This window comes from Acanthopagrus latus, chromosome 7 (assembly GCF_904848185.1).
Source record: "Acanthopagrus latus isolate v.2019 chromosome 7, fAcaLat1.1, whole genome shotgun sequence".
Lineage (NCBI taxonomy): Eukaryota > Metazoa > Chordata > Actinopteri > Spariformes > Sparidae > Acanthopagrus > Acanthopagrus latus.
In genome coordinates this window covers 5,087,046-5,231,224 of record NC_051045.1, presented here as the reverse complement: position 1 = coordinate 5,231,224, position 144,179 = coordinate 5,087,046, and the positions used below count along the sequence as shown (strand labels likewise).

General features: G+C 40.7%; 5 protein-coding genes across 14 annotated transcripts in view; 3 read left to right on the top strand and 2 right to left on the bottom strand.

Moving 5' to 3' along the window:
* The window catches only part of LOC119022785 (teashirt homolog 2), a 108,520-nt gene extending 89,309 nt beyond the window's left edge, over positions 1 to 19,211 (top strand). For both annotated transcript variants that reach the window (XM_037104093.1, XM_037104092.1), the window contains one exon: positions 15,409 to 19,211. In XM_037104093.1, the coding sequence (XP_036959988.1) occupies positions 15,409 to 18,449 (3,041 nt within the window). In that variant the 3' untranslated portion in view covers positions 18,450 to 19,211. The remainder of the gene's footprint in view (positions 1 to 15,408) is intronic.
* A 40,776-nt stretch (positions 19,212 to 59,987) lies between these two features.
* On the bottom strand, positions 59,988 to 68,103 carry znf217 (zinc finger protein 217). 4 transcript variants are annotated; one of them, XM_037104791.1, is made up of 6 exons: positions 67,818 to 68,103; positions 63,558 to 64,917; positions 63,232 to 63,339; positions 61,754 to 63,145; positions 61,511 to 61,635; positions 59,988 to 61,382 (listed from the first exon to the last, which is right to left on the bottom strand). In XM_037104791.1, exons 2-5 carry the CDS (start codon positions 64,879 to 64,881, stop codon positions 61,523 to 61,525), a joined length of 2,937 nt encoding a protein of 978 aa, XP_036960686.1. In that variant the 5' UTR covers positions 64,882 to 64,917; positions 67,818 to 68,103; the 3' UTR covers positions 59,988 to 61,382; positions 61,511 to 61,522. The 4 variants fall into 4 exon arrangements, with proteins under 4 accessions (XP_036960686.1, XP_036960689.1, XP_036960685.1 ...); XM_037104794.1 differs by lacking the exon at positions 67,818 to 68,103 and adding an exon at positions 67,283 to 67,651; XM_037104790.1 differs by lacking the exon at positions 67,818 to 68,103 and adding an exon at positions 67,297 to 67,651.
* Positions 68,104 to 76,220: 8,117 nt separating this feature from the next.
* bcas1 (brain enriched myelin associated protein 1) lies at positions 76,221 to 92,959 on the bottom strand. 3 transcript variants are annotated; one of them, XM_037102955.1, is made up of 16 exons: positions 92,823 to 92,959; positions 90,815 to 91,232; positions 90,609 to 90,694; positions 90,083 to 90,167; positions 89,034 to 89,347; positions 82,224 to 82,403; positions 81,164 to 81,223; positions 80,689 to 80,724; positions 80,242 to 80,457; positions 79,238 to 79,282; positions 79,017 to 79,058; positions 78,815 to 78,871; positions 78,504 to 78,542; positions 77,660 to 77,782; positions 76,933 to 77,151; positions 76,221 to 76,594 (listed from the first exon to the last, which is right to left on the bottom strand). In XM_037102955.1, exons 3-16 carry the CDS (start codon positions 90,645 to 90,647, stop codon positions 76,514 to 76,516), a joined length of 1,536 nt encoding a protein of 511 aa, XP_036958850.1. In that variant the 5' UTR covers positions 90,648 to 90,694; positions 90,815 to 91,232; positions 92,823 to 92,959; the 3' UTR covers positions 76,221 to 76,513. The 3 variants fall into 3 exon arrangements, with proteins under 3 accessions (XP_036958850.1, XP_036958851.1, XP_036958853.1); XM_037102956.1 differs by lacking the exon at positions 80,689 to 80,724; XM_037102958.1 differs by lacking the exons at positions 78,504 to 78,542; positions 78,815 to 78,871; positions 79,017 to 79,058; positions 79,238 to 79,282.
* Positions 92,892 to 96,065, top strand: pfdn4 (prefoldin subunit 4). 2 transcript variants are annotated; one of them, XM_037102963.1, is made up of 4 exons: positions 92,892 to 93,042; positions 93,482 to 93,589; positions 94,103 to 94,243; positions 95,598 to 96,065. In XM_037102963.1, the coding sequence occupies exons 1-4, from the start codon at positions 93,016 to 93,018 to the stop codon at positions 95,727 to 95,729; spliced, it is 408 nt and encodes a 135-aa protein (XP_036958858.1). In that variant the 5' UTR covers positions 92,892 to 93,015; the 3' UTR covers positions 95,730 to 96,065. The 2 variants fall into 2 exon arrangements, with proteins under 2 accessions (XP_036958858.1, XP_036958859.1); XM_037102964.1 differs by lacking the exon at positions 92,892 to 93,042 and adding an exon at positions 93,086 to 93,106.
* A 2,058-nt stretch (positions 96,066 to 98,123) lies between these two features.
* LOC119022272 (probable N-acetyltransferase camello) lies at positions 98,124 to 140,245 on the top strand. 3 transcript variants are annotated; one of them, XR_005075873.1, is made up of 3 exons: positions 98,124 to 98,497; positions 138,548 to 138,598; positions 140,044 to 140,245. XR_005075873.1 is itself a non-coding variant. In XM_037102959.1 (3 exons), the coding sequence occupies exons 1-3, from the start codon at positions 98,440 to 98,442 to the stop codon at positions 122,834 to 122,836; spliced, it is 888 nt and encodes a 295-aa protein (XP_036958854.1). In that variant the 5' UTR covers positions 98,124 to 98,439; the 3' UTR covers positions 122,837 to 123,019. The 3 variants fall into 3 exon arrangements, 2 of the variants coding, with proteins under 2 accessions (XP_036958854.1, XP_036958855.1); XM_037102959.1 differs by lacking the exons at positions 138,548 to 138,598; positions 140,044 to 140,245 and adding exons at positions 121,477 to 121,554; positions 122,085 to 123,019; XM_037102960.1 differs by lacking the exons at positions 138,548 to 138,598; positions 140,044 to 140,245 and adding exons at positions 121,472 to 121,554; positions 122,085 to 123,019.
* Positions 140,246 to 144,179: the final 3,934 nt, after the last annotated feature.

Below are 144,179 nucleotides of genomic sequence, written 5' to 3'. Positions count from 1 at the left end.
TAGGCTGTCACCAGCTCCTCAGCTGCACTGGCAGAAATAAACGTGTCAAGCTTTAACTTATCCTCACAAAAACATACTCCTAACCCCTGCTGCTCTAATTGAGTGTAACTCCCAGAAACCTGTGAACACACATGCAAAACTGAGTAGATCATAAATCAGGCTTCTATAGACAGCCGCTGCCCCCTCCCCCCACCCTCACCCCTCCCACAGCCTCCCCAAAGACGCCACTGGTTTCCATGAGCTGGCTGGAAATCAGCCGTTCCTTTATGATATCTTTTTTGTACCCACCTACCGGACTTTTTTTGTTTTTGTCATCTGAAAGTTAGTTGAAGTCCTCATCAAATGCAAAGAGTCAATAAGGTAGCGTATAGGGAAATGGGGCTCGGCGTGTTTCAGCTGTCAGCAACTGTTAGCTGTCTCTCATGTGCAGATCACAAAGTTAAATGTGCTGTCAGCAAGTCCTCAGCTAGAAATAGACGTGTTGAGGTTAGCCTAAGAAGCAGCGCCACCCCCTGCTGCCCAGTCGAATGTGGATCCATCAAACAATGTGAACACACTTCAAATCTGAGCGTAAAGGTGTAATGAAGCACATTTTCAGGTTTCGAGGTGTTGGAATCTGCTATGAAACAGAATGATCCAGAGCTACCTCAGGTCTGTCTGCACGGCTGCATTAATAACACATGCGATGTTGATGCTACCTGGTAATATTTAGCTATGAGGCTGCAGCAGTATGCCATGCAGAGGTCTGGCCTGCCTTCCCTCTTGCAGTGAGTTATATCTTGATGTTTTCTGAACCTAAGCTCTGAGTGCGTGACCTCTCCCAGAGGCCCAGAGTCCCGGGCCAGTATCTTGACATGTTAGCCTGCCACCGCCTGCTAAAGAAGAGTGTAGATGCCCCTGAGGTAAATGAAAACATTTGGTTCTTGCCAGACCTGTTCACATCTCAGCTGGGCCACATGAGCTGGCAGGTGACGCGTGTACAGAGGAGAATCGGAGACCGCAGCGGTGGCCTACTTCTTTTCTTCCACATAGGCCACGCAGGCCACAACCCAGAAACACAGATGAATATGTTCTTGGCTCAGAAAACACCCCGGTGAAACTGACAAAGACTGACCTCCATCCAGGTGAAATTTAGGCTGCATCTAAGGCATTTTATATGCAGGGATCTGTTTCAGTCCCCTGCCTGTGAAGGCATAACGCCACTTCCTCAACGTAATGTGTAAAGTTTATTAAAAAAATCCCCTCGTTTAGCGGTTCACACGGTGGCTGTGCGTTCCTGATCATCCTCCTTTTTGTTCTGTAATTTTCAGAAATAGACTTGACATTGTGTCACCATCTCATATCAACATCTGCAATTACCAGACAATCCACATTCAGGTCCCATGGGGACGTGTGATTGCAATTAAAAGCGTGGGGCAAATGTTAATTAAGTAAACTACTCGAAACTGGAAAGTGAATGTTTTGAATGTTTTTACTTTTAACCTTGCACTTTCTTTTTCGCTTCCATTTATGTTGGCAGCCTGGTACAAATTACAGCATAATTTTAAAGACATAATCAACTTCTTCTTCCTTTTTTTTTTTTTTTCTTTTTGTTCTTTGGTTAAGCACTGAGATATTTTATAACATCTACAGTTGATTAAATGTATTGTAAATGTTAAATTAAAAAAGCAATTTGCTGCTGTGTGTTATTCACTCTTTGAGCTTCTCTCATAACGCTGCTGGTGAATGTTGGGATGTTGATCCACTGGAAGACTTGTGGTGGATAGCGCTGCAGTTCATCGGGTTATTAAATCAGAGGGAATAACAGGCCAACTTCTGGCCATTCTGGTGATTGATGAGCCAAGCTTTATTTGCTGAGGCGGTGTGTTTGTTCCTGTGTAATTGTCTACCAGATGGCTAAGCTAACTGTTCTTAAATGCCTTCAGACCTGCAGGGGTCCTGGGTCTTAACATATTCCCTGCTAATGACATGATGCCTGCAAACATCTCATAGTTTTTTTTTTGTTTTGTTTTGTTTTTTTCTTCCTTAACTTTTCCGATCGCTAATGTTCAGGATCAAAATGACTTTGCGAGGCGTTTAGTTCAGATTATTGTCTCTGTGCGATTCAGTTTTTAATTTGCTCAAAGTGGATTTTTTTGAAGGCGCTCTGTTGGTAAACTGCTTTGCGAAAATGAGTCCACTTGAATTTGAAGGAAGATGAGAGAGGGGAGGTGGTGGTGGTGGTGGTGGTGGTGGGGGTGATGGAGGATGGAGGAGGGGGTGTAGGACTCCACTCTACCTGTGAGGAGTCAGATTGGAGGAGAAAATGGATCTAGGTGGCAGTGCGAGTCATCAATCACAGCCCCTCAAGGGGAGCTGCAGCTAAAGCTGCTCTGAAGTGCTATCTGTCAGCTGCTCCGATCCAGCCGGGGGACCAGAGAGGGGCCATATCGCCACCCATCAGCTCATACCCAGCACACAACTGCCATGTAAACATGTGCAGGTGCTACTGTCAAAATAACCCCCGTCTCAGTTCACGATGCGGTGCATATTTTCATAAATGGTCAGTCGGCAGGATGTGTCCGCCCTCTTTGTGTTTGTTTATTAAGAAAATATCTCCGGATGCTGCAGTTCCTCTAAAGCCTTTTGATTGTTGACAGTGTTGGGTGGTTTATTGTAATTTAAAAGTGAGCGCACTGTTTCTCCTGCTTCCCTCCCATCCCAATCCCGAATAAAGCCACCAAGTGCTTCTCCGCCGATGTCGAGCCGCGTCTGTCGATACCTCTCAAGATGGATAGTTGTTCTGCATGCTTATTGATTCGGCACAGGCCAGAGATATAAGTATCATTTGTCATTTCTGGAATTATTTGGAGTCCTAGTTAAAACCCAGAGTGGTGGGGCGGGGGGGCAGGAGATGGCCATGCCTTAAGGGGGGGTTGGTAGCTGGTGGTGGGGGTGTAGCGAGTTGTCTGGACTTTGATGAATGACTGCACGGGTTTTTGGTTTTTACTGCGAGCGCCGGGGCCCTTTAGCTGCTATTTGCTTTCACCATGGTCCAAGAAAAACAATGCGATGGGTCCAAGGACTGAGCAGCATCGTCCTGTCATGTAGCGTAACACAGCGAGCAGGGTGGTCCAGGCAGAAGAGTCAGGAGGAGGGTGGGCCTTGGACACTACATGCTGCTTTTTCCAAAAGACCCAGTTGGTTGCGAGCCGTCCTGCTGCTCTGTGGCCCAGCTGACGCCCCCCCTCCCCTCCCCGAAACACATGCTATGAATTTGAATATTTAGCATTCAGAATCTACAGTGTAACCACAAACAGATTTCTCTTGCTTTTAATTTAATAAAAGAGGAAACAAAGGGGCAAGTGGAGGGATGTTGTGTGGTAACAGTAGCTCCAGTGTATCCCCCGTGACTTTGATTATGTCCTGTTTCGGGCGTCGGGCCAGCAGCAGAGCTGGCTTCATTACTGTATGGATCATCTTTTAAGACCATTTAAGATCAACGAGAGCTATTGTCCACTAATGACAGACACTCCGAGAAGTTCATTACACTCAAACCCTTTGATTCATTCAGCTGAACGGTCGCTTTCACCGCTACGGATTTTCTTTTTTTTCTGAATCAAATAAAATTGTTTCTCTTTTTCTCTTTTTTTCCTTCTTCTTCTTCTTCTTCTTCATTCCAAAGTACGACTTGAAAGTTGACTCAGAGAGTGTTTTGGAGTTTGCCGAGGAGAAAGTGTTTAACAGAGGAACATGTTTAACAGCAACAAAAGAGGAGAGCAGAGGAACCTCAGACACGTGAATGACAAGTAATTATTTCCCTTGTCCATCAAACTGTGTTTTGATGCAAGGATGCGATCAAACATGATATTAACAACTTCAAGTCTTCAAATGAAAACGATTCTCAAATCGCGTGAAGCCCCGAGTGTGAGCTTTTTTTTTTTCTTTTTTTTTTGTCTGTTGCAGCATGAATCATTCATAAACACACACACACACACACACACACACACACACACACACACACACACTGGGCAGGGCAGCCTCATGCCTGACCAATATTATTGCCATAGCTTTTCAATGCAAGATGACCATTGTGTATTCATTTCCATTTTAGCTTGCCAAAATGTCTTCTCACAGCGGGGAGAGGGACAGCTTTGTGTGTCTTTTCAGTTTTCTGTCGGTGAATATCCCCATACGCTGCAGGCTGACCGACCGACTGCCCCCGGTCTCCCGACACGGCCGTCAAACAGGACGGTGCACCGGGGCCCGGCTGCGTTTTTTTCCATCAGCCAATCGAGAAACACTGCGAAGAGAATGCTTTATTACAAACGTGTTTTTTTTTGTTTTGTTTTTTTTTACATCGCGCTGTGATTCCTATAGCAGCCTCGCAAACTGGGTTATGAAAAAATCTTAAGTTTGAATAATTAAAAACGATCATGGGCGACACACTGTGCTGCAGTTTTTTTTTTTAAGTATTCATTTAAACACATGCTCGCTACAGTATGTCATGAAAGGGGGTATTTTGCGTTAGTAGGGCAGTCTTCTCCATTTTGTTTGCCAGCAGAGCAGCGAGAGGACAGACAACAGAGGCCCCTGCTTAATCCCTTTGGAGAACTAGTGCATGAATTGATATATCCTCCTCTCTCTCTCTCTCACCCCCTCTCCCCTCTTTGCTAATGTCTTTCCTAGAACTTGAACAAACAGCCTGTGCGTGTAGGACACATAAGACAGATGTTTAGGATTACTTTCACCTCATTGCTCTATTGTGTGCACTTTAAGGGAGCTCAGCTGATGTGGAATGCCACTCATTCAGGGCTGTGTGCTCCTACAGGGCTCCTCCTGTTTATCAAAGTGCCATCTGCACTCAAGACGGAACAACACAATTTTTTTTTTTTCTTATTTAGGTGGGAAGAATAATTCGCTGGCATGTTTTTTTGTCTTTTGTTTTTTTTTTATTATTATTATTATTCAGACAAGCGATGGGAGAAGAAAAAAAAAATCCTCTCGTGCTTAATATTTGATTCTGCTTTATAGGTTAAAACTCACACGGTAACCTCGGTAACTGAAGATGGTTTGGTTTTTTGTCCGTTGGTGTGTGCGCAGCCCCACAGCTCCTATTTGTTTTTTCCTTTAAAAGAAATAAAGCCAGCCTCTCTCTTTCTCTCTCTCTTACTCTCTCTTTCTCTCTCTCCCCCCGCCTGCCGCTCAGCTCAGTTTATGTGTGTGTGTTTACAGATGTAGAAACAAATGGGCCAGACCCACATTGATATTGTTGAGGGGTGACATTATCTTTTAGCAGAGCACTTATCTAATCTGGCTGCTGTGGGAAGCTTGGAGGAAGTGGCTATGGGACAGGGGCCGCGGATACTGCATCTTTAATTACCATTGATATCGCAATAGAGAAGAGAGGGATGGAGGAGCCGGCGGGGGGAGGAGGAAGAGGAGGAGGTGGAGGAGGAGGGCGGTTGGGTGTGTGGGGAGGGGGGAGTTGAGAGAGGGAGAAGACCCGTGTTCACTTTTTAATTAAGGCTCCGTAGTGTAACTCGTCAATGTACATTATTGGAAGAATGAACGTCAATGCCATTGCTTTTTCTCCCCCTCCTTTATCTCTGTCAATGATTCAAAGACATGATTTATGGTTCGTCTCCGTCTTTCAGGATCATCCATCAAGCGCTGGCTCTGCCGCAGCGCCACCCGTTGTAAATCATTCTGAAAGCCTGTCACTCATTTCCATTAACCGTTCCTCTGTCGCTCTGGTCTCCGCCTCCCTCAACCTCCCTTTTTTTTTTTTTCTCCACCCCCCCCACCACCACCACCACCACCACCAACCCTCCTCTCCCACCCCTCTCTCCTCCCCCTCGGTGCACAACCTACAGCCACGCAGGGTATCAGTTCCGTTCCGCTGCCTCGTCCGCCTACCTTCTTTTCAATAAATTAACCACTTTCTCCCATGCAATGAATAAAAAGGCTCTGCACTCGTCTTGCAGTCGGCACCTACTCCTCCTCCATTACAGCTGAACACCTTACAAATGTCACGCCGCTGACTCGTAGGCTAAATGAGGATATAGCACAGAGAAAATATTTTTGTTGCGCTGACTTTTCCAGTGGAAATATTTGAACAGCCTTGATATGTTTGCAGTGCGGTATTAATGAACATATATCCCACACGAAGCGGGCGCAGCATCTGATTTTTATGATCTATCTTTTTATTGTCGGCTGATGTTAATTTGGATAATTTGCCTCCCCTGCCAAAAAAAAAAGAAAAAAAAGATGAACACACGGTTAAAAAGCGCAGGTTTGAGCGTGTTCACGTTGTTTCCTTTAATGCGTTAATTCTGAGAATTATTCAACTTTAACAGTTAATGGAAACAATATTATGTCTGTAATTATTCCATGTAGTAAAAGCGGCGCTAAGTGGGCAGTGCTGCCATTAAATGCTGCTGGTGTTCTGTAAATTCTACCAGTAGTTTAATTCAGACACTCGAACAATGACTGTAGTCTTTAAACAGTTTTTATAGAAACAGGTCTTATGAACAGAAATAATTGGCTCAATGGAGTGACTGTCAATCTCATACAATGGTTGATGTGCCTGCTCTGGGGAGCCCAATTCACTGGCTTCCTTTTTCATTCTAATCAACATCGAGATATCAACACAGCAGAATACCCACAAACAGCAGAAAGCCTGTTTTGAGGGGAAACTTTCAACTATTGGGTGCCAACACATTTCACTATTTGGGCAGCCATTGTTCTCAGAATGGGCTGTCAAAGTGACAATGCGCACCAGGCAAATCTAGAAGTTTGCACTTTTCAGAAAGCAGCGGGCCCTAATCATTTTGTGGAGGACACTTGACAACAAATTTGCCATTAAAATGAATGTGAATAGGAGGGAGCAGGGGCTGTTTTTGAAGCATTTCTGCCTCTCGTACTGTTGCTCGTCTTGTCCCACAGAGCTCCAGGTTTGGCGGGCTCGCTTCTCCCCCTTCATGCTTGCCATGAAGCAGCCTTTGGTCCCACTAGAAAACTGACAGTACCACGCTTCAGCTGCAAATTCACTCTGTAGCCTCATTGTATTTAATGAAGGGAAAAAGTGGCAATCTACTATTAATGAACTTGGAATGTAAAAAAATGCCTCCCTTTGCTGAAAACTGCATAAAACTGCTTGTACAAGGAAAGCTTTGGCTGGAGCCCATCCAGAACCTAATGAAAGATCCATACAGGGACAGAGCGGGCGGGAAGACTTAGTGAAATGCAGATTGTTTTAATAGAATACACACAGTCTCTTCCAGCTGCACTATCAGATCCATCAAGGCCTGACCTTGATGGAGGGCTGTTGTTGTTTGGGAGGGCCAGTGTTTAGGGTTCATGCAAAGTTTATGATGCAGGGACTGTATGGACTGTATGGACTGTATATACGTCTGCTGGTCTCAGGGGAAGACTAAATGGGACAACGGAGAAGGAGAAGGAGAGACTCGCCGCCAGCTGCTTTTTGTGATACTTTAATATTAAATCGTGAAACAACACGTGAGATCACAACAAAATAAACATCCGAATTTGATATGGAAAAATAATTAACATGCTGAAAGTGCAAAATAAAAACAGGATCGTACAACGGAGCGCGTGTTTACCAAACACCCAACGACGATTGAATTGGAATTGAATTGAAAAGCTCTTTATTTGGCCGGGCTCGTGGAGCATGAGAAAACAAACGGCACGTAAGGCGAGCACAGGCCATCATACCTTTCACTCAGTGTCTCATAAAACTAGAACAAAGGCCTTATGTGTGCAAGGCAGTGGTCCTTTAAACGATGGCCCACTTTCCTCCCTGCTGCCACGCAAACATTCCTGACTGACATTCAATCAGGGAAATTTGAACCAAAGCAAGATGGTCTTTTATTAGTACCGCCCTGTTTGCTCGACTGGTCAGCTCCAATATGCGCAGCGGTTTGAGTGGCACACTGTAAGATGATGGGTTCACTCTCTGATAAGGGTGAATGAGGGGTAAACTGCTATTCTGCAGAAAGGAACCATCAGACCTCATCATGTCGCTCCTGGAGAGCCGTGTCACGGGCTCTTCAGAAACCGGGTGACAGAGCGATGCGAGGCTGCTCCCCTCCCGCTAGAGGAAAATACACCGGAGCCGAAGCCGCCCTGCTTCTGCTCCGCCAACTGGAACTTTGTATCAGTCAGGGCAGAAAAAAAAAGATCATCTATAATCTGACAAATATACACTGAGGCTTTTAAGCCTCTTCAGTTGTAACGTTACCCTGCGCGCTCACCAAATTGTTTATATTTACCTTTCCTTGTTAGCAGAAGAGGACAAATAGGAGACAGTCACGCTGCGTACAGTATACGTTCAACTGCTTAGACAGAAAACGGCACATGCAGCTCATTCGGCGGGCAGTAATCTCAAGGAGTTTTTCACCCAAATCACAAACAAGAGAAAACACACATTTTCTCACTCGCCTGTAGTGGTGTCCGGCCATGCAGATAGGATTTATCTACCCTGGTTTTGAGATATCTGCTGCCTCCTCAACAGAATGGAATTTTGTTTGGTGCTCCCAGATTTGCAGTGGTGAAAGAAGAATTCACACCACTTACTTGCTGTCAGTAAAACGTAGCAGATAGAGCCTGACTGATATATCTGTGGGCCGATATTGGCCTATCACAGATATATTGTGATCGACGTGTACAGCAGGCTGTCTGATAGGTGCCGATATAAAGTAGCACTGGACTTGTTTCATTTCATAGCATATGAATTAACGTGACCTGGATGACTGAGAAACCTTCATCAACATTATGTTGGTAATTTACGATTATTAAAGTATCAGTGAAGTTTACAGTTTCAGTGCGTTGATATCATTTTAGAAAATAAGCTGTAAAAGATCCAAAGTGTTGTGTCAGGGATCACTGCAGAAAATATGTCAATATTGGAATTACTTCCTAATATACCCCAAAATCTATTTGGTCACTCTCTTGTCGCAGTAATAATAAGTAGTCCATTATAAGTCAGCATTAAAAGATATACTGTAGAATATATATAAGTCAGTGTTATATTATATGATTGGGTTGTTTATATTGCTGCGTTAACATGTGGCGCCTTTTTGTATTTGGTTGAGGTAAAATCATTTTAGCTGCCTGCTAGTAAACTACTACATAGTTTAATCTAATCTTACAACAATGCATCATATTTTATTAACTGATAACATATTGTCTATGTAATCTCAATGTGAAAAGTAACTTGCAGCTACAGCTACCAGATAAAGAGTAAAGGTGGTGATTTCGGTGTAAAGTAGCGTTAAATGGAAATACTCAAGTAAAGTATAAGTACCACAAAATTGTATTTAAGAGAAGTACGTGACTGAATGCACTCATGTTACTCTCCACCTCAACAAAATGATTCAGAACCTGCAGGTCTATATAAACTCTCTGGCCACTTCATTAGATGCACGTATGCGACATTATTCAATTCAATACAACAGATCTGCAAATTCATAATATTCATATTTTTGTTAAAATGTCAGTTCAACTTATTACTGGGGTTGAATTTAGATATATTGAAACAGTAGAATCACAATAAATAACGGTAAATCACTAACGGTGTCGATCAAATCTAACAGTTTTACCTTTGTGAAGGTAGAATTTATGGCGTGTTGTGTTGTTGTTGTTGTTGCATCAGATTTTACACCTCATAACTGAATTCACGTCTTCTGCAATTTGGGTGAACCAGCCCTTTAAAATAATATGTCCCACACACATGTATGAAATGATATTAGTCAACAAATATGTACCTGGCTCTGTGTTGCTGCTCTGCTAAAAGGTCTATGAGACAGGAAGTGAATGTCGTCGCGTGTATGATTTTTTTTTTCCTCCTGCCGGCGCTGATAGGAGACCCTTTGGTGAGATGCAACACCAGGCAACTGCGTGTGATGCGGCGGCTGTGGCACGTTCAAAGTGATGACTTAGGTGCTGGAGTGCAGATTGCAATGCTCTCCCACCGCTCACTTCCAATTAGGCAGCGGGCCGACTGATGCGTCTCGGAGCAGAAGCTTCTAGTAGGCATCAAAAGGAGCAGCATCGCTCGGTGACATCACGGAGGGGAAGGGGGCTCCTGGAGCTTCAGGCAGGGCAATCTGATGTGGCTCAGTAAACGTAATGATTAGCATCCGTGCAACATGAGCGGACAGACTTTTAGAAAATCCCCCACTTTTCTATCATTACATAAAAAAAATGAATAAATAAATAAAAAAAATGGAACCATAAACCAAAACTAAACAGGCTCACAAGCTGTGTGGCTCAGACCGCCCTCGGATATTTTTTTGTGTTCGTTAGCGCGTTGATTGTGCATTCCAAAGTTCTCTGTGTTTTTAGTTAACAGAATGTTGGTTGTGAAAACATTTTTGATTAATTGCCATAATTATTGTGATCATTTTTGCCCAAATGAACAGCCAGATGGCAGGATATGGTGTCATATTTGCGATCCTATCATATTAATCTGGCTCTGGGTCCATCTGAACACATTGTGCCGTTTGCTGTGTTCACAATCTGTCCTCGAGTTGTCCGTGTCTTTTTTTGAGCTGCGGGTTTTTATTTGATTATATTAGACCATTAAATATTAAAGTTGAGGGTGTATGAAAGCAAGGCATTTATCTGCATGAATAGCCTGTGTTTAGTGAAGTAAGTAATGCGCTTTAAGTAACATCTCCGTCATGCATACAAAAATTAACGTGAGTGTTTCCGTCTCTTGGCTTTGCAGTCAAAGCCTCAGAAAGATTGCAACAATACCACTTTGTGGGGCTTCATGGCTGCTTTTAAAAGCACTTTTCATCGCTAATCTATAGATTTTTCTTTTTTATGATGCCAGAATGTGCACCACGACACTGGTAATAACTGCTGAATGCAAAATACGACGTAATATCGAGTCTGCGCGGTTTTGAACTCATCACTGGAGTCATTTTAAAGAGGTGAAATGAAATAATGGGTCAAATAGGAACTAATGGCACGTTCCTGTTTAAAAAGCAAGTCTAGAACTGTTTTACTCTCTGATATCAATTAACCTCCACATAAATTTCATCAAAGGGAGCAGCCTGGATGTGATTGTTCTCTCTTTACTCTGCAGTGTCCTTGGGCTCGGGGAGACTGTTTCCTGACAGGGAACAATGAAGAGAGAGGTGTTTACAGATCTTTACAGATGGCTCCGGGGCTCAGAATTAGCTCTTCGCCATTTCTCATGTGATTCGGTTCAGACTTAACTTCAGATGTGTCATCAAGACTATCATCAGGATGTCTGACAATGTATCTATTTGATCTTGACGTGCACTGCTCACCGAGTTAGTCAGATATCACTGTCAAATATTAAACCCTGTGACATGTGTGTGTCTCGTTCTAATGATAGCTCACAGAAGAAATCACTTGGTGGTGACTTTCATAAACACACGCCGCCCTGTTTCCAACGTTGCAGGCACAAAAGAGCCTCGCAACTTTGGAATTATGTTTTGTACACCGAGTACTTTTTGAGTGACATTTCACACCTATTTATAACAGCAGATGAGCGCGGTGACTAAGTGTTTTTTTTTTTTTGTTTTTTTTTTTAAATGTACAGACACAATTAATTGGGCACGTTGCTTACATGTGAGTGAAAACAGGAAGGAGAAGCAGATGATAGTTACCGAGACAGCCTGCAGATTGTTCAGTGATCCTGACCTGCGTTGTTAGCGTGTTCTCTGCCTCTCCAGCAGGGCCTCCTTTTTATTTATTTTTTTTCCTCCTCTTTTTTTTTTTTTCCCTCTACATGGCATAAATCCAGGAGATGAAAATGTCATGGAGCAGGTTCATTTTGCAAAGAGGTTTTGATTGCCATGCGCGTGTAATTGATTGTTCCAAGGACAGGGGGAAATCTAGAAATGTCATAACAGTCCTGCTTAGGTTGGTCCCACCACCAGGCAATCAATGAGAAGTAAAAAGAGATATTGATTTGCGAGCAGCAAAAACTGTAGCTTGAGACAACCGGAGAGCGCTGGGGAAAGTGGCACAGACGTGCAGACCTGTCACTGGCACCTATGAATTACCCAATCTTCTCTGAAGATAGTGTTACCTCGGATACTCACAAAGTCCTGCGCTGGGTATTGCAGCTGTCCATTAGCTAAGCTCCTCAGGCTGCTAAGTCTCTGTGGCTTGTCAGATTAATGAAGGAAATGTTGACCTTCCGAGGGATAAATGTTGATGTTCTCAAATTTACAAAAGTTTCTGCTGGCACGTTCACACTGGAAACAGAATGCCTTTTTACATCTGGCACACACATTTCTAACGTGATTGACACATTCTGAATAGACTCACTCACACGGCGGGGGGAGGGAGAAGAAAGGGATTGTACTCTCTGAAGATACTAATGCTTAAAGTTGAGTTGTAAATATATTGTCATGTAAGCCTTCAGCAGCAATCCACTTGGACAGCACGCTGCCATGAATGTAGCAGTAAATGTAATCTACTATTTCCTATGCAGTTAGCTGGTTTCTCTCGATGTAGGAAAAAAGCTTTTGGCTCAGAAACAGGCTGCTGCTTCAGTAAATCCAGGCCTCGCTATGCCAAGAGTCTGTTCTAACGGATAAAGGTTATAAACACTTCAACTGCCTGATTTATGATGGACACCTCAGGTTTTTTGACCTTTGCATATCTCTGTCTGAAGATATAAATTTGTAGTGACACAGATTGGAGGCTTTACAGCAGTTTATGACATGCTAAATCTCAGGCAAGGCATGCCAGCCTCTTGTTTTGTAAGGCTAGTTATGCCGGGAGTCGCCTCGCTCGGCCCCACAGACAACATTTTCAAAGCAGGCATTTCCTTTTTTTTTTTTTTCTTTTTTCTTTTTTCTCTTTTTTCTCAAGTTGTAAAGAAAAAAAAAAGTGTCTGAGAACGTGCCGGCTGTTCTTCACTTTTGGTTTACACAATGACTCACCAGATCTTAGACTTTGAACAATGATGTTTTATGGAGCACGTCCTGAAAAACTAGTTTGTCATGATATAATGACCTTTTGTCTGTCGTCACTGTGTTGTCCTCGCGTCTGATCTTGCATTAGGGAGTAATGCGGCTTGGCGTGGCGGCGCTGTGGTTAGAGCGTGAGCTGGCAAAGCACAGTTACAAATGGTGTGAGAAAGCAGCGGTAGGCGTGCGGGGTATCTTGGAGTGATCCCTGCCAGAAGGTTAATTGGTGCCTCTGGATGTCTGCTGCTTAGGGCATCTGATAGAAAGGCATAGAACAGCAGGCAGGGCAGCTGTTAATCTCTGTCAATTTCATCCTCAAATACCACGATAAGGCACAAATATTCACATTAAATCTGATATAACGACGTGTAAGTGGTTATTTCCAGGAAACAAGCACTCGCTGTTCTTTCTTACGAAGCACATTTGTCCCACAAAGAGGGAAGGTGAAGCTTAACTACATCTGTTGGTGGATTTTAAGGCCACGTAAAACATGCAGGAAATGGCTCTTTTACGTGATGGGTGCACGCTTTTCTATTAAACCACCGCTGGACTGGGAAAAAAAAAAGCTCCCCTCTTTGGCGTACGTCCGCACCAGTCCATCAGTTTTAGTGACGACTTTGAAGGGAGAGGACATCAACTGGGAGCTTGTCATAAGCATTGGTGTTCTCCCTCACTGTGAATACTATATATAAGACTATAAATAAAACATACCTCTGTGCTCTTGACAACTCTCTCCCTTAGCATCAAGGGTGTTTTGGAGGCCATCACAGATCTCGGTTGGCCAATCAAAACATCCCTCTTGCGGTGGATCAAGGTCACAGCACATTCGGGGCTCATGGGTTGTGAGTGTGTGTGTGTGTGTGTGTGTGTGTGTGTGTGTGTGTGTGTGTGTGTGTGCAGGCTCTTGTTCACGAGGCCCCATTCTCCATGTTTGTTTTGAAAGTCCGAATCCCATCTCCATCTCCATCCATTAGCTGGCAGGCAATTCACCTCCAGGGTTTCTCTTGAGGCACTTGTGAAATATTGATAAAAAAAAAAAAAATAAAAAAAAAAAAGAAGTCTTATTTTCAGAAGGCAAAGAAGGGAAGACACTCTATGGGCCTCCCAGTGTGGGACTCCTGAGTGCTCCGCTCCAGCCATCCCCACATGGAGTGCCCTCTATTCAAGAAAAGAAATATTAACCACGTGAAATGCATAAGTGCCTGGACAGGGCTGTTATGTCCTATTCATATTTAACTCGCAGCACATCTGCCACGTCGCTCCCAAAATGCACATTTTCCAGCATGACTATGAGGGCGGAAAATATCTCAGATATGTGACAACACTGACAAACTGCATTTACTGCAGGATGTTGTCAAAAGATATGCAAACATGGGTCGGGATATTGTTGCGCTGGGTTTGTCGGATGGCTAGATTTTAAATTATCCGAAATAGTGATTGTCAGAGAAGACGCTCTAATCTTCTGCAGCAGCGCTCATATTTTTGTCGAGCAGACCCCCGCAGCCACATGACAACCCCCTCTTATGCTGAGTCAGAGCTTCCCACTAATTGGATGATGGGAAATATGTCAATTAGAAATACTGTTGTTTAATTATCTGTTAATTGAAGCAATAATGTTTGTGCTTCTATGAGTTGGGAGAATGAACAGGTGAATAATGAAAGAAGTAATTGCTGTTTATGAGACTGTCAGGGAAAATATAATGACGTGACAGATTGCCAGTAATTTTTGGGGAAATTGTCTCGTTTTAACGCCGATAATTGAATCAGCTTTCCCACACGGCATGATCAACACGTTCATCTGCATTCACATTTGCAACATTTTTTTTTTTTTTTGCTAAACAGGTAAACGTCCTTTAAAGTTATCTTTTCTCATCTTTTTCACTCAAGCCCCTTAATTTATTGACAGAGAGACGTGGGACATTAAAACGTCTTGAGTTTGTGTCCAGCCATTTCTCACATGTGGCTTCAGGGAAGCTGAGGTGTTACCAAGAACAGGAGGCATACATTTTCATTGCAGTTTTGAGGCATCCATAATCACTATGGAATAGGTCATTTGCAATAACACTTAACATGCCCCAGAAGAATCAATTTCCTTTTGTCACTCAGTGGCCAATGATTGTTGTAAACATCTCAACTTGAGGCCAGAAAAACCTTGGACACAGCACTAAGTCAATGGCCTGTCGTGAATCACATGGTGCTGTTACACCAGCAGCAGTCTGTTAGTAAAGACATTATGTCCTGCTATACTCTCCAGCCTCCCAAAGGCACAAACAAGCCGCCATTATGTTGTCTTAAATGGCTTCTGTGACTTCTCACAAAAAAAAAAACTCTGCCGTTAACTGTGTTGTCTAAATAATACACCGTGGAAATTAAAAGATCAAATTCACTAAACTGCTGTTCCCACATTGTGTTTTAATGTCATTAATTTCCATGTCTCTTCCTTTTCTAGTGTACATGCCTGATGAAGACGGCGCTCTTCAGGATGCCGTCGCCGAGGAAGACGGAGAGAACGACACTCAAACCGAAGAGGAATGCTCAGAGAAGACCAGCCCCAAAGTGTCTGAGGACAGAGAGCTCGACAACAAGAGCAGTAACACGTATAGCAACCAGAACTCTCCCATTAGTGTCCTTTCCAATCAAGAGGCAGAGCTGGAGTCACGCCTTAGCGACAGCAGTGACAGACTCTCAGACTTCAAAACCTCCTCGCCACCTGAGAGCCAGCGGGATGACGAAAGTCGCGCGCCCAAACACAAAGAGGAGTCGGGCGGCAGCTTGGAAAAAATGAGGGCGGCCTATGCAAACTTTCTCTCCGATTCCTACTGGACGGGGATCGGAATGGACTTGAAAATTGGCAAAAACACCAGCAAAGCCAACTGTGACAGCACCAACGGAAGCACCAAGACTGAGTTTGACTGGCACCAGGACGCCCTCTCTAAGACCCTGCAGCAGACACTCTCCCCAAAGCCTCAATCCAAACCGAACCTCTTCAGCTCCGTCCACCTGTACAGACAAACCACCAAACCCTGTGGCTCGGTGTTCACGGGAGCCAGCCGATTTCGCTGTAAGGATTGTAGCGCCGCTTACGACACTCTTGTGGAGCTGACGGTCCACATGAACAAGAGCGGGCACTACCAGGACAACAACCACGGCAAACAGAGCAATTCCTCTGCCTCGTCCTCCAAGTCCAGGAAACGAAATTTGCAAGACATGGAAGGGAAAGAGGACGCACAGAAAGTTTTGAAGTGCATGTTCTGTGGCCACTCCTTTGACTCACTCCAGGATTTGAGCGTCCACATGATTAAAACTAAGCATTACCAAAAAGTGCCTTTAAAAGAGCCAATCCCAGTAATCACACCCAAATTGTTGCCACCAGCAAAGAAACGGGCCTTTGAGACGGTGAGACCTTGTTCCCCCGACTCTACGACTGGTGTATCCGGCTACACTGAGGCACAACGGGCCGCCACCATTGCAAATGCTAACAATAATCGCTACGGCTATCAGAACGGAGCTAGTTACACTTGGCAGTTTGAGACGTGCAAGTCTCAGATTCTTAAATGCATGGAGTGTGGGAGCTCCCACGACACCCTTCAGCAACTCACCACACATATGATGGTTACTGGACACTTCATCAAAGTCACAAACTCTGCTTCTAAAAAGGGTAAACAGTTAGCGCTCGACCCCCTGGCCATAGAAAAGATCCAGGGCTTAGCTGAGCCGGCTGCCAGTGACACTGAGGGAGAAAAGGTGTCTCCAAAAAATTCTTCCCCTGGGAGCTGTGAGAAGGATAGCCAGGGGGAAGGTACATCAGACAAAATGGAAGAAACTGAAGCTAAAGATGACAAGCAAGAGAGTGAGGATCAGAAGCCAGGCAATGGGGCTTTTAAGTACCCTTATCTCCGTGAGGAGGATCTTGAACAGGACTCAGGAGGAGGAGGGGACATCCTTAAATCTTTAGCCAACACAGTGGCCTCTGCCATCAATAAAGCTCAAACGGGGACACCAAGCTGGAGTGCCTATCCGAGCATTCACGCCGCCTATCAGCTCTCCGGCATCATCAAAAGCGCCCCTCTCTCTGCATCTCCCCCTGCTCAGCTGAAGCAGGCGTTTAACCACAAGCTGAGGCCGATCGCCCCAAAGGGGAAGTTGTATCACGGTGCTGTGGGAGTTGAAGCTCCCCAGGGACAGCATCAAAATGTGGACATCAAAAAAGAAAAGGTTGGCATTAGCGATGGTAAAGAAAGTCAGAATATTAAGTTTGATCTGCTGGAGAATGATGACAGCGATTGTCAGGACGATTCCTCTTCCTCTTCAAAGCTTGATGCAGACTGTTTGAATGAAGGGAGCGAAGCGATCAAAGGGAAGTTGAGCCCAGATTTCTCTGACAGAGGCAAGACACCGAGCCCCTCTGCCAGCAATGGACGCAGCAGCACTTCAGAGCCTCTCAGTGACACTGCGGCGATACTTGGCATAAACCCTCTTAGTGCACTGCAGTCAGTTCTGAACAATCATCTGGGCAAAGCAAATAAGCCCAATAACTCAAGAGCAGATAAACTATCTGCTCACACCAAGTCTATTTTTGCTGACATTAACAGAAGCAGCGAGAAACCGGCTTTAATGCTCGGAAATGCTATGAGAAATAGGCCTGATAACAGATTTCTCTACGTTACCGATGACCAACCAATAGACCTGACGAAATCCAAACACAGCAAGCAAAGTTCCTCGATACTACAACCCTCCACCCCGATGCCGCAGAAATACGCCCTGTCTGACATCGCCGACATGGTTAAAGTACTTCCAAAAGCCACGACGCCAAAACCCTCCATGCCATCGAGGATCCCGACTATGAAACTGGAATCGGACGTCAGGCGCTTCGAGGACGTGTCTGCCGAGGTGTACTCCGTCCACAAGCGTAAAGGCAGACAGTCAAACTGGAATCCTCGCCATCTTCTCATCCTGCAAGCTCAGTTTGCCTCCAGCCTCTTCCAGACCTCTGAGGGGAAATACTTGCTCTCAGATCTCGGCCCTCAGGAACGGATGCACATCTCCAAGTTCACTGGATTGTCCATGACCACCATAAGCCATTGGTTAGCGAACGTAAAATACCAACTGCGGAAAACCGGAGGGACCAAATTTCTGAAGAACATGGACACGGGCCACCCGATCTTCTACTGCAATGACTGCGCTTCCCAGTTTAGGTCGCCGGCGTCGTTCATTTCCCATCTGGAATCCCATCTCGGGTTCCAAATCAAAGACATGTGCAAAATGCCGGTAGAGCACCAGACGAAGGTCGAGGAGCCAGAACTGTCGAAGGCCCTCAGCGTCAGAGCCACGGAGGCTCTGGTCACAGAGGAGGACATTGACGCGAAGTTCAAATGTAAGCTCTGCTGTCGGACATTTGCGAGTAATCACGCAGTCAAACTCCATTTGAGTAAAACTCACAGCAAATCCCCCGACAACCATTCACAGTACGTGGAGATGGACAAAGAGTAGTTTTTCATATTATTGTCACTCTTTTTTTCTTTTTTTTTTTTTCTCCCCCTCTTTTTTTATTTTAATACACGGGTCGGATATTTCAACCATTTTGTTTCGATTAGCATTGTGTAGTGTGCATCATTATGACATTTTAAAAAAGAATTCATGGCGTACAGCAAAGACACACTGGTTAGAAAATTGTATAAGGAAAAACACTAAGAAATACTTTTTGCACCCTGCTCAAATGCATCACCAGTAATGAAATGTATTACTGCTTGAAGAAACATAATTGCTGATGTTTGCATGCAATAGCCCTGGCTATGACTACTATTTATTTGTATGATATGTCAAGTTTTAATTGTATTTCAAAGACAAAAATAATGAACTAATTGTACTTTACAACTTCTGTGACACAGTACACCTGCAGAAAACCGTGCAGCTGTTTTGAGAACAGGTAGCCCGACACATGATACCACTCATGCGGACCTGTACAGTGTATCGCTATGTAAAGATGTTTTGTGTTGCAACGATAGAAGAGAGAGAGAGAGAAGAAAAAAAAAAAGCACTTTAATAAATGTTTAATCACCAGTTTAGACTCGGATTCTGTACATGACTCAAAAAAAAAAATGATTAGGATATTTCACATGTAAATATATTTTAGAAGAAAAGAAAAAAAAAACAGTGCGTTTCATGCAACAAGGATAACAGCAAGACAGATGATACCTGTGATACCTGCACCTTTTTTTACTTATTCAAATAAAGAGTTAACATTTGATAACAGCTTGTTTATCTTTTTTCTTCATATTATTATTGTTATTATTGATAATATTTCCTTCTTGAAATGTTTGCCTGTGAAATAAGCAGCCTGAGTTTGTTGCGGACGGTGTCAAACTCGCTGACCAAGCACCAGTAAATTCTACTCGAAATGATATTTTCACATTATGCAACCGTTACTAACTTTTTATTGAATAATTGTGTTGTTTTCCTGACGAGTTTCGAAGAAGTTTCCCAGAAAGACTGATGTGATTCTGGTACCAAGAGTCTTTTAGCCAAGACACACTGACAGGTCAGCTGAACATAATGGACACAATTCAACATATATGGAGTATAACGTCTTTAATAATTACAATAGTTATTGTTTACGTTTGTTTAAAATGAGGCTAACACTTGGTTAATTCACAGGAGGGGTGTCACAATATAATATTTATGATAACCGTGATATAAAGAAATAAAATATTGATATTGTGCTGATAAAACACATATGATCGTGTAGTGTAAAAAATGTAGCGAAGATGTTTTCTTTGCTACAAGTCTGTTTGCTCTTTCTGTAACCCTTTATCATTTTAAATGTTTAAGTTACAGAGTCTCTCGCCGTCTCCCGACACCTGTATTCTGTATTTTGAGGGTTATTTACCTGCCAAAAAAGAGACAAAACTCACAGTAAACAAAACAAAAGATAGATTTGATTGCTCTCTCTTTTGTTTTCAAATTTCTATAGATATCGCGATAATACCGTAACCGTGAATTTGTCTGGCCGTGATAATCGTGTAGTTAATATCTAATCTTGTGAGAGCTCAATTCATAGTTAATTAAACATTAGTTAATAGTTACTTGACTGATAAACAGTTTACAAATCATTTATTAAGCAATTGTAAAGGTTTACAAACATCAGCTGCCACTTTAAAGGCCACCCAAATAATGTAAACACAGTATTTATGATACATTTACAAAATATTTTAAACATTAGTTGCATCTTTACTACAAAGATTTGCATAATAAATGGTTTACGAAGCATTTAACTGTTTGAAATAATTCCTAGCTCCCATTTAATGAGCTATAAATTAAGTGTTAACATGTTCCCCCTTTGATTAAAACCAAATTACATTGTTGGAAAATTGGAAAATATTGACCCATAAAGAAAAAAGGGTTACCCTGAAGTACCTCGTATTTAAATATCTTCATTTACTTTGAAATCTCTAAAGATCTTCGCTGTGACAAAGCACAACATCCTCATCCTGTACAGTACGCTGCATTCTCTTCTGTACCTCATGACTTTTAGATACACCTCACTGATACGCGTTTCGTGTCAGACTCTTTTTTTTTTTTATTGCTTCCCTGCGAACGCCGCTGCTATTGCTGCAAGATGGTATCATAACAATTAAACATATTTCCTCCAGCTCTATTATTTCAAGGCTATTAAAAATAATTGCCTTCTAAATTCATAAACATTTTATGCAATTCATCTCTTTTCAAGCAATCAAGTCCTCAATTACCTCCACCCATCAAATCTCTATTTTATAACGGCCGACTGACATTTGATGGTAAATGGGAAAAAGCACATGGGCACTGTGGTGATTTGAATGCTGTGACACCGACTTGCCCCCTATTGTTGGAAATGAGCAGGCAATCACGTTGTTCATCAGATGACTCCTAATGCAGTTAAAGTATTCAGCTATAATTTCTCCCTGCATTTATAATTACTGTCAAAGACCACACACCTCAGTGAGCAGATTAAAGCTATAAATTATTTAGTGCCTTTTCTTCGCCGATGGATCTCTGATTTGTCTGTAGGGCCATTATGTTTTAGAGGAGCAACTTATTCTAAATTGAAGCAAGCATTGTCCTTAAGATGCAGCAAGGAGGGGGGGAAAAAGATTACTGGTTGTGTTTATTAAATGAAAGTGGGACTCTTTGTGTTGTGAGAACAAAAGGGCAGCGCATGATTTTAAAAAAAAATGTTTTTTATTGAGAATGGATTTTATCTTGACTTCGTGTTCCCTACAAGTGGATACAAAGGCGACAGGTACATTTTGAGATTTACCCCGAAGGCTAATCAAAGAAATTTCAGTGCAATCACGGAAGGAAATGAGTCGTCTTTGACCGTAATTTGCTCCAATGAGTCAAAGTCAACACGGGATTTATTGTAAATTATTGTAATTTATTGTAAAAAAAAAAAAAAAAAATGCTATACAGTACGGCTGCAAACTTAATTTAAACTTCACCAGGGTTAACATGCAATCATCTGAAAGGTGCATGAACTGTAATGGGAGGAAATCAAACTGCGCATCATCATCATCATCATCATCATCATCATCATCATCAGCTGCTTCTGTTTCTTCGGATATGCACGACGCTCTCTTAACGGGAACACCTGAGTTATTAAATACTGATATCCTTCAGGTGGCACATCACAGGTAATTAAGTGAAATAAACGCGTAATTCTTCTGATGCTTTATATCAATTCACTTTGGATGTTTGCATATTAACACAGTTAATCACACTGTATATCTAACATTTCGTGGTTAATTACAGAACACAGTCAGCTTTCTGCAATTACACACACACACACACACGGTCTCGGTTTTAAACTGATTGATTATGATAGATATTAAGCACAGTTAAACGTTTTCATACATGGACACGCACAGTTTGTACAGAGAAAGTAAACACATATTTATTTTTTGTTGCATTAGCCAGAGCAGTGGGCAGACGACAGTGATGAAGCTGGGCAGCGATTTCTCTTTGTTGAGGTTCCTCTCATTAAAAAATAAAATAATTATAAGAGAAAATTTAGTTTAAAGGAGACCTTTTATTCTTTTTGATTTAGTTTTTTTTTTCTTTCCCTCAAGTCTCTTCTGTACGGTTGTGCACATTTGAAAGATCTTGAAAGTTAAAACAGTCAAACAGAAGCTCCTTTCTCCCACAGAAAACAATGCTCCTGAAACGCCTCGTCAGTAGTCCCGCCTTCAGCTCAGTGACTCTGTGACATCACACTGTGTCACTGAGTCACAGATGTGCATAATTAATGACTCCGGGTCATTTTGGTATGTAAGGATTGATTTAGCACAACTGCTCTGCTGTTGTTTGCTGCGTGAGCTGACCAATCAGAGGACGGTATTTGGGAGGAAGGACCTCAAAGAGACAGAAGCTAAAAAAATAAATAAGTAATCCAAAATAAAAGCGTGAGCCTGAAAATATGTCTCATTTATAATGAATCCATTCAGATACAGACAACTTTATTAATCCCAGCAGGAGCAATTAGCCTCACACACATACTAAAACATGTAGACAAAAGTAGATGAGTCATAAGTAAAATAAGAATAAAATAAAAAATATGCCAAGAAGATCAGTGGAATAAAGGAATCTTTAATAAATCCAGACACATCTCAGACCTTTTCCTTCAACTAATCACTCTGAATACAGAGAAGCCCGTCAGAATCTTCAGCTAACACATGACTAGTTTAACATTTTCTCCATTAGTATCCTTGATTTGACCAAATGTTAATGTCTTCGAGCTTCGGAGACGTCTCTCTGCCGGACTCGGACCATCACGAGTGCTCACATTTCTCCCAGCTTGGAGTTACTTTCTGAAACACTTCTAATAGCCTAGATGAAAAATCAAATTATGCACATAAGTACACTTGCGTTGCAGACGCAGTGAAACTCGACCTTAGCGAAATTGACGCCAGCCCGCATTTGCAAATCCTTTGTCAATCTGTCATTAAACATGCTATCAAATAATGATAAGTGTACGCTCCTTGCTTGCACTGGCGTGCGTCTCGCTGATGCTGATGTGCTGTAATAGGGCAAATGTGCATCAGAATTTGCCTGCTTGGGTACACACAAAACATTTACACTGTGCCTGACTTTGCTTTGCCCTGTGTGCCAGACAAGCATGGCTTCTCTGCATCATCTGGCCTGTAAACTAGAGGAGGAGGAGGAGGAGGAGGAGGAGGAGGAGGAGGAGGAGGAGGAGGGGGAAGCAGGGTTCAAAATGTTCATCACACAGCAGCAGGGTAATGAGTAGCTCATGTGTTTAATGAAGGGCTTTAGAACTTATAGCTATAATGACCCACATCCTAACTCCCTTTTCTCCCATTTATTCTCCCCAAAGTCCTCAGGTTATTACGTCCCTCTGAGAAATATCCTAGAAAGAGCATTACGTCCCTCCATTCCTTTTCACAGAGATATCAGAACATTTGTCCTTTTTTACCTGCTTTTGTGCGGCTGCAGATATACTGACACGGTGTTATATTTAAAAAAAAAAAAAAAAAAAAACGCGGAGGAGCAAATACTCGGAACATAAAGGGCGGTGAAGAATGATCCACCTAAATGCTGCACCTCTTCTTCTTCTTCTCCTTCTTCCCCTTTTTCTTGTAAATAATAATCTGTAAAATATGCTTCATAATGAATTCTGTCTCCTGAGAACATGAGCGCTACAAGACAAAGAAGAATGCATGTATGTCTGCTCTCCAACATACATCATATCTTTCCAAATAGCCCATAGTCCTCCGCTGTTAATGGTGTTGCTTCAAATATGCTAATTAAGCAAAAAAAAAAAATAAGTGATGAATGGAATACATTTGATCAATCAAGTAGGCCTAAGCCCCTGGTGCTGCATATTCATTGTACATCATGAATATGAAACCAAAGTCATTTATCAAATATCAGTTGCACATTTGTATCTTATTAATCATACATGCTGAAACTTCTGTCTTGTCAGAAAAGCTGAAGGTTGATGAAGCACTCGCAAAAAGGATTAAACTCAGAGAACTCGGGGTAGTGCTTCACTCATAATGCATGAGGCATTTTCAAACTTCCAGAATCTTAAACAGTCAGTCAACCCTGACCCGCTCCCTGCAACGTCCACACGATCCCGACCCGCTCCACCTTCTGGATTTTCAACGGTTCCTCCTCCTTCTCTCCGTCATTTAGATATTAACTTGTAACGACTGCTGGTAATTACAAATATTCACGACTGACATTCAATTTGCAGAATGGTATTTACTGATTTATTTCACAACTTTGACCATACGCTATAAATAATTGGGTTTAAAAAATGACCCAAATCTGATCAATATAGCTCCTATTAAATAATGGGTTAGAACAAACATCACATCCTCATGGTCACTCCCAAAACAACATTTATCACCTTGTACTGAAACCACAGCACCGATGCAACGGTTAGGTTTAGGAAAACATTACGATAAACAGCTGCTCTATAAAGGTTTGCTTGAAATAATATTGACTTGTGTTTAATTAACTATAAATATGAAATGTATTAATGATAGTTATTATGAAGTGTTGCTGTACTCTCCCTATAATTAAACCCAATTTACATAGTTATTTCCAGTAACCCTCCGAGGAAATTATCAGGGAAATATTCAGAAATTATTGACCCATATTTACATTTCTTCCTCTACAGCGCGGCCTGGCACGCTGGAAAAACCTAAAAATGTATCAATAATAACCTTTTGCAAATAGTTTGGTTAAGTTTAGGACAGAAAACAAATTGTTGAACTTTAGGAAAACATCCTGACCTCCACCCAAAGTGAACTTTCTTGCTCTTTATACTACATCCCGACTTCTTAACTGCTATATCATTAAACGGCCCCTAGAGGTCGCTGGTTGACAAAAGATGTTAAATATGGGTCGTAATAAACTGCTTTTAAAGTCGACCTATGGGGTTGTTTTGCTGATGAGGACAAGCTGCAATAAATGATGGCGATATTTTGTCACAATGCTGTGATTATACGCTGGTTGGGTTCAGGAAAAGATCAAGTTCCGCCAAAGACGAGAAGGAGATGTCCTGACTTCCTGTCAAAAATACTTTTTTTGTCACCACAACTCGGTTGTAAATCGTCCTGAGGTCTTGTCACGTGTCACGCTTACAAGTGCTGAAACACAACAGGGTTTCAGACTTAAAAATGTTGGAACACAGGCTTGAACTGTGGTCACTGGCTTGGCAGGCCTTGCCCTGTAACATCTCTCCCACTTCAACACATTAAAGTCAGGTAGTAAAAATGTAATGTGAGCCTGATATGATAATAAAATATAGTATATTGCAAACACTTATAATCTGCTGAGCTTGTTGGGTTCATAACAGCCACATTTAATTTTGGCAAATGACCAAACAGTAATATAAAATAAAAACAATTACACTAAATTTGGGCCAAAACAACCCACCAGAAGGGTTAAATGAATCCAGTAATGCATATTTTAATATGTTTAACTATATTAACCCAAACTACAGTTTCCACCTAGTGATTTTTTTAGCGTGTAATATGAGATTTTGATGGCTGCTTCCCCAAGTAACGTGAATAATTTCAATTTTATTTACTTTTCATTCATACAAATCAATGGCTCCTGAAAAGACATTTATGGCGCCAGTTAAAATTAAATTAAAAACCAGAAGAATCCTTTTGACATGGTGCATTTTTTTTGGGGGGGGGGGGGGAGCATCATATTTTTTTTCAGTATTAGTGGAAAAATTGAGCAGAGACATGAATGAATTATTGATGCCTAACAAGTGTAACAAAAGATGCTTAAATAAATCAAATTGCCTTCTTTTTAAAAACTGATTGATGATGTATAAAAATGGATACCATTAGCTGTGGCCAAACCCCTGTAAAACAATGTGCGGAGGTTTTCATTGCCATCATATAGTGGATGAGAGAACTAACACTTGATTGCCAGCAGTTCATCAGTGCATCCTTCATATTTGTCACACAGCCTGCCTCAAGGCAGCGTGCTAGCTCAAATTGAAGCTGACATCTTCCAAATATGAAAGCAACAAATCACACATTTTTATTGGGCTTAATCTCCAGCCTAGCCCCTTGCAGACGTCAGCACAATCACGGACGCTGCTCTAATTCTTGCCGACTGGCTGCTTGTGCCTCCCCGAGCATCCTCTGGACTCACGGGGGCAAAAAAAAAAGAAAACGCAAAACAGCCAGACACAGGAGACAGGACTGACACCTGCGCTTATTAGGAGGCTTTAATACGACGGTACGAAACATGTGCAACTCAATGTAACAAGACGGAGCTTTGAGTAATCCATGAATGGGCTGAGAATGGAGATAATATCTGGGAACAGGCTGGGAACATAATGGGACTCTGAGAGATAGAAAGCAGATGTTTTTGTGACTCGCAGGCTCGTTCTGATGTTTGAGTTGTGCGTTCACATTTCGTATCTTTTTTTAATATTTTGCGTTTGTGTCTGGAATCTTATAAAAGCACAGCCAGGACAGAACTGAAGAGGGAAAGTGAAAATATTCCGGCGAAAAAGAATCTGAGTTTAATGTTTCTTAAACAGTTTTGTGATTTTCTTCACCTAGTAAAGGTCCAACTTTAGTGTCTCCAGTGTGACCACCTTATACATGATTTACTACATGTTCATATAGATTTGTAGGGGCAGTTCTCATTAAAGGGGAACTCTTACAAATTTTACACATCAAAGTCTTTCTGCAGGTCTTGGGGAATCATACTCACACCCAGGAAAATAAGAGGATGGAGATTTTAGGTCTGATCTGGAAGTTCCTTGGCCCAGCAGGGGGTGACTGCACTGGCTGAAAGAAAAAGTCAGCTTGTATGTAACCTTATGAGAAAATGGCCCTATTTGTAATGCTCTCGCTAGTTTCAAGTCTTTCTCAGTACAGCATGATGTTAATTTAGTGAATTATGGTCCCATTTAGAGTGAAACAGACAATAAAGCAGGGTATGGGCTTTAGGGGAGGGCGACCCTGTGACGCCTGACTCCAAAAAAACAAGATGCCGATGACCGTAATGCCACTAACCTGCTGCCACTGCACATGTGATGAAAGGTTTTTAAAGTATTTATGTGTTAAATATGATAATTTGCCTTAAGTGATTTCACCTGAGTCAGTGATGCAGTGGTCTGGAGACTAAAAGTTTGAAATTGAAAAAAAAAAACTGAAGGGGGTGGAGTAAGAAAGAAGTGAACTCTCTAGACCCCCTGTAATTGAGGCTACATTAGCTTTTTTTGTGCCTAAACCAGACCATAACTTAGGCTTTATATTGGAAACTGAACCTAAAAATGTGAAGTTTCAACATGTTTGCATTAAAGAACATTTCCAGCATTTATTCTGGTGCCTGGGTTGGTGGTTAATGTAGGCTGCAGGTTTTTGAAGACAGAGAAGAAGAAGAAAAATCTGTAAAACATGATCTCTGGTTCTGCTGAATACGATTTGATCTTTTTTTCTTTTAATGGTCCATCATCAGTCCAACAATCTTACAAGACTGACATACTAGACTGATGGTGGAGTACACCTTTAAAATCATTCAGCTGCTGTCAGTGATTACGTAGATACGACTATGATTCAGTGAAGATTCAGATGTAGATGGTCCAGAAACGTCTACATCTTGTCCTGTAGGACGTCTGGACAACAGAGACACATCCTAGCAGGACCCAGAAAGAGTTACTGCTGGGAGCGAACAGAAACCCAGTCACTTTTTGTCAGATTCTAGCCAACAGAAACCCATTTTTCATGCGGCTCTGATACCGGCGAGTGCCAGTGTGTGTGACAAGGGGGCTTTAAATGTTCTTCAAAGATAAACTGAACTCAACAGCCAGTGCCAAAAGAAACAAGATAGCAATTGACTGCAGCTTACTGTAGGATCAGGCGCCCAATGGATGTATTGTTGGTGTAATTTTCCAGCTTGACATTAGTCTGACTCACCAGATGTAGACGGAGGGTGTGAGCCTGCTATTGGCCGAATATTTCAGTTGGCATTCTCCCCCTCGTCTGCCATCCGAGTATCAAACCCCTAACTCGTTCGCTCACGGTGCAAAAGTTAACAAGCTAGCAGCTTTTAGCTTTCATTTGCAGGGATTTAGCCATTTCAGTGCCAGGGCTCGCCTCCCAAAAGTCCTCCCGTTACATTTTCTCTCCCATAGCAGAAAGAAGAACGGGTGCAGCCAGACTTTACTCCAGTACCGGCTATGAGAGACTAGCTTGACATTGGCCACAGTGGAAATGAGGCTCATTTGACCACTTGTATTTAATAAGTATTGAGCCGGGTCAGGAGCCTTCGTAGAGCACATTTTCTTTTTTACTTTAAACCTGCAGTGAGAGAAGAGGGCGGCTTAAATAAGCTTTAAACACAATGACATATTATCATCCTCTTAAGTTGTTATTTTACACATTTGTAAACCCCGGCTCAGCTGCAAGAATACAAAGTGATAGTTGAAGTTTCTGCAAACCGCTCAAACATTCACATCTCTGCAATATTTTACATATCAGGCTCACATTAAATGTTTATGGCCTGTTTTGTATAAAAGGAGATGGAGCGGTGCCTGCGAAGCCAGCGACCTCCGTTCACAGCTGCGTTTCAACATTGATTAGAAGAAATTAACTCTCCTTGAAAGTTTATATTTAAGTTGGTACATTTCTAGCCATCTGGTGACCAAAACTGATATTTATTTTAGCCAGATCGTGATGTTCTCCGAACCCTAACAAAGATGTTTGGTGAAGTGAAAGTAATTAGAGTATGAAAATTAAAAAGTTGCAAAGTAAAGAAATTCTGGTGATTGGGCTGCAGACCCAGACAAACATTAGGATTACTTACAAGACATGTTTCTGGCCACCTGATGAGTTTAGGTCCAGTATTCCCATTTCCTTTTCACTCTGTTTTGGTCTCCACCAACAACAATGCTGTTTGTCTGCTGGTGGAAGGCAGTGTGCTGTGTGTCTATCAGAGACTCTTTCACTGAAAACATCTTTCTGTTGCGGGCCACGACACCAAATCAATAAATCTGTGATCCTGTCATGTAACATTATGCATAGTCATGTTGTCCCTCCTTCATAAAGAAATATTGATAACCGCAGCTTTAATAAATAGAGGTTGTATTCGAGATTAATGGAATAGTCATTAAAAAAAAAGTTGTTGTGCATTTATTCAAGCAAATAGTGCAACGACTTTGAAATATTGATCATCTGGTCTATTAAAGGAGTGACAGTATTTACTGACTTGTTGAATTCTGGTGAAACTCACAGCTGTGTTTTCAGATTTTTACTGACTTCCACAGATGAGCCCGAAGAGGAGCTGTGCAACATCTGTTTGCTCATTTATGTGTCAAACACAAAACATCAGACATGACTGATCTCACTTTGACGAAACTTGGAGAATGATGCATCTCACCACTGCTGTCTGGCATTTAGAACTGCGCTGATTGGTCCGAGGGGAAATTACATTTTAAAATTAAGTGACACATTTGTCGCTGATTGGCCCAGATGGGGACATTCTGTGGGACAACTTTGTCTGACGGTGGGAATTTCAGACATTAGAGATTTAGAGAATATTGAAATTTTAAATCATTTGGTTTCACTGACATTCAGCTGCAAAATGTTTTTATACTCTCTGTTAACTTCACAGCACGGAGAGATTTGAAAAAAGAAAACGTACGGAAAGAGCCTGGAAAGAATTTGACTGTCAGCTCTGTGCAAGGTCGTCCTCGCTGTAAACTAACAACTGGAATTGGATTGGATTGGATTTGGACCCCTCAGATACTGTCAGGAGAATTCAGGGTTTGTTGGCTCTGTTGTAGCCAGCAGTCAACAAGGGCACACGAATGCTTTTCTGTTTTGCCACTATACATTTGTTGGCTCGCTGAAGCATTTTTCTTCCCCTCTCCATACTGTTCACACCTTCCTATTATTAGATCGCTTCCCGACCTGCAGCCGCGTCGACTCTAAAGCCGGAAACACTGATCTCTCACTTCTGTAGGGCCAGGAAGTGATTACTGCTGATGCAACCACGTGACAAATAAATTACCTTTTTGATTGGCAATTTTTTTTTTTTTTTTTTTTCACAATCTGCTGCTTTGCACCCAAAACAGATCCAGCCTGTTCTCACTGACAGTGTCGCGACCCCTCCAGCATCGCTACTGGAAGCTCCCCTGTAGCGCAGCGGTGTGAAGAGCAGCAGAAGATTCCCGGTGTCAACACTTCAGTTAACTCGCAAAAGCTGCACGATGTGAACTGACTGAATCTTATTTTAATAAAAAGGCAGGATGTTTCCCTGAACCTAACCAAGTAGTTTTGGTACCTTTACTGAACAGCGTCATAGTTTGCAGAGCCGGACATTCTCAGGAAAACGGGCTTATAGAGGGAAAAATGGGTCAGACGGTACAGAAGTCACCCCCCATCCGATTTCCCTCATGGGACCTTATTTTGGAAACACAAGACAAATTAATTTTTGAACCTGTTCAAGCTGTGCCATGAATCACACGTTTGATGTCTGTTAATATTCCCGGCACTGCGTTCCCAAGTTGATAAAGTCGCAGTTTGACGTAAATAAAGTTGAAAAACATCAAGTTTTGTGTTTAACGCTCAGTGAGTTAAATCATCTAATGTGACTGTTCAGTGACTTCAGCTTCTTATCATGAATCATCGTTACGTGTGTTGTTTGACGGTGCCCACGACCGACTGTAGTAGTTGTTACAGATTAAACGGTAGATGGATAAATAAAGAAGGGGACTTTCATTCAGGAGACGGCTCTTCTCGTCCAGTGTGAAACCAGAAGTAAACATCGCCTACATAACATAATTAATGTAACATAACATACAGAAGTTATTAATGGAAGTCACAGAAATACCCGAACAAAGTAGTTACCTTGCCTAAACCTGACCATGTGGTGAGCGTACGAGGACGGTCTGGTATGTGTTTCACTTTTACACTGTGGCAGTTTTGGGAATGGAGATATATGCCGTTCTGGGAGACGTTGACAATCGACCGATTCAGTCGTTCAGGTATGAAGACAGGTTGAGTTTGAAGCTTGAGGGCCCACAAAAAAACACCTCGGTCCTCCTTTTCATTCGACCGAGAGCAGCTAACATAACAGAAACAGAAAAACAGAACAGAAAGAAACAGAAAAAGACGATAAACAGAATCAGCTTCCGGAGAAACACAACCAGGCATCTGAGCCAATCGCCACAACGCCTGATTCTGTATGGACGGAGCCCAAAGCGACTGACCGCGCCGCCGTACTTGACGAGCCGAGTGAGAAGTGTTGAACAAATATCACTTGACCTTAATTTGTACCGTAATCCGAACCACATGCCACATAGTTACAGTAGCAGCGATGCTTAAAACACTGAGTCCGTAGCATGTGACACAATTCTGACAGAGCTGTATTATTTTAACATCTGAACGTTCTCGTTTTCCCCCGTCTATCAGTCAGCCTGAGTGGATGGTGGCCAGGAGGGGGATGGGTTGATGGATGGATGGATGGAGGGATGGAGGGGGGTTGAGTACAGAGCTCTCCACCTCTTGCCCTCCTCCGCTGTCATCTGTTGCCCCACAGCAGGCCAGAGGTTGTTGGCGTTTTGCTCACTTGTAATCCGTCTCACTGTCTGGCTGCCGGCTCTCGGGTCACCTGTCACTCAGTTTGACATGAATCAGCATTGACGCCAGCAGATTTAAGCTATTTCACTCAGTCTGTAAACACAGCCCGGGTCCACGGGCCGCCAGCAAAAACAAAACAACAACAACAAAAAAAAAAAAGCCTCCCAAAACTACTGGATGGTGTCTAATGACCCATAAGAGCTTGAATATGCTCAGACATGTTTTGTTTTTTGTGTGATATAACTCCAATTAAATGTGGAATAGTAATCAGGTTGTGTTAATGTGACATGACATTCTGCTGTAACTCACTTTTCCAGCCTCAGACGAGGACAGACGGAGAAAACACTCTGGCAGTGAACCTCCTGTCGGTCTGACACACAGTGTCCTGGTGATTTAAGGCTGAATTACCAGGAGGTCCATCAGAAAATGAAATGCTTGTTACTGAAGTATGCATCCTCAAGACGCAGAGAGTTCCCACCAGTGTGAGAAGTTCCAAGAAACGGAGGCAGAAAACGCCAGACCAGAGCGAGAGGAAGTCAGCTGAGAGTGTGTAGTCAGTGGTGCTGCTCCATCAGGACCTGCCGTCATTCTTTATCACTCGGTTGGTGATTTAAAGCCAGAAAAAACGTTAGTTTAATTTCACTTTCAATCGCTTGCGGATATTGTGAGCATGAAATTAAATGTGCCCTGGGAGGTTTCCTTGGAAACGCACAAAAAATAATGTTTACTTTCAGTATTTCTCACCAAAACATTGTGTCAAATCATGTCACGTCAAATGTGTTGAACGTTTTTCCCTCCTCACAAAAACATTAACGAAGGAGGTTTTTTTTTAAAATACATAAAATCCTGCAGTGTTTACACGCTGCTCCACAGCGCCACCGGTGGACAAAAAAAAAACCAAAACACACAAGTTCTCTCGTGTTAGCAGCCAGAAAAATAAGCTGTAAATATATTCTACATATGATATCAAAGAAAATACTTCATAGGTTCTATAATTAAGGGATTAGAGGGTTAACAAATTAGCATTAAATTAAACACTGAACCTACACAACTGAACAGGACGACTGTCAATGATTCCCAAAATTACACAAATGACCAAGAACCAGCGACAGGCGTACCGGACCTTTGTCTTCATGTGGTTAAAGTTGTGAAATAGTCGTAGTTTGGTCACATTTACACACCAAAATTTCTTGGTTATGTTTGGGAAAAAAATGATGTTAATGGAAGTTTTTTAACTCATCTGCGAGATCATGAAACTGCAGCTATTATAAGCCGCTGACAGACCTTAATGCTGCAATAACAAAATGTGCCTACAGCCTTTACGTCGACTTATCTCTGTATCATCGTGTGGTTGAATGTGATTTCTGCTGTCATGATTCGATTGGTAAATGTTTCACACATTCATAATAATCTCTTTGTCTATTTTTTTTTTGTCAGCAAATGGAAAACGAGAGCAATTTATCCATTTTGCAATGAGCTGAGGAGAAGTCTGCAGAAAGTCACTTTAGGCCCCTTGTGGACTTGAATGAATGGTCGGTTTGGACAGCCGTCAGCACTCGTGGACTCCCAGGGAACGCATCCGCAAACGTTTTCGAGTCTGCACATGCGGTGAGGTAAGTGCCTCTGAAGTCTGAAGCTTTATACTACATCACCTGACTTCCTCCTTTTCTCTCGTCATAATGACTACGACCACTAGAGGTCAGCACCCAACGATAAATGTAGATATGAGTCGTGATTAGCTGTTTGCACTGATGACAAACACAGCAGTTTTTATTCTTCTATGTATGTTTCAAATAAAAATCACTGCAGTAATTGCAACAATTTTATTACAACTATTTATCTTTAGCCACAAATAATAAGTAACATACCAGTAATTGTCTAAATTGTCAAAGGGATGCAGGTTGTGAGTGAACCTTCTCCCTGTGAAGGCCACTTTCAAGCATATGGATTACACATGTAAATGTACATCAAGCACACCACAGGTCTTACTTTATCTTTTAACTAAACTCAAACAAATGACCTATTTTCGAGCACATTATCAATCCTGCGCGTGTGTGAAATATGCCTCCTGCCCAGCCTCATGTGTGAACTAATGCCACAAAGTCATAACAGTTCCTGGATTTATGAAAAAGGCTACCTCTCCAAGCGTGAATAACAGCTCCGGTGTAAACAAAATTACACTGGTGAAAGTAGATGTACAGTACGTCTTGTGCACAGAGCCGTGCCGTGACATATAGAAAACATCTCAGGTGTCTGCAGATAAATAATCCTGCAAAAAAAGAAAAGAAAAGAAAAAGGGCATCAGTTGTCCCACAGAACGCTGCAGTGTTTTCTTTATTTTGTTTATATGCAGAACGTGTAGCCGCACGAGAGAAGCTACATTGATTTAATGACGCAAATGTGAGCAACAGCGGCGGCGCGAGCTGCAGAGACAGTTGTCACCGTGGTCAAGATGCAGACGTGGACATGTGCAGTCTTAAAAAAACCCAGCCAGCGTGCAGACAGGGAAATCAATACAGCATTTTGTTATCTATCTCTATCTTACAACTTAAAAGAGAAGGATTATATGTCATAGAGTGAGCCCAGGCAGACTTAGGCAGAGATCTATCATTGTAGAGAGTCACAGGCCTTTTCCCGTGTAAATCATATGTCACATGGGCGGCAAGTTCATTCTCCGGCCATGGAATACATTTAGGCCTTGGACAGAGACTTCCATTTTTCACTTGTGATCGAGTGCTTCCCTGCAGTGCCGGACCTGTAAGTAGATTATTTTCCAACATGACACCTTCATTGTTCGTTTTTGTTATTGCCATCCATATCAGATCAAAACGCAGGGAGGGGGAACACAAAAAAAACAAAAAAAAAAATGGCTTCACGTGCTCAAACAAGTGATTGATACATTTTAATTACTCCACTTCTCTTAGGAGTGCGACTGTCACGTCGGCTGAGGTATTAATGTGACAAACGCTTGACAGAGAAACAAGAAAAGGCGAATGACACACCTGTGGCAAAGTTGTGAAGGTGCTGGATTTCTCCCATCTGAGCAGTCAGTCCTGCACGTGTCACCACGGCTTCAGATCCCCCCCGCAACACACACACACACACACACACACACACACACACCATCAGCCATAAACCCCCCCCAAAAGAAAAACCCAAACGGAGCGGAGACAGTGAATGATCCGGCGTCATCGTTTACAGGACCCTCATCCTTGTGGATGTTTCTGAACCATCTCTCATGTGGAGCGTACTGCTGACCGTGCGAGGTGGATAAAGTGAAAAGTAGCCACAGGAAAATATGAAGTGTCACACTCTGTAATACATCCTCTCAGGCCAAGATAAAGGGGCTCTGCAGAGGATGCTGTATGTGTTAAAGTCCTGCATACAAAAAAAAAAGAGAGGAAATTTCTTATTAAAAATGTAATATCCAAGCAAGTGATTGATTTTACATTAATGACGGTTATATAGCAAACCATAAAGACGTAAAGAAATTGATCCCCAGCTTCAGTCTCACCTCCTTAACCCTCTTGTGGTCGACATAAAGAAGGCAATCTTGTGGTGTAGCTCTATTCTACAGGTACTGTATATTCTAAGTTATGGGTACAAAGACACACCAGCAGGTAGTCACTCATTCAAGACATCTATATTACATCTGTGAGATGGGGGTCTTCCAGAGACAATCATTCCTACGATTCACTCTCAGCACACAAGAATCATCTCGTGTCATGAAAGTATGTGAGCGCTGAAATTGTCAGACAGCTCCCACTCCTAGCTTTCATCATCTCTTCCCAAAGCATTTCGATTTAATTTAAGTGTGCCGGAGAAGTGCTTTCATTTTGTTTTAATGAAGTTTTAAAAGTTGGCTGATCTGCAATGTAAGCCCGCCGCCGCGCACTCCCAACTTTCACTTACCTCTCATCTGTTCTCGGCGTGATTGCCACAGAATACAATATGATGACCTGTCAACCATTACACCGTGTGGAGGATGTTCCCGAGTTCACTCAGAAGTTAATCACTAGTGCAGAGAGATAAGTCTGTCCTGCAGCTTCTCTACTGTGATGAAGAGCCGTACACATATGGAACTGTGAGTCTATCTATCTATCTATCTATCTATCTATCTATCTATCTATCTATCTATCTATCTATCTATCTATCTATCTATCTATCTATCTATCTATCTATCTATCTATCTATCTATCTGTGGTGGATCAATGGGTAATAATGGGAATGTAACTAGATATACTTAGATATACTTACTTATATTCTGTGTGATAACATAATTGTATCTATCTTTAGCTGCCCAGTTTACAAAACAACATCATATTTTACACACTGACCGACAGGAATTGAGTAAATCATGATTTTTACTAAAAAAAAACAAGGACAAGGACACTAAAACTGGAGGAAAACTGGAAGGTAAAATAAAGGCTGTGTTACTGTATTTTCACATTAAAACAGGAAGTTTCAGCACGTCTGAGTTTTGGGTTATACGGCATGATTTTTGATAATATCTTTAATAGACGCTGCATGTATTGTTAAGGGGTTGAAGTTTCCTCTTTCCTCTACAGACTTTAATTGTTCAAAATGACATTATGACCTAAAAATAGAGTATAGAGTAAGTGGAGGCCCAAACACGACCCTGTCTCCTAAATGTTAAGTTCATAACAACAAAAAGCAGATGTAATGCTGCCTATTTCATATTTAATCACCAATATAATGTGGATGTTGTTAATTTATACATCTGGCAAGTTGTAAAACACTGACACGACTACTGCTGATTATCTTTCTGTCTGTCTATCTCACACTTCAGTTCTGTGTCTATCCATCAAAATAACAACACTGACAATCTAAAAACTGAAAATTATAACTGCCCACAGATTTCCGTCCACACGATGTGAAGAAGGCCACACTGAACGTCCCCGATGTGAGCGCTCAGTGTGGGAATCTGCCTCCTCGAGTCTCGCAGGGGCTCAAAGTGACCCAAAGATTATGTGAAACAAAGACGCAGTAAATGCCGTCATCTACACAAAGACAATGAGATGTTACGTCCAGTGTCGTGGCATTACGTCGGAGGATTTTAAACAAAGAATTGAACCGGAGACAATATCTGCCTGGAAATGGAGAAGGGGGTCTGAGCTGCCACATCAAAACGGAGAAAAAAGGCATAGCATTTGAAAGCCTAAAGGCTTAAACTAATACAAAAAAGTCTAATCAGACTAGCAATCCCTGATGTTAATGAAGGTGTCACACATTGCACAAAGAAAGTTGTGCCTGGCAATCTTCCATTTTTCGGCTGCCTACACCAGTGACATTTCATCTCACATTCAAAGAGCGCTGAGGCCCCTTAATGAAATGCATAATTAACATATTCTAATTGTGCTGAGCACAGTGATGGTTTTGACAGAGCTCACTTTCCATGTCTAATTCAATGCTAATTTAATCTGTTCTTTTCCCGCCGACATGACCTTTCTTGATTGAGTTTCACCGCAAAGAATTTTTTGATGGATTGATTTATCAACCTCTCGGAATGCAACAAAAGTGCCAGTTTTAGACAGACGAGAGGGGGAAGAATGACGCAGACGGTGGCAGGCGAGAGTCAGGTGACTGTGGAGAGGGGGAAAAAAAAAACAAAAAAAAAAAACAATTTGATATTTTAAAATTAAATGAAGCCAGGCGAGCGGTATAGAATTACGTCCGATGATACATTGTGGTATTAAAACACCCCTGCACAAAAACACGGCATCTCTGGATCCCTGCGAGGTCTAATGGCATCATTTCTCAGTCACAAGCAGAACATTGCTTAAGCCATTCGCCTGGCGCACCTTTAACACGGGGGATTAAGAGGAATCTAAAGGCGTCTTTATGACAGAAAGAGCAAAAGATACCGGCACTATTCATGGATCTTCTTAATCTGAGTATTTACCAAAGGTTGATGCTGAGTAGGCAGCTAAGAGTATCTCTCGGCCCACTCAGCTGTTGAAATTCCCATTCTTTTATAATGGGAAAAGGAGAAAATCATATTCAACGGAGGCAAAGACACTGAGGCAGCCTTGTATAGGAGACTTTGTTTTGCTTTTGAGCTCCGGGTCACAAATTGTAAAGAAATCTGTTGTGAGCATTAATTTACTCTCTGACTTTTTCCTTCTCGCGGTCCTTCAGATGCCAGATAATGTGTTTTTTTTTCTTTCTTTCTTTCCTTCTTTCTTTGCACTTGTCTAAATGGAAATGGAAATGACAGAAATTCCCTCCAACGTCTGATTCTACGTCCCAGTATGAGGCGAAACCAAGGTGGTGAAATTAGGAGGTGGGGGGAGAGAGAGAGAGAAAGCCGGGGATGAGGAGGAATGTGGAGCTGTCAGTCAGTCAGTCAGTGGGAAGGGGGATTATGCAGAGCTCAGAGCGGTAATTGAACACCGTCGGGCCCGCCCTCATTTACATCTCTCCCTTCTGCCGGCTTTGATTGGCAGCTGTACATGAAATGCCACATCAGTTGAAAGTATGTTGTGAGCTGGCACTAACAATCCTGTGGCTCCGGGGAGACCTGCCATATTGTAATTTGGTTATCAGGCATGAAGGAAATAATTCTAAGTGCCAGGAAATGTGAGGCAGAATAAATGCTTCATTGCTGCAAGTTGCCCAGGGTGACAGTTCTTATTTAATGTACAAGAGCGTCCCGTTGCCTGTAGATTTGGGGGGTGGGAAGACGTGAGAGACGGTGGAAAAGGGGGGGGGGAGAGATGTAAACTAGGAGGTGGAGGATTTTCTCGCACAAAGACGATGGGTATAAACGGTGGCCCGCAGAGAGCTGAGAGAGGAAAAAATACAGATAATCAATAAAAAAAAAAAAAAAATCATTATGCATAATTTTGGGGTCAAGTTTATAAAAGCAACAACAGATGCATAATGGAGCATATTTGTATTCACCCCCTATTTTTAGCCTCATACATGGAGCATCCAGACAAAAAAAAAAAAAAAAAGAGGCATAGGCACAGAAGTAATGCAGATTTGTGCGTGCCGTTGCATCATTTGGTTGACATGTAGCGAAAATGGGTCCTGAACGCAGCCACTTCTCTTAAGTGGCTCGGGCCTTATTTGTTTTGATGCACTGTTTTTGCATGGGGAGTCTTTTCTCTTGAGATGGAGCTGTCACATTGTAAAAAAAGAAGCCCCTGACGCTGGCAGCAGCCCCCGGGCAAAATGAAAACAAGTAAGTGGCATAGATAAATCATGCCAGCCAACGTCTTGTTGATGAATCAGATAAGACCAGAGCATCTCAGGAACACTGGGCTTAATGGAGGTCCCAGTGGCAGCTGTGGGTGGGTTTATAATGACTGTAGAGAGTTTCTTTTGTTTACTCGCAATTATAACACAGCAGACCCTGTGTGAGAGGGATAGATAGATAGATAGATAGATAGATAGATAGATAGATAGATAGATAGATAGATAGATAGATAGATAGATAGATAGATAGATAGATAGATAGATAGATAGATAGATAGATAGATAGGCAAAATGTACTTAAATTATTAGTGTTTTCCTATCATACTGGATTAATATTTCTGCTGGATCAATGTGTGTGTCTCATTTTTGCTGCTGCAGATGTTTAAGGTTATGTTCATAGACTCTTGGGTAGTTTAATCTACAAGCAGGACATAATATTCTATAAGATCATCTTACGTTTGAAGCCTCGCTGTGTCTTCTGAGAGTGACGTATCTCTAAAAAGTCGTGTTGCCACGAGCTCAGGAAAGAACTGGCAGCAGCTCATCTCGGAGGATTTTTAGGGGTTAATTTAGCTTAAGAAATAATAATTGTAAATCAGTCGCCAGATGTGGAGATACAGGATTTCAACTGGTCAGATAAATACATTTAATATAAGTAAAAAGGTAAAAGATTGCAAGTTAAGAGTAGCTATCAGACAGATGTAGTGTCTCTGAGATGTAGTGGGATACAAGTACTACATTAATTGAGTAATTTTACTTGCAGATTTGTCAGCAGTTGTCGCCGGACCTGTCCTGCAGTGCGGTGTGAGGCAGACAGATGTTGCACAGCTGTTATTTCTACCTCATGATCTCAGGATGAAGCTGCTACTTTTGGTGACTCGACAGTAAAATATAAAGAGAAGTTATGGAGGAGAAGTATAAAGGAAGATTTTTTTGTGTGTGTAATTTTTCAACAGTAACTTTTGTTTTTGCTTTTGTCAGATTAACTTTATTCACATTGTTTTATTTACTGGAACTTTTTTTGTTAAAGGAAGAGCGACAAAAAGTGAGACTTCTGATGTCTGGTTGGGTTCAGGCACCAACAAAACTTTGTTTAACATAACAGAGAGAAAGTGATTACAGTTAAAAGTTAAAGACATAAACATATCTTATTCTTCAAGTGACTGTTAACTATGATCTTTTTCTGATTTAACCCCGAAATAAACAAGATTTTGTATTTAAGGACCTGAAACTTTGGGAAAAATGACTGAAAACATTGTTTGTCAACACTTAACACTTAATTATCAGATGTTTTATGCCTTGCCTGAAATATAAAACAACATTTCCATAATATCTCAATAACAAATTCTAATATGGTTGGCATTATGTTTCCTATTTGTTGTTGAACGTAACATCCAGGACACACCGTTACATCTGGGACTCCACTTCATGTTTGTGATACAACCCTACGTTTATCTTTCTGTTTCTCTTGTCACAAAGCTGCTCTCATGCTCTGGTCAAATTTAGGCACCAAAACCACTTGGTTACAGTTCAGAAAACATTACGGCTCGGCTTAAAATACCTGTTTTGAGGGGCACAAACACGGTGCCTCCAGGCAACAGTATTAGTTTTTTGTTACCACAGCTAGAAACTGTTGCGAGGTCTCGATCTGCCGTCGCTGGTTTGGTGGCCTGTTACTCCTCCATCATCCCATCAACCTTCCAGCATGAAAGTCAGGTAATAAACATGTAACGTTAATGTCACATGGTGCGTTTTATACAAATGATACTCGGTCTATGACACATATATACCTATGTATGTTTGATTTGCAGAAACATTAACTGCTAACATTTCATCCTGGAGACTCTGCTGGTTAAACTCAAATACAAATGTACAAATGTGTTTTTACAAACAAAATGAAGCAGCCTAGGTCATTTCAAACTCATGTCTCTGAATACAGATTCACAGACGGATGGATGGATGGACGGATGGATGGATGTGGATACGATATGATCCCATTAAGGATTGTGACACTATTTGTTCCTGCAGGGCTAATTATTCACAAACCAATAGGGTTACGAGAAAGTGGCCTCTGCCGTCATCCCTCATGCGAGCAGACTGACTGAGAGACATGATGGCTGACATTCCCTGGCAGAGTGCGGATCATTTGTCCGCAGGAACAGGGGCAGCTCAGTTCCAAATGCCATGGTGTGGGGTGCCCAGACAATGGGCTCTATGCTGGGCTATTATCCCCTGTGTCAGCAGGGATTGGCCTCCCATTTGAAGAGGTCCACTCGTCTGCATCCATGCCACTTTGAGGAGCATCATTAGGTGGGCCTGTCAATTTCCAACCTAGTGTTATCTGGATGCTATAAATACTGTGCATCACTCCTGCTTATATTTGCCTTCATGCCATCCATCCAGCTGCCTGCAGTCCTGCGGAGATGGTCTGTCGCTGCCAAATAATTCCTGTTTCTTTTTTTGTGTTTTGTTTTGTTTTGTTTTGTTTTTTAATCAAAATGCACCAAATAGCCACGAAAACATCCAAATGATCACACACTCGTGTTGTTTTTGACTTGTCCTCTGCGTGAAATTCGGCATAATCGCACACGTGAGCGGGCATCTTTCGACATGTTCATCGCTCTTTCTGACCTTCTCTTCTCAACGCGTTATCCCGCCCAAACAGAGCGGCACGACGAGCTGATACACAATCAGCCTAAATAGCACTCATGTTGATCATCTGCCAAAACCCCCCGCGATGGGATTCAAGCAGGTAAATACTGCTGAATGTATAGTGAACTTCATGTCACACTGGATTTCTACTATACCTGATCAAACAGGGCCTGTGAGGAGGGCCAAGACAGGCTTAGACCATCATTAGTCCATAGTGAGGTTGCAGACTACAAGTAGCTACCTCAGCTCATGGCCAAATTGGCTGGATGTCAGTCTGTCTGTGTCTTGTGAGGTGTTAAGAAGCCCTAATGATGTCTGGTCTTGGCTGCTCCCATTGTTTGGATGTTGATCTTCTTCCTCTGCAGGTGAGGCAGGCGGCCGAAGGTTACTGAACTATAATCCAGCAAGAATATCAGCGATGCAATGTGTTTTTTTTTTTCTTTTTTTTTTTTACACGACACGGCCACGTTTTTTTTACAACACGAGAAAGAAATCACCGGTGAAGCCTCGGAAAAAAAAATTCCCATCAGTGTTTTAAATTGCGCGATTAAGAGACACGAGGCAGAGCAGGAGGGAGGAGGTGAAAGAGGATTTGGGTTTTTCTTCTTTTTTTTTTTTTGTAATGTTTTGTTTGCACAGATTTATACACGCTGCTGTTTTCAGACACGACTCTTACTCACGCTTTTGGCTCGTCTTTTAAAACCTCCCTTTGGCATTGCCAGACTAAGTTATGTGGATTGCCTGTGAAGACGTGATATCTTGGAAGCACTCAGACTGCCCCCAGAGAATTGGCCTGTAAACCATCATTAGCGAGCGGAGAAGTGTAAGTCTTTAAAACGTTAGATCCAGCTGACGTGCCATATAACCCCTTTTATTCCCAGTGACAAACCAAACCATCTAAAAAATCACGTGTAATTATGGTGAAGCAAATCCAATTTACCCCATGTCTGAATGTAAGGTTTTCTAAATAAATGAAATTATAGGTTTGGAAACACAAAGCAACGGCAGTGTTTCGTGAGGACACAAGCTCTGGTCGTGGTTCCCCAATTTAACTTGTGACAGATTTTCAGCGATAACAGGATTTTGTTTGGATGATTTTCAGACGGGGAAAGATTCAGCCCCATAGACTTTGCGGTGAGAGTTTTTTTGTTTTTTCTTTAACCGTCTCTCAGATCTTATGGACTTGGAGAAAAAAAAAAAATGCCCCGACTTTTGATGCAGTCAGGGCAAGACGGAATTTCATATTTAGCTTTGACATCTCTGACAATTGGGGAGGGGGGGAGAGAGAGGGAGAGAGGCAACCTTCACAACTTTCAAGCGCACATAAAACTTCAGATCAGCTGTATTTTTTTTTTTTTTTTAAAGGTGCGAAGGGAAGTCACCATCCTCAACTGAATCAACATTTCAAAGTCTTCACCGAGCCCTTGACTTTTGTGGCAGATCACAGAGGAGTGGATTGGCAAGACTCATTTACATTGTTCAGAAATGGCTGGCTGGTCTCACTTGAAGAAGAGAGAGAAAGAGAGAGAGAGAGAGAGATACCCTTTACGAGGCTTAAATATAACCTTTTGTCTCCTATTCCACTGAGGGAAAAACACTCAGGAGTATAAAAAAAACAGTCATAAATAAGCCTTTACATACATGCATCTAATTAGAAGAATTTGACATAAAGACCTTGATTTTTCGACGTGTTAACGTTGCCAAAAAAACTGCGAAAGTGCCTAAAAATGAAGAAGAAAAGAACAGAAGTTTTGAGTGACTCCTTGAGCAAGCCAGATCTGTGGACCTGTCAGTTGATTAGTCCTCTTGATTACCATTTATAAGAGGCCCCAGCGCTCTATTATTTGCATTCCTATTTAGCCATGATTTTGCAGAGGGCACACCGTGATTAAACTTGTCAAGAGGCCTGATTGACAGGGTCAAATCTTCACATTCCGTTCGGCTGGAAAGAGAAAAAAGAGAAAAGTAAAATAGACACTGGATGTGTCAGCTTCCCCTTTTCCCTTTTTCCTCCGGAGCGCGACAGACTTCCCCCTCTCCCTCCTTTCTCTCTCTCTCTCTCTCTCCCTCCCTCTCATTCCCTCTTACAATCTCGGTCAGGAATGTTTTAATTTTAGGGATAGATTCTGCCTGTCAAGCGAAGGCTGGATGGCCTGTAGTTCAGACGATGAGATGTGATGGGTGTAAAACAATAAAAAAAAAAAAAAAAAAGACAGAGCAGGAGATGGGAGAGAACAAAGAGGAAAAGAGCTCACTTTATTGGACAGATTTAATTACACTGAATAGAGATTAAGGCAGGCAATCCAGTGAGGTGTGAAATTAACCCTTGATTACTGATGAAGCACCGAACAGAGGCTGAAAACAACAGTTAAAAGAAAGAAAGAAAGAAAGAAAGATTGACCACTTGGTAATTATTTCACATATCACTTCTTCTTCCTTTTTTTTTTTTCCAAATCTGGATAGGTAATGTTGGCATGCATAAATGAACCGGGATAGGTAACTACATTATTAACCAGGCTGACACAGAAGGACTTGACATGATTTGAAATCTAGCAGCTTGCTTGCATCAGAGATTACTAACCTTTTCTGTTAGACTGGGCTCCTTCCCTGGAGGGGAATGAGGCCATGGAGGAGGAAGAGCAGGAGGAGCAGGAGGAGAGGAAAAAAACAATTAAAAATGCAGAAATTAGTTGATGCAATCTGCTCGGTCTAAATGATGCTGCAGACTTAATCTGGTGAAATCTCACTGTGTGGACTGTATTTACACAAACGGACAGTTGAGAGATGCAGATACCTGAAAGGCATCGAGGAAGGCATCTCATATTTTCAAAATAAAAGAAATGTAGCAGCTCAAAAATGCTCGGTTCAGTCACAAATATCTAACTTGTTCGTGAAATGCTCTGAATGGATGAGAATAAACTTTATTCAAACAAAGTACTTCACAAAAACAAAAAAATTACAAAATAAAAGGACGGAACATAAAACCATCATCAGGTTAAGTTAGATTAGTTAAGACGTGTGATGTTTATTCATCTTACCATTGCGACACATTATCATCCGTGTGGGTGGGTGGGTGGAGGGGGGGATGAGACCTGATGTTCACGACTCACAGACAGCCCGAATGCGCTGCCCCGACAAGGCTAGCTGTTCGTATAATTAGCAGTAATTAATGAACAGAAAGTGAAGACTCGTTTGTATTTTAAATGATCTTAAATGATCCCATTAGCACTTGTCATAGCCCTGTACACTAAACAGCGTGGGTTCAATTAGATTTTTGTCATATTAAAGTGGTTCCACGATGCCACATTTGAAATCTTCCAGTTGTGCTTTTTTAAAAGAAAAAAAAAATAAAGAATTATCTGCAAGATGGCTCCAATAAATCTCCCAATGAGGTTTCGGAGGGCCTGTGCGGTGGGATATCTTTATTTTGCTCCTGAAGCACTTTGCGGTGCCTTTTATTTAGAGAAAAAAAAAAAAGCGTCTTATCTTCGGCAGCTAGGCTAAAAAACCCGCCACTGTCTACCTCCTCTCCCTAACTGTGTGTGCATGACAGCATGCATACAATAAAATATGTACCCTGTCTTGTACATTTCATTCCCGGTGCTGAACGGACAAGGGAGGAGGACAGAGAGGAGAAATAAAGTGCCATAATGAATCTAAAGGGCATAATTCATTCTGATCAAACGCACTCAGGGATGAGTCATGCTCCGGTGAACCCTTCTGACCACTGATGGGTCTACAGCCGAGAAAGAGGATGAGGCGGGATTGACGAGCACACATAAATTCTAATTATTCCCAATGTATGCGATCCTGCAAATGGCGTCCTCACAGTGGTGGCCGTCGACGTTTTCCTCTAACAAACCCCCCCCGACTCCCTCCCTTCTGAAAATGTCCCCTCAGACTTTTTTTTTTTTTTTTTTCTTTTTTTATGAAGAGCTCGGGCTGTAAACGTGGGACAGGAGCTATAGAGCAGAAGGAATGAAAGCAGCGGGTCGTGTAGTTGGTACAGAAGGGAGGGGAAAAGAAAAAAAAAAAAACGCGCCAGCTCCGGCTCTCTGGCGCTGTGGAAAAAGAAAAAGGTAAGATGATCAATTAATCCAGGCAGTAATTGGATGAGTGTGTATGTAAAGCGGTAATGCCGTAATGAAAGTCATCCATTGTGCACATTCTCTCCCTGGCCGGTGAACCATCCCCCTCATCATCCTCTGGATCTCAGGTGCTTAGCCATGCAAATCTGTCTGACAGCCCAGTACATCTCTGTCTGCCTAATTGGACAGTATAGAGTTGTTTATGGATATTGCAGACATTTAGGACTCAGTTGGGGGCTGCTCAAAAATCATTAGCAAACGGCCCCTGTTACCGGACTGTCAGCTTCACTTCACCGACGTCAAAGCACCGCGATAAAAAAAATGTTTATCTCTGTCAACAGCGGCGAGCGGCTCCTTTTAAATGGAACGGTATACTTGCTGAACATTCAAACATGCTACGAAATGAGAGGATCTGGAATCCCAGCAGCTTGTTATATCACTCCCGCCCGCTACTTTTTGATGTGTAAGTGAGGTGGTGTTTTTGTTAATTAGAAAAAAAACACTCCATCTGTAGAATTTGCAGCGCTGGATATTTACACATACCTCAGATGAAAGGTGTAAGAAACATACTGTAAGACGATCCCTCCGAATATTGAGCTTTTTCCGCCTCGCACTTGCCGTAGAATCCATGGTTTTGGTGCTCTGAAGATTTAAAGCTGCTATAATCAATATTTTTTTTTTATATCATCAGTGGATCAAATGACCGAGTTGATATGAGAGAGCTCGCTTGTAGAGACAAACAAGAAAACAGTTGTCGCTAATCCTGCACTTCCATTCAGTTCTACAGAGATTCATCCTCATTCCTCAGCTCATTGTTTTGGTTTTCCAGCCCGTAGATTTGCTCTCATCGGTCTCAGCAGCATCATTTTCGGATGCAAAAAAATAAAATCATAAAAATAATCATGCGTTTAGGAGCTGTAAAGGCCGACTTTTCCTTCAGGAGATGGTGGAGACCAAAAATGGAGCTAAAAGGAGGTGAATACTGTTACTCACTAAGGTTATATAAAGAAAGGGGACACTTAAAACCGTTTGGGAAAGGGCAGGCACTTTCAGAAAATACTTGGCAGGTGATTGGATGAACCACGTGTCTATGACCGCCGATCACAGGTTAACGAACCAATCAGATCCACAGTAAGAGAGCACCATCACCGGTGGAGCCAGTTTTGTAAATCAAACCCTTGCAGAAGTCAGTCCGGAAAAGAGCAAAAACATCTCGTCCATCCAGAAAAGCATTTTAGTGTTGCCCTGTCAAGAAGTTGGGTGAGTATGAGTGAAGCTTCCAAAATGCTGGATAATTTCCCATAATGCAACTCAAGTGCTTCTTTTCATTAGAACGTATCTGCCTGTTAAATCCCCTCATCTGTCAAACTTCATGCTTTCAGTTTTTATCACAAGTTTTCTGTCAAACATTTGAGGCCTCAAAATGAACTCTAATTAACCCTGATGACGTCATCAGGGTTAATTTCTCAGGTACATCAACGTCACCTGGCTGTTTTCATAAGCTCGGATGTATTCTCGTCATCAAATAAACAAACAGTTGTCATAACAATTTAGAATTCAGTCATTTATGACGCAAATAAATAAATGTTTACCATTTCCAGCTTCTAGAATGTGAATATTTGCAGCTTTTATTTTAGATATTGCAGGTTGTGATTGGTAACATTTCTATTTTTTGACATATGATCGACAAGAAATAATCAGTCAATTAAAAAAACATGGAGCAACATGAATTTGTTCCGGCCCTGATTGGTTTTGATTAACATCCACACAATTAAAACGTTAAAAAAGTCAAAATATATTTAACCATAACAGTTATAACATTTCACATTTGGCTTGGCGCAGTACAACCCTCCACCCGCCTGGGCATCACTTTTTGTCCCTTCACCGAAATCTAAAAGTCACCGATTCTTCGCCGGGCTGCACTGTGCCCCGTCCGAGCTCCCACTGGCTCCAAACACAGGCTGCAGGTTTCGGCTTATGAATGTTCAAAATTGAAGGCACTCTGATTTGCATGGCTGAACATGGTGAGGCAGGGGAACAGGTCAGAGGGACTCCAGACACAAGCTTTTAGAGGGATGAGGCTGTGCCAGGCTGCACGGAGGTGATGTGCTCATTGCACTGATGTGACCTCGCACACAGCGTGAACAAAAGAGGAGCTGGAGGGCTCTGCTAAGATCACACGCCGAACAGCTCGCCGGATGTAAGGGTACTGTAAACATTACGGAACGTGTGGCGACGACTGAGATTAATCATTAAAGTTATTTATTAGCGTTCATTAACGCGAAGCCATTTCAAAGACAAACCCTCAGCCAACGGTAATGGCCGTGTCATCAAGCGCTCTTCCATTTTTTTTGCAGGGTATCTGTTTCATCATTGCACTTATCTCTGTCAGGATGCAAATGTACCGGACGATTGATCGGAGTGACCACGGGAGACGACTTTACGCAATGCACAAAAAAACTGGTGACAAGACAAGGGTAAATTCAGAAGGTGCTGCTCTTTTTTCTCCCTCTCGTTCTGTCTCCCCCTCTTTCTCCTGCTCCGGCTCTTTAAACCATTCCATCTTTATAGCTGAGCCAATCAATGGCAAACCAGTGTCTATTGTCTGTTCTGTGCTCAGGCCACTGCCCTCCTCCAGCACCCCCCATTACAGAAATGTTTCTTCCCATCAGTGCCTTTACTTATCACTTCCCGGGTGACATTGAACTTCCTATGCCCCGGCCGCCGAGACACATCTCTGAACTCACACAATTACTCTTCATCCCCACTAACAATTTAGTAATGAAGTATTGATTTCCAGATTCCTCTCTTATGGATGATATTAGATTTTGTTTGATAAACTGTGCCTGGGCCTCTAATCTGCACTGTCCCTTTTCCCACTGTCTGTAAAACAAAGTGCCACTGGAGAGATAATGACCAGGGAACATCGATGAACTCATTTCATCAATTTGTAACACTTGACAATGAAAAAGGGCAGGCATTTTTCAAGCAGCAATGTCAAAGTTTATTGCTCTGGGTACGGTCTTATTGGAAGCCAGACATCTTGAGCAGCGTTCAGCTTTAATTTATGGGCCCCAATGTGCCAGTTACTTTTAAAGGAAATGTTTGGATACTGGGAGGATATTAGTGTTGCACCTGGGTTGTCTGATTTCCAGGGCCACCCGGGATTCATGTGTCATGTTAGAAAATACAAAAACAGCAGAGGAGAGGCTGAGACTCTGGCTATTTGCAATGCACGGAAAAAAGCTGTTTGGGATATGAATCACGCTGAAATGTTACATGCAAGTCACACATGGAGGGAAGCGAGAGCCGCATAAATGCTTGAATTCTAATGTTTTCTGGCTAAACAGTGTTCTCGGAGCATTAAATGCAGCATCACTTACATGGAAAAACTAGGTACAGCTTGGAATTTAGTCTCTATTCATTGAACCATGCATTTTCCAGGTTATTTGTTCCTTTAAAAAGAAATGTGTTGTGATTTTTATTTACTGGAAATTGGAGTAATTGGACTTGTTTCCTTGCCAAGTGTTCAATTGTTGTATTGTGAACATGAGCCAATGTGAGTGCTGGTCTAATATATCACACTCTGACAGGGGCTATACTTATCGTGTGGGCTTACGTAAGAATTCTGCATTTAAATGACTAACTATTAGATGTTTTGTTGAGTTGTATACTTGTATTATTTCAGACAATTGCAACAAGGTTAAAATCTGAACTTTACACAAAGTAATTGTCATTTAATTTGGTTGCCTGTTGCTATAGCTTCAGGACAGGATGAGGGAGAAATTTCAAAGATGCGACAAAATGTAACCTGATAAATACACTTTAAAAAATTACCTCAACTGTTCACACTTGTACCTGAATCATGTCTGATGAATCAACTAGATTTCAGACAACAGCAATAGCAGTTGTTTAATGGTGTGTTCATCACCGCCTCTGTTGATGGCTGCTGCAGTCAGGCTGATAAACAGGAGTGAAGATGAATCCACATTTTAATCCCAAAGATTAAAAATGGCTCGGGGACTTATGGAGGCTGTTATTTCACTTGTACTAACCCAGAGGTATTTGGAAAGAAACTTAATTTTCTTGTTGCTATGAATTAGCTTATGTGTCTGACTCCGCCTTTAATACTTAATACTTAAATTTTGGACACTTGAGGACAGCGCAACACAGACATGTTACCTTTTAACTTGCTGTGGTTAATTTGTTAGCAAATGGCTGCTGATTTATGCATCAAGCAGCAAAGAGCAACATTAGCATTTATTTGGAGTCATGTTTTTAGTGTTTAGCTGAAGGTGCCGTGTGTCTAACTAAAGCCTCACAGTGCCGCTAACTGCTGCTTCTGGTGTCTTCAGCTCTGGGATCTGGATTGGCTTCATGAAACCGATAAATCCTAGTTCTGTTCTGTTGGATTAATTTAAGACAGACTTTTCCCTTGCTTCTCTGAGTCACCTTTCTGAAACTTCACGTTGCCAGATTAGTCTTGTTGTTTAATAAAGTTACAGTTCATTATTTTGTAGTTGATGCTGCTCGCCTTTTGCAAAATCCAAAAAGCTACAAATCCTGTGCTGGGATGATGAGAGAAGAAACACTGCAGAACTGTGGCCTCTAGATTAGTTTATCTCCCTAAATATCGGAGCAACAACTTCACAAGAAAACATGTTGGGTTTTTTTTTTTTACTTATATTTTTGCATTAAAAATATATATATGTGGTGCGTCTCCGTATGCACAACCACCCCGGCCGTGTTTTCTTTATGTGCGCTCCCGTGCAGACAATTTATCTGGTGCAAAGTCAAATCATTTATTTCCCCTCATTCATCCTGATAGAATGAGAGACCCGAGGAACAACAGCCAATTTAGCCTGAAAATCCCAGTTCAGCTCAGGGTAATCTGATTTCTCTGCTCCCCAGAAATCTACATGTATAGTGCTTATCAACTGGATTACTGGCAGGTAGGAAGAATAACCCAATTTGAGGTTACTTGTTTCTCCGTGTGTAGTATTCAGTGTCACATTGCATTAGAAGAGGAGGCCTATTGCTCTGTGGAATGGATGCGTAACTTCCTTGTTCCTCCTTTCCCAGCCGCTCATTCATGCGCATGTTCGTTTTTTCTCTTTTTTTCCTGCATTACACCACAACATGGAATAACAAAGTGCTCAAATGTAAATGTACTGCAATCAGATAATGGTTTTAAGCGATGCATTTAAAGGGGGAATACAGGCCTGAGCATCCCCGCTTCTTACTTCCTCCATTTTTCTTTATAAACCGGATACTCAATGGCTCAATCTGATTCCAATTTGTACCCCAATCCCATGTTTTCGAGTGCTCCCTTTACCCTCAGAACAGAGTTACGAGGGTAAGTGGTTAAAATCTCCCCCAATGAAATGAGACAACCCTTCAAGACCCTCATATGTCATCAGCAGCTGCCACTGGCATTTTTTTTGTAAATAGATGCAACTGGACATTTTCTAATATGCCGTCTTCAGGTGTGGTGATTTCTCTTGTGTTGTTATCACAATGCCATTTGAAAAGAGACAGAAAAAGCACAGAGGCTCACACTTTGGGCATTTAGCATCATATAGCAACCAACTGTACCTGCCCACACTGTAAAAGAAGTGGTACCAAGTGCAGCAACTTTACTGCTGGACTTTGTAATATGTAAAAATGCGGGACTGTCGTGCACAAATCAGAGTAAACAATGCTAGCTTGCTATGATACCTTGGGCGAAATCTGTCATTTAACCAGAACCAGTGTTTTCCATGGTAACTGGACGGTAATCCTCTTCCTAAGAACAACTGATACAGCTGTTAAGGTTTGGCAAACTAAGGTGAGGAAATTCAGAAACGACAGATGCAGGCAGGTTGAAAAACAAAAGGCGAGCTTTGATAAGGAAGCTGTAATCCAAAGAACGGAACTAACAGACTGCAAAAAAAAAAATGAAGAAGCATGCAGGGGCGAATCTGAGAACTAATGAAAATCTAAATACATTAGAAAACAATGAACAGAGAAAAGATACAGGATTGACATGGGGAAACAGACAAACTGACAAAAAGAGAGGGGGAAATGACAAACTTAATCACATGATGGTTGAACAAATTAAAACATAAATGTACACAGAAAAAATGGTAAGAAAAGGACAAAGACAGGAAGTGGAAAGTCCCAGCAAGACACATGAGGATGAACCTACAAAATAAAACAGGGAATGACAAAACAAAAACCCCAAAACTTGACAACAGTGTATCATTCATAGAGATCTTGGTAAACAAGACTGTTATTATTGCTAAGCCCACTAGCACATCAGTTAGCTCAGTTATTATGATACTTTGTTATGCTAGTTCCTGCGAGCACCAAAGGCATGAACCATAATCATTTCCCAAGTGACCTCCCCAGGAAACACGTGGCTTGGAATTAGGCCTTTTATCTTCCTTCTGGCCAGGCGTGTGGTGGAGGTGACAGATCTGAGATGGGTTTACTGGAGGTGGTGACGGTCCAGGAGGGGGACCTGCCTGCTGCCCCGGTAGAGGCTATAAGTGGACTCCTCTGAGACTCCTCAACGGGGGATATTATAGGGTCGAGTATGGGTTGTGGTAACGGCTGACCACCGCTACATACCCTCATCACCGCAGAGGTCAATCTACTCCGAACAAGAGCAGCGCCCCCCTCCAAGGTGATTATTGATAAAGGATGACAACGTGGACAAGGAACAAATTATACTCTAGGGCCAATGATGGCTCCTTCTCTTGTTTCTAGAGATGGGGGACCTTGCTTAATGTATAAATACTGGGGTGGGACACTATTCCCATACCTATTGAGTGACTATAAAAGAAACGGAGTGGAAACCATCAGGGATGCAGGGAGCCATGTCAGTTTCCTTTAGACACAGACCTCCTAATATCTTTTAAAGGAAACAATCATCTTTCCTGATGAACCAAAATGTCCTACAGCAGCCAAGGTCAAGTACACCGAGTCCACACACACACACACACACACACACACACACACACACACACACTCACACAGACACAGTAAATGCATCATGTGTTCAACTGTGCATTATGTCCTCTCATTTCCCCCCTTTAGTCCACAATAGGGTATGCTTCGATCTCAAGGTGCTGAAAGGCAGATGCTTTCACACAAAAGCGGAGGCTCAAAATAACACATTAACATCACTTAATATAGCCCACAGGCAGTTCTGCTTAAACCTGGAACCAGACTGTTTGTCTTTGTAATCACATCTATGGTCTGGAGAGTAAATTAACTCCCTCTGTTAAGAATTTATTGGCTGCATGCGCACAATTAATGGTTTGTAGCACACTGTAATGCAGTTGTAAACAAATATAAGGACACTTTGTTGTGTGTATGTGTTTATTAATGCATTTGCTCTTTGCTGCGGCTCAATATACATTTATCACCGGTTGATTACAGTTAATTATGTTTGATAACACAGTTTACTTGTTATCATATCTAAATGTATGTTTTATCCACTTTAAACTTGCCTTCAAGGGATTTGCACATAAAGCTTATACAACACAATGTATAATGATTATGAATCAATATATAGATATTAAAATTGGTTATTCATGGATTTCTTTTAGAAATATGGTTCATTTCAGGTCCCATTTTCATAGTAATAAATACTGAATGAGTATGTTTACATAACATTAAGAAGTATAGAGAATATAAATACAAATGTTTCCATTATAAACCATCAAGTTCTGTGTAAGATCTGACAATCACGCAAATGGAACTATTGCTAGTGCTATTATGTTAACAATTTCACACAAGTGCTCAAGTAAACAGTGAACACTTTACTTTAGGGAGTAAATGATTGACAGTCTTTTCAACACAATGTTACTTTACACATTTTCTGGATTATCTGGATGATTTGATTAGGTCATGAACAGATCGGGCCTCTCCAGACGAGTCCGTGTTCTAGTTTTGTCGAGAGTTTCTCGGTTTCACTCAGCAAAGTTATTCAGATAACCGAGTCAACCTGCTTCTTGTTCCAGGCTCAGACTGTAACAGCACACAGTTATGATCAACATAAATGAGATGCTGACTCTGTTGTTTAAATAATCAACATCCAGCAGCTTCAAACATAATTCATAGTTACAGCGAGCCTTTCTAAATAAAGACAGATAGATGGGTGCACATGTTTGATAAGGGTTTTAACTGTTCGTAAATGTTAATATTCAAAATAAAGATATGTTTATGTTAAAAACAACTATAATTTCTGTTGGTTTAAATGTTTCATAAATTCATGAATCTTGATCATAATATATATGTTATAAGTAATTATATCTGCTTATAACTATTTATAAATGTACATAAAGATATATGACTTTAGGTTTTATGACTGTGTATGATTACAACAATTACATTTATTTAACACTTAGAAGTCTCCTCATTGAGATTCACAACTGTTTTGTGTTACAAGTCATTTATTCATTGTTCATATTCTTGTTATAGATGATAAGCAGATGGGTCCAGATAGACTGTTCCAGCAAAGACAGTAAATATATATTCATATTTTTTAAAGCAATGGTAACACTTTAGAATAACCACTGTGAATGTATGATTAGTTAAACTTTACTTTGTAGTTATTTCACTGTTAATAAACAATGTAATGTTATTGAGCAGTTTTTTGTTGTGAAGTTTCATCTGATCTTTATAAATCTTTAAAATAGCTTCATAAATGGTTTATCTGTAATTAATCTAACTTAATAGTTTTTATCACTGTCTACAAATGATTTAATGTTTTATAAACCATTTATTAAGCAATATGTAAAGGTTTATAAACATCAGTTGCAGCTCTATAATGTCCATCCAGATAATGTTTATAGACAAACTACATGTTATTGATTTATCATTTACAAAGTACTGTAATAATCAGCTGCAACTTTCTGATAAACGATTGTTCAATAGATGCTCTATGGAGCATTTCATCATCTGTTTCTATTAACTAACGTTTAATTAGCAGTAAATAAAATGTGTATTAAGTGTAATTAAAGCAGGACTATTGTCTCATATAAACAGTCTAAAGGATTACGAGTATGTCCTGAAAAGCATCGTATCATAAGTAATAAATAAACTGTTTTCCACGTCTGATCCGAGCTGCAAAAGAAGGAAGCAGATAATTAGGTGACACGGAACGTAATACGTGCTGCACTGTATCTTGTTGATGAGAACTGTAAGACGGGGAGAGTCAGGAAAAAACAGTTGCTTAGGAGGTGCCATGTCCTACCAATCACTCTCCCTTTCTAAAGGGGCTCCAATGGCACCTGAGGGGGAATCTCATGGCTGTCATCCCAGAAAGCCTGCCGCACTGATGCCTGCTTACCATCTGCTCCCCATATGAGCAAAAACAGGCAATTGTCTCAGAGAAGGCACCTCAATCACACTGTCATTGAACTAATATACTTTAACATGTTTTTCTGGTATGTTTGGACCACATCTCGGCAGGATCTGCAACGCTGGAAGTCCCTATTTGGCTCTTGTAGATAACAGTAAATGATTGTGTGTGCATGCGGTGTGTGTCGAGCGCGTTTGAAATGTATATCACAGCCCTGCCCCATCTCAGCGTGGACTTGGCATCTGACAGTGAAAAAAGCCGAACAGTGGGACCCTGTCAGTGTTACACTTCCTGTAAATAACCCCTCCATGCCTTTGGTTTTATCGTTCTCTGCAAATGATTCCAGGCCCCTCCAGAGTCGACAAGAAATAGCATTATTTTATGGCATGGGAAAAAAAAAAAAAAGAGGAGATAAAAAGAGGAGCCAGGGAGAGAAAAAGGGAGATGGGGCTAAAAAAGGTCCTTCAGGGAACATGGTGTAAATGAAGTTCCAGGAATGACACAGGCGAGCAATGAGGCGTGGATGGAAAATATACGCTGCACATCATCGGATAGAGATGCCAGTGAAAATGGCTTCATTGAAGTGTCAGCCCTCATCCATCAATCAATCATCCGCAAGAAACAATAACGCTGCGGCGATGGGGCAGCTTTTATGGGGCTTACTCATGGGTATCGGAAACAGCACTTAAGTGTAGTTCTGACACTGGGAGAAAAACAGAGGTGAGGTGCTCGGCTTATTCCACATGCAGGTAGAGCAGATAGGAGGTGGTGGTGGGGGGGCTAAGTATACAGAGCATCCCCGACCGGAGCGCTCCGGACAGAAGAGTCTTTATGTCAACAACAGCCTTGGATTTCACATTCTGTAACACGCACGACATCCTGGACACCTGATACTGATGTTTTGGGTTTATTTATCTCACTGTATGATTTTTACATGTATGTCAGTCCACAGCCCTGCTAACAGCTTCATGAGGCTGTACTCAGGCTTAGCAGAGCTTTGAGCTAAATGCTAAATCTAATGGCAATCCATGCAATAGTTGTTATACGTTATTAGGATCACTAGAGTTGTTAGGATGTATCCTCTGGGAACAATGAATGTCTGATGGCCTTGCAGTGCTGTCATGCTAACATGCCCACAATGACAACGCTGTCTTATCCTAATGTTTAGCAGATATGTTCACCTTCCTTATTTAATTGTGTTAGCATGCTAATGTTTACTAATCGGTGCTGAACACAAATTACAGCCGCAGTTGAAGTACTGATAACATTACATTTAGACCTGATGATAGTGATCCAGCGTTTCAAAGATTCATCCTGGTGGGAATATGAATGTTTACCAAATTTAATGGCAATCCATGAAATAGTTGTTATTTGATGTAAACACACAAATGTTAACCTGCTGGTGACACTGGAGAAAAAGTCAGGGGATGACCAGAGTTGTTAGGGTTCATCCTCTGGGGACTGTGAATGACTGAAAAATATGCACGGCAGTCTATTCAGTGGTTATTGAGACGTCCGTGTCTGGACCAAAGTGGCAATATATGTTTATACGTATCACCAATATGGAGCAACTTTACGTATCTTTATATTCAACTTGGAATTTTGTCTTGTGGCTGTTGCTCTGATTAGGTTTAGGCCCAAAAAACACTTGGCTAGTTTTACAAAAAGATCATGTTTTGGCTTGAAATGATTTGATGATCACCACAAACAGTGCTGGAGATTCCCCAACTTCCTGTCAAAAATATCCTTTTATTTAGTTGCCACAAACAGAGCTGGAAAATTGTTAATTGGTGCATGGTCTCCTTGACAATTTCCAGTGGTGTCACGCTTACAAATGTTGAAACCAAGTCTAGAACAGCGGTAACTGGCTTGGCAAGTGTTCTCATTTAATTTTACCACCCTGCACCTCCCACTGTGAAAGTCGGGTCATAAACATGTAATTTGAACTTGATATTACACGTTATATAAGGTCAGTTCAGTATGTATGACACAGACAGTGTGAAAGTATCAGTGGATTGCAGAAATGTTAAGTGCAAACATTTATCGCAACAACTCTGCTGCCTTTGCTCTCGTCATAATTACTACAGCCACTCGTGGTGGCCGCCTAATTGTAATAATATGTGTCTTAATAAGCTCAATGCATGAAGGATTTTTCTGGTGAGGACCGGCTGAAATGTTTCTTTTCAGAAACACGTTGTTGTGCTGTTAAATCTGTCTGCTATGATCTCATGTTTTAGCCTAAAAGCCAACCAGAATCATCATCTGTTTACTCCCAAATAACCTCCGCAGACCAAAAGGCGCTGAAAATAGAACAACACATTCTTCAAGGCTATATCGATGTTCAGCACTCACCCAACATAAAAGTAAACAAAAAAATGCTAAATGGTCCAACAGTCGCTTTTGCTGTATGTGAGCCTTTTGATTTCCCCAAACCAAGTCTCTTGATGGCTTCTCAGCAACATGAAACATGACACGTCATCCATTATTCTGTACATGTGCCTTGCTATCTCAGCCCGCTCCATATGGCCCCTGTTGTCTCCAGACACCCAAATCCCTTTCCTAAGGCCAGGGGCTGTTTTTGTGGGAACCATTACATTGCTCCTCTTCCTCAGAGGAATGGGGTGACGATGATGAGCAATCACAGCCAGAGCAGACTTTCTGCCTCAAATTCTGACAGGATATTCAACAATTGACCGTATCCGCTTTGTTGGCCCAATTGCTAATTCATGCAAGTTGACAATCTGGAGGCAACAATTATGAGTGATGAAAGGACTGAAAATAAGAGGAGAGAGCACTTAAGGGGATGGAGGAAAACATGAAGTTTACTTTACAAGGAGGGAGGGGAGGTAGGAGATTTGATCGTCATACTACTGGAGAGAAAGAGGAAGGGGTGGAATTGCAAAGCACATCTTCAGTCACAGATAAATGTTTCAGCTAAACATAACCTCTTCTCAAGCCAAACACTCTGAGCAGATGAATGGATGGCAACGCAAGCATAAAATGCCATTTGTGTACTGGATTGTGCGCTAAAATGGCTGCTGCACGAATCCTTATCGCACAAAACCTAATGAGATGAGAGAAACTCGATAAGGAGCCGTGAAGACCTCAGGTGTTTCGTGCCAATGCATTTTGACAAAACAAAACAAAAATGATCCCATGTGCATTTGCATGAGACATGAACAATTTCTTGGGTTGTCCTTAAATCTCTGTGCATGACTGGCGATGAAGCATGGCATTAAGGGAGAAAAATGCAAGATGTGGTCAAATAAATTAAGTAAAAAAAACATTTCTTTCCTCTACCATGTAAATGTATCCGATCACACATTATTTTAGGCTCCTGTTTGCTCTGAGATGATGCAGTTTAATGAAGGGGAGGCCTGCAGTACCAATCGTCTGCAAGGAATAAAGACATAGGTAAATGTCAGGACACATTTCTGGCAGAAATGCACAAAATCTAACACTTCTCCAGGCCTCCAAATTACAGAGAAAAAAAAACATCCAGACCAGGGAAATAAACAGAGAGAAAATTCAAAGTGTATCTTTGCCTATCACGGGGACATTTGACATGAAAACCCTCGCAGCATTCTGGACACGGGGATTGAGAGTAACGGGATGCATGTCATAAGCTGTTGTCAACTTGGTGCTCTCTGCCACGCGCTTGCACTAAGTTTGCCACAGTGTGGGGGAATATGAGGGTGATGCTAAGTGAAATGCTCATTTTGCGTTTGTGATTACCAAGGCCCATGGGCGATATGCACTAATGTGAGCTAATGCAATAGATTACACAGTGCTGGCCCAGGGGAACAGACAGCAAACAGATGTGGTCTACTCAAAAAGGGAGGAGGAGGAGGGGGGGGGAATCAAAGTTTAAAGTGTTCAATGTGCTGAAGATTGTCCCTTGCAATTTGTTGTTTACAGAATGCACCGTTGTGATAGGTTTTGTCAGTCTGCTCCGTGTGTGTGTGTATGTGGATATGGAGAAATTCAACAATGGTGCGCTCATGTCTTGCAGATGTAGAAGCCATTACCAAACTTCTCTCAGGAAGCGTTTTCGAGGCTTAAAATGCTCACGGAATCACAAAGCAGCACGGCTCTGTTCGAAACTTTCAGCCGCTCCGCTGATGTCATACCAGGTGTGTTTGCCTTTGACAGCTGATAGGCAACACCTGTGTGACACGACCAATTAGGGTGTGACCACAGGCGCAGCATAATCATTAGTGTGAGTGGGAAAAACAAACAGAGCACTACAAGCTCTTCTTCAAGTACAGTTTCTAATTGTATCAAGGCTAATAAACGCTTTGGGATTTTTCACTGCAGTTCTGTTATTTCATACTCAACCTGTCCAGGATATATGGATGTATCATAACTAACTGAACTACATAGGTCTGATTCTATTCATACTGACATTGCAAGGCTTTGAAACCACAATCTGACAAGGCTTTAATTTAGACTTTGTAAATACTGCCATCTAGTGGCCAATCTGAGTCATTGACGAGGAAAGGGAACATACCGCTGAACGTTTGTCAGCAGTCCAGATCTAAGTCTACTTATATATTTTTAACAATGGCACATTTTTTGTTTCAAGAAAGTGTAATCAGAAGAGGAAGATCTTCACTGACTATGTATTAAAATCAAAACTCTTTGTTTATAAATAAACAAAGTGACTTTAAAGAACAACACAATTTCATATGGTTTTAATTTGTTTATATGTGGCGGACCCTGCCACCTTTCTAGCTTCCAACCGCTGAGAACAGAGTTACCAGAAAATACTTAATTACATATAGTACAACTTCATACCTTTTTCTTTTACTCAAGTATTCTACTTATGGGTACTTTTTTATAAACACTGAATGCATATAAGGGCCTTCAACAAAACTTCCTGGGGAAAGATAACTGATTGTTGAGAGTCTTCCCTCCGTCATGATGCTTTTAGTTGACTTCAGGCCAAAGACGGCAACCCAAAGTGCTGTACAATCTGTGGCTGACACTCAATCAACTAAGGTTCCCAAAGGAAGTTACATTTTCTATCTTTGAACTGCAGCTAGATCTGCGTTCTTGTGTTTGTGGTCAGGTGCCAACACAATGAGGAACCAAAAAATGCCAAAGAACTTTTCGCTCTCACTTTATTATTGAAATGTGTCATACAGATCTCAAACAATATTTTCATTTTTACACAAGTAAACGTTAATGTGAATATCAAACAACAACAAAAGAAATAACTTAACCCAAGCCTTTTTCAATGTGGCAAAAATACACAATTACACAACAGATGAGTTAACCTGAGACTTCTTGTTCACAGTGTGTAATTAATCAATCGAGCCATTATTAACATAGCTGCTTTTGTACTTTTTTCTAACCACACAGTCATACCACATTTAAATGGTTGCTTGATGACTAGCTGGGACTGACTGCCGACGCCTGAAACACAACAACACTTTCAAGACTCTGCATAATATAAACAAACTCCTGAATAGTGATTAAATGCGTAGTCCAAATAATCCAGCATAACCTTTTAATACACAAATAGAACTCTGAAATTTGGTACATTTTCCAGCATATGGAGGCACCACTAAGCAGATGATCGACTCAAGGACAAAAAATAACCACAAAATCTGTTCTGTGTTTAAAACTCGGCTTGTGAATACAAAGTGTATCAAAGAAATCCACAACTCATATTGTGTTACAGTCAATCATGCGCCATGGGGTCGATATGGCCTCAGCAGTTCTGTCACCAGATGAGCTTCATGTGGTGCCTGACCAAACACATGTCCATCTAGTTATACTCTAACTCAACACATCTGTCTGTAGTTGATAGACGGCTAGGAGTAGAGACTCAGCTGACACGATAGCTGCAGCAGCTTTAAATAAACACAACAGTCTAGAGCACAAAATGAGGTAGACCAATTCAGAAATACACAGGACTGGTAACTGTGGCCTGTTTGTAAACCACTGGGCCGAAGCCATCAAGACATTCACAGACAAAAACACCCACACCCTTCAGTGCCTTGGAAAATAAAAAAAAATAAAAAAAAGAATAGTGCTTAATTACGGCCTGGACGTCAGCAGTTAATTGACCAGAGCAGCAATTTCTCACACAAATTAGATTTCTTATGTTTTTGCTTAATACAATTTTTTATGTACTGAAAGCTTACAGATATATATTTTTGTAATCCCACATACACATTTTACTGTTATGTCATAGACATTTACAGATATCTGAAGGTTAGTGTGGGTCAAACATGAATTGACAGTTTTAAGTGGAAAAGAGTGCACACCAGTGGAATATCTTCAGAGAGAGGTGATCTGCACTTTTCCATTCAAACAAGAAAAACAAATGTTCACCAAAAGGTCTCTGAAATGCAAATAAACTTCCATCTAATGAAATGCTATTAAATTAGGCGGAGATTAGACATCTTTTGAGCACGAACCATCTGTACAATTAAACTGAATTTTCAAGACGTTGTCCAAAATAAGGTAGCTGCACAGTTCAAATCTGGAGAGAAGGAAAAGAGATACTTTTTTTATGTACAAGGTACAACTTTTCACAGGTCCCTGTCGGGGTTTGAAAGTGAAAAGGAAGCTCTGTTTGTATGTACTTCAAAACAGTTTTCAGCCTTTTACCTTGGTGCAACATTAGGTACTTTTGTCAGTGGTCCCATAGCGTTGGTTAGGGAAAAGGCCTGAGGGGTCTCTCCTCTGCAGGTTGGGCAGACTTGGTAAGTGTTGGTACAGCACAGTTCTGCCCCCTGAGAAAACATCTTTATTGTTAACTTTACAAACTGCTGGAGTATGCAGATATGCAATAGCCTAGTTTGAATAAATAATATTCTACTGTATATACACCTCTCCTAACCTAATACGTACCTGCTCTTGGGTTGGCCAGCCCTCCATGACAGGGATTGGTTGGTGTGCTGTGATACAGAGAAGCCAGGTCATTGGGCGTGTAGGAGCGCAGGAGGTTCATCATGCCCCACTCAGTGTCCAAACTTCCTCCGATAGCTGTAGATGTAGTCTTCAAAGGTCCCAAGTTCTCAGACACTGCGGACGGACCCGACCCCTGTGATGTGGTCTTAACACTTCTCCCTGAGATAAGCAGCCTGCTGGATCCATCACCTGGTGCTCCTCTAAAGCCAGGCTTCTCACTGGTGTCAGCTTCCCTGCCTGGAGGTGCCGAATACTTTAGTCTCTTGCTGGAAGGTTCACCAAAATCCATCTGGGGGAGGCTCCCAAATCGGCTCGACAGGCACAACCTGGCAGCGTCTGAGTGCCAAATGACGCCACTTCTGGCTGGGTAACTCCTCTCACCAATGCCCACTCTGTCTGGGGGGCCTGGACGGTCCAAGACGTACTTGCTTCCTGTGTTGGATTTCCTCAGGAGCTCTGTATACCTGGAGAATTCCTGACTGGGAAGTGGATCAACATTAGGTCTCTGAGGTCTCTCTCGCTGGGTCTCCTGGACGCCATCATGTTGGGGTGCCTGGACAGGGGACCGTTTAGGAGCAGGGGGTGGGTTAACAGTAGTCTTTTCTTGTGGTTTTGCTGGTTGACGAGGCGGGGACTTGGTCCGACGAGGGTGGCGACGGTCAAACATCGGAAGTGGGGCGACATCTTTCCCATCAAGCGCGGGGGGACAACCTGTGAAACGTTTCTGTTTCAAAATGCTTCCATTCTTTTTCGTACTGTCTGACTTGTCTTTATGGGTCAGCTTTTTGTGCATCATCAGAACCTCTGGGTACATGGTTTTATATGCACAAAACGAACAGGCAATTGGAATTAAAGCATGTCTGGGTTCTGCACCGGCAGAGATGGAGATAGACACTTTTAGGGACAGATTTAATGGGGCCTCACAGTTCTCGCTTTTTATCTCCTCCTTTTCAATCTTCAGATTAACAGGTACGGGGCACTTTACGACATCATCAATCGGGGAGTAAGCAGACTTGGCAATTAATTTCTCACACTCAGCATTCACCTGGACGAGTGGTTTGCTAAGCTTGCTCCCTATGATATCAAATCTGTCCTCTGGTGTTCCACTGCTGCACGATCTTGCTCCAGAAGCCCAAAGTGTGGGTCTATTTGGAGCAGGACTTTCACTGTCACGTCCATGTTTTCTATCAGTAGGCGAGGGCATTAAAGGCACGGGTCTGCTGGGAATGTCTACATAAGGTTTGTCCTTGTGACGCCGATCCAGGTGATATTTCAGTGAAGTCTTCTGAGCTGCAGCGTAGTCACAGTAGGCACACTTAAACGGTTTTTCACCTGAAACAATCAAAAGTAAACAGAATTAGACCTGCTGCATACGCCGCGTACACATTATCATTCAAGCCAATTTGTGTTTAATATACCTGTGTGGGTCCTCAGATGAACTGTGAGGTAATAGCTTGATCGGAATGATTTGCCGCAGTAACTGCATTCTTTTGACCTGACCTTTGATCGATCAAAACCATCTTCACCTTTGAAGACAGACAAATGCATACATAAATACACAGAAAGGAAAATGACAAAATGAAAATTTAAAAAATAAATAAAAATCACAAGAATCTGGTGTAATTATCCCTCCATTCAGCAGAGGGAGCACTTGGTAACATAGCTTATTATGTAACATGATTCCTAAATCACAATTATGACAGTATGAGTGAAGCACAAGCGTGTAATTGGCTCTTAAATTTACCTGCACCAAGGTTTTCTGCTAATGCTGCTTCGTCAAAGCCCTCCTCCAACCCTTCTTCTGCATGCTCAAATGAACCTGCTCTAGACAGCTTCCCATCAACAGAGGTTGGACTCTCTCCTCCACCTCTCTCGCGTTTGTGGACCCTGGAGTGAAGAACCAACTGGTGATAGGTCCTGAAGGTTCTCTGACATTCCTCACAAGTGGTCGGCCTTTCTTTGTCCTTATCTTTCTGCATTAGAGACCTCCGCTGTGGTGCCGGGTTTTCCATCACAGTGTGCTGCTGAGACCGGAGCTCCCGCCCAAGGACCTCTTTTGTAGCTTTGTCTCCTTGTCCTTCAGACCAAATATTACTCAACTCCTCCTTATCAGAGCCACATTCCTCATTGTCTGTGCTGGCTTCCTGACCGATATCTTTAGTAGTATTTGGACCGACTGCTATCTTGCCCTTTGTAGCAAGTTGCCAGGCCTGATATGTGTTAAAGGGATCCAGCTGGGGAATCCATTTTGATGATCTCTCAGGTTGCAAACTATTTTCTGTAGAGCGAGGCTGAAGTTTTAGACCATGAAGAAATGTTTCCTGATTGGCAAGGGATTCAGTACTGCCATCCATGTTCTCCTTGTCTTTATCTTTGCCAGGCTCCACCTCTCGATTATGTACTTTACTATGTTCCACCAAACTGTCGTGGTCTGGAAAGAAAAAGCCACAAACCATGCACATTTTGTAAAGTGTGACTACAGGTTCTGGATTAGTGTCTTGGACGACGCCGTTGACAGTGGCGGGGGTCTCCAGGTCTTGCTGGGCCTTGCTTTTTGGTCCCGGTTTAACGTGCATCTTCATGTGATTCTTAAGGAACCAGGGCTCTCTGAACCGCCGTCCACACACATTGCAGCAGTAAGTAAAGTAGTCCTTGTGTTTTCTCATGTGGGTCTCTAGCTCACTAGCATCTTGTGAAACCTGACCACACACAATACAGCTGTGAACCTCCTCTTTTTCCACAGGGAGGCTGCTTGGTTTGGGCCGAGGTCTCTCTCCTGGGATCCTGAATTCTGCTTCAACTCGAAGCACAGCCGGTTCAAAGAAAGTGGTAGGATGCTGTGTTAATACATGGGGTCCCAGCTCATCCTGATGCATGAAGGTCTGATCACAGAACATACAAGATAATGGTACGCTTCCTCCGGGTTGCAACACAGCCTTTTCTGAGTAGGTGGTGTGTGGTGTCTTGCTAGAGACAGGCCCGGGGATGCTAGCATTGTTACTAATAAGAATATCTTGGGCAAGTCCATCTGGGCTCTCCACACACGGCAGCAACGAGTGAGTCGGCATTGTCCTCCGCTGCTCAGTGTTCAGATGACTACCAACCTGTAAAAAAAAAACCCCAAAAAACAAATAGAAAGTGAAAAAGTGTCTTTAGGCAAAGCTGATTACAAAACAGGCCAGGTAGCTACAACCTAACTAGAGAGAATAATCAGTTTAAAATAAACCACATAGAGAGAGTTGCCTTCCCTTACACTGAAACAGGAAATCTATCTTTTTAGAAATCAACTGCACAGACAACTCATTTCCTCTGGCCACTGATAAAACACATGTATACCTTAGTATATGTATTAAGCTCAGTCTGTGAAAAATCAGCTACAGAATTTGGCAGACTTATTATTAGTATCATGATGCATAGGTTCATACTGTCATTCCAGCTCACATTTTAGATTAAAAAAAAAAAACAGCAACAAAAAGTTTGTAAACTACATTCAATATAACAATAAATCATAGGGCTGCACATTAAATCCTACTATTATCAAAATAGTGATATGGCTAAGTGCAATATTTAAATCACAAGAAGCTACAACGAAGCAAAGAAGCTGTAACAAAACAGCATTATGAAAAAATTAAATGAAAAATGCATTTTCACTAATTGTGACTCATATCAAAATCCCAGTGTCTATCAAAAAGAGTCACAATTTGATTTTTTTTCCGTATCGCGCAGTCCTAAATGATCATAGACACTTTTAATTATCAAAAGCAAAAGAAACTGAAGTTTAATATAAAATGTGTTCAAATATTACTACAGTAAACCATTAAAAGTAATATTAAACAATGGTCTGGTCATTTTTAACGTCTCATGTTACAACTACCTTTGCTTGTTGAACCCAGAAATGAAACTTGAGAAATGTCAAACGCACTAAAAACAATTAACAGCCAGATACCTCATGGACTCCTGACTAACTTCTTACAATGGCTGCACCAATTATACATTTCACATTAATCACTTATCACATTAACTGAATGATTCTGAACAGGAATAAAGGGTGCGAGCACGTTTTCTGTGTGTCTTTTCCTTCAAGAAATGGAAATAACAGCAATTGTTGGGAAAAAAACAAACAAAAAAAACTTAAAATGGTGCACCAGTGCATCCAAGGGAAATTTAGTTGCAAGTTAGACTCGCCGACAATCCTTTGACTGCCTTGTTTCACTCACACATCACACATTTACAGTGCTTGGCTCCAGGTGTGAGTTTTGTTTTGCTTTTGTTTTGTGACCACTGGGAATACCTTCTTCTTGTTTTGTCACAGTAAGCCTTTCAGCTCGCACCACAAACTTCTTGGAAAAAACATTCAGATGACACTCAACTTGACTGAGACAAGAGTGGAGCAACTGGATCAGCGAGTTTAAAGGGCTCTGTGCCAACAGTGCAAGCATACAGTAGCCTGATGTAGCATCTCAGTGTTTATACAAGATTTTTTTTTTGTAGTTTACACTACTCAAATTCAGTCAGGGATATTGGGATGGCTGCACATACGCAATAAAAGTCAAACGAAATGTGTCAGAGAGCAAAGAAATATTCACAAACCACAAAATAAACACTCAGATATGTCACAGAATGAATCGTCAAGTGAAACACTCCCAAGTATCCCAACATCCCTGACTAATTTTGAGTGGTGTAATCTAATCAATGCACATGACATCACCAACACAGTGGCACAACTGGGCGATGTGGTTGATTTATAAAAAAAAAAGGGGGGGGGGGAAATCCCAACAGTTAAAGCGAGTCATTTCCCAGTAAATCAACCCAATTCTCTTAAAATATGTAACTTTAAGTTGTCTTAACATGCTGCCATCATTAGCTATGTGCTCTATAGCTTGTTTTAGGGGTGAGCAAACACACATACACACGCTTCCAGAGGCAGTATCCAGCACATTTAAACCCCCACTAATGTTACTTTACACATTTAAAAATAAAATAAAAACTCGACAGTCAATGGACAAGCTTATTACATTTCTATACACGCATAACAAGCAGAACACGAGGTTTTTTTTGGGGGGGGGGGTTGCTTTCTCTTCTTTGTAGCGACCACAAATCAACAAGTCATGATAGTTAGCTGACAAGAGTTCAGCTAGCTAACAATCAGCTCAACAAACGGTCACTTCTCGATGGAGGCAGGTTCGGGTTCGGTGGGGGGGGAGGTTAGCGTTACTTTTCTCGGGTTGCAAAATCTTGTGTACTCACGTCGCTTGCTTATTGATTTTGTTCGGAGCTTCTTTTTTTTTTCTCCCCCCCAATACAGCCACGATGAGCAACTTCACTTCACTTGACGACAGGCTAACGTCGCCGAAGTTCTGTCGAGCTTTGCGGACTCTCTCTCCTCCGACGACGACGTTAACGTTCGCGAACTTACAAAACCGTCACGACTCTTTTTCCCCCTTTTCTCGACTCTTGTTAGGAACTCACCGAACAATACCTACCAACTGAGAGTTTCCGGATTAATAATGACACACACCGAGGAGGAGGAGGAGGAGGTGGTGGTGGAGGAGGAGGAGGAAGGGGGGATACTACGAGCGACCTGGACTCAAGGGTTTCTGTTCTGGGAGTCACTTCTTCTTCTTCTTGTTCTTCTTGTTCTTCTTCTTCTTTTATATTCACGACAGCGAACGCGTTGATGGAGGTGGAGCTGCTGGTAGTGCTGGTGGTGCTGGTGCTGGTGGTGCACAGCTCACCTATCTCAATTTGTTTGAGCCATAACTCGTCCTCACTGTGCAGCTGTTGAGCTCCGAGGCGTGCGCGCGCGCTCTCTCCCAACTGCTTCTCAAAGGGAAGATGGAGCGCGTGCACGGCGCCCCTCAAAAACCTCCACAGGGCGGTCACGTGGTCGCGAATAACCCGACCGGGACCGAGCACATAACTCTGAGTTTATCTATTAACAAAAGCAACAACATGCAGCTAGCGAGTGTGTATTTTTTTTAAACGGCAAGCCACAGCTACTCACCTGCGTGGACAGGTATGTTCTGACAGCCTTCAGTCACTGTCATGTTACCTTTGCTCTGCTGGATCAGTCTCCCATACCGTCACATCTAATATTAACTTCTTCTTCTTCTTCTTCTTTTTTTTTGCCTGTTTTAGTTGACTCACTTCAAGTTCACCTGTCTAAATCCACTGTTGTTTTATGTAATAAATGTATGTATTTATATAAGATGAAATGGGCTCGGCTCCGGTTCTGACTGGTGCCACCCGCAGCAGGCCCACGCACCCGTTCAGGTTTTGATTCACTGCACTGAAAACGTAACTTGAGGTGTAGCCCTTTTATTCCACGTTCTCGCGTCACGCATCAGCCACCATGTGGAGATGGGGGAGGGGTGCCTCAAACTTTTTTTTTTTTTTTTTTTTTTTTTTCACAGTAACATGAGGGTGTTTGCAGAAGCAGGTTGGTTGAGTCATGAGAGATTTCAGCCCTTCTTCCTATTTCACGATGTGAACGCGTGGACACTTTTCTTTAGGTACCATTTATTCGATCAGCTGTCACATAAACTCACATTTGATTTAAACATGTTGAAGGTGCAACTGTGTAGTTTTAGGGGAGAAGATAAAATGTCTTCACTGACAACACAAGCTAAATAAACAAACTGTCTTTGTTTTCATTTCATTTCATACTGTTTTTACTTACTTTGTTTGCATGTGGCGGACCCTGCCACTTTCCTAGCTTTCTTCTCTGAGAACGGCTTATTTATTCAGTTAAGAAATAAAGAATATATCTGAGTTCACACTATCCACTCATTACTATTGTAAATATAAAGAATACAAGTTTGAATTTCTTCTCCAAAACTACATAATGGCACTTTAAATAGAAAGGGGGATGCTTTCTACTGCCTATTACAACAGATGTCAGGCTATATTATAGTGCTAAATTATGTAAATGGCTCAACTCGGAAACCATTTAACAATACAGGGTGCTGCTGATATTTTCTATAGATAGAGACCATCACCTACAGTAGCACCCACAGGCTGTGAAGTCAAATAACAGCCCCTCCTCCACCCTTCTGTAGAGACAACAGGCAGCGGTTGTAGTTTAAAGCTATGCATCCACAATCAATGAGGATATTCAGTAGATTCCAGCGCACACTGCATTGAGTCACACACACACACACACACCCTTCTCCTGAATGGCAGCAATGCCTCATAGAGAGGAAAAAGAAAAAAAAAACTTTTATCAGAAACCACTCCCAGAGGCAGAGAACAGTGAACAAAGACTGGAAGAAGACACCCACTGCCAGAAGTCAAACCTCTCACATCAGGCCTGGCCATGTTGCCTCATCCTGCCTGTTGCTCAGGCTCATTAGGACTGTTCAGCCTCTACACTGTTTTATTAATAGTTGTTCTGAGATTATTGCTGTCACCAAACAGGTCAGCACAATGCACGAGCAGACGCGCAGGTTTGGCAGGCAGGTTTCACCTGTAAAGAATGTGTGTGCAAGCATTCACGTGCCCGTCGTTTTAGTATCCTTTAAATGTTTGTTTTTTAATTTTGTCGGTTCAAATCTGGTCAAACTGCGCGTTAAAGTGTCCTCCAAGTGCAAATGAAGACATCCTCGTGTGTGTGTGTGTTTTGCATCAGTGAGGCTCATTCACTCACGTGTGCTGCCCACAGAAATTAAAATAATTTTTTTTTATACCCCCTGCTAAAACACTCTGCTTCAGTTTTTTTTGGTATTCTCGCCTCACCCCGAGATCCTGTTACACAAACAAGTCTAGTATGTTAATCAAAGGCACCACATGTGACACATTGAGGCCTCCCGCTCATTTCCTATTGTTCTGTGACCACAAAGGCTCAGTGAAAGACGATCAATCTGGAGGAGCAGTATGATGCCTCGAGATGATGAAACTGCCGAGAGAGATCATAAAAAGCACAGTCTGTGCGCTTGAAGTACTCGTATCTTTAATCTAAATACTCTATTACATATAAAAGGGTGGTTGCAAGTGCTACAGTGCTACAAAATGCACATAAAGTATTCAAGTATTTAGGCAGGATGGTCTGATTATATGAGTTATATTATTAGAGTCTGTCATTGGAATATTATTTCTGTCGAGTTTTATGTTTTAAATGATTTTCTAAAAAGTTCGTCCGGCTGTTAGATGGGAAGTACTTCAAAATTACAAGAAGTGTACTTAGTTACTTTCCACCACCTTCTTATGTTGAACAAGACAAATATTTATCTTTACCCACATATTGTATTGCAGTTACATCATTGGTATTTCTTCTCTGTTGTGGCAATGACAGCAACAAGTGGGCAAACACTGTTTACTTCTAGCTGATTTAATTAACTTTGTCCCGTTGTTTGACTTCATGCAAATATACATTTCTCTTCCAAAAGTCCTCCAAACTCGTTGTCCCACATCTTGCGGAAAAAGGAGAATGAATGTACGCATCCAGTGAAATCTAATTAAAGATAAAGTAGCATCTTTGAACAAACCCCCCCCCCCCCGAATGTTTGAATGAGTGATTATGTATTCAGCAGACAGACAGGCCTGATAGGAACTGGATCAGCGAATAGGGGAAGGCTGTGGTGGCTTCTTTTTGTCTTGACGTGTCGGGAGCAGCTGACTGCATTGTTCTCCCCCAGATTCACAGCCCGGCTTCTTTCATAATCCTGGTGTCGCTCCTGAAAGACACTGATAATATATAATCTCCTCTTCTCACCCCCCCCCCCCCCCACCCCTCACAGCCCAAAGCCAGTCATGTTTATTCAGCACAACCAGCTGTTGTGTTGTTGATCGTCAGAGAAATGTTTTTATCATTCGGCAAAAGAATTCCTTTTTCCGAGTTCTGCACATGTTTGACATATTTGTGGTCCCCTGGTGAGGACAAATAGAAAAGACGGGGAGTCTGCTGCTGGTGCAGCGGTGTCTGTACGGCCCCTGTGTGAGCTGAATACTTAAAGGGGCGCTTTGTGTTTTGGAGAAGAAACTTCAAACTGAGAATTTCAATATTTACAATATCAATGAGGTAATAATACAAACTCAGAAATATTTATGTTTCACGTAACTGAATAAACAAGCTGTTCTCAGAGAAAAAATAAGGTCCCCCAGAACACTGTGTGAAGGTGGCAGGGTCCGCCACTAGCAGTATGAAACCATGTTGTGCTTTAAGGTCAGTTTGTTTATTCGGTCATGAAAACAAAGAGGGTTTGTTTATTTAGTTTGTTTGGACATTAAAAACAAATCAGTCTCTCTATTTCTTTTAGTGCACCTTTTAATATTCTTCATAAAAGCAAGAATATAATGTAAGTGGACAGCTGCGCTTGCTCAGCAAAATAAGATTAAAAAAAGATAAATGATATAAAAGTAAAAACACGAGCATATGAAATTGGTAAACTCTGTCTGTTCAACAGTTTCTCCTCTGATTATCAAAACCAGGAGAAATTAATTTCCCTTATGATGACTCTTCTGACCTTAATCCTCTGTCAGACATAAACTACGCTGTCTAAGAACATAATCACATAAATATGTAATGTTGGAAATTGGCAGATTAGGATTACCACACCTCAGTTTAGACAGATTTGCTCTGAATACAGACACAAAATCAGCCTAAATAGTCTCACAGTGGGGGATCATGGACTTCATCATGCCAGTCCTAAAGATAAAGTTCAGTGAGTCTCAGATTTGCCTAATATTGTTTGTATCCTGATTTGTGACTGAGCTGTAAACAAATTCACTGTGACCCATATTTACCTTTGTCATTCTGTTTCCGTCGCAGCACAGTGCATGTTATCTTTTTGTGGTCGTGTCTGACTCTAACCTCCCGACTGTAACTTGCTGTGTTTGTTTTTACTCGCAAAACAAACTTTTCAGGAAGCAACCTAACTACAGAAAAGGAAATGGAAGCATTTAAACCGAACAGCTGCCTGCACGAGTCAAACACATTAAAGTGTGTTTACAGAGCAGGGGGGAACTGCCACTACTACTACTCAAGGAAGCTGCATGTGATCTGATGAATTGCCTCAAGTGGTGTCACCCAGGGGCTGCATTGCATTGTGGGTAATGTAGGCAGAATTGTAAAAAGAAAAAAAAGGAAAAAAAAAAAAAGGTAGTGTCTCTGCTTCTGCTGCTAAAAACTGCCCATAATGTGCCCGGCAGAGTTTTAACAGATTAATGTTAGATCAGGTTTTTAATGTAATGCTTACATTACCCACAATGCAACACAAATGCTAAGTGACATCACTGGTGGCAATTTATTAGATTCCATGCAGCTTTCTCTGGAGCCACAAAAGGCTTTATACTACTTGTTTCACATATGCAGTACTAATTCACAAAACCTGTAAATATACTTAAATGTGTAAAATAGCCGGAGTGAGCCTTTAAACATCTTAATTTACCATGTAGTTTTTTTGAAACATGTTCCTTCTCAACACACAGTTGGACTTGTTATCCTAAAACTGAGGTTAAAACATGATCACATCTTTGATTTGAATATCAAGCAGATATTTTATCACATAACATGAATGTTTCAGTGTTTTGAATAGTCATTTGCAGAATTCCTGGTATCTGACTGCTGAAGTCTTTTGTCCCTCCAGCAGGATGTAACACTCCCCAACAAACCAACCCTTAAAAAAAAAAAATAAATCACTTGAGAGCATCTGCATCAGAATGCCTCCTTCACACACATGTGGCGCCCACAGGACCTGCTGATTCACCCTCTGTTAACAAGAAATGAGACCGTCCTGCACAGGCAAGCTCACCGCTGATGTTTAGTTTTTACCAGATTGGAATTTGTGTTAACCGTCCTCTCGCTGGAGCTGTTTCACCCTCATGCTTCCCCACAGAACGGACCTGTTACTGGCGAGCAGTGCCGTGATGCACATTAGTGCTGACAGCAGGCCTCCTGTCAGGCCTCCCAACCCACTGTTCCCTCGTTCCTCCCCCTCTGAGCTCAGACCATTCACACAGTCGCATTCATTGTCCTGGGATGAACTGCTGCAACATGGTGGTCAAGCAGATCATGTGCAGTGTACAGTCGTTTTGCGCTGCTAAATTCATGCCTATAACCGTTTTTATTTTAATAAGCCACATCATTTCGGTCTGTTATTTTGCAGGAGGTGTTGACCGGCCTGATTGCTTTCGTAATTACACACATAAGCCTTTCTTTAATAGCCTCCAATTCTGTCACCCTGCATGTAGGCACATGTAGCTGTTATCTCTGCCTGCACCGTCTCTTTTTTTTTTTCGCGCTCAGATGCATAAAAGCCTGAGTGAATTTTCTTCATAACAGCATAAGGAGCTGGCGGTGCAGAGGTTCAGTGAGGGTAATATAAAGTTTTCATTTTAAAATAATGTTAAGTGTTTCCCATGATTTAATGTTTGGTAATGAACACGGAGCTCTCCCGCACATACCAGCAATACACTCGGCAAAAAAAAAAAAAAAAAAACCCTCACACTGCATCTTAATTTGAAACAACCCTCAGGGGGAAGCGACAGACAATGGACCTCGTGTCTCATACGGTGCAAGAACTACCTCACTTTTTCTCCTTCAGTGCCACGGCAATTACTTTGATGCACAATTTAAAATGATCACACCTATTATAGAGGGTAATGCAAGAGGAGTGTGTCTCATTGATAACAAAGGAGCCGTGTGAGTTATGCCTCTGGGGGCCGCGACTCATCACTTAATGGTGGGTGAATGGTGGGTCTCAGACATTACTATCTAAAACACATCCTTCCAAAGACTTCACACTCTGCTATCCATCATAGAAATTACATCATAAAAAGGTAAAAGAAGATTTGAGGGCTTCCTCTACCTGAAATATACAATTCCTTAGATCTTGTCTTACATCTTTTATCTCTAAGGTGTCTCGCGGAATCTGAAAAATGTATGAATTAGTATTCATAGGTGATGTCCAGCAGTCGTCTCTGTCTGTCGGCTACAAATGATGGCCTGCGCCGCACCCGGGTCTGTCAGATAACTGTCTGTCACCTGTCTGTCAGCCATACAAGTAAATACAGGGAGGAGTGAGACTTACGAGGGACAGAGGTGTATTTGCTTCTACACCCAGCATGGAAAGCGATGACTCACGGGTCACACCTACATTGTACTAACTAGCTCACAGGGTTGGTGCTTGACTTGGATGTCAAATGTGGAACAATTTCCTGATGACTCTCTGCGTCTGGCTGTTTGTTCTCTATACTATTTGTCATTATTTGTACCTTCACCAGCAGTGCGTACGTTTGTTCATACTGAACACATCTTCAGGTATTCATATTGTTTAGTTCAAGGGCCGAAAACTGAAGCTTTAGGGCGTGCTAGCACCTATTGTTAAGATGCAAACTGGTATGAGGATCTCACATTCCTTTAAAGTTTCAGTAATTATCTGATGACCGCCGATGCCGATGGCAGCATTCTCCTCAACAACTGAAGCAGAGTAGATGGGGCCTTGTTTCAAAGCATAATAAAACTGACACCAAAAATGTAAAAAAAAAAAATGAAAGACAGAGTACATAATGTGGCTCCATTCAGGTCCTCTGGCGTAGAGGATGCATGCACCCGTTTTTGTTTTTTTTTCCCACTGTAGCCTCTATGCTAAAAGCAGCTGAAGTCAGCGTATGAGCTTGATTGTGTTGGACAAGCTCTACTTAGCAAATTTCACAGTTTTTTTTTCTTTTACATTTTACACCAAGTCTCCATCTACTTCAGTTGTTTAGGAGAAAGTTGCGACACTGTTTTGCTTTCAGAAACTCCCAACCCAACTCTCCATCAGCACAGGGTTGAATAGATACATCTGAATTTTCATTTTTGGATGAACTGTTTCTTTAAGTGACTGAGTGTGATTCAGCCTGTCATGCTCAGATTATAAAAGAAATAATGAGTTTGAGGGATGCTCCACATTTAAGGAGCATTGTTACCTCACAGAAAATAACGCTGCTTAAACATTATTATAATTTTCTTTTAAAATATATTTTTATTTATCTATTTCTTTCACTTGAAAACATCTGCTGGACCAAATTGAACTGTAGGGTGGGCAAAGTTGAGAGGGTGACTTTGAGTCATCGTGTCATCCAAGTATCACAAGATGTAACTTGATTTTCCTTTCTGTTACTTTTGGATTACCGTACTTCAATTCCAAGCGTGCAAACAAAGACAAGAGAAATTCAACATAAATAACATGACTTTCGTTAAATCTTATCTTGTATTTGGTTTCACTAAAGATCGAGTGATGTTGTGTGAGACCCATGAAGTACTGATGCATAGTTACAGACTGGTGTATCACTCTTTATTGAAAAAAAAAAAAATGTAATCCTGTGACCAATCTTCTTTTCTACTGAATGTATTTTTTCTGTAACTTTACCAGGATACAGTTACCTTTTTTGCTGTATCCTGATACATAAATGCACATCACTCTGCACTGCTTTTTGCACCTCTGATTAGAGGCTGAATGTATTATTCTTTTCCCAGTACTCAGCGCAATAACAACTGAATCTAATCTAATCTGATCATATTTACTTTTTTCTCGCTGAGTCACATATTCTTGCAGTTGCTCTTGATTACGTTTCCCAACATCCTCGTCCCTCACGCTGATGAAGAACAGACAAATGTTGAAATATTTATTGTCTTCAAGGTAGCCAAAGTTACACACATACATACATATAGGCAAAACGAGAAGCACGGTATTAATTGCACATATGCCGAACGAGCTAACACCATAAGACGTCTCATTAAGTGACAGAAACACAAAGTGCTGAAATCAAATTAAAAGCTCATCGACTGTGATTTACGACTACGGCAAAACGTACCACGAGGACACATTTGCACGACACCATTCTGTCACCTCGGATGCATTTTTTTTGTTAACACGAACATTTTACAATCAGCTCCCCACAGAACAGTAAAGATTGTGATTTTCCCTTATGGCCCAATACATGAGTCTTAGTACATGTGCTTTAGTCTACAAAGAGCATACATACAGTTAAAAAAAAATCTATAAGTGCCATTAGTTATATGGGCATGCATGCTTTATCACTGCTTTGAGGAGCCTTTATTTTGAATGCATGCATTATCATTTTTATATTAACCTGTGCATTGCCACAACTGCATGATTCCTCTGGCACGAACTGTAAAAATAGAAACTATATGACAACGTGTTTTAACCGGTTTTGACAAATTAACTGCTAAAAGCAAAGCGTCGTACTGTCTTATTGCAGAAGCCCAGTGTGTTAGGTTGCAGAGAACAGAGAGAAGTCACATTAAATGTCTGTAGAAAAGTCTTCACACTCACATTTGCTATACTTGTAAAGACATTTATATGACCAAAAATAATATATATATATATATATATATATATATATATATATATATATATATATATATATATATATATATATATATATATATATATATATATATATATATATATATATATATATATATGTCTCAATAACGTCACATTTAACCATTTCACATCACCACTTAGTCAACTTCCTGCCCACTATTCATCTCTGTCACACTTGCTGTTATCCTGTGAGTCACTTTTCTTTTGTATTCTCACCCAGTAACAATGACAAAAAAAAAAAAAAAAGATTTGCGGTTATTCATCAGGAGTTGAATTGGAGATGAGAAAGAGAGAGACGGATAAAGATTGAGTAAGAGCAGGGAAGAGAGAGGGAGGTCTGTACAGGGAAATGCGAGTGTTGCTTTTGGTTTCATTTGGCCTTCTCAGCTGCTGGAGTGACAGTGACTGGCTCCGTCTGGACCCCGGCCTCTGAGGAGTTACGTCTCTGACCCTGAAATATAAAGGGGAAACCAACAATCATAAATGTTTGTTCATGACAGTCTCTGCTGCATTAGTCTTTTCTTTAAAGAGACATGGAAGCCCAGTCTTTGGCACTAGTAGTGTGGAACTTTTTCTAACTTCTAAAGTAGCTCCTAACTCTAAGTTTATCTGTACAAATCAAACCCAGCAAAACAATTTTCAGGGTCTGTAACACTGTCTGTGCACTGTACTGTGAAGAAGGGCCCCACGCCTTTAGTTACTTAACGAGCATCTGCTGCCATCTAGTGGAGGTGAAGCTGCAACAATATTTTCCAGGCAGGGCTGCAGGGAAAGAGATTGTCTCCTTACCAGATTTTTAAAGAACAAGTGGATGGAGTTCCTCTTCTCCAGTTTCTTGGGCACACTGGCCGGTTCATCTCCAGCTTGCGGGGCCGCTGAAGCTGGTTTGTTATCCGCGGCCGCCTCTGACGACTTGGCCGCTGCTTTCGGTTCCTCCTTGGTCTTGGCTGTCTGAGCTGCCTCTGCTGCTGCAGCTGGGGCGGGGGTCGCCTTTTTGGGATCAGCAGTCTGGAAGTGTTGCGACGCATAATGAAACTGAATTATTTCAGTCCTGCAGTTTCTATAATATCTTATGTGCTCAGATGGATTTTGAGATGACATCAGATGTCAGATTTCAAGTGACATTAAAGTGACTGGTTGTTAGGATCCAGCGTGTCTTAGTGAAATGACCACAGAAGCACTGATGTAATTTGTTATGATTCTCACATGTAATAACAAAAGGGCAAAAATAATAATACTTAGAGCAGGTTTTAATTCCAGATGTAATCGATGAAATTACTCTGGTTAATGATTATCTCATCTCAAGAGGTCATTTTTCTGTATTTACCACTCCAGCTGTTCTCCTGAGGAGCCGAACTCCACTTGTGGAGGCCGCCTGGACTTTTGCAGTCATGTGGTCTAACAGTTCCTCAAATTCACATGCATCTGTTACTTTCTGTTGGCTAATCTCACCAGAATTCACACTAATGTAAGATATTCTAAAGACCCATAAAAGCGTGGGTGAAGGGGTCCTTACTTTAGGCTTGAAGAGAGACATGAAGGAGGATTTTGAGGCTGGTTTCTTTTCTTCCTGAACAGCGGGTGGCGGCTCTGGCTTTGCAGCAGCCTCCAAGGTGCTGGCTTTTGAGGGGTCCACCTTCTTTAATAAAAAAAGAGCAGAGAATACACTTCATGAGCTATTTATGCATTAAATGCATGACCATCGTTGAAGCTGACAGGGTGTAGGAAGGAGCTGCTGTGAAGTAAAAGAAGAGGTAATGGGGGGAGTCTGATAAGAAGCGGCCCCTGTAAGAATAAAGAAGCCCACACCGTCATGCACGAAAAGTAAAGAAAGTGATTGTCTGTAAAAGGAAAAGACAGAAAGATCATAGTGAAGGGAATGTATCTCCACTGAAGATGAGGCTCTTCTCCTGGAGAGGAATAGTTTGATACGTTGGGAAATGTGCTTTCTTGTAAAGATTTGAGAAGATTGATACCATTTTGATACCTGTTTAATATGACGCCTGATACGGTTAGCCTAGAAGAATGGAAATGGGAAAAAGCTAGCCTGGCTCTGTCAAAAAGTAATTAAATTGATATTATATTTTGTTATTTCAATCAGTACAAAGTCATAATGGATGGTGGAAAGTTAATAAAACAAAACACTGTGGTTTTGCAGAATATAACGTGTTAATTGGTGAGTTTCAGAGGTGGTGGTAGGCAGAATTGGCTACCCAGGCTAGCTGTTTCCCCTTTATTCCAGTCTTTATGCTAAGCTAGGCTAACCTGCCTCATACCTAATAAACAAGATATGAGAGTGGATTAGATTATCAAATCTACTGGAACTCTCTTTAGATTTCCCAACGCGTCCTTTGATTTACTTCATCTTCTACTACTGGCTGTGGTGCCTCTTCCACCATCTGCAGGAGAGGAAACATAACTTGTTTTCCCATCGATTCAAATGCTGAGTGAAATGCGACAAATCATCGGCTGACTCAAACAAACAGAAATAGGTGATACAATGTAAAGTGAATCAAAAACAGCAAATGCCAAATTGCATGTGTGTTAATTGAAATGAACGAAAGGTCATATGTGGTGCAGCATTATAATTGGTACATCTGTATTAACATTGTGTCAGAGGCGCCTGTAGAGTGAAGAACATGGAGAATTCGAGCGCTTCCTGCTCATTTACCTGCTGTTGCTTCGCCACCTCCTCGGCTGTCTCATGAGGTTCAACACTTTTCTCACTCTGAGCAGGTGCAAATGAATCAGAACATGTAAAAATAAACCTATGTGACTCAGAACGTGGAGATGTGATACACTGTAGTAAAGATCAAATGATTATTCCACTTCCCGAAAATCACCCAAAGAGTGAGACCTCTCCTTTGATTTACCTGGACTTCTACAACTGGTTCTGGCACCTCCACTGGTGTCTCCTGCAGAGCAAAACTACTTTATATTCTGAGATGCAAATTAGGATAGACATTTGAAAAAGCTGTAGTTCACTCTCTGTTACGAATATCCTTAAAAAGATGATTCAAAGCAAGACCCTGCTGTAGTGTGCATACATTTATGTAACATCTCCTGAGAGGAGTGAGCAGACTCTCTGGTTTACCTGTACTTCTGTTTCTACTGCAGGCTTTGGTGCGTCCTTGATTGTCTGCAGGACAGTGAAGGGGTTTTTGTTGTTAGTTGAAGCCAGCAAGACAGAAAGAAGAAGCAGAGGAAGGTCTTAACATGTTAGCATGGTAAAGAGCACTAATATAAACTGGCTAAAGGAACAGTTAGACATCTTGGGAAAGGCTTTCTTGTTGAGAGTTAGACGAGAGGATCAATACGACTCTTGTCTATATGGAGCAAAAGTCAGGAAGTCATTAGCTTAGCTTAGCTTAGCTCAGCTTAGCTTAGCATAAAGACTGAGCGCAGGGGGAAACTATGAGCCTGGTTCATGAATAATTGTTGTTCACACTGAGAAGGAATTAACTGACAGTGTAGATTAAACAAACTGTAAAGCTGAAGGGGTTTCCTCTTTTGCCCTTTGTTCTAGTCTTTATGCTAAGCTAAGCTAATTGCCTCCAGACTTGTGCTCCAAACTCTGCTCACAGACATGAGAGTGGTCTTGATCGTCTCATCTGACTCCAGGAAAGTGAGAAAGTAGGCAAAATGAAATCTAAATGAATCTTTATCGAAATTGAAATGTTGGTAATATAATGTATCATGGAGAAATGGACGGTGGTAGAAACATTGGTGGTAATATGAGACTTTCTTCCAGTTTCAGAACAGTTTAAATACTACTTTCCAAAATTGCAGTTCCAATTTTGAAACAGCAATTCAGTTTCTTCCACCTCCAGACAAATCAGCGCTTGTTCGGTTAGTGACGGGATGAGCCGTGGTTAGTTTGAGGATACGGTCATCTACTGTACCGCTGCTGCAGTCTTGGCTCCACTTGCTGAGGCGCCCTTGCCTTTGGATGCCTTGAGACCTAGCAGTACCTCGAATTCACATACAGTATGTTTCACTCTATAGTATGTTCCTATGTATATCTTAAAGACTGTGGAAGATGCATTCACTGAGAGTCTACATAAAGAACCATCCCACCTGTGTTTGCAGTTTATTTACCTTTGGGCGGAAGAATTTGCTCAGAGTATCTTTGGCTGATTTTCCTTTTGAGGACTCGGGTTCCTTCGCAGCGGCTTTTGGTTCTTCTTTCGGTGTGGGTTTTACAGGTTTGGCAGCTGGCTCCCCTTTGATTTCCATTTTCGGCGGCTCTGGAGGAGGTGGTGGTGGGATTGACATTCCTTTGGGTGCTGCAGGCGGCTCCGACACTTGTGCAACCTTTTCAAGAGAGCATGTGTTAAAATAATGCTTTGCTGTGGAAAACCATCTGTCCACACAGACAGAGAGGATACACAAAGGAATTTAAGATAAAGATAAATGCAAAGCAGTGATCAGGTTTTCATCTTACATAAATTATTGAAATTGAATTAGTATGTAGAATGCAACGTTAGCAGAAGAAATATCGCTACTGTTACACAAATTTAAACACTTAATGGGCAATTTGCTCACAGTAGTAATTGCAGCTGGTTGGGCCTCCTTCTGGGACTATTTGGCAACAGAAAGAGGAAGCAGTTAGAGATGAAGTTAAACTGTAGCAAACAAATGTCGACAAAAAGCAATCTTAAAAAAATGAAATGAACTTGTAATGGAACCTCAGTTCAAGCAGAAACAGAAACTAACAGGAACAGATGCCAGCTAGCAACCTGCAAAAACTAAATTTGCCATAGGAAATGGGGATATATAATTAAGACTATACAGTATTATGTAGAATTTATAAGTATGTTTAAGTAAATTATCAGCTATAATCACCCCGTAACATTACCGAGATCTCTCATAAAGCTCTGTAAACCAAAATAAGACCAATATAAAACTGTATATTGAAGGAAAATCAAACAAGAACACCATAACCATCTGAAATAACCCCACAGAGATTCATAAATCATGTTATGTAATTTCATGTAATGCTTCATGTTCGTATGTTCACCTGGTCTTTTGTGGCATCTGGAGCAGCTGTTTCCTTTTTGGATGTTTTAGTGGGAGTCACCTGTGCAACAAGGGAAGGACAATGACCGGTCTCCATTAGCTTTCATTCATGCAGCACAGAAAACAAGATTAACAACAACCAAGCTTGTCCTCCAAATGTTAAATCTGTATGTGAAGTTATAATAAAGGTGCAGTGTAAAACTTTGAGAATCATCAGCATATATAGCTGATGTAACAGCAACTGAAAATACATTATTGAGATAAAACAGAAGCCTTTCATGAATGCAGACATAGGCCTTTATGATAAGCTAACTGAGGCACAGAGTGCACACTGAGGTCCCTGACAGAGCACATACAGTACATGCGCTGTCATTGTGACAGCCATTGTGCTCCGGAGATGGCGTAGGCCTGCCCTCGCTCTATCTTCACAAATCTCAACTTCCAACTGCACAGGCCTCCCTTGTGAGCTCACACTATGGGTTGAACAATAGGCCACCACATTCCCGCATGTTCAAAGACTTGATTAGCATGAGGCTAGGGCCATGGTAACTCTTTAAAACAGCATGAGTCCAAAAGACAGCACGATGATGAGGGAATACAATAGCTGCTTGTCGTAGGTTTTCCATCTGGCTCGGTCATAGTGGCAGATTTAGTTATAGATACGTCCATTAAGCTCTGTTTTACACAAACCTCAATGCAGAATAATAATAATAATATTAATTTAAAAAAGTCAATAATTCAGTCAGTCAATAGCACAATTTAGACACAAAGTCGTAAGTGAATTTATCATCAGCGATCTCAACTTTATCAGGCAAATTACTGCCTTTCTTCAGTGAAGCTTGAAGTAAAAATCAGAACACACATTAATTAATTTCTGTTGTTTAATCAGCTGTTTTCCTTCAGTTATAATTGAAGATAATGAGGGCTGATTTGTTTTTGCACTTTAAATCACAGCAATTCTGTGGTTAATTTTACCCAAGTAATCTGATTTTACAAGAGTAGCGATTACAAATATCAAGTTCACACGAAGCGCACTTCATTTCTAAAATCGTGTCACTTACTAGTGTTTTGAAGAAGTTCATAACTGGATTCTCTTCTGGGTTACTGTCCTCTTGGTTTTCCGCAGGATCACTGTTTCCGTCCTCAGTTTCGGGAGCTTTATCTTCCTCTGGACCCTGGCCTGGAGTCACACTTTCCGGCTCCGGTAACGACTCTGCTTCTTGCTTTAGGTTAGCTGTCTCCTATACACCATCACAAAGAATCAGCCTTTGAGAATTATGTTAGAGCAGCGGCGCTGATACGCAAGCAGTGAGTGTCTTAATCGCAGCATTGAGATGGGAGCACAATTCCAACCATGCCTCTGCCTACTCGGGGCATTGTCAACAATCACCCTTTTATTAATGTTTGTGTCCCACCCCTCACTCATTGATATTCAACAATGTGTGAGAGTTATGCCCTGAGAAATGTCAGGAAACTCAAATACCTTGCTGTGTCCTGATGGTGAATATCTTTAAACTGAGCAAACCTGACTTTAAGATCATTTTTACTGGATCTGTTTACTGCAGTTTTCAGAACTTTAGGAAGAACGGCATTTAGATTGTGGGACACATATTAACTACTGGATTATTAGCATGCATAGTAGTAGTATATTGGCTCATTATTAGTCATTATAAAACACTTATAAATGCCGTATTCTAAATTACCTTATTCTACAACTCTTAGGACTTCAAGGAGCTTTTTCTTAAATAGGGAAGGAAGTTGTTAGACCTTGTATGGGCCTTGTAAGGCGACAGTGCCACAAGAACAGTTACTCTACTTTAAAAGTGCATTATGTGGTTTTGGGGATGATATTTTAATCAGAAGAGAAAGATCTTCATTGGCTGATTTTTATGCCCACGCAAACTAAACAAGTAAACTCTTTGTTTTCATGGCTGAATAAACTGAACACACAAACTGACCTTAAAGGACAACACAACTTCATACTTAATACCTTCCACCTTTCTAGCTTCAAAGAATGTTCTGGGGACTTTGGTTTCCTCTGAGAATAGCTCATGGAAATTACTAATATTTAAGATAAGTATAATTTCCTTATCAATACCATAAATATTAAAATTATGAGTTTGAACCTCTTCTTTGAAATGACATAGTTCCCCTTTAATAACACCTAATCAATATTGTCCATTGTTATGCAACGAAACACAAAACTACCAAAGTTGACAGTGTCTATATAACTCTAAATTAAGTCTGTCTATCTGTCTATTATCTAATGTTAATATCTGTTCCCCATTTTAAAGTGAGGTGTGGTTAATGTGCAACAACCCCCCACATTGCTATCAGTAAGCTGTAGGCAGGATGTTATTGAGGGAAAACTCTAAGCTAACGGCCTAGAATATGTGTATGCAGAAGAAGGCATGACTAAGCACTTTATAATGCCTAACACAGAGCTTATATGTGATTTATATGGATCCTAATAAGCAGCTAGTAAATGGTTAAAGGGTATCACTACCAATTATATACAGTTAAGTGTGTTAGCAGGTCTTGGGTTGTACTACTGTATATGTAATATATATATATATATATATATATATATATATATATATATATATATATATATATATATATATATATATATATATATATATATATATATATATATATATATAGTCTTTTGTGGCTCCAAAGGAAGCTGCATATAATCTGATAAATTGCCTCCAGTCATGTCACTCAGTGGCTAAATTGCATTGTGGGTATTGTAGGCACAAGGGTTTAAAAAAGTAATAAGACTGCAAGAAAGACAATGTCTCTTGATCATTTGTTTTAAAACTGTCTAAGAGTGTTAGAGAATGCAATTCTGCCAACATTACCCACAATGCAACTTACTGACTGACATCACTGGATGGTATTTATCAGCTTACACGCAGCTTCCTCATGAGCCACAAAAGGATTTATACAACTTTGTTTTATTACCACACACACAATAGTACACTCTAAGACCTGAAAACACACAAATTGGTGGAGCTACCCTTTAATATTGTTCCCTAATAAAAAGTGTTATCCAGTTTCAAGTCTGGCCTGAGTAAATTGTCATATTGTCACTACTATTTTCCTCTAAAAGCAGACCCAAAGAATGCAAATAAATCATTTACACAGTCTTGAACGAGTGCAACATTTTTCAGTGTTTTCATTCATCATTTTATTGAAAAATGTTTAAATACTTTACATTGTGTTTTTTTTTTGTTGATGATATATAAAAAGAAGCACTTTGCAGTATTAAAAAACAAAAATCATTGCACAATCCAGTTGCAATTACGACTACATATCAATTAAACACATGAGGTGGACTGATATTTTTCTCAATACAAACTCTTGCGGACAATACCTTTAACATTTCAATGCCGTTCTTCCTTTGGAGCCACTTTAATGGTAACAGTTATACTGCATCCCAGGAAAGACATGTTTAAACCATCAAGCCTATATGCTGATTCTTCAACAATGGATGCACACGCTGACTGCAACCTCGCAAGTAAAGTTTCCATGTCTGAACTTGTGATGGTTGTATCGTCAGTCATCTCTGCACTTCGTGTTGAATCTGTCGAGTTCACACCTGAAATACTGTCCACCTTCTCCTCAGTGTCTCCTTCTGTGAAGATCTTTGGTGCTAAACTAGAGTTCTTGTGAACGGCAGCTAGAATGTCATGAGAATGAAATGATTCTTGGATTTTCTCCTCTGTTTGTTTTATATCGGTTGTCTCGATGATGACCACTAGCGGTGGAGGCTCAAGAAGGCTCACACTCTCATCCACAGGCTCCTCAGAAAGTACATGACTGGAAGAAGTTAGTTCTTCCACAACACCCACAGATGGGCTGACGTTCCCCCCCATGACCTCCTGGAATGAAACACGAGGCTGAGACTCTCTGATGGTGACTGCTTGTGGCACAACTGCAGGTTCCTCCACTATGTTCTCTGAAGTCACTTCAACAACTGATTCTAGGTTGTTTTTGTACACCTCAGTGGTTGCACCTTCTTCACATGGGCTTGGATTGTTGTCTGCAGGCTCCTCTGAGATCACAGGGATTTGTTTGGGTGTCTCAGCTTGTGTCAAACCATCTTCAGATACTTCAGTTTTTTCTTCAGCTGGTTCCTCTTCTTGCAGGCAAATGGCATCATCCTGCGCAGGCTCTTGAGAAGTGATAGCGCCTTCTTCAATGATTTCTTCTACAATGGTCTCAAGAACAGCTTCAACACACTCTGCTACGGCCTCATCTGAGGTGGTAATGTGGGAATCTTCGGTGTTCCCATAAGCGACAGCTAAAATGTCAACAGAGTTATCTGATTCACAAACTTTACCTCCATTTTTAGGGATTGCTACTTGCGCTTGGTCCTCAAGAAGGCTCACATTCTCCAAAATGGGCTCCGCAGAAATGACAGGGTTGGAATCAGTTGGTTCTTTGAGAGCAACAAGAGCTGGGGTAAATTTCTCCTCTACAAATTCTTCTTGGAAGTGAAAGCAAGGTTTAGGCTCTCCTGTTGCGTCCATCTGCGGCACATCGGCAGGTTTCTCAGCCTTGTTTTCAGTGACTACAAGCTTCTCTGAATTCACTCCACCAGCCGATTCTAGTAAGCTCTCCATCAGCTCAGTGGTAACATCTTCTCCACAGGGGCTTGGATTCTCTTCAACAGGTGCCTCAAAGATTAGAGGAATTTCTTTGGGTGTTTCAGCTTGTGCCAAAACATATTCAGATACCACAGTGTTTTCTTCAGTGGGTTCGGGAGAACTAGCAATCTGGGTAACTTCTTCTTCATTGGATGAAGCTTGAACAGTTGTGTCCTCCTCAACATTTTCTGGCTTTGTTACTTCTTTCTTCATCTCCTCAGCAGCTGTCTCTCTTGACTCCTCTGGAATGGTAACGTTTGCTTCTTGTTCTCCGGAGAGTGGTGCAAAAGGTCTCGCAGCAATGACCTCCTCTTCCAGGGTAATGTCATTTTTTACTGCAGGCTCCTGAGGAGTGACAGCATCCTCTGTAATGATTTCCTCTACGATGGTCTCAAGAACAGCTTCAAAACACTCTGCTGCAGCCTCATTTGAAGTGGCAATTTGAGAATCCCCAGAGTTCTCATCAATGGCTGCCACAACATCATGAGAATGATTTGATTCATGGATTAGCTCAGCTGTAATTTCATCTTCAATTGTCTTCAGGATTACCACTCGCTCTTGTGGCACAAGAGGGCTCACACTCTCCTCCAAAGGCTCCTCAGAAATAACATGACTGGAATCAGTTGGCTCTTCAACAGCAACCACAGATGGGGAACCATTCTCCACTACAGGTTCTTCTTGGAGTGCAGCACAATGCTCAGACTCTCCTGTAGCGTCCATCTGTGGCACATCTGCAAGTGCCTCAATGATGTTTTCAGTGACTACAAGCCTCTCGGAAATCGCTTCAACAACTGATTCTAGTATGTTCACCAACACCTCAGTGGTTGCATCTTCTTCATATGGGCTCTCTTCTGCAGGTTCCTCTGAGATTACAGCTTCTTCATTCATCTCCTTAGCCGCTGACTCAATTGGCTCCCCTGGTACGGTAACATTTGCTTGTCGTTCTCCAGAAAGAGGCACAAAGGTTGTTGCAGCGATGAGCTCCTCTTCAAACAGGGATCCATTATCCACTGCAGACTGCTGGGGAGCGATGGCACAGAGTTCGAGATATTGAGAGAGGGCATCAATTGCTGCCTCTGGTATCATCTCAGCATCGTCTTTGACAACGACAGGCCTTGGTTCTGCTTTTCCAACTGTTACCTCTGGTTCCTCGTCAGCTGTCATACCTTTGCAAACCTCGGTTTTCTCATCTGGAGTAATAACTTTCGGAATGGACTCGGGCTTGACTTCATCAGCAGGAGCATTTAAAGCATCTTGGGGAATTTCCTCAGTGGTAATAAGCTCATTGGAAGGAGCCTCCACAATGATTGCTTCCTTGTTCATTGTTGATACATCCTCGACCGCAACAGCCTCGTCAATGGTGACCCCTTCATAGGAATATTCCTTCATTATTATAACTACAGGCACAAGAGGGACACACTGTTCTCTTTCAGGCATGTCTTTGTGTGCTGGTGGAGGATTTGGCTCTTCGCAAACATCCTCTGAGATTATTTCCATCATCGTAGTCGCTGGCTCATCGTCCAGGGAGGCAACACCATTTGCTTTCTCTGCCTCTGGAGTGACAACATTAGTTTGAGCTTCAGTGGTTTCAATCAGCACTACATCAGCTGATATGTCTCTGGTTCCTTCGCCATTGCCTTCGGTAATTACTTCATCCACACTGGGCTCTGACATGTTTACAGCAGCAAAATCAGTGGATTCAGAAACAGCAGCAAAAACAGCCTCAACACAATCCGCCACCACTTTTGGAAGGCTGGAGATCTCCAGCGTCACAGTTTCCTCAAAAATGTTTTCTTCTACGAAAGCTTCACCCTCTTTAATGAACTCTGGCTCTGCAGCAACTTCTGGCCCAGTTTCTTGAACTCGCTCTTCCTCAGGATTGTAGTTTTCGATGTGGGTGATTTCAGAATTGTCGGTAACGTCCACCCGCTCCGCTCTGAACACTAAATTCTCACATATAATGTTCTCCATGACGACCTCTTCAATGATGATCCCAGCTGTCTGGTTCTCTCTGGGTTCCTCATCAGCAGTCTCTTCAACCGCTTCTTCAGCGATGACAACGGATTCATTTAGCCGATCTTCTTCAGTTGCTGCCACAACCTCTTCCACTGTGGCCTCGGTATTAGTGGTTGTATCATCATCACCATCTTCACCCGTTTGCGTTGAAATATCTGCTTCGGTCCTTCTGTCCGTTTGTGTTGACATTTCGGCTTTTTGACGTAGATACTCAAAGTCCTCCCTGTGCTCAGCGACGATCACGGTGGCAGCAAATTCGTCTCCACTTGAGCCCGACTCCTTTATCATAAAAATCAACATTCATGTTTAGATCAAATATAGTTGCACAGTAATTTGGGATGCATGATAACCATGTGCTCTACATTGTAATGTCTGCAGTAAATAATTAATTTAAAACAGCTTTTAAGTTGTCAGAGTTTTTGATTATTAAATTCACCTGGCTGTGTTGTTGTATTGGATTGCTTTATTTTGTAATGTGTTTTCTGCGCCATATATATGAAGGAGTTGGACACTTTTCAATCATCCTGACCAAAAACTAAACACAAAAAACCTGAAACTAACATTAAAATCTGTTGTTCAGAACCAGTTTAAGTCAAAACTGAAGTCGGTGAATTAACAACACCTAAATATTTTAAAATCATGTGGTATATATTGCATGGATGGTGTGTCACAGTGCATTTTTGGGACTTCAGGATGTTTGGAGGGCTGTTTGTTTCTCACTGATGTCATTGTTCCACATTTACAGACATGATTTATGTCTCTTTTTTGCTACATGTTTGTGGGAGGGTTTATGTACAGCTATGAAAATCTACTCTAATTCAAGTGACTTCAGAAAAGTGGCAGGTAGATTGTTTAAGAGATTCTTCTTCTTATTATTATTATTATTACTATTATGTTATTAGTAATAAGGGATAATATTTTTCTATGTCAACAAATCCCTTAAAAAGACTATTTCTGACTTTCTGATTTCTGACTTCCCTACCCTCCTGTCTTTACCACCTACTAACCAGGACATTTCTGTCAATAGGACAGAACAAGAACAGTGAAGCTCTACGGCACAGAGGTGATCTATATCAGGATTTTGCAGGCAGCATCTGTAAGAATCAGTGAATTGTTGCTTGCTTGAAAAAAATACAGAATAAAGCATTTATTAATGTGTGATTTTAAAAAAAATCAACACACAGTAAGGAGTGCACTCACCAGCTGTGGGTCAGTGGCAGGAGGACCTGCATCCATTTGATCTTCGCCTGACTTCTCTGTTTCCTGAACACTCTTGACATCAGCTGGAGGTTCTGCTTTCTTTTTGAACATTTTGCCAAAAAGACGACCTTTTTCCTCCTTACTTTTCTTGACCTCCTCCTTCTGGATGGTGGTTTCAGGGATTTTGGAAATGACTGCCGCCTCAACAGGTTGACACTGTGCTTCGATTACAACATAATCAGGCTCGGTTGATTCAGTGGAATGGTTTAAGGAGGGGGCCCCGCCATTTTGATGGATTACTGTCTCACCTTTAACTGCAAAAAAAAGAGGAGCCCCTTATCAAAATGTGAACAGGATAGTTGCACTAATTCTCAAAATGGGAGATTTAAATCTGTGATCACAGAACCTGAATTGGTAGTTTTCGTTTTCATGGGACAGATTACACTGTAAATTTTTTTGATATCGCCAAATGTTCCCAACAAACTGAAGTCCAGAGACGTTCACAGTCGTCACTATGATTGTGCATGCACCATTTAACTCACGCATAGTTGTGCAATGCATCATCAAGTAAACGCAGGCTAGTTGATGTGAGAAAGTGACATTATCTTTATCTGCTGCGTCAACATTAGCTGGTTAGACAAACTCGAGTGGCAGCGGGAATCCTTGACGCCGCAAAGCACACCGTGACAGGATAAACAGCGTCTTCTGTCAATGTCTTAGACTACGCCTACAGTTTACATTGGAAGACTCCTGACATTGTCCAGCTGGGAGTCACTGTGTTTACAGAGCATTATAGGAGTCCAAAGGACTGAGCCAACATGGACATGGAAAGATCTGATGTGCAATTTTTTTTTTCCCCATAAAACAAGACGCTACAGGCCTACGGCAAAATAAAAGAACAATTAAGACAAGTCAGATCTGCACTTATCGTTTACTAATCTGATAGTGCCACTGTTTGGATTTATATATCACACATTAACACAATCATGTTTGACTTCACAAGAATACACACAAAAAAAAAAAAAAAAAGAAAAAAAAAGCTGACTCACCATCAATCTCTAATCCATTCGATGTGACGTTTGCAGAAACGACGTTCGCGGATCCGTTTTCATGCTTCTCAGGAACTGTCCCATTCTATAACACATACGTTAATATTGAGTGTTGTCAAAAGTATCAAAATATCAGTACATAGTTTTACAGTATCAATACTTTAGTTTTCGCTGCATTCTTTTCCTTCTCTTCTCCAACAGCTATTGACACATGATCCGCTGTGGCACCTGCTTAATCCCATGTCAGAAAGTAAATTAACTAAGATGCTGTTGCACATTACACAAACCTTATTATGTTATCCCCCCCAAGAGTTGTGCCAGAAATGGTGTTGAGTATAGATATTTTTCAAGGTATTGTGTCAAGGTTAGAAATGTCAGTATCATGACAACACTAATATAATAATGAGATAGCCCTGAACCTTCCAAACCTTTAGTCCAAGACAGACGATCATCTACTTTTCAACATGAATCTTGCTCCGGCTTCAGGAGCCACATGATTTTTATTGTGCAATTCCTCTCATGTTACCTGGGTCGCCTCTTTGTTCTTGGAATTCTCATTCCCCATTTTTCCCAGCTGAGCCCTACAGACACAGGCGTTTAGCTCAGATTCAACTGAAAGAAATTAAACAACAGAAACATACTTTTGTTTAGCTGCATCGTAAAAGCAGAGGCACAAACCGTTTTATGTGACTACAAACTGTCTTAACTTCATGTGTCATTCGAAGATCTTACCTTGTCACACTTCTCAGCAAGTCAAGCGAGTGATATCCTCCTTAAGAAAAACATGTGTCTGTCACTCTGTCAGTGAGATGGATTTGCTGCTCCTGCCCAACTGTGTATATAGGCTATTGTTAACAGGCTACTTTATGTGTGCTTTAAAAATGGGTGGGACTGTTTTCAGGTGATCAATTGGATTTCCTCCAGTGGACAGCCCGCCGTCCGCCCAACAGAGCGCTGGTGCTCTTAGCAGAGGCACATGATTAGCTCACAGTAATCTCTCTTGTCTGAAAATGCTCCGACGACATCAGAATTTAAGTTACGCTCCACTCAGTCACACTTTGATAAGGCGGTGCAGGGCCTGTTTGTTGACAGATGTAGCTGTTATGTAGCAGGATGTGGATTAAGGATATCGGCCTGGCACGCCTCCGCACTGTCAAAACAAAAATAAATATGTTAGCACTTACGACCATCGTTTATTAACCTGGTTATTTTGGTTCTGAAGGGAAAACTTTGAAGCGTTACATTAATTTCAGGTGCTGCTTTTTATATCAGAGCATGTTGATCGAGGATTTTTTAAAGGGGCATTATGTAGTTTTGGGGAAGAAATTTGAATCAGAAGAGAATTATTTATGTCTTAACAAACTGAATGAACATACTGACCTTAAAGGACAACACAATTTCATACTGTTTTCATCCTTTGGACTCTGCCACTGTTCGAACTTCAAACAGTGTTGTGGCGACCTTATTTTCTTCTTGGAACAGCTTGATTATTCATTGTTATTACCTCCTTGATATTGCAAATATTACAATTCTGACATTAATTTTCACCATAAGTACAAAGTGCCCCTTTAAAGATTTAGATTGAGAGTTTGTTGATAAAAATCACTTAGAATATCAACTGTTTTGCTTTGATTATCTGATTTTTAAAAAGCTTTTTTTGTGTGTGTTGCAAAGAATGTGTATCTGCTTCATTATCACGGTTAATCAAGACGAACAAAGCGCTCTGTAATTGAATCATCTGTCTTTAAAGGATCCCACTGAGTCGTGTTCAAATGTCTGTGAGGGGCCTGTCAGTCCGGCTGGCTTTAAACACTTCCACAGTATCTGTCTCTGAGGAGGGAGGGGGGCCTTCAGTGCATCAATACAAATGGTTCTGTTTAAGAGACGTTCAGGGATCAATGGTAAACTAACTTTAGTTCATCTGCTGATCTCTTCCTGCCTTTGTTTCTTGCATCTTTTACTGATAACTTGTTCCTTTTGTGAGCTGACAAAAAGCTCCTTAACACAACATTTTAGTTTTTATTCTCCGGAGCCCTTGAGCACAAACTGATCTGATGGAGTTGCACCATAAACAGCTGCAGATGAACATTGCGTGTAAAAACTGAGAATCGAGTGCATTATGACGAGGCCTGGAATCCACGAGCACAATGTCCCGATTGTCGCCTATAGCCTGCACATTGAGGTGGGAGTTGGATTCCCCTGGTTTGGACAGTGCACTTCTGACTTCATGCAAAGGCCTGCAGCTGAGAGACCTCAAGCAAACTCTTCATGATGGACCAACGCGTGGCAGCCCACTAGTTTTATTGGTGACAAAAACACGAGTCGGAGGGAAGAGCAGAGAGTTAAACTAAGGTCAGAATGATCTCTCAAGGTTATATCCTGCTGCGAGTGCTGCACAGCATCACATACCCCTGTCTGTGTTGTGGCACTGATGGCTTCTGCAAGCCTGTCTGAATCAGATTAAACGCACTTTAGCTTTGCAGATGAATTTATGCAAATATTTGATCTTGGGTGCAGTTCTGTTTGCTGTAGAAATATTTACAGAGGCGCAGTTCCGGTTTAATATTACAACTCGTTTGACATATTGTGAGCAGCCCTGCACACTTTTCTTTGAGATGAATAATCATACAGGATGAATTCACACTTGTGGAGAAAAGAGATAAAACGTGTTAGCTTAGTGTGTGTGTTGAAATCAAGCAGAGTCACGTTCAGGGTCACATTTGAGGCCATGATACATTACCTGACTTGGTTTTTAAAGCATGTGTTGGATCGATGGACACCCTCATTGTACTATTGGATGGAGAAAATTGAAAAATATTAAGTTAAATACTCGTTCTTAAGGTAAAACTCGAGGCTTTCCTGTCCGCTAGGTGGCAGTGTGGCCATATCGTCGTGTTGAGTCCCGCTGTCTTTGTGCAGTCGAGGAAGCCAAGATGGCCGCCACCATGAAGGGACCTGTAGTAAGTTTAAATCACAAAGAAATTCTATTTTGTCTTCGAGCCACTTCGTCGCTGTTTCATGTCGGTGTGCAGTTAAAACAAAACAGTTGAGATATAAGTGTGCGAGGAAAAAAACCCCACAGTTGCTTCTTGTGTTAGTGAGATTTAACGGTTAAAGTCGTGGTCACACCCTCGTGCAGCTCACGTTAATGATAGCCGCAAGCTACCGCTACATGCTAGCTAGCTAACGCACTATCATAGCCGGGTTTATTCAGACTCTAGATGACAGAGAGACCCGAGACTGCACCAGGTGGTGGCGATCATAGCTAGTAGTACGTGGGATGTGATGTTTGACAAACACTACTCTAACTGTCGACTATAGCCAGAAGACGGTTTGCTATGTTCGGTTCAACTGACGTTAGCTGCTTGTCAGTGTAATCAGTTTCCTCCCTGTTTGCAGGCAGTTGAAGATGTGAATGTGACGTTTGAGGATCAGCAGAAGATCAATAAATTCGCCAGGAACACGAGTCGGGTGACGGAGCTGAAGAATGAAATAGAGGCAAAGAAAGTAAGCAGTCACATCACACCACACTGAGGGCTCATTGTGTGGTCAGCTGTGATCAACAACTGTTATGAACAGTCATGGTGGATGGGATCAATCACTGTGTTCATATCTGACACTCCAGCTGTGATACTGTGACTCCTAACTGACTGACATAAGATAATATTGCTAGCAGTCTATCACAAAGGCCTGACTGTCATGAGGATTCATATGATCTGTTTTTGTTGAATGATTTCAAAGAGGTGTTAAAGTAATTGTAATGTTGGAGAATTTATCTTGTGGTGCATTGGATTGATATTTAGTCTCCCAATCTTACTGAGTCTACATTACATAGCTTAACATGATCAAATTCATCAGAGCGACAGTGGATCTCAACATGGTCGAACATACGGCAAGAAATTCAGCTGGATAAAAATACTGTGAGATTTGTTTTTTGTCACACCCATCCAGAAACGACAAACAGTGTTGTGGTGATGCTTGTTTGAGACTTTTCAGTGGTCTGCCTTTGTCTCTGCACAGAAATCGCTGCAGAACTTACAGGATGCCAGTGATGACCTCATGATGTTAGACGACGACACTCTGTTGATCCCCTATCAAATCGGCAATGTCTTTGTCAGCCACTCGCAGGAAGAAACACAAGAGATGCTGGAGGCTGCAAAGGTAGGTTTTCTGAAATACCTTCATCTACTCTTTAGACGTGTTATCATCAGTGAGAGAACCCCTCCAGATAAAGGACTGTTGAGCAAAATTTAACACAACATGATCAATGCAAAATTATTATCTATAATAATAACTGTTACAAAAATACAGAGGGTAAGACTGTAAATACCGTTATTGGTTCACTCAGTTGTTGTTTTCTTTCAACTTACTCTCATCATATTTAAAACAAAGTAATGTCAGATCAGAAACTGTTAAACTTCTGTCTCTTACTGATATAGGACATTTTTGTTTGTGTTTGGAAGAAGAATAAAGCTGTGCCTTCCTGGCACTTGCTTTAGATGTCTTTTATTTTCAACAAATACATTTTTTTTTTACAGTAAGTTGTAGCGATCTTCTATTGTGTGTGAGACTAATAAAACATGTTCATGAACTTATAGATGTGTTCCTGTCATGTGCTGAAAAACTGGATGCCTTTTTGATAATCAGTTTGTTCTGAGAAGTCTCTTCAATGCATCAAATTATAACTTATATTTTCTGCTTGGGATTTGATGGAGAGAGCTGCCAAAATGAAATAATAAAGTTAAAATGTACTCAAAACTCCAACCAGTGACTTCATGGAGTCATTACTGTTTGCCTACTAACCTCAGGGTGACAACAGTCAGAGCGTGATAGCGATCTTCTCAGCGAACTCTCAGCCAATGTAGAAGTTTGGTTTTAACTTAACGTGCACTGAACGTTGTTCCAGAGCACTGTAAACGTGAGCACATTTCCAAAGCATTCCACAGCACCACTCCGCCCCCCAGGCTGGTTCACAGTCAGGCCTCTGTGTCTGATGGCATTGTTTGGCCAGATGGCAGGTGACACATAAGGGGCATGTGAGATCCTCCTCGGTGCACCTTTGGGAGACGAGCCAGGTAGTATAAGGGCTTTATAGCCACTAAAACATAGCAAGGGCAGACATTGACCACAAGGGACTTCAGATTAGATCTTGCCCCTCCCGTCTGTCTCTTCAGGATCTTCCTATTTGTCCTTGTGTTTGCTGCTGTTTCATCACCCAGCCAAGCACCCTGCGCAGGCCGGTACTGATTGATGCAGCACTGTCTGCTACACACACTGAATGACAAATATGCTGAGAACAGCTCACTTTTCAACTCATAAACTACTGATTATAATTCTGTGCAGGCTGATATGCATTCTGATGTATTTTTTTTTACTGTATCTGCCATTAAAGTGTGAGTTTCTGAGTCATCTAGTAGGAACACTGTATTAAAACGTGTTAAAGAAAATGTCCTGCTACATATGTAGATACTGTAGTGGTTGTCATGTAATTTGAGTTTCCATGTTCTGTGATCAGGAAGCACTGGAGCAGGAGGTCAAGGGCCTTGAGGAGCGAGTATCTGCGATACAGCAAGTGCTGGGTGACCTGAAGGTCCAGCTCTACGCCAAGTTTGGTAACAACATTAACCTGGAGGCAGACGAAAGCTGAGCAGTGAAATGGACATTGACAGCTGCCCTGACGTGGACTTTCTTTTTGCTCTCGTGTCGGATTCACGGAGCGTTTGCCAAACGAAACATCAAGTAGGACTCCGCTTGAATGGCTTAGATTTGCAGCTTTTGGCTTCTTTTTACACTCACGTGATGTATCTGTCGTCAGTTTAAACTTGGCAAACAAACAAATTCACAAGGACAACAAAGGTAAAGATTTGGAGATTAAATAAATGCACATAATCTGAACACATTTCAATCGGTCTGTTATTTAATGTTTTTTCTCCCTCTGCTGTTCAAACTGAAGTTAAAAAAAAAAAAGAACTTGTCTCATCTCTGAAGTGACTCTGTTTGACTACCATTCAATGTACTGTGTCTCTCGTTGTCACATCAGTGTGCTATGCTGTCTCTGCATTAAGTCTTTCCAGGTTTTCAATCTGCTTGACCTTAATTTAGACTTTTGTTGTTGTCCTTCTGGAGAATGTAACAATATTTTTGTCATTTTAAGACCATTGTCTGCTGCTGATAATTACAAAATAGAAGAGTATTTCAAAGAGCAGTGAACTTTGAATTAGTCAGACATGAAGTACAAGAATATGAATTTGAAGCAAATATCAAAATGTCCTAGCAAAATATTAAATTACAACCACACGACGTAAAAAATTAATAAAATGCTTAGATGTTAACACAACAGGAATATCAAGGACAGGGAAAATGGTCGAGGTCATGTACATATATCAATAAGTCAGTGACCTATGCACAATACATCCTTATCTTAACTATTGTGTCAGACTTAAATACATCAAACCATGCTGGTGAAATTCGTACCTCCTGTTTCTGATCAACATGTTTACAAAATGCAAAAAAAACAAAGGAAAAGCTGAAATATTTAGAGAAAATGAATCTGATTAGAGACGGAGTGACTGAGCTACGTGTGTCAAAGATTTTCAGAGTGTTTACGTGTCTCTTCTTAATCTGTGGAAATATTGTTTCAGTCATGCCTCAGAGTAAAGGTGTTATAATTAGGAAGGCTGGAAAGAAACACAAACTATGACAGACTGAGACAAACTGGGCTTCAGTCTTGAAGTGAAGATTTTAAGTCAAACTGAAATTTCAGTGTGTTTTATTCCTTTTAGAATCCAGACGGGGACACTTTTGATTAGGATTTCAACCCATATATTACTGCATGGATGGAAGAAGTATAGAAATCCTTTCTACCAATATAAAGTACAAAAGTGCTGCATTTAAAGCGCTTCGCTACAAAAGTGCAAGTCATGGCAAAAGGTATTGTTCTTTGGAAAAAATAGCATAGACTGACTTATTATTACTTATGTAAGTTATGTATGTAAGTTGTTCATACTAATTCATCAACCAAAAGTAAAGCTTGTGTAAGTTACTCAATTTATTTCCACCCATAAAGCACTACAAATATCGGGGGAACTGTTGTTATAAAACTGACTGCTTTGGGTCTTTGATAGTTGACAAACCTGACAAGAGGCCCCAACTTCACACATTCTGTTTTTAATGTCATTCTGACATCTATCTGATTTAACTGATTCCAACAAATACCTTTTAGCCCTCCTAAATGTTTTTTTTTTTTTTTTAATCCAGGCAAATCAGTTCACTTCCTGAAAGTTTTCCCCTCACAGTTCTTTTTGTAACTGATTATTCAGCAAGCTAACAAAATCTCACATGGCTCAGATAAACTGATGATTAGAGGAGACGGCAGATCAAAAGCTTGAGAGCAAAGGGAGGAAAACGACTTCCTGTGCACCAATTAGACTCAGGATTTGTGATTCTTGACAAAATGTTAAAACATGTAGTACATGATTAATTTTGAATTTGTCTTTGCACAAGTGCAACAAAACACAAAGCAACAGATTAATGGATAAAGACAGTTGTGCTGGCAAGATTTTAAATATTGTGGAGGCCTATTCCAAACATGCAAACTAACATAAGATTCAGTCAAGAACAAACATATGAGGAAAATGATAATAGACCAACAATTAACGTATCCAAAAAGTAAATATATGGAGGATTTTCACATTTATGTGCAAATGACTGCTTACAGGATTACAATTTAGATTCTAGAATAGACACAAGGCATTAGTCTTCCTTTTCCTTTTTCAAATATGATGCCTACATTACCCACAATGCAACTTAGCTCTGCAGGTCCTTTAATGTCTGCTTGAGGCTTGGCTCCAAAAGTGAGTCAATGTTAAAATGCCCATTTTTACAACAAAAATAAACATGTTTACAGCCTGGTACAAAAAACTGTTTTGGTCTTTATAACTTATTCGCCCCTTCATGTATACAGGGATGAATTTTAATATAACTCTCTGGTTTATATTACAGTTTAAATTCATGCATAATTGGGGGCGTGGCTGTTTTGAGTGACAGGTGTCTGCTCCCTTCTCATTACAGCCACTGAACTTGATCCCTCCACCTATCTGTTGTGTCGATGCCCTTTGGAGAATTAGTTTTTAATGCAAATGTTGGACAAATAACATGGCTGAATGTGTGGTTAATTGGACTAACACACCGGAGCAAGAGACAGACAGGTGTAATGGATCAAGCAGCTCCGGAGCCTCTGGAGGAAAAACACCAGGAGGCGAAGAGCAGAGTTTGTTTTTTAAAAAACTTCTGGGATTAAAAGGTGGATTTGTGAGTGCTGAAGGTGACTGTTGGATGGAAGAAATGTTCATTACTTAATGACTGTACCAAGAAGAGATGGAGAGGAAGACACTGCAGGACAACAGAGAGAATATGGTGAGTGCTAACTTAGCTTGCTATCTTTTAGCTAATGTTCAGCTGAGGTTAAGTATTGTGACTGTTTGGGGCAAACTAACCCGCAGTCAAGCTCATGAGGTGAAATATGCTTCTCTTTGTGTGTGAACACTCTCAGTAAACTCGTATAAGTGACCAGGTTGGCTTCAGCTCCACCTGTGCTCCACCTCTTCAGCCATTTTTGATTAGCATGGCGTTAGCATCAAGCCCCCAGGAAGAGCGCCAGGCTATGAAGCCAGTCGTTGTAGTGGCCAAACAGTAATTACAACATGATATGATACACTATGGCACCCAAAAAACTTTTTCCCATAAGTTAACATTGTGAAAGAAACGTCTGTAAATGAAGGATAAATTGTTTTTTTCTTAGCAAGAAGAACCCCATTCAAATTAGCCGTTAGCGCCTAACCGGACGTTAGTAGTGCGCATGCTCCATGGGCTCTATTAACGGAAGACACTAACACTGTTACCAGATTTCATATAACGTCCTTAGTTAGCAGAGATAGTCGGATGCTGCCAAGATGGTGATGGCTGGTCCCCCACTTCGAAGTTATGGGAGTTTATGGTGCTTCCAAGTCAGAAGTGGAAGTCACAAAACAGCAACAGCAGCTGGTTTAACAGTTGAGGGCACTTAAAACAAGACATGAGGGGTCTGATCCTAACGCACAAGATTTCTATTGAGCACTGATCAACTGAATGAAAGTGAACGTGACAACTACAGAGTCGTAATAAGCCCTTTCCACAGCAGACATTTTGACTTGTCAAAGTAGGAAAAGCACAGGTGCCATTTCTTACATTTAATGATGGCTTTATTCCATTAAGTTGAGCTTGTTTCTATTGTATTCAGCACTGTGCTGCTTGATACCAGCTGTACTATGTTTCAGTCATATGTTTTTTTGTGACTGCTCAATGAGACAAAATTACTGACAGGACTGTTGGCTATGTAGTCTTTATAATGTTGTTGTTTCACAGTTTATGTTTGATTAGTTTTATGACAAACTGCGGCATTCTCAAGTTGAAAAATCATCGTTTAATGTTGACAAAGATCATATGTGTAGTTCATGGCACAATTCAAACAGGATCAGGAAATGAATTGTCTGTTCATTCACTCCCATACATTTTATTACTAAAATAAATTATTACTAAAAACATGCTGGTCCACTGGATGTGGCATGGCTTCGGCTCTCTATTCTGGCTCTTCAGAAACCTGTGGGTGGTGTCACGGTGGCTGTGTCCACGATTTTTTAGAGTCAATGGTGACATCACTGGAGGCAGTTTATCAGATTACATGTAGCTTCCTCTGGAGCCACAAATGTGTTGTACCACTTTTTTCACATTTGCAGTAGTATTAAATGTGTAAAGTTGGTGGAGTTTCCCTTTACAGTTTGTGCAAGTGGCAAGCTGTTGTACTATGATGGTGCCTATATAATTAACAGGATCCTTGTATCTGATATAGAAATGACAGAGTCAAAATCTTAAAAGCTGCAAATCATTTCTGCATCTGGTGTTACATGTGTGGAATACTGAGTGTGTAAATGAATAATGTTGGTGCCAGATAGATTAGATTATGTGTATTTTATTAGCATACATACTGTTGCAGCAATTCAGCAAATTAATTCATGAATCAAAAACTGTGCCCTTAAAGCACCCTATTAATGAATTCAGGTAGAAAATCTTGATTTCATTGTGTGAATATCTTTGCTTCCCATTTTCCTGATAATTCTCTATATATGCTGGCTGGTTGGTCGCTCTCACAAATATCAACAGTGCACAAACCTCATTAAACTGTGCCCTCGAGTGTGGCCTGCATGAGCTAATAAAATATCTGGGAGAAAAAAAAGAAAAAGGAATGGAGAGCTTGAAGTTATAGCAGACACCTCTGGAGGATCAAGATCTCAATTAACAAGTTCCTCCTCCCAGATGGATTCCTGCAGAACATTCATAGCTATGATTAAGAGGAACTCCACCCACACAGGCTTGTCTTTATGCACAGCTTGTTAAACCTCAGCTCAGAAGAGCGCACATGGAAATGACTGGCCTTATTTCCCAGATGGCCTTGTTTACTCTCTGCCCCCTCTCTCTCTTTCTCTTTCTCTTTATCTGTTCATTCCTATCTGTCCTCTTACTCCCCTGCTTCCTATCTAATGACACAGATGTTGACATCTATCAACGGTGCCAGGGTATTGAACATTAATAACTCTTTAAAATTGGAACGACTAACACAGAAGCAGCCAGTACTGAATAATTGTAAAGGTGGGATGCAGTCTGCCAGAGTCTGATGATTTATTGAAGAGTGTCTTATTTCAGTAATGGCTGAGAACTGTGCAAATTACGCTAAAAAATGACAAGAACACAACCTGAATTTGTTAGAAAAACAGTGTATTTGTATTTGGTATTCTTGATTGTTGTAAGCCAGTAACAGCAGAAACACACCAGAGGGTGTCTCTGTCTCCCCAGTAATTTCACAGTGAAATCAGAGAAATCTTTAACCAGCATCAAGATGAACTTGTATAGTTGATTGGATATTGCTGCACATTGTAAATATACGAGAAATACGTCAAAACATGTCGACATCAAGGCTCCGGAGGAAGAATTATGAATGAGATACAGAGGAAATTACAGAAATATGCAGAGGCATGACTGGAGGATGCTGTTAAATGAAGTCTCACACTTAACTAAGAGATAGTGATTTGGGCGCTTGGTTTAAAGTTTGATATGCCAAGACCAACCTCTTATCACGTCCACCTTCACTTTCTCAATAAAGTACAGTGTAGTAGACAGGATCCACTGGTATCCGACATCTCCACCAAAGAGTTTGTGCACACTTCATCATTTTTCTACACTGGGGCTACAGTGAAAAATTGTGTTTGCTCACTGTCTCTGCACGTTAGCTTAAATGTCAGGAGAGTCAACCCAGACGGTTTGAAAAATCCATAGCAGCTACACCCATTCTTCATCACTTACAGCTGTTCTGTCTGCAGCCGGCTTTTAGACCTTACAAGTGAGGAGGGATCTCACTGCTCATCAAAAGCACAATGCAACACACCACCCGTCACAGGCCACGCAGTCAAATTGTGGCTATTCTTTTTTGTATTTGCAAAACAAAAAAACCTTGCAGACAGCATATTGTTCTTCTGTCATCAGCATGAAGGCTTTTTTTCACCCACACTTTTGTCTTGTAGGAAGCTAGAATATATATATGTTTTAGGTTTATGTGTAACGCTTAATAGTAATAACCATCATTAAAGGGGAGCTCCATCCATTTTGCACATTAAATTGTGAGTGTTTATGGGTCTTCTGGAGTACTACTGCGTAAGTGAAAAAGCAGTATTAAAGCTATGTAAATTAAGCACTATAAACATTAATTCCAACTTTAAAATAAACAGTTGCTCCATAAATAACTTATAAAGCATTTAATTGTTTGTTAGCAATGATATTAGTAAGTAAAGTTTAATTCCCTACAACTCACTATTCATTAATGGATGATATTATACAGTGTTCCCATGTTTCATTGAACAGCTCGGAGTTAAGACTGGTGGGATTTGAACAGCGATTTATGGGGTGTGTGTCTTCGATAGAGAGTAAACTATTAAGCAACTAATTAATCAGCAGAGAATTATAAACACCGAAACATTATAAGCACCCACTCTGATAATAAGTTGCACATTTTCTCTCTTAAAATTGAAAAGTATAAAATCTTGTTTTTCACTGTTGGCCAGACTAAACATTTGCTGACGTGACATCGTCATGGTATTTTTGAGTATTGGCCCCCCCCCAAAAAAAACTAAATGTATTAATAAACAGTTTATCAGCTGATAGCTCTATGGTGATAATAGTTGTTTGTGTCGTCTGAGACCAGAGGACTGCCTACAAGCCCTTGTCAACTGCAATTGAAAATTCTACTGACTATCTGAGTGATGTGACAGAATATAAGGATCTTTAGCCCTGACAGCTGCACTGAAACATATTATAGGAGAATGTCAAGTAGCTGTATCGTGGGGGCTAAGAAGAGAAGCCTAAAAAGCACAAAGCAAGATTGAGTGAAGTGAAAAGAGCATGTGTCAGGGGCTGTGAGTGGCACAACGCAGCAGTGCACCTGTGCAAATGTGGATCGTTTAGAGAAGCAGAGAAAGGGCTCAAAAACTGCAGACGTACCAAAAACTGATCTCTCAAGACTAATGAATTTGTTGGTAATGAATTTCACTCCCTCACTTCCTGCAGACAGGGACTGTGAATCTGTGGAGGCTGAGCAATATGAGGGGATATCGTCTGTCATTCATTTCATTACTGTCCGTCAAGCTGATCAGCCAAGACAATAAAGGCAGTATTCCACTGCGGCAGCGTATGAATCATCTGAATGATGAAGACACATCTTTGTGTGGACCGATCCCTCAGTGAGCATCTGTGTGTGTGCACTTGTGTGTGTGCAGCATCACTGCAGCAATCAAGACTTCTAAGTGCTTTGAAAACAAATTGGTGTCCCAGAGCCAACATCCGGTGGTTTATTTAAAGATTTGTTTATCTTTCATTTATGATTTGCTGAATTGGAAATTAAAACCTTCAGTCATGTATCATCAAGTCTGTCTTGCGTGCCCCAAAAATGCGGGGGAGTCTCAGCTTGTAGGTTTCCATCAGTTATCTGCTTTAATCGGTGGCCTCTAATATGCAGATAATATTACTTCAGAAATGCATTTCCATATCCACCTTGGAACAATAGACTACATAACTTACCATATGAAAGATGGCAGAATGCGTCCAAATATTTCAATGAATATCATTATCAAAGCCTAAATTTATGTGGGTTACATTGCAAAGACCTTGAAGAAACTCACGCTGCAGTGAATCAATTGCTCTTGTGAAGTGATGGACAGCTGAGACCTCACCAAATATTTGTCTCTGATTAGTGCTCTTGCATAGATTTTATTTGACCTTTACACTTCCAACTTGAGTTGGTGAGTTTTTTCTACACTATTTTAGCCACAATAGATGCACAGTAAAAAAAGGTCCTGTGTGTAGGATTTTTTTTAAGAGGGATCTAATGGAACCAGATATTCATAATTGCATTTTCATTGGTGTATAATCACACTGAGAATCATTGTGTTACCTTGAAATCAACCTTTTATTGCTACATAAGGTGTTGGTCCATGTTGCCACTATGTCGCAAAATCACCATTGCTAGCAAGACAAGTTATTCTCAAATAACAAAGTTGTTAACTGCATGAAACTTAACAAGTTAGCAAATGTTAGCTTCTGTTTTGCAGGGATTTGATCAATATAATGCTAGGACTTGCCTCCCAACATGCAAACAAGTTAAGCGCTGCCCAAGATGTTTTGGTTTAAAGACATCCAAACAATCCAGTGCATTTCCCCCTATACCTGATAGAGAATTGGTGCGGCTAGAGCTGTGTAAGGCTAGGGCTCCCTGATTCTACACACTCGGAATGGGAGGGTGAGTAAATGGGTGTTCATGCGGTTGTATTCTGCAATCTAAGCGCTTGACAGGACCGCCAACAGAGGAGAAACAGCAGGTCAGTTGTCCCAGTGCCCTGGGTAATGAAGCCCCCAAAGGGCTAAAGAATGAGTTGTCATGTGATTTAGTACCGATATTCATGTTCCCAGGAGGATTACGCCAAGTGACATTAGTGATACTCTGACTTTTCCTCTAATGCAACCCCTAATGACATTTTTTGTTTTACTGAAATGTCTCAACAGCACTTGGATGGTTCACCGAGACATTATGTGCAGACATTAATGATCCCAACGATGAATCAATCACTTTGGTGATCCCTTGACTTTTCCTTCATGAAGGGGACATTTTTTCCCTTGAATTAACTTTCTCGACAACTATTCGATAAAGTGCCATGACATTTTGTCCAGACATTCATGCCCCCCCCAGGATAACTGTAATTACTTTGGTAATCCAGTGATTTCAGTCAACAGTTTAGATTATTCACAATTATTTGTCAGAAACCATGTAGGCTACAAAAAGGCTTTTTAATCTCAAGGAATAGATATACTTTGTCCTTGATTTATCGACTAACTAATTTCCATCTGCAGTCCCTGGGCTGGTGGACATAAAAACAAATGTAACAGAAACTAGAAGGACACTTAGATAGCCAAGAACTCCACCAAGGCCAGTATTTCACACTTCAATGAAAATCCCCATGCACAATCACTATACGTGACTGGATACATTTCCAAACGTATTGGAATTATTTCAAAATATGGCTGTGCTTTGCTGAAGTCGACGGATAGGTCCTTGATAGATTGTTGCTGACATACTTTTAAGATGTCATGAAATATTGTATGAGAAACAAACTAACAAATTGCGTTGAACCAAAAACATTACTTCCTTGTAGGGCTGTCATAATTGCTCCAAAAGGACATTCGAATATTTGCTCTACAAAAAAAACACATAGGTTTGAACCATTCAAATATTTATATTTGCGCATTATGTTAATAACAGGCGGACAAACTAATACAATGAGACATAACTACTTGGATAGGTATTTTCGGGATACGGTACCTCAGTTCCAAAGCGCTCTGAAGCCTGTACCGTCAATGATACTGATCGGCCATGTTCTTGCATATGAACGAAGCAAGTTTCTTCGTGCACGCCTCTTGTTGTGCTGCAAAGAGCTTGTGACAGGTGAAATATGTGGAAAATATGAGTCGAGATCTGGCTGTTTAGTTGGAGTTCCAGACATCATGGCATGCTCCTTTGGGTGCACATTTTCGAGATGTGCCCTCATGTTGCTAGTGGTGGAATGGTAAGCTAACTGTAGCTTACACAGCTTGCATAGAGTTTTATCTCGAGGTGCCGCATTTTTGCCGTCTACTGACCAAAATCCGAAGTATTTCCAAACAGGGCTTTTTAGGTTGCTTGGAGTCCAAACCTCTCTCTCTGCTGCCGAGTTGGGCTCTGAACTTTCTGCCATTTCGTTTTTCTCTGCCACGGTTGTTGTTGTGACAGGTCCCTGACTTGCCATGCTGTGCACCCACTCGCAAAGCAGTCGCTGATGTGTTTTTTTCCACAGTTGAATATTAATTTTCATAATAAAATCTCAATTTTTTTTTAATATTGGAATATATATTTGAATTTAGAATATTCGTTGACAGCCCTACTTCCTTGACAGCGGTAATTATGACTATTTGATTTCTGACTAAATACCTTCCAAACTAATAACACTTTCAGCCGCAATACATATAGCCATCAACCATACATGACACTGGAAAACATTGCACCTGCTAAAAATCAGCAATCTGAGGAATAAAACGTAACGTCACCTTTGTGCCACAGTACAGCCTCACAGAGCTGCAATTGTAGACTCTTCGTCTTGTTGCTAATAAGGTGTTGGAGACAAATTTCAATTTACCCCAGTGAGGGAGTGTTGTTTGTAAGCACACACACCACAGGGCACTGCAGCCTCGGTGGTCCAATCCCACTACATGCGCTGAGCTGATGACTGCTGGGCAGCTTCAGCAGACCAATCTAAAGTTTTGTGTATTGCACAGCTACGTTACTCTGATGGCATTTACTGAAGAAGGATGAATGCTTCACATTAACTGTGGCAGGATTTTCCCCAAGTAGATGTTTAAACCAATGATCCTTCAGCCATATTAGTGTTGCGCCGACTCAGCGCCGCTGTCACCCAATTAGCTTCAATTTATGGTCTAACAGAAGCAAATAACAGCACGAAAGATGGTTTCCTAGAGTCGTCATTTAAGGTCACTTTTTTTCTGTGTTTCAGTGCAATACCAGCCTGTTCAGTGATTTCTTTAATCACCTTGGTATTCAAGTTCCCCCCCGCCCTTCCTTAAAACATACTCGTAGCTTAATTAATGGTAGGAAATAGAACTGGAAAAACAAGAATGAATTATGACTTGTCTCTTTTCCACTTAATTAAATCTTTCTGGTCAACAACCGTCCAAATCTGAGCACAAGCACAATGAGCATCTGCACCGTGGCTTAGCAGTAAAAGGTTCATCAAATCATAGCGATACATTCATCTGTGTTACTGGATTCCATTTAATTCCTCATTCATGGGGTTTATGAATTCCATTATAAAACCTGACACTGTGATGTCTGTGGGTGTTGTTCACCTTGATCCTGCTGCTCAATCTCTTCTATTAACACCTCAGTGGGTGCTGAGCTGTTTTCACTTTGGTTTTGGTTTCAACACATCACGTGGCTCCAACTGGCACATGTAACTTTGACGTGAGCCAGTAGGCAGATGTCATCCTGCCAACAAATTGTCTATTGAATACTTTCAATTAGGCCACTCGACCAGCTCAGAGGAGAATAGCATCAAAAGGCGATGGGGAGGAAAACACAATATTGCAGCACAATAAAGTCTAGCCAGATAGTAAGTGGTCTGATTAGATGAAGCTCAGGAAAACAAAAGCAAACCCTGATTGTCATTTAACCACCCAAAAGTGTCCTGATATCTTGTGCAATCAACAAAGTCTGCAAAGAAAATCAAATCAAATTGAATCTGTTTTATTTATGTAGTGCAAAATCACAATCACATTGCCGCAGCAATATCATGTCTAGAAAATTCTCTTCACGTCACCCAAAAATTAAGTTCCAAGACCCAAATTGATTTGAAAAGATGCTATTTACACACTTTTTTAAAGCTGAAGTATTCACTGTAGTTACTAAGCTAAAAGTTATTTCATGCACCCCGTCCAGACTGGTTGCACAAGCTCAACAGTGCATCGAGGGTATAAATAAAATGTTATGTAATTATTTTTATTTTTTTAATTTATTCACCATCTGCAATATTAAAGTCAAGTACACATTAATACATCAATAATTATAAAAACTGAGTGTGAATGTTTTTCATGCTGTTTGAGCCCTTACTGGAGAAAATTTGTCACTATGTGATAGACAGTAACATTTCTTGAATGTTGAATAATCTAATTGCATAATTCTGAATGACAATACTTAATTAGCATTGCTACTTGAATAAAATAACTGAGTACTTCTGGGGCTATTGATTGGTGCGTGGAGGTTCATCACATCACCTTTTTACAAACAATCCCCACCAAGCTGGAAACGCCTGTGAGAACGCAACGAAAATTGTAGAAATTTGTTTGTTCATGTTTGACCCTTAGATAAATAAATATAACAATATTAAAGGCTTTTATGCAGTACATGCAAATTCTACTAGCAGATACTTTAATTAGTGAAATGCATAACATTGCCCTAAAGAGCTATTTCTATGACACTTCTGTGAACTGTCTGGCAGGTGAATCTTTTTATAATGTAAAAGCAAATCCTGGCTTGAATGACCAACACAAGAGGACTTTCTGGGTTGAGGCTGGGAAAGTTAAGCTAAAGCTCTTTTGTGGGCTTAAAGAATGAGCCAGTGCAAGATTTGAATATGATCCTAACTTCATTAAATGAAATGAGAGTACTTTGAGATCTGATTTGACTGCCAGAAAAGTGTTGCAAAGTGAAACTCCTGGAGAATTTGGTAAAGAGGTCAGACTTATGAATTAACAGCACTGATGGTGTTAAATTTCTCTGATGGCGTGATAGTGACACTAATGAAGTATCAAAAGCTGTAACTGTCATGTAGCTTTAAGCTTCCAGAAAATGATTACAAAGGAATGTGGAACTGATCACTTCATCTAATCCAAATTATGCTTTTTTTAAAATGTGAACTTGTTTTACTCTCTAGGTCTACTTGCCTCTCTGCTGCTGGGCCCTTTGTTTCTGTCATGGTTTTAGACAAGATTGTATCTCTCTTCTAGTTTAACTACACAAATGTTCTTCTAGGTCAGTTCAAAATTAATTATTGCATATATGCAGCTTTGCTTAAATTCAGCAGCTGTTTACATTCCCACATGGTTCAGATCTGATGCCCAGAATAGTAAAGTAATGATTATTGACTCTTTGCCAAGCATTGTCTTCGTTAGTAACAGATGGCTGTTGCCAATTTATTACTAGAAGTTTGTTAGTAATTAGGTAAGTGTTAAGGTTTTTGGGACACAAAAAGACACAAAAGTAAATAGAAGCAGACTTCAAATTTAACAGATAAATTGAGGACTGTGGCTAGTAGACTTAATCAAATGTAGCTGGCTAGTCCAATTAGTTAATGGTAACATACAGTACAATACAGCTACAGTATTTGGTCCAACAGTCTGGAAAACAAAACAAAAATATGAATGACACATACACTAACTTTTGGTCTCATTAGCACTTTCTTAATTTCAGTGATGCTGCTGTGGAAGGATGCTGCCAAAGGGTTTCTGGGTGCCGGGCCTCACAGATTACTGGCCAAAAACATAACTTTATATTCTCTCCCAAAAATAACTTTATGACTTTATTCACTTATTTGGCAGAAGTTGGATCATATTTTACTGAGAAAGCACTTTCTAGTTTTCCCTTAGCTTTCGATGATGAGGTTTAGACTAATAGTGGCCTGAGTAACTGATAACTACTGCTGACCAGCAATGAACTCCTCTGAACACAGAAGACAAGAACGAAGGAGACATTGATTTAACTGCATGGTGGGCAGCGTAACGCACATTCAGCGCTATTGGCTGTAAGGCCAATCAATATCTGAAACAAGTTCCTCCCTAGCTGCTAAATCTGTGCCAAAGCAAATAGCACTCCACTAGCTGTTTCTTGGGAACATACAGTATTTAACATCATGCTACAAGACTGAGGCTAAAGTTGCTTGTACAGGCAAAAAGTCTGCATCGTCTGATGATCCATGCAGACGACACACGAATAAGCAGCGGATTTGTTCACTTAAAGCAGGGTAGAATCTGTTAAGCATTGTAGGCCTTGAGGCCTTGTGTTATAGGATTTTTTATATATATATATATATATATATATATATATATATATATATATATATATATATATATATATATATATATATATATATATATATATATAAATCCTATATATATATATATATGCAAATTCAATTGATATTCACTGTAAAACAACCCTGTTTTGATGTGTCGTCAAGGGAAACATTCTTGGATTTAGCATATATATCGCTCATACGAGAGCCCATACATAACTCACTTTACTTGTATAGAAAATTGCTTGACAGACCTGGTGTGCTTGGTTATGAATGCTGAGCTCCATACTTCCCTTGATTGAAGTATGGCTGTATGGGTGAGTTTAGTGAATGGGCAATGAAAGTAAACATTTTAGAAATGTTTCCTGGAAAAGTGGTGCAGTGAGGTCAAATATGTTGGTCACCATTAATAGACTATTCATGGAAATTCAAAATCATGCACTTAACAACACACTTATTTTTCTACATATGAATTTAAAATGTGCTCAGTGGTTCAGACATTTCTGTCGCTCCTCATCTTTGGTATAAGAGAAGCAGTGTGCAGATGTTTACAATTGCTTACACTGATGCTGTGAGGATGCTATTCTGTATGACAAGATTTATAATGAAAGTCATTTATCAACAAAAATGCACCCCCAGGTGAGACACTGATAAGGACCCTTATGTATAAATGTATGTGTAGATTGGATAAGGAAGAGAACAGCATAATTGAGGCACTGGTTCATCCAACCAAAAGTTGCATTAAACTTTTGATTCACAGGCAGGAGTCTTTTTGATGTGTGTTATTTAGGTTTACTCAATGGCTGTTTTCGTATGTTTTAAATTATATCTTTAAACACGAGACCCACAACATTAAATCACCCGACGTCATATTGTGCAGATTCCCCTCGTGCAGCCAAAACAGCTCTGACCTGTCAAGGGATGGTCATAAGACCTCTGGGGATGTCTTGTGGTGTCTGGCACCAGAAACCTCTGGTCCTCTGTGTTCATGGGTGCAGCCTACATGGATCAGATTTGTTCTTGCACGTCCCACATGCTTGAATAGATTGGGATCTGGGGAATTTGAAGGCAAGGTTACCACTTGGGCTCTTTTTTTGCATTCCTTAAGCTGTTCCTGAGCAGTTTTTACTGTGTATCAGGACGCATTGTCCTGCTGATCATCGTTGTTATTCACATTACCTGTGGGTGGTTTTAACGTTGTGGCTGCTGAGTGTAACTAAATTGAATTCAACTAACAGGAACTAGTAATCATCTTCAGAAATAGCATTAATAGTACATTATAATTTGCAACAAAAAATATCATTATTTCATCTGATCAGGAAATCTGTGTAATTACTCTCAGATATGAAGATATTCTTCATATGATCTCACACTGTCAGCGTCTCTATTTAAAGCTCTTCAGACAGTTCTCATTACCAACAGGAAGCTCGGCACAGCAGTTATTTTCTCATCCAAAATGCTGTTATGCAACCAAAACACTCCCAAAACATCTCAGAAACAAGTCTTGTAGCACACTGACAGCACTTGTCTCCCAACAGTAAAACTTTGTCACTCATTACAGGATGACCTACAAACACTAACGACAGGATGCATGCATTGTACCAACGTTGACTTTGAAGTAGCTAAAATAATTTATTGTTGTTGCAACAGAAATTCCGTTTCAACAGAAAGAATCACACTCGTCTATTAGGCAAGTATTTATCACCGTTATGAATAAAACATGCTACACCATACATCAGACAGCTTTATTTTCTGAAGCTAAGGTAATTCCAGTGTTGCCAAACAAAACTCATTATTCCGATATATAGATTCCCTGTATATTGGGCAGCTACAGAGATAGACAGTATAGCAATCCTGTTGTCTGCATTTGGCCACGTTTTCATTCACATCTCACCTTATGTTCTCTACTGCAATAAACCAAGGCAAGAATCTTTTAGCATGCGTGATCATTCACAATCTTGTGCACCCATCCAGCATTCATTGCATCCAAGATGGATATCTTATCATGTGGACAGTGGGTCATAAACTTTCCACCTCCGTAAGGAAAACAATTCCTTTGTGGGATTTAGTGCACTCAGTGGAGTCAGCTTTTTCCATGTTTACTGAGAATTACTATTCCATATCCTTATATAAATCTACTCCATAGATTTGTACTTTTACAGTATTTACGTGGGGTGAAATTGAAAAGCATACCACTGATATAAAATTCAGCCGTGGTTGGTCTACTCAACTTTTATTTATTTTTAGATGAAATAAGAGCCACATGCAGTAGTTGAAGAAGTCAGATCCTTCGATTCAGTCAAAGTTTTACAAGTCAGTGTTTTAATAGTATATGACATTTTTAGGTAAATGTTCCATTGTAGTGTATGTGGTATTTTATGGCTGTGTGGGTTTAAGTTTGAGGAACCAAAACAGGAAGAGGTCTTGTTTTCCCTGGTAGTTATTCTGGAGTATGATGATGGAACAACTAAAATGACTATGGAAGAGGGACAGTGATAAAAACCAAGGTAAAACAAGAGTGAACGGACAGGCATTCAGTCATTGGAGAGCTCTCAGGTGTCAACATCTGGTCCTTTACCTTTTTTTCAACCAGATCGTTAAGAACCTGGCTACTTGTTATGTGTGTTTTCACTGGACTTTTCACTTTGTACAGTAACAAGACTGCTAGTGGTAGCCATGTTGCTAGCGCTGCCAGTAATTCTTCAGGGAAACGCGAGGAGGGGGTAAAGTTTAAAGTTGTGGTCATTAAATATATTTTGTGTCAAAGCAATGTAAAGTTGTCCACAGTTTAGTCAACATTACCTTCTGCTGGGCTGATTGTGTGAAGAGCTTTGAAAAAGTGAACTCTGAGTTTAGAAATGGGCATTGCTGTTGGTGGAGAAAACAAACTGGCCTCATTTGAGCATATGTGTTAGAGTGTTTCCTGCCTACAGAGGCCAGTACAAAAGGATGAGAAACCATTGCATCCTGGGAATTCCAACCTCCTTCCATCATGACATAAATCTTCATCTTTCACTCACTGCGTTTGTAAACCACGCTGTGTGATCTAACTTTGGATCTCTTTGAACTGGCAGTATGACTAGATCCCCTTGTGGGGCAGATTGGACGTAGGATGAAAAAAAATGTTGTCAATTCATATTTTAATAAGTGTTTACATGCTTGGAGAAAAATGAAACAAATATTCTTAGATATAGGATCATGGATTGGAAGTAACTGCATGAGGTCAGTGATTGTTTGCTCACAGTGTATGGATCAAACATGATTAGTTGTGTAATCACATTCCATCACAAGACAATTGTGACAGAACATTAATGTGCATCTGGTACTGTCACATACGTGTTTGACAGAACAATGCATTTCCTAATTAGTTCTCACTGTTGAGGTGGGGAGTGGCTGCTAACCTCATTGGCTTTCACTGAGCCTGCCTCTGTCTGTGTATTAGTAAGTGTGATGTTTTCAAAGTCTTTGAAGAAAGACAAACAATTTTTTTTTCCCCATGTACATTCTGGAAAAGCTACCAGCTATACGTTGCCATCAGTGCGGAGAACGCTACCCTAATTTAAGCAGCGCAGCCACTTCGATCTGTGTGAAAATAGCATGATTTTAGACTTCCAAACTGCTTGCAGTACAAATGCCAAAATCTAATTTAGCATGCAGGTGGCACACCAGTCCTTTTCATTAAGTTCTGTGGAGCACAGATGTGTCCAAATATCACACATGAACAATTTCAAGCAACTGAGTAATGAATAAGAAAGTCCAAACAGGGTTGAGGTTGGGGTTGATGAATTGGTCAAATAAACAGAACTTGCATGTCACCGTGCTACAGTGGCTCAAGTAGATGCAGTGGCTGGTAGCGCCTTCAAATTTTGTTACATTTTTGTTTTTCATTACCAGTTGTTTTACATGGCTCTATTGCAAAAACAAGTATTACCTATGACAGAAATACAGTCATCACCATGAGATAAAGCACTGGTTGTGGATTGAGAACACCAGACTTTGAGATGATCACTGCCCACCATCCATAATCCAGTTTGGACTTAATGCTGCTCTGCTGAAATGGACAAATGGGAAATTAGATGGTGTTGTGCCCACATCTTCACAGAGACTTGATTCTATCACAATATCCTGGATAAAGCTGTGGTCTGAGCCAACAGAGCACAGAACTAAAGCAGGATGAGAGGAAATGGACTCTACATTATTGATGCTTGGTGCTTGCACACAGTCAGAGGTGATGGACTGTGTTTACCAGATGTTGGACTTTTAATATGAAGATGTAGATATAATCAGCAAGTTGTTGCTGCTGTTTTACATTAACCCCAATGCATATTCAACATATAACTCCATATAACTGTATATTCATTCTATGTTTATGTTGCATGTGCATAAAGGAGTTTACAAACTTTCATTTTATTAGGCAAGCCATTGCATTGTTGAATGACAAATAAAACACCTTGAACCTTTTACTGAACTTGAACTTTGGTAATATGATTAAAGGTTTAAAGCTTACAAAGAGCTTTGGAGAGAGCCATGTTAGCCACTGTAAATAACCTCCAATATATTAATCTAACAGCTATTCTGCAGATCAAGATTTGATACAATATCTTAATGTAAATTTAAGATGCCTTGTTATAGATTGAACCAACTAACAGTATATACTGTATTTAGATCATCTCCTTCCTGACTAACTGCAACATCAAAATGCTGCATAGACATTAACACATCAGTATAATAAGTTAATTAATATGTATTGTTATCCTCAAACATAAACAATTGCCAGTGACTCCCAAAGCGACATGACCATTGCGGCATACCAGGGTCAGGTGTACTATATACTCACACCTTGGTTGGGTTTCGGCATAAATACTACTTGATTAGGTTGAGTGGTTTGATTTTAAAAAACTATGTAATTGAATTTCTTAGTATAAAAGTAACTATGACCACATGACCCCAATGATCCAAACCATCTGAAAATAAGATGCAGCAGTTGCTGTTCCATTGGCATAACTAGTTACAGTTCCACTCAGAACTGGAGGTAATATGTTGAAATTGGGTGGGGCAGAAGTCACTTGGAGGCTCTTTACTGTACAGCCGTAATGACCAGCAGGATGCTTCAGTTTTGTTGACTTTTTAGAATATCTGCCTTTGACTGGAGCGTCACTATGATTAATGATATTCTCAAATATGCAGCAAATTGATGGAGTAAATAGCCTTTTTTTAATTCATCCTTTCAATCGCAGACTTTAATTTGCATTCTCAAATAGTGCTTTCACCTTGTCAAAAGACAAAAGAGCCGTGCTTTTATGCACAGTGCATTATGGGATCTGCATTTGTAATATGTTATATCAAAGCAAATGATTTGATGCATAGAAACATTTTATGCCTCAATCCTATCTACATCTAATCCAATTTTGGGACACAGTTTGGTAGATTCCATTAAAAATCCTCTCAGTTGAATAGGAGGCTGTTTACTTTTAAATGAACTCGGAGCACTACCAGGTCATGGATAAATAAATAGCTGAAAGTGCCAATAATGGGCTCCACTTCTCTGCTGGCACGGCTGTGTAAAATTAAGACCTACATTAAACAGGACATTCCATCATATTGTCGTGCATTAACATCAGAAATATAAATGACAATATTTAACTTTATGAGTAGAAAGAACACATGAATAATAATGAGATTAAAATGGGTGAATGGTTGAAATTCTCATAAACAGAATTTCAGAGGAGAGGCATGGGAAGAGTAGAGAGCTGAGAAAAGAACTGAAGTCAGTCATCCATAGATAGATGCACGCTTCCTAACGCGTTTTTATGTCAAGAAAAAAGTCCCTACTTTAAAGCAATTTGCACAGTCATTGAAAAATTCATTTTGGCCTTTTCTTAATCAACATATTCTTCTTCCTTTTCAGAATCTAAGGCATACATTATCCACAATGCAACTTAGCCACAGAGTGAAATAGCTGGAGGCAATTTATGAGATTACATGCAGCTCCCTCCAGAGCCACAAATGGTTTATACTACTTTTTTCACATATGCAGTAGGATTCCCCAAAACCTGTGAACATCCTTAATGTGTAAAGTTGTTTTCCTTTTACATAGCAATTTTACCTCACCTCAAATGATTTGTGATGATTATTGTCATTATTTTTTTTATTTTTTATTGCTAGAAACACAAGCTGCTGGGCCAGAACAAATCTTATCATATGGCCCCGATATAGATGAAAAAATAACACAGGAAGAGGAACTTTATGCACTTTTAGGTTTTTTTTTTAGGGTGAAGTATCTCTTTGAAATGGTTGTCATGGGAATCTACCGCAGTCTGAAATATGTCAAAAATACCTGCAACAAGTATCTTTTTTTAAATTCAGAATGTGTCCCCCAATTATAATTTATTCACCCAGAAGCGTATCAGTGTTGATTTCTCAGAAGCTGTAACCAAAAGAGAAAAGATGAAAAGATGTTGCAAAGCGTTTAATTCCTCTCGCTTCTACCTTTGCCAGTTTTTCATCTTGAGGTTTGTCAAGCACTTCATGTATTTATAATGTTAGCATTATCAAGGTCACATAGTAAAAGTGTAGTAGTAGTTGTGCCCATTTCTGTGCTCATTCTGCCACATCACAGAGACTGCAATTCAGTGGAAAAAATGTAGTATATAGTATTTCTCTTATTTACCTCCTTACTATCATGTTTTGTCTGTTATACTGTGTCTTTTGTTTGATCGGGATTTCCTTAAGATGCTGCTCTTCCAGGTGTGCCATGTCTGAAACAAATCAGTGGTTTAATAAAGCCCACAGCTATGCAGGGACTTATATTCTTCTGAGCCATGTCCCCAAGTCAATAATTAACCTTAAACAGAACCAGCATCCCCTAATGAAAAACAAGCCAATGTTTATTTACAGCTTTATCTTCCTACAAAATCCTTCCATAATCCACCAGCATCTCCTGGCACATTGGTGGCAAGGTGGAGGTGGGCAGCTTTTTAAGTGTGATAGATGAAGTTTAGTTTCAGGCTGCTGCTGCTGCAGCTTCCTTGTCTGACCCAGCTCTCCCCAGAGAGCCTGGGATGAGCCTGAGCCACAATATAGTTCTGCTGAAAAGCCTTTTGTGGTTGTTCACTCTGTATTCAGGAGAGAGAGCAAATGGACCACCTTTACTCTGTGGTTCTCTTTTTAATTTGTTGGCTTTGTGGAGTTTATTTAGACTCAATTAACAAGAATTTGACAACAGGCCAGAAATCCAATATCAATAGTTTATCTCAAAAAGATGCCTTAAATATCAACCTTCTCTGTGTTGGTCAGACAATGTGAAAAGATACTGAAGTAATTTCAAGGATAAGGGTATTTTGCTGCCGGCTCCCACTGAACACTCCCAAGATCAGACCAATAAACCAGTGTTTGGCTTGTACTGTAAATCTTTCAGAACAGGTTAAAAATAATACAATTCTGAAATATACCCAGAACAAGAATTAGAAACAAGGCAAGTCTGCACCAGAAAATGGTTTAGAGATGGAGTTTCAACATTTGTGTGACACCGCATATATATTTTTTTTCATTTTCTATTTGGTTTGTGGGGACAGACTTTGGAAAATCTCCAGCCGTGTTTATTACTTATTTTAAAGGTCCCATATTATGCTGTTCTTCACCTACCCTCTCAGATATCTCCAGGGAGAGGGGGCAGGGTTTCATGCAGAGGCGGCCGGCCTATGAAAATCTCTCCTGTTGTTACATAATGACAGGAGAGAGTAACGTTCCGCACTATGTGGAGTGCAAAAATAAATTGCGATTAAATGCCTTATTTTTTTTGTTGCTTAATTTTTTTCTGTAATTAATTAATCGTTATTTACGTGATAAAGTCCCAGTCATAGTTTATATATGTAGAGACCAGAGAAAAAGTGATTTTCATAATATGGGACCTTTAAGTCAAAACATGATATTTTACTAACCAAGTTTGTGCCTAAACTATTATAAACTATATATTGCTTGATTTGAAATCTCATTGGCAGCATTGATAATCTGGAGGCTGGGAGAGAGGAGAAGGAGGATAGAGTAGGTCACTTGTCTACACGATCACTCATTGGCTGTCTTAGGCTCTAGGTCAGGCATAGAAGCTTCTATCTACTCAGATAAGCTGCCAATCAAATGGCTGCCATCTCAGGATCTCTGTTTTTTTTTCTAGTGTACATTATATAAAAAGTGAGGAAGAGTTTGATGCACTGCTAAAACACCCAGACACTTAATTGGTGATTTGGTGAAACTTTGTACTTGCTTTTTTGTTTTCTTAAGATTGTTTGTGTTTTGAAAGTACCTTGCTCATGTAGTTTTATCTTGAAATTGTTTGCATGATTAGAATCACAAGAATCCAAGCTTTCTGATGATGTATTGCATGACTATACACTCTAATTGAGGGGTTAGCCTATTTTTCTTATCTTGGTTTGTGTTGTTGCTGAGCTGAGCTGTCAATGGCTGTCACAAGATAAAAATGAAAATTGAACCTAAAGAAATGTAGTTTCAGCATATTGGTGTTTTGTATGTGCACTGCCAACAGTTTATTTATATAGATTTAAATATTTAAGAGAACTTGTGAAATGCATTAAACCACCCCGAGATATCAGGAAAAATAGTATATGAAGAAAGTTCCCCTGGGCTTTTGTGATTGTTATAAAGCTTTTATTATAGTATAAAATGCTCATATGTTGCATATAAAGCCTTGAAATGTCTTGAGCTTCAGAGTGAAGCTCAATAACGTCGAGTACTTGGCATCCTTCATTCGCACATTGTTTGCAGCTGGCCCGATTATTATCTCTCCCATACAATATGTGTCAGGGCCACTGCTGTTGTTATTCTGTCTAAATCAAAATACAGTGAACCGCAGCATCGTACGCGAGTGTTGCCTCTTTGAAATCCTGTTATTTCCAATATGAAAAGTACCTTGGATTCTTACTATCGGGTGAGACAATTTTGACACTGTTGTCTGCTTGCAGTGGGTGAAGTGTCTGAGCGCTTACAGAGAAGGAGGCGTGACTTGGGTTGGGATAAAGTAAGATTATCATAAAATAAGCCTTGAGAGAAGACAACCTGGCACTGCTCCTGGGTTTGTTGTGAATTCAGACTTTTCATTACGATTTTGCATCTCTTTTGATTAAAACAGTGTTAGAAGATAACCAAAACATGGTGTGCACCTTGGATTCTCATTACAATTACTTCACAATCTGTGACAAAAAGGGCAAAACACAAACGGAGAGAATTTGTAATTGAGACAGGTGTAAACCTCCCAGTGCTATCTTCTTTTTTTGTTGTTTGCAGATTTTCTCTGATTGTTCTGTAAAAACAAAGTCAGCTTTGAATTAAGATGGGAAACAACAAATTCTGCCAACAGCACCTCCAAAGCTCATTAATCAACACATTGCAGCCTATTTATTCAATCCACATAAAAATAATCAAAGTTCCATGCCAGCCTTTCTGAATCGAGGGTCGAAGGACAGAGGATGACGTTCACTGAACAGATTGTGAAGCCCAACGAGGCAATGTCATTATGATTTTAGGGTTTATGAATAGAATAAATTTGATTTGAATTTCTAAGAAACAATGTTGTTCCTTTGGCCCAGAGATCACAGAATATGTAATTCTTACTGAGGTTATTCATGTTTTGTACATTCAGTTCTATGTAATTCTGACCATTCACTGGAGACACATTAATCTGGACAGCTCTCATTTGATGTTTTTGTACAGTCGGAGAGAGACATTAATCATTAATCAAAGTGACTGTGGTCTCTCCAAACGCAGATCCTAAGTGAATCTCCATCAAGAGTTGTGTTTATTTTGTGTTTGCCAGAGATACTGTATGCCCTGCACTGGGAGAAAGTGCCATTAGTGATGCACAGGACTGAATAAGCTTTCACTCTCATGTACTGCGTTGGAGAAAGTCACAGGTCCAACTCAATAACCATGTTTTACTTGGGCAGGGGCACTTCCAGACATTACCGCATCGTAAAAACTGAAGCATTTCCGCACATATAGTCTATAGAAGAGCAAATGCATTACTATAATAATGAAAGATGACTGGAACTAAATGGAGGAGGTGCTTTCAGCTCTGTATAAAGGCACTTTTACGGCACAGGAGGCCACAAGGAAAGTCAGATTTAATTCAGTTTCTGGAGAAGCAGTGGCTTTGAAGTAAAGTTGTATGAGGTGTGTTCGAGTGATGACTAGCCACTGGATTTGAGGGGGAAAAACTCAATGATGTTATGGTTTAATCCCTTAATGTGGTGGCTCTATGACAAGCATACCAGAGAGGCTTGTTCTCTTACAATCCTTGCCCAAGTACATGTCCATGAATAAAAATGCAACTCATTGGGCATTCATGTTCCCTTCAGAAGTGGAGCATGTAGTTGGTGTTTAGTGTTCAGGGAACCTTTTAACTTTTTTTTTCCGGTAACTCTTGTCTAATTTCAGCTGTGCAATTGCCGGTGGTGATGAAGTGCTGTGTACTGAAGAAATGGATACCGTGAAACATACATTAATGATGTTTTCATCAACATGCAATAATATCTTTCCTTTACATAAACCGAGTAAAGTATTTGTCGTGCCTAATCCTAAATCCTGGTTTAATTGGTTAATTAGTCTCTGCGTATTTAGCCATTTCCCTTTTCTGTTTTTACTGACTGCCAGTTTTTGTTGACTGCCAGTTTTTGCAAGAACACACCTGATCCAAATCAGGTGTGTTCTTGCTTGGTTGGCTGATTGGTTGGCTGATCCAAATCAGGTGTGTTCTTGCTTGGTTGGAATGAAAACCTGCAGCCACATGGCCCTTTACTGGATCAGTTTGACACCACTGACCTAGACCATGTTTATGTTAATGAAACTGATGTGATGATATGACTAAATGCCCTTTACACAACTGTATTACCTCAGTGTTTCCAGACATTTATCGTTTAATGATTCCACTGTTAAAGGCTACATTTTTTATGTAAAATCAGCTCATTCACAGTGTCTTAGAGTTTATTAAACTGATTTATTTTCTATAGGCATTAGAGATCACTTGAATGGGAAATGTATTTCATTGATTTTAATCTGTCCAATATTTTATATTTCTCTAACCGTGTTCTGTGGAAGCCTTTATGTTAATATGACACCATTCGAAGATTTTCGGTCATGGTCTGACCTTGTAAGGCTGCCATTGTGACTTTAAAGTAAAAGGGTCTCCCTTTTGAAATATGAGACAAATGTATTCCACCATCTATTTATGGAGCTAGGTGCACTTTTGAAAAAGGCCTTAATATTCCTTATCATAAACCCATCTTATTATAAACAAGAGAAATAACCAGATGTGAGTACAGTGGTTTTGAAAGGGGTTTTTGTGTGCAGGCTGCACTATTTCAGAATCCACATGCTGGTTATGAAATGGTTTGAGGAAGTTCCAGAGTTGCTTGACCTTCTAGCACTCATGGATTCATGAGGCAGCGCTATTGATTTAAACAGGTGTAAAGGCCCTTCGCCTGCTGAAGAAATTTAATCATGTCAGAGGGCCACCAGGTTATTGCTTAAGACACAGTCACTGACACCATAGGACACTCGAGTGTCAAGGGGCAAGACAATATTAATTTTACCTTCACCTTATATTCCGGGGAAGAAGCAGTGTGGAGATCCACAGCAGTCTCCAGAGAGAACACCACCATAAACAGAAGCACCCTAAACGAGGTTAATAAGAACATTTTATTTTTGGAAAAATATCTGTGAGGTATTGAACAAACGCTGAATTCTCATTCTGCTGTTTTTTGACTTAATATATTCAGGATCTGTGCTCATCTTCCTTGAGAAATCCAATGATGGACTTCTTTACTCTTTTGACTAAGCTAATTAAGATTTTAAGACGTCCACTTTTCAAAATCAATGCAAAACTGTGATTAGTTTCAATTAAACTTAAGGGGCACTTCCTCAAAATAAGCATCATCTCAGTCGAACTGTTGAACTGATTGTATAATCAATATTTTATATATCGGTAGCAGTTGTGCTCAAAGTCATTTAAGGTCCACAAGTTTTTCCGTGTGTGTGTGGGGGGGGGTGTGCTCATATGTGAGCATGCTCAGACTAATTTCAATCCCTTTTGTGAATGGCTGATTATCACAATCTTTTGCCTAAGTTCAGTGGGAGCAGCAGCGATAAGTCCTTCAGACTGGAGCGAAAGACGAGGGGAAGGAGTCGGAATGGCCCAGAAAAGTAACTGTAAGTTGATGTTCTGATTATGTTAATCTTTTATACCTTTTTTTAAATTTTGTGATTATGAGAGCACTAATGAGACAGCTTGGTTGGAAATGAATGGCAGTACTAACATACCTAAATGACACATAGCACATTTCACCAAAACTAAGTACCTTTTTTATTTGTTGCCTGTGGAAAGCTCACCTTGCTTTGATTTTCATCACAGCCACTATTGAGACCTAATTGTAATGCGTCTCAGAATGACTCTCGCTCTTGAAGTCTTACAGAGAAACAAGGCTATAATCATTTTAATTGTGGTTTTCACCTCAGATTGTCATACTCAAAAGCAGGGTTTTATTTTCATGTGGAACAAAGTAAAACTAGAAATGAAAAGGGGTGAGATTCTGTAAAGAGGTGCTTTGATTGTAACAACAAGTTACGTGAGCGTGTTGAGCCCATTGTGAAATCCTGCAGGAATTTCTTTTTGCAACAACAGCCAGGATAATCTCACTGAGCTCTCATTCTCCCCCCCACCTCCCATTTCTTTCATGCAGTTCAGTTCTCCATCAGGGAATACAGCCCCTCAGATGAAAACGTGGTCAAATCACTCTTCCACGATGGGATACTCGAACACGTATACCCGGCTTTCTTCAAGGCCATGAGCCATCCAGACCACGTTGGCATCGCTCTGAGCATTTCCATGGCTGGGTATGTGCTCGGAGGCAGCTCATACTTCCAGGCTTTACTCTTTGGCAGTGCATGGGCTGGCCTCATTTATTACTGCTGTCACGAGATCTTCGAAGGCTACATGACGAGGAGGCTGAGCACAGACATGGCTGACATTCAAGCCAACTACCTGGAAAACCCAGATAACAGTTTGTGGGTTGCGGAGGCAGATGTCAACGGCCAGTCCAAGGTGGTGGGGATGGTGGCAGTGATGGGGAGAAGGGGAGAGGAGGAAGGTGAAAGGTTTGATGACTGCAATGGAGGCGTGATGGCAGGAGGCTCAGAGTTTGCACAGGAAGCCGGAGACGGGAGTTACGGCGAGATATCCCACATGGCTGTGGTGTTTCCGTGGCGCCGTAGAAACCTGGGGTCACAGTTGACGAGGAAGGCCCTCGATTTCTGCAAAGAGCGAGGCTACTCCCACCTCGCTATGGACGTCAGCTCGCCACAGACAGCGGCCGTCTCCCTGTGCCAGAAATTTGGCTTCGTTCAAACTGCGGCTCACAGTAGCACACATGCTAATCGCTGGTTCTCAAAACTGGCCAGAATAAATGTGATGCGAATGGAGAAGTTAATTTAGTTTAGACGCATGGCACCTGATACAACCTCAACTGTACAGCATATTGAAAAATATTTCAGTTAATTTATGCTTCTCATCACACTTAATGCAATAAAATCTCTCCTGGTGTGTGATATTCTGGCTCGCTATCATTGTAGTTTGGAAAAGAAAACACATTAAATTTCATGTTTTTTCCACAAAGCAGGATTAATAATCTCAGTTTCTTTGTATTTCATCTTGCCTTGATGTATTATGTATACACCTGCAGCCCTGACAGCCCACAACCATGGAAAACAACAAGGCAAGTGGGCAACTGGTCAACTTCTCTGGTTAGAAGCCAAATTGATTTGCAATTTAACATACAGACAAATGGTAAACCTCAGTAAGATCTTTTATTGTATTTAAATTTGGGGGATTCAACAGAGTAAACTCCATTTGCATTCAATTATCTGTCGTTCTCCTGTCCACTAAGGAGTATGAAATATATGTGAGAAAGGAGAATTTTAGTCATTTGGAAGCAGGAGAACTTTCTTTTAAGCCTCTTTCCAGGGAGAAGTTGAATCCCACTGCCTCAGAGGAATTAATGCCAGCTGACTTCTAAGACCTCACAACTCTTTGCTTAAAATACCAATGAAAAATGCAATAGTATCAGGACATTGGGAGGTTTAAAATTCTTTGGAGCTAAAAGAGCCCTGTGGGTGTGTGTGTGTGTGGGGCATAAAAAGGAGGATAAAGAGTTCAGTATGCCGCAATACATTCAAGTGATCGTACACAAAGCAAAGAGGAAGATTATCGACGCCAAACAATAGAGAAAAAGCTCAAGTGTTCCCATATCTGTAGTCTTATGATATGTGTGAGGAGGGTCTGAACAAAATGGAGGTTAAAGAGCCGTGGGAATTAATCTTTCACTGCAAAGAAAATAAATATATAGTGACCACTGTTTTTGAAACAAGGTAAACAAGAAGCTTTCTATTCATTATACTGCTGGTTGCCAGCAGAGTACTTTCTTGATAAAACCCTTTGTTAGCCACAAGCATTGTGTAGCAGCAGCTAAACAATGCTGATCTACACATTCCTACATTGCTTCAGAAGTACCCCGAAGGTGATTACAATTTCCAAAGTATTATCAGCATCACACAGTTCCTGCTTATCTCCAGAGACTGTGCGTCCATGGTTAGCCTACGAGGGACTTCAGTTTTTGCAATGACAGGTGTGTCCTGAATTAGTTAATTCAAGACACTGTACTGTGTGGCTGGAGCAGCTTGGCACCGAGACCCGCTCACCATTAGAGGCCTTCGGGCATCAATCATTCCTGCTGAGGCTGTCAGAAAAAAATTAGGCTGGTGGCCAGCAGGCAGGTGCTGAACTAGCCAAAGGGAGATGAGCCTTAATGCCGGCCAACCTGTTGTCATCCTCGCAGAATTATCAGTACAATTGGCCACAAGGTAATGACAGCTTGATTGTAATTCCTCTCATACACATGCGCCACAGATGAGTCAATTGCCATTTCGGGGGCATGTTGGATGAGAAAGCTTTACAATTACTGCCATATAAGTCAGCACCGCTGTAGCTATAGATGCTTAAAACAGTACTCACTCTTGTCGGAAATGTTTGTGCTTTACTGTCTCACAACATTGAATCACATAAGATTCAAAGCAACATCATGTAAAATAACACCTTTGAAATCTTGTTGATGGTACAGTGTCTGGTAATAGTGCCAATGGTGTCTCTGTCTCAGCCACTCGGCCCAACGTCACTTGTTTCAAATCTTACAAATGGCAATAAGTAATTTGTTAGACACGCTATTGCTATGTCAAATAAAGTCAGCCCGTCCTGTCTTCTAATTTGGCTTTGATGAGGTGATGGGCGATTGTCCTGTGGTTTCAGCTGGGAGGTAAAGGGCCAGCTTTTAGTGTTAATACTGAACTGAATAAACTCTTTTTTTCTTGCTAAACAGAAAAATACAACCGTACAACTTCTAAATTGAAGTTTCTCTCACACAATCTTGGTCTGTTGTCCCACAATAACCTCAGGTTTGGTCGTAATAAATCCCTAATTCGAAGAGTGAGATGTGAAAATATTCCGGCGGTGCCCACTGCACTGCTGATGACCAACTCTCTGCCCCAGTGAATATAACCCCGTCTGCCATGTCGTCTGGTCAAAGTCATAGTCCTGGTCAGCTCCATAGTAAATCACCTCCATACTGTATCGCCTGTCTTCAAACTGATATCTGGCAGTCTTGGAACCTGTGTTCAGAATATCAGTGTCCATACGTCAGGCTGCCAAATCCAGTTGAGCTGAATCCCATCACCCGTGGTGATCCAAGGTCTTGGTCCAGGCAAACTCCAGAGCCACTGGCCCTAGATCTAACTGAGCCATGAGCTAATAAGCCAACGATGGCTAGCCTCAGCCAAGGATAGCTAGCAAAGAGCAGCAGTTGTCAGTTACTTGGATGATATGCTGAGGCCTGACACTCCCCAACAGAATAAGCCCCTTTCCATCAAATGAATTACACATTTGAAATATAAAGTAAATGTTTGCTTAAGTATTCAGCCCATCCAAGTCAGCTCAGTGTACCTTGGCAGCAAATACAGCACATCATAGCACTGCAATTTCATCTCATCTTCACAACTGCTCAAGCTGTCAGGTTGCATGGGGATCTTTAGTGAACAGCACTTCTCAAGTCCAGCCACAAACTCTCGACTGGATTGAGGTCTGACTCGGTCCCTCCAGAACATTTACATAGTTGTTTATAAGCCATTGCTGTTAGTGCAAAGGTTTGGCTTTTCCATATGTATTTATACCGCAGTCCAATGAAACCCCTCCATTACTCACAGCTGATCTCCATTTATTTCAGCATGCGAGTTCTAAAAACCAAATGGCTGCATCAGTGATGATTCAGGTGTGTCTAATGAAGGGGAAAAGCCTGTCTTTTGCATTTGTAATTTATTTGGATAGTTTTTCACTTTGCCATTAAAGTGTTTTTTAATGATCGGTATTTTTTGTATTACAGTGTTGTAAAACTTTAAAACCTGACAATTTTGAAGAATTAGAGTACGGAATTCTGTTTTCATGGCTGCAAGCATGCAACAGCTGACAGATAATTGGATTTATTAGCATAATGACAGACTTAATGAGCGTCTGCTCTGACTCCAAAGAAATGTTCTCTTTCTTTGTTTCCTTCCTTCCTACTTTTTGTGTTTTTCCTCCTTCCCTGTCTGTTTTTTAGTGTTTCCTTTTCTCTGTCTTTTTTGTATGTTTGTTTTTTCTCTTTCTTTCTTCCCTCCATTCTTGCTTGTTTGTTGGTGTCTCCTTGTTGAGGAGGGAATCGAAAGGTAGGACGCTTCAACCGTCTGTCATTATTGAATGAAATAGGTAAGACTGATGTTGAAGGATGAGATCATGAAATTGGAAAACACCTCACAGGGATTATTTTGAGCATCGCTGCCTTTGTGCTCTCTCACAATAAGGTATTTCTTGTGGTGTGTTAATAACCTGACTCATGATCGAAGTCATCTGGCTTATCGTGGGAAAAGAGTTCATATATCTTTAGGAAAACTTCGATGACACTTTGAAAGTAATAACAAAGCAGGTCCTCATCATTACAAACTGCACCTGTGTGTAAACAAGCCTGTCTATTTTTCTATACCAGCGCTCTTATTGAACTGGCAAAGATTATGGAGATTAATTGCATCAGGATACCAGTCGCCTATGTGTTGTTGTCTGAGAGCCAGAGGAAGATTTGTTTGGATCATACATCATCATACGCTATTCACCACTGCCTCGCATAATCACTTTTTTTTTTTTTTTTTACCTTCTTTGTTGCACCGCAGGAAGTAACTTTTTGGCCGTGCCACTGAACTTAACTGCAGAAAACAACACCTGGGCAATTACTTTGGATGTTAAATCACAAGTAACAAAGGCATGTCACGCACTTACACAAAATAGATAACGTATCCCGCACCGTCAACTCACTGCATTTTAGGAACCTGACATTATGCAGAATCTGCACTTCCTTTTACTGAATAATTGGTCTATTATTTGCTCCTTGGTTTTGGATGATAAATATGTTTTTGTATAAGAGCAGAATATTAGACCACAGTGTACCACTAAGAGGTAAAGTATTAGAAACAGGGGAGGTGTGTTGACTGGTTTCTCTCTATACAAGCTCACACTGGAACATGCATGAAAGCACAATCAGTGTCTCCTTCTCATTCAAAATCAGAGGCCAAATTAAAGGAATAAATATGAGATCAGGCGTTGCTAATGAGTTTGGTGTCCAATATATTTACGCCACAGTGAATCTCTACGTTGAAGATAAATGTCCCAGACAATATTAGGCAGCAGCTCGTTTGCTGAACTCAAAGCTCCGGTGCAAGGGGACTGTGGGGATTCGGTCAAGGAAGTAATTGGACACAACAACAACCCAAAAATTGATCACAGCTGTTGTAATTAGGAGAAATATAGGGCAATCAATTTTTTTCATGTTTCAGGCTCGATGCTTTACCGATGTAAAGGATAGTAAAGTGTGCTAATTACAGTGCGATCCCCTAATGGTACACTGTGTTTAAAATGATAAGGCAATATTTCTGGATAATGAACCGAAAGACTCTGATCTCAATTATAGTGAGAGTGTATAAAAAAACCAGATGACTGTTTCCAGTTTAAATAGAATATACTGTATATAAGGGACTGTATGGAAGTTATTGGAGAAGGGAGGAGGACTGAATCTTCTGTTTTATTAAAAGCTAAACCTTTCCCAGAGTTAATAATATTTTTCTTGGGCTCTTCCCTTGATAAGAATACCTGACGGCCATTATCTCCAAGCAAGAGCACATATTTATTGCAAACATAACAAAAGCTGGTGGAAATAGAGTGACTCTAATGTTAAATAAACAGCTGTTACACTCAAAGAGTGAACTGAACAGAGGGCAGCAGCTCTGTGGCAGCTGATTGGCTCAATCATCGCAATATTTCTCCCACTACAGATTACAAATAGTTCAAATAAATATCAATGAAATTAGTTTATGTTGTAGCCTGCAATTATTGAGTCATCATCAAAGCAGTCAAATGATGCAGAGTCACATGACCAGGCACGTTGGAGACATTTAGAGACAGCCGAGCCAAGGAGTGCAACTTTAAATATTAAAACACATAAATTATGGGCCTAAGAACGACGTCACTAGTCAAAAAAATCTGAACTTGAAGTGTATCATGAGTTAAGGCTACAGGACACATTTAATTTAGCTGTGCTCATTAGCATCTAAAGTAATCTAGTCCCCCACACTGTAAAAGAAGAGCACCACTACACCACATGCTGCATTCAAAACCTTACTCAAACTGGAAGTCGTCATCTTTTTTACTAAAGTCAATACTGAGTCCAGATTGTAATTGGCTGTAAAGAAATGACACCATCCATGTTCCTTTTCCCGCAAAAGTTAAGGATGACGTATAGAACACTGCAGAACAGGAAGCTCCCCAGATAGCAGTTAATGAAGTCGAAGATGAAGAGCGATAGAAACCAAGGTGAAACAAGAGCGAACAGACGGGCCCTCCCTCAATGGAGAGCACTGCGGTGTTGTGTAAAAGTCTGTTCCCTGGTTGGTACTTGCTTCCCCTTCCCGCTGGGAGTCGAGGCGGTTCATTCTTTCGACTAGAACTGTAAGTTACTGGGTATTTTACTCTCTCCGAAGTCAGGTTTCTTTGTCAAATTGCAATGCTTACGTTTGTTTTTTCTTTTTTTGTTGTTGTGGACAGTAGCCACGCTGCTAGTGGTAGCCGTGTTGATAACCTTGCACCAATGACGCCAAAAGTAATACAACTGGAGGGAAACGGGAAATGTTTTTCACTAACATTCAATATCATCACATCTTGTGATACATGGTTTTTATGCTCAGTACTTGAGTGAAGGTGCTTTGTTACAATCCACCGCTGACTGTCCTCTCTCTGTTATGATGCAAATCATAAAGGCGGAAGCCACTGTTGGCAATGAAAACTTCCGTGTTCCACCAGTAAAGTTCATTTATTGTGACTATAAACTGACGTAGTGGTTCTAAGGGTTGATGGTGATGTGAAAATAAAGAGCCGCTACAGAGACCAGACACAGTGAAACACATGTTTATCACCCACAGCACTGCACACAAAAGACTTATTGTTATTTTTACAGTTAACCTCACAAGGAAAACGTGAAACGAATAAAAAGAAATCCTCACCTCCACATTTAATAATTCTCACACACTCTCTAACTAACAAGATTTGACAAGTGTAAGTCATGATCCAATATATTCTTGAATTCATTAATTTCTAATGACATACAGCCTAATTTCATCATATCTCTGAGTTTCCAGGGGTTTTGAAGGAAGTGAAGAAAATAATCCCCATCTCAGATGGCGGGCAGAAAACCATTCAAATCCAGCTTTGATTGATCCATTTATTAACTAACTAGTCATACTGAAGTTTTTTAAAAAAAAATTTTTATGAGGAAGTTGGGAGACAGTGCTTTATCACGCACATTCAGTGAGTCATGGATTAACTGACACGTGTCACAGGATTGAGGTGAGGAGAGGATAAAGCTTCCGGCCCGGGGTTGACGGGATCTGTTCAGAGAAATGGACGCGGTATGGACTTTGATTTCTCCGACTGTGAGGATACACGACCGTCTTACAGTTATAGAGCGCTCGTCTCCATCTGATGTGCAACTCCAGACAAGCCAGATGTCACATCAAGATGGATTATGTATTCTTTAGCTGCTGCTGTTTGTTATTAGGAACTTTTTTATATCTGCGAGGGCGCGACTGAACCTCTTGCTCTCATTTTAGGCAATTTACATGTGTGAACAGCTCTTGCACCTGCTGCATATTTCAAAAAGACTATTAAAGTGTCAAATTAAAGCTATTATTGTCTGGGATGTTGACATTTTGTAAATTATGGGCTAGACGAGAGCACGGTGGGATGTTTATAAATCTTCAAAGCTGTCTCTTGTCTTCACCGAGCAGCGAGACCGAACGCAGCGTGACCGACGAATGTGCAAGGTGAGATTTGATCCCAGAAGTGAATCAAATGGTTCAGATTCTGGGTATTGACTGCTTTTGGAAGGCTTAATATGATATTTAATAGGCCCAGGCAGAGAGAACAACTCACATTTTTCATGCGGTTGTTTTCTCAGCTGTATTTTATTCATGTTTGGACAAGCTGACAAAGCCTACATGAATTTTTATAAACGATGTGTTGTGGTCGCTGCAACTCGAGTGTCTCTACGGGTCATTTCGGGTTGGATTCTTACTCCTGCAGCGGTGGGTCGAAATGGATTTCTCTCAAAATGAAACACGGGCTCACCTGCTCTGCTTTGAGGAAATAGGCTCTACAGTATTGTTCCTTAACAGTGCAACTCGCATGGATCAATTCTCTTTGAACCTCATACACAGTTTATCATAAGGAGCCTTCAAAGGCAGTTTGCAGGGTCAGTGTAATTCAGACAGGATGCAATTAAGACACCAGGGTAGAATCTGTGGAGAATAAATTAGCTTTGACTAGATTAATGCACATATGTAAAGGAGTAAGAGTAGAGGAGTTGCATTTGAAGGGTATAAGTTAAAATCAAATATATAGGGCAGGGTTGACTAAAAGAAATCCTACTAATATGTCAGTAAGCTATAGATATATACAGTACAGGCAGTGGTATCTCTGTGGTGCAGGGTTCAGCAAGTGACAGCTGAGGGCAAGAAGCTGCTCCTGAGCCTGCCGGTCCTGGAACAAAGATTACTCCCGGAGTGGAGGAGGGCGCTCAGTCTGAAGCCAGGGTGAGAGGTGTCCCTAATGAGGCTGCGAACCCTCCACTGACACTGCCAGTGCTGGACAGCCTCGATTAGTGAGAAGTGAAGTACCGCTCATGTTTTTGGTTTTCAGTGTAAGAGGGAAAGGTTTGTTTGCTGTCCCACTGAGAATTTGATGGAGGGTTTATATCAGTTCTGTCTCCCTGCATTTAGTGGATAGACTGGTGCAGTTGCAAGACTAGAAATGACATATATTCTTATTCTGTTCTGTCACCATGACTTGCATATAAGGATAAATAGAAAACATGATTTAAGTGTTTGCCAAGTTGCAAAAGGTTGCAAGATTTTGCAGCGATTAATTTAATAGGAAAACGCTCATCGTATCTTACAGCTTTGTACACATCTGAACAAAATGAGTTAGTAGTGCGAAAACTTCATTTCTACAAGATGCTTCAGCCTCATGCGAACTTGAAAGTTGTCTTGTGCGTTGTTTCGTGAGCCAATGGCGGGTCTTCATTGTGAGGCCAGGACTTGTAGAGCGCTGATATGTGCGGTCCCTGAGGCTAATGTGGAGCTCGCTTTATTTTTATATCAGTGGTCAATAGAAAATGGGAATGTAAGCTTTAGGGTTAGGATATTTAAAGCAATAAATCCTCACAGTAGAGAAGAGCAAACCTTTTAAATGTTTATCCAAACACAAAGCAGTTGCTAAATAATTTTGTGTTTAATTTTAATGTAACTTGAAAGGGGGATGGGTCTCAACTCAGATTACACCCTGATAAGTTTTGGTGCAGATCTGGATAAAGGGCCAAATAATAACAATAATTGTAGTCACGTAAAATGTACAGTAATAGCCTTTGAAATGTAGTTAAGTAGACATATAAAGTAACGTTAAAAGTAAAGTACAAGTTCATCAGCTGTGTTTTTAAAGGTCTACTTTGTTGGATTTCGTTGGATCTATTCGCAGAGATGTATTATATTATTCATAATGTCGTTTTCATCAGTGTAAGATCGCTTGAAAATAATAACTTTGTTTGAGCTTCTTCTCCTTTTATGTCTATAGAGGGAGCGGGTCACAAAGTAGGTTTCTACAGTAGCCCAGAAAGGACAAACAAACTCTGGCTGTGATTAAATCCAACACACAGCATCTTTAAATATGGCACTTGACTAATTTTCTTTGTTATATTTCACCACAGATTGAAATCTCTACATACACATGATCTCTATTCAATTATGATGTGGTTTCTATAGAGACAATAGAGAGAGGGATGGAGATAGAAACACAGAGATGGCCTGAGACCTTGCGAGCGACAGGCAGAGATCAACCAGCCTTTTACAAGGTTGCCGCCACAGAAAATGAAAAGCAGCCCGCCTGCAGACTCGCATCTCTCTGCTGGCTCGGCTGGCAGCGGTCTCAGCCCTCCGATGCACTCTCTCCTGTGGGGATGGATTTAGTTTGGATTTTTAATTATCCGACTCTGATTTCTAAATTAGTTTTTGATGCCAAAACTAATAATAACAATAGACAGTGATGGATCTTGGGAGATTTGAATAAGCTCATGAGGAGACAGATTGTTCTCCATTCGCCCCGTCAGAGATTACCGCCCCCACTTAATGGGCCATAAGCAAAAATAAAAACACTTGTACAATTAAATGACACAATCACACCGTGGTAATTATTATTCTTGATGGCATAAGAACCACATTCATTCACATCTCATTGACAACCCTCTATAGTTACAATATTTTTGCATTTTGAGGCGCTCAGCTCGATGTTTCCCGCTGTACTGTGTTGAATGAAAATCACAAAAATAAATATTTATGTGGTAACTTACACACACACAAAACACACCAATACGCTGTCATGATACAGTGAAACAAATTCAATGAGTGTTAGAAAATGTAACACTGGAGTCTGCAGAGTGAAGCAATCCTGGATGCTGGAGACATTGTCTTCAAATCACAGCAATAAGTCTTCCTCACCAACTGGGTGAAGGCCCACCCATCCGTCCACCCACACACCGACTCACTGTCACCACTGTCTCCACACACACACACACACCGCACACACACATACACAGACTTCCAGACAAACCTTCATCCTTCATTTGCTGCCACTGTCCCCGTCTGTGTCTCAATGTACAGCTGAGCCACCACACCAATATCACTAAATTTGACAGAGCTGCACTTCAAGGCTGCTTCTGCCGGCGCTTTTGAGGCGAAAACACATGATTATTACCCAAAAGCAAACACACTGTATCCCAGCAGCTTGGATACTAGCTACATAGGATAGACAGATGGATATCTACTAATTCTGTGTGCTGCATACTGACTTAGCAGTCTGCTTTGGATCTCGAGGCATGCACCATCTCCGGGTTTGGCAGCACAGTCCTCGTCGAGACCCTCTGAATAAGCACATCCTCCTGCTCCCTTCTCCGGAGGCTTAATTGTTGTTGGACATTGTTTGTGGTTCCTGCCAAGTTGCCAGAAAGTTTGTCTCTCCTGCATCTTTTTCTGTAACCAGCCCCCACAGCAGGGTCCCTGTGCTGTTATTCTCATGTCAGCATCAGATTCATGACTATGGAAAAAGCTGATGAAACCAAATTAGCCACTTTCTGAAGGGCATCATCAGTCACGTTTCCTCCTCTGGGTCAAACACATGCACCATAATGTCCTAACTACGCTTGCATCTTATTCTCTCTCTCTGAATTTCTGCATTTTTTCCCATCGCACTGATGCAAAACTTTGCAGAACAATCTAATGAAATATTTCATTTTTCATAAGTTGCCGTTCTTGAGGGTATTATTGAAGATTTGAAAATAATCAGACTGTTTTGCCAAAATGAGAAATACCCACAATATTAATTTTAGATTAAACATGTAGAAAATTAACTAATTAACTAACTTTAATGACTTAATAAGAACACCATCAGACAAAAATATTTTTGGGTCATTCTCAACCATTCCTAACATCACAAGACTGATTTCAACCAGTGCAGATGTAACAACGTAACAAGGCTTAACAACATGAAAGAAGATGGTAACAGACAGAGAGGGAGACCGGAATGGGTAGAAAAAGTTACCCTGCAGCCTTCCGCCTGGATTTTCATATAGTCTTATAAATTGTTTAATAGTCTTTGAATTCACCTGTAGGTATGGGATCATATGTATGCTGTGGTGAAGATGATCTGAGAGCAGCGACAGAGACCATAAACTCATTAAGAAACTGTTTATATGCTGATAAATTGAGTTTAGAAGGAGGGTCGTTTTCACCCTTTTTGAGTGAGTCTCCCCCTGCTGGCCTTTAAAGAGAACGCAGGGTCAAGGCAGTTCCACATTGGCTTCACTTTTCCATATTTTACGCAGCCAAAGCACTGAACATAATGTACAGCTTACGATGATGGAGATCTCATTAATTTTCAGACATTTGGTAGTGAGCAAAAGTATTCAACTAATTAAAGTTTTAACTTGAGGATGGCACTAGATGAAAACCCAGGAGATAATCCAGGTAATTACATTTTATCCTGTTGGGAACATGAATGTCTGAACCAATCAGGGAATCACAAGGAATAGAATACGCAACCCAGGGACCAAGACTGTGTGTCTAAAATTTTTGCCAAATTTATGAAGTAGGAGTACAGATGTTTGCTTTTGCTGTAGCTCTTCTGAAGAAAAATCATCAGGATGAAAAATCGAGATATTATGGAGATGGTGTATTAAATGATGAAAAACAGGCATCGCAGCTGCCTTTTCATGTTGTCATCTGTGCAACAACTATCATTTCACATCAGACCCTAGTATCCCTCTTCAACACCTAGATCATAAGATGATGACAAATGGCAGGTCACTGTATTAGAGCCGCTACGCCCACTCTACAGCCTAAAACAGCCAACGAGTGATCGTGTAGACTCTTTCTTCTTTCTCCTCTCTCCTGAGTCTCTTACACGCCTGCCTCTTCATAACTCTCTATGTGAAAAATAAAACCTTTACATGATCCAACAAAGTGAGTAGGATTCATCTCCTTGGGACCATGCACAACATTTTCATATATAAAGCCTTCAAATATTTTGCAAGATGTGTAATACACCAAATGTATCTCAAGGTTCATCGTGTCATTAAACCACTGTGTTGCAAACACTGTGAAAAAGCCTCAAATATCCATGTGAGAGTAAAAAACTGTAAGAGAACACACCATTACAAACTCATTCACGGATGAAAGAACCGAGCCAAAGCCTCTCAGTTGTTTTTGAATTGATCTTGATCGGTGTGTCGGTTGTAGAACGAGAATGGAAATACATGAAGAATCATTGTGGCGCAGAGTGAAACCGACACACACTTTTATCTGGGGTCATAAATATCTCTGTGGAGAGACACAGGGAAATGAACTCTCAACAGCACGGTAAATAACAATGTTCGGTATCAAAGCAGACCTGCATGCACACTGCTTGCCAGACCTTGAGGAGCATCTATTGTCAATTTCCGACCGGTTTGATTTGTCGTATTCTTAGATTGTTCTTTTATTGTGCAAGTTCCAATATCTCCCCAAGAACACATTTAAGTTGGTTACTGAATGTTAGTGGTACAGAATGATGAATGCAAACACACACATACAGACCGAAGAGCTTCTCTTATTAACTATTCAGCACGCTTGTCACAACAGTGTACTGCAGCTCTATCTGTGAAGCCACAGACCTTTACAGTGAAGCAATCCAAGTCTTGCAGACATAATGTCTCGTATCATATGAGTTGTCCATTATAATAATAATAATAATGACCTGGCGATAGGGAGGTTCTCTCACTGTTTGCCTATTCTACAGGGGGAGGTGGTAGTTAAGGATGCAGCGTGTTGCTTTAGGACACTTCAGCAGTGCAGATGATTGCATGTAATGGAGTCTGAACGCAGATCCTCAGGTTTGATAGCGCTCCGTGCTGGCTATGCTAACCTGCTGATTTTGATGTGGTACACACAGAAAGAGGATGGTGGACAGTGTTTTCATAACCTTCTCTGGAAAACTGAATTTGTGTACTCACACTTGTGTCGTGCTGCAGCAACAGAAATGCTCTCCCCCCCCCCAAGCATGTTAAAGACACGGCAAACCTCCTCATCAAATTATAAATGGATATTAATCTATTTTAAGAGTCACCCCAGCGATGCCTTAGATAGACATCGCAAAGGGGTGTTTTAGACTGAGATGCCGTCATGAATAGAGGGAGGTATTTTTGTGGGACTGCTGTGGGCGTGATGAATAAACCCTCCCAGTCAAGGGACTTAATTGTTGTGACATGTCCGCTGAACATTTCTGTAAAGGTTTGAAGAGACAGCTAAGAAAAGATTATGTTGGTACGGATAATTATTCATATCCTCAGCAACATTTTCTCAAACGCACATGATGTGGTTACACTGAATAATGACAAATGGTATATCTATAGTTAATAAGACTTAAGTTAAACTTTCAAAATCAAAGCATTACATATATTGTTACAACATAATGACTTGTGTTTGGAGTTAGCGCCTACATTACATCTGACAGGGATTTGTATTTGCCACAGTGTTGTTTCACTCAGAAACTGTAGGGGGTGCCAATGGCACAAAATACCAATGTTGCTTTCGTATTTACGTCATGGTTACCTAACAATTAAATGCTTTATGAAACCGCTATTGAGCTATTCTAATGATTTATAAACACCAGCTGCAGCTTTTTGAAAAAATTAAATGCTTATAGACAGTATTTATTACCCATTTAGACAGTATTATAAACATCACCTGCAACTTTACAATAAACAATTGCATGATGAATAGTTTTCAAAGCATTTCATTGTTTATTAACACAATTGATGTACATGTAATTAACTATACATTTACCATTCATTTATATATGTTTATTTTCAGAATTCTATTGTATATAAGTACAATTTTAACCACAAGTTTAACACTGAAGTTTGTCAGAAAGCACACTTTTTGTTGGGGACCCACTCAGATGACCAGCTGTGGGTCCCAGGGACTGACTATATCAAAAACCTATCAACATCACTGACTAGGTTTTGATATAAAAATGGGTACAGTGTGCTGAGGTCAGAGAATAGACACTGATGATAAGGCGAGAGCCAACAAGACTGGACTGATTTAACAAAGCCTTGTGAGTCAGAGCACAATATCTCATTAACGAGTCATTGACATTGACTGACAAACTAACAAATGAGTAAAAATTAAGCAGATATGAAGGCTCATAAAGAGTCGACTCAGAGGGTTTGACAACAAAAACACAGTTATTTTTCTTGACTGAACTCTTCGTCTGGAAAAAAAAAAAAAAGATTAATTGCTGGATTTAAAAAAAATAAATCATAACAAACCACGTATGACTGCTTTTGAACTTTTTTCCATTGATTTTTAAGAGGGATTAAGAGCCACTTTGAGCTCCTAAACTCAAGTGTGGGTAATTGCAAAAACACGAGACGATCTGTTAGTCAAATCCAAAAGAGTATTTTTCCTGTAGACTAGAACATCTTTAACTGATGGCTGAAGATGTTTTGTTGTATGAGACAGAAAATAAGGCAAACCGTATGCTGCAGGTAAATGTACAGCAGACGTACACTCAATGGACTCAGTTTTAAATAATCCCTTTTCATCAAGGCAAGGATGTTTATTATCTCTGCCAGGCGTAACCCTGAAAGTGGATTGTTTGTTTGGGCATGGTGTGTGTATGTATGTGGACTTATAATCCTCACATTGTGGGGACATAAGTCTGTTTACACAATATGGGGACCCACCTTCCTGTTTTGGGGACAAAAACAAGTCCCCATACTGAAAATTGTTAAATTTTAGGTTAAATACTTGGTTTTGGTCTAAGGTTGGATTTTTGTTGAAACACACAACAATGTGTTAATTTCTGACCTAAGAAACTTTTGAGGATGCATTTCAGACTTTTGACCAGTCAGCTTGGGACAGCTTGTCAAACTGAGGGCCAAAGCTGTGTAACCAATTGGTAAATAGCTGATGTTGGGGTCAGTGGTCAAGGGGAGGGTAAATAATTAGGATGTTTAGGATTAGGATGAGTCTCCAGGAAATTAACTTAAGTCTATCACTGCACTACTTTGAAATGGCAAGGTACACCTGATGTGTTTAAGGGTTTTGGCCATACTTGCAAAACTGATTTTCCCAGGAGTCTCCTGTTTTTCATTCCCTACTCCCAGTTTCCTCCTGAGGTCACAATTCACTTGTATTTCTCCCAATTTCTGTCAATTTTTCACACTTTGTCCCTTTTTAGTTATCATACATGAAGTCTGCTGTACTGTTGCACCTCGTCCTCCTTAGCGAGTGAGAGACAGACAGAGAAATGGAGAGGAGGAAGACTATTTAAACAAATAGATGCCCGAGTGAGAAGAAAAGAGGTTGCAAAAACTGACACATTATTTTTTTCTGTCAATCACAGGCATCACACCGAGTTAATCCCCAGGCTGACACACTTAGAGCAGTTTCAGTGGTGGGCACAGACTCTCTAAAGGACATGGGGCAGAAGTTAATGGATGAATGAAACTGATAAATGTTATATTATCCCACAGATAAGATAAAGAAACAGATAAAGAAAATTATTCTTTGGTGTTTTCTGAGAATTAAAAGTCAAATTGAAATTATTTGACGTACAAAATTCATTTACGTTTGACTTGTTATTTAGCTATTTCTATTGCTCAAATGTTATCAGAATGCAGGAAATGCCTTATTGGATTTTAATTTATAGAGTGTAGGACTCCCAGGACCCCACTGTGGTTTTGAATTATACCAGACAAGCAGATATGTCATCACAACAGCTGCTACACTGTGTCTGTCAATCCAGCAGGTGAGATTTCACTCACAAGTTTTCACTTTACGCCACAAAACCACAGTGAATATGGTTTCACTTTGAGAAACACACACCACCACTCAACAACCCTGTCAAATTAAAGTTATTTTTATATTTTTACAGGATTGCTCTCTGCAGGAGGTGCTCCATTATTCTACCAGATAGAAGTTGAAGGTGAGACTTCGACATTAGAGCTCACATCATGAGCCCCATGTTAGATACAAAAGCACTTTTCAGTTATGTGTTATCTATGTGAACTTGTCTCATGTTTCAAGTCAAAAGACCTATACTTTTTTTTTAAAGAGCTCATATTGTAGGGCAACAAATAAATTAGACTGTCAGTGTGATTTCATGTCTTATATGATACAAGGAAGGGTAAACATTGTGTTCTACAGTCAGAGAGGACGGCATGTAGCATAATCTTGTTGTTCTTTGTGATTATGATGATGATATCAAACAAAACAAACAGCTGATACTGTCCACTCTCAGAGAACGACTACAGTAGGCTTTTAGCAAGTGGCTCAAAATGACATGTTTACTTTTCGGTAACAGGCTTTCTAGCTGCTGAAATTGTCATAATAAGTTACGCAAGAAATAGAACCCAGGTCAAAAACAAATCACTTGGTCACAAATGGGATTTAAACATCTGTCTCTTACCAGACATATTGTGATTTCCTGCATGGACAACCTATTTTCGGCACTGGCACTGAATGTATGTTGGAGAAAAATGTAATTCATTGGATACTGGGCTGGTTACACAAAAGTTAATAATGTAAGACTCTAATAAGATCAAATGTTTTTGTTTTCCTTGTAATTCTTGAGGCCATTTCAGTCGAACATAACGACACACTCAAAAATCCATGAAAGTAGAAGAATGAATCGTGCTATGTATGAAATTACCCAGTTGCTTGGGATTTGATCACTGCAATCAGCTGAAGTCGTACAAGTGTTTGTCGACGAGATGACTGTGTCTGTACAGTCGAAGCTCGTCATGTCAAGGACCTCCTGCAGGCACAATTCAACACACTGCAATTATATCCATGTTAATACACTTTTGTGGGCAAGAAATCACACTTTAGAATAAAAACGCAGATTTAGTTTTCAAAGGGTAAATATCTCTTATTTGAGCCAGTCGTCTTTGGTACTTATGGATGATGTACTGCACCTTACTTGGAGGCTGAACAGCAGGGATCAGTATTTAGACCTTCACTTGTGTATATAGGTTTGGAGAGATATAATGAGCTATTTAAGAACACAAATGAAACTCTACTCAGCTGCATCCTGTTTAACTTCAGGGAAGTCTTAAAGGTCATTGCTTGATTTGTTGATTCCATTTCTGATTGCTCACATATCCATTCTGAGACTATCTATCCATATGTATGTCTTTTCAAACTGGGAGATGCTTTTTATATGTAGCCGTAACACCCCCCCCCCCCCCCCTTCCCAACTTACATGCTTATTGTCTATCAAGGCCACTAATGCACTTTTGATATGAGTCATTCTTGAGCTGCCATAACAGTAAGTAGCCTTCCTTGCTTTTGACGAGACAATGGTAATTCATCTTCATCATGCTGTCCACATTACCATTAACGTGCGGCTCTTTTCCTTACATAATGCAGCTCGCCTCACTCAAGAATGCATTCAGACGAGCGGTACAATATCCTGAGAGCTGGGCATGTCATTTGTGGTTAATATCATCAAGACACCAAGGAGGAGTCAAGTGGAAGATGGCAGGGCTGGTTTTTCCACATGCATGTTTAATATCAAATTAACAGCTATATCTACTAAATCATGTAACGAATAAAAGTTTTCGAAATATAATTTCAAAGTAAGCTGAGTGGGTGTGTGTACACTGCTTATTTCTCAGGTGTAAAATGTAATAACACAACATAGATTATTGATTTATTTTTTGCGGAAAGCCTGCTGTGGCTGCTTCACTTTCACTCTATTTCAGACGCCTGACGGTGCACCAGCAAAATGAGCAACCTGAAATTTATATTTACTGGTGCAGTACCCATCCAAGACACGCAGTTCAGAACAGATCTGTTCTTAAAGGTGCACTATGCAGGTTTGGGGAAGATATTTTAATCAGAAGAGAAAGATCTTCATTGACAGTTTTTTTTTATTTTGATGTCACTGAATAAACAAACGGACCCTACCACCTTTCTAGCTTCAGACTGTGTCCTGTATTTTCCTCAGAGAACAGCCTGTTCAGTTATAGAAAAATACATCTGAGTTACTATAAGTACCTCATCAATTTTGTAAATATTAAAATTCTGAGTTTCAATTTCCACATTGTGCCCCTTTAAAGATCCCCTGCAGTGTATTTTGTCATTTTGATGATATCTCGTATCTTTTCTAAATACGCACCTCAGTTTGACCACGAATAAACTCTTCAGCTGCTCAGTACTAAAGAAGACCTTATGCTTGAGTGACAGCTCTTGCTATTCCTGCTAATATTCATGCTATTGCTCATCCATGCTGCAGTCTGGTTGCCATGGTAATGCATTACATATGACTATTAACCAATTCGCCTCTTGAGAAGGAATGTTAACCATTATACAGGAAGAAATGCTGACTGGAGGGGGCTTTAAGCTTGTTATTGAACATGTTATAGTTATGATTACAAATCTGTGTGAATCTGACATTGATACTTTCAAAGTCAGACCACAGCAATCAGAGAGAAGTGTCCCATAGGAGATTACGACGCTACCAAGCAACTTTCCAGCGCTTGAGGCTAACATAAACTAGCATACCACTATTGGCAGACATTTTTAACCTCACCTCCAGTTCTTGCTGCAAAATAGAAAACCAATGCCGCACATCCGCACCCATTTCACCCTCTGTGTTTGAATTTTCTCACTGCAAGACAATACTACGGCAGTTTGTTCCACCATGCTACTCTCCATTTTGTTTAAGTCTGCTTACCCATTAGATCACATGTGTGAGCCCAGCTTCAGATTTGCAGATCCAATAAAGCCAGAGCAGTGAAGCCATGCCCTCGCCGCTGCACAGAGCAGGGTCAGCTGGTTATTATTCAAAATATATTTATAGTGAATGTCTTGCACCGCATTCAACACTACACTTCCTTTGGTCCTCAGTACCTGCCAAGTTTAAAGTAAATCCGATGAACCATTCTTAAGGTAAGCAGTAACATCCAGCCGGACAGGAAGAGATTCATTGCTTTGTAGTTTGAGTTAATAGATTTGATTTTTTGATCAGTAGATATTAAACATTTTGTTGTTGTTTTAGTGAGTGTGTCTGATAAAAAGGACCTAACTGAGACAGATGCAGAACATGTTGGGAATGCATTTGTATTTTACCCTTGTGAAACATGGTGAAAACTGAAATATTGAAAACGCTGGAGAATAAAACAGTATATGCTACAATATTACAATATGCTGCACTCACTGACCAGGTAAAAATACACTATTATCATACAGGCTCCACTCCTACAGACACAAATATCTGCTGTTTCATAAATTCCACCTGGAAATGATGGACATATTGTGATTTAGTTCCTCCATTCTTGTTTTTCTCTTCCTGCCAAAAATACCGGGCTTCCTCTCCCCAGCACCAGGTCCCTCCAGACACCGACAGCTGCCTGAATTACAAAGGTAGCAATGTGAGTAATGAACCAACTGAAATCTCATCATATGGAGCGACTTTGAGTTACCCTGAGCAGCCCCTCTGACCCCAGCCTCAGCCTCTGAGCCTCGCCAAATGAGCTTTTCATTTACTATTCAGAAATGAGAATGTGGCATGTTGCAGGCACAGAGGTGCTCTGAAGAATCGCACTGCATGCAAAACGCTTTTTTTTTTCTTGCGCTCCTTAAGCCCAACGAATCAGCAATTCCGTTCCAAGCTTATTTGCATACAGTGCTTACGTATTCCGCCTATGTTCACGGCATGAAAGTACAAATTTCACAGCAGCCTGGTTTGATGCTCTTTAAATTGTTTGGAACTTGGTTTAGCTGCATATTTTTTTTTCCCTAGATCTTTGTGAAGCATAACATGTTATCATTTAATGGCCGATGCTTTGATCTTGCTGATGTGTAATGGACAGGCATTAAAGACCAAGTTTAGCAGAGACGATTGAAGCTGTCTGAAAGATTATATACCATTAACTTTTGGCTTTGATTGAAATTGCCACATTTTGAGGTAATAGGTGCCCTGAAGAAATGCCAGAGAGAATGGCCATGAGCGCAGAATATAATATTGCTTGCAATTTGTGCGAGAGAAATGTGCTTGAAAAGTGATCAGACATGAGTGAGGATATACTTGAAGGATCCTTGGTAGTCATAGAGAGCTACCCTTGCAGGGCTCCACCGATAGCACTAGCCTTATGTTGAAAACAAGATTTAAGCACAGCTGCTCTGCTGCTAGCTGCAGAGACCAGCGCAATATTTATTTTAACAAAATGAGGACCAGCTAGAAGTCGTTAGAAGTCACTAGTCACAAGTGTTAATGTCCCCACCCTTACTGGTAAACTGTTCAATTGTGTGTGTTTACTCTCTGACAGCTCCGGCAACTTGACAAGCTCAAGGATGAGTGGATTCTTACCTCGGACCACATTATCAACATGGGCCTATAACTGTTCATGCTCAAGGATAAAGTGATTCCAGCTGTCCATGATCTGACTTCAGATTTAAAGACTGTAAGTTTTGCCATAATATATGTTGCTTTACTGTACATTAGCGCATGTACACATATTAAAGGTAGTAACTCAAAATAAAAGTCCTGAAAATGTTTATGATATGTCTCTGAAGGGATGAACTGAGCTGCAGAATACGGTTATAATCATCTGTGGTTTCATCAGTATGAGTGACACCTTTCATATAAAAGTAGCCATGTGATCCATTGTCTATAAAAATGTTGACTATAGCTGCGTTAAATGCAGCTGACCCATCTTCTGTAGGCACACTGGTATGAGAGAAGAGAATGAACTCTTCATCTAAAATGGTGTTGCATTGATCTGTATCTCCTTTGTCACAAGAGCTAGTAATTTAGAGTCTTATAGCTTTAAAGGTCAGCAGGTAGTGAGGTTAAAACAGTGATTATCCTCCATTGTCCCATCCTTTTATGTTATGTTTGTCTCATGTGTAATGAAGCATCTTCACTCCAGGTTTCCTACAAAGTGACGCCGTAACAGCAGCTGCGTGCCAGCACGTCCTTACTCCACTCAGGAGGAAATCAAAGGCTTCAAATCTCACAGGTGTCCCTGGCAACCTCAATAACAATTGAATGCCGCAAGGCTGGCTCACTGTTTATCACAGAGAAAAAAATCTCCTGCCCTTATTTATTTGAAAACGGGTCAATTTTCTGACTGTTATGCTTGAAAAGCTCTGAGTTTTTCTTCTAAAACGTGCAGTGAGGTAGACAAATAGGTGAGTGAATTCTGAGTACACCGGGCTGTGTTGAGGTTGGACACAATGACAGGAACACCTCCAAAATATAATGCAACACATCACACACTGCTTCAGACACTTCACTATAGAACTGAATAAACGCTTCCCACGCAGTTTCAATAAAAAACTGGCCGATGTAAGCGTCACAAAAGCAGTTGTTTATTCCAGAGCTGTTGCATTTCTATGCCTTGAACTTAAGTATTGTTGCTATTTTCCCATATCATAGAACATGTTGCTATTGTGTCTGTCTCCCCTACGAAAATTAGTCAGAGTGGATGGAAAGACTCAGAGTTGATGACTCATGCAACCCTCATCTTCATCTTCTGCTACCTGAAGCACGTAGCTGT

Bases quoted from the DNA above. Each gene is read 5' to 3' on its own strand.
- znf217 (XM_037104791.1), bottom strand. From the start codon at position 64,881: ATGCCGACTCACTCGTTGCTGCCGTGTGTGGAGAGCCCAGATGGACTT. The intron at 63,340-63,557 runs GTAAATTTAAGA...CTGTCTTCAAAG, and splicing joins AGCAGAAAACCTTGGTGCAG to GTGAAGATGGTTTTGATCGA. The intron at 61,636-61,753 runs GTACGTATTAGG...ATGTTTTCTCAG, and splicing joins GCTGGCCAACCCAAGAGCAG to GGGGCAGAACTGTGCTGTAC.
- bcas1 (XM_037102955.1), bottom strand. From the start codon at position 90,647: ATGGGGAATGAGAATTCCAAGAACAAAGAGGCGACCCAG. The intron at 78,872-79,016 runs GTAAATCAAAGG...GCACCTGCTCAG, and splicing joins AACCAGTTGTAGAAGTCCAG to AGTGAGAAAAGTGTTGAACC. The intron at 78,543-78,814 runs GTAAATGAGCAG...CCTCTCCTGCAG, and splicing joins AGGTGGCGAAGCAACAGCAG to ATGGTGGAAGAGGCACCACA.
- pfdn4 (XM_037102963.1), top strand. From the start codon at position 93,016: ATGGCCGCCACCATGAAGGGACCTGTA. The intron at 93,590-94,102 runs GTAAGCAGTCAC...GTCTCTGCACAG, and splicing joins ATGAAATAGAGGCAAAGAAA to AAATCGCTGCAGAACTTACA. The intron at 94,244-95,597 runs GTAGGTTTTCTG...TTCTGTGATCAG, and splicing joins AGATGCTGGAGGCTGCAAAG to GAAGCACTGGAGCAGGAGGT.
- LOC119022272 (XM_037102959.1), top strand. From the start codon at position 98,440: ATGACTGTACCAAGAAGAGATGGAGAGGAAGACACTGCAGGACAACAG. The intron at 98,498-121,476 runs GTGAGTGCTAAC...GCCTAAGTTCAG, and splicing joins AGGACAACAGAGAGAATATG to TGGGAGCAGCAGCGATAAGT. The intron at 121,555-122,084 runs GTAAGTTGATGT...TCTTTCATGCAG, and splicing joins AATGGCCCAGAAAAGTAACT to TTCAGTTCTCCATCAGGGAA.